The sequence below is a fragment of the Cetorhinus maximus genome, unplaced genomic scaffold (assembly GCF_964194155.1).
Source record: "Cetorhinus maximus unplaced genomic scaffold, sCetMax3.hap1.1 HAP1_SCAFFOLD_294, whole genome shotgun sequence".
In the NCBI taxonomy this organism is placed as follows: domain Eukaryota; kingdom Metazoa; phylum Chordata; class Chondrichthyes; order Lamniformes; family Cetorhinidae; genus Cetorhinus; species Cetorhinus maximus.
The window spans coordinates 208,732-352,910 of NW_027596249.1; positions in this window are offsets into that span (position 1 = coordinate 208,732).

Sequence of the window (144,179 nt, forward strand, 5' to 3'; positions counted from 1 at the left end):
GGGTAAGAATGGGGAGAATGGGTTTACTGGGTAAAATGGGAAAATGGGGTTACTTGGTAAGAATGGGGAGAATGGGGTTAATGGGTTAGAATGGGGAGAATGGGGTTACTGGGTACGAATGGGGAGAATGGGGTTACTGCGTAACAATGGTGAGTATGGTTTTACTGAGTAAGAATGGGGAGAATGGGGAGAATGGGGTTACTGGGTAAGAATGGGGAGAATGGGGTTACTGGGTAAGAATGGGGAGAATGGGGTTACTGGGTAAGAATGTCGACAATGGGGTTAATGTGTAAGAACAAGGAGAAATGGGTTACTGGGTAAAAATGGGGTCACTGGGTAAGAATGGGGAGAATTGGGTTATTGGGTAAGTATGGGGTTACTGGGTAAGAATGGGGAGAATGGGGGTTACTGGGTAAGAATGGGGATAATGGGGTAATTGGTTGAGAATGGGGAAAATGATGTTACTTTGTAAGAATGGGGAGAATGGGTTAACTGGGGAAGAATGGGGAGTATGGGGTAATGGGTAAGAATGGGGAAAATGGGGATACTGGGTTAGAATGGGGAGAATGGGGTTACTGGATAAGAATCGGGAGAATGGGGTTAATGGGTTAGAATGGGGAGAATGGGGTTACTGGGTAAGAATGGGGTTACTTGGTAAGAATGGGGAGAATGTGGGTTACTGGGTAAGAATGTGGATAATGGGGTTACTGGCTAAGAATGGGGAAAATGGGGTTACTGGGTAAGATTGGGGAGCATGGGGTTACTGGGTAAGAATGGGGAGTAAAGGTTTACTGGGTAAGAATAGGGAAAATGGTGACACTGGGTAAGAATGGGGAGAATGGGGTTACTGGGTAAGAATGGGGAGAATGGGGTTAATGGGTAAGAATGGGGAGAATGGGGTTAATGGGTACAAATGGGGAGAATGGGGTTACTGGGAAAGAATGGTGGGTATGGGGTTAGTGGGTAAGAATGGGGAGAATGGGTTTAATCGGTAAGAATGGGGAGAATGGGGTTACTGGGTAAGAATGGGGACTATGGGTTTACTGGGTAAGAATGGGGAATATGGGGTAACTGGGTAAGAATGGGGAGAATGGGGTTACTGGGAAAGAATGGCGGGAATGGGTTTACTGGGTAAGAGTGAGGAGAATGGGGTTACTGGGTAAGAATGGGGAGAATGGGGTTACTGGGTGACAATGGGGAGAATGGGGTTACTTTGAAAGAATGGGGAAAATGGGGTTAATGGGTTAGAATGGGGAGAATGCGGTTCCTGGGTATGAATAGGGAGAATCTGGTTACTGGCTAAGAATGGGGAGAATCGGGTTACTGGGTAAGAAAGGTGAGAATGGGGTTATGGGTAAGAATGGGGGGATTGGGTTAACTGGGTAACAATGGGGAGAATGGGGTTACTAGGATAGAATGGTGAGAATGAGGTTAATGGGTTAGAATGGGGAGAATGGGGTTACAGGGCACGAATAGGGAGAATGTGGTTACTGGATAGGAATGGGGTGAATGGGGTTAATGGGTAAGAATGGGGAGAATGGGGTTACTGGGTAAGAATGGGGAGTATGGGGTTACTGGGCAAGACTGGGGAGTATGGGGTTACTGGGTAAGAATGGGGAGAATGGGGTAACTGGGTAAGAATGGGGAGAATGGTGTTTCTCGGTTAGAATGGGGAGAATGGGGTTACTTGGTAAGAATATGTCAATGGGGTTAATGGTTAAGAATGGGGTAACTGGGTACGAATGGGGAGATTGGGGTTACTGTATAAGAATGGGGAGAATGGGGTATCTCGGTAAAAATGGGGAAAATGGGGGTTACTGGGTAAGAATGGGGAGAATTGGGTTACTTGGTAATGAATGGGGAAAATGGGGTTTCTGTGTAAGAATGGGGAGAATGGGGTTAATGGTTTAGAATGGGGAGTAATGTGTTACTGGGTAAAAATGGGCAGAATGGCGTTACTCGGCAAGAATGGGGAGAATGTGGTAACTGGCTAAGAATGGGGTGTATGGGGTTACTGGCGAAGAAAGGGGAGAATGGGGTTACTGTGTAAGAATGGGGAGAATGAGGTTACTGGGTAGGAATGGGGAGAATGGGGTTACTGGGTACGAATGGGGAGAATGGGGTTACTAGGCAACAATGGGGAGTATGGGGTTATTGGGTAAGAATGGGTAGAATGGGGTTACTGGGTCGGATGGGGAGAATGCGGTTACTGGGTACGAATGGGCAGAATGGGGTTAATGGGTAAGAATGGTGTGTATGGGGTTATTGGGAAAGAATGGGGAGAAATGGGTTACCTGGTAAGAATGGGGAGAATGGGGTAACTGGGTATGAATAGGAGAATAGGGTTACTCGATAAGAAAGGGTAAATTGGGTTACTAGGTTACAATGGGGAGAATGGGGTTAATGTGTAAGAATGGGGAGAATGAGGTTACTGGGTAAGAATGGGGAGAATGGGGTTACTGGGTACAAATGGGGAGAATGGGGTTACTGGGAAAGAATGGTGGGTATGGGGTTAGTGGGTAAGAATGGGGAGAATGGGTTTAATCGGTAAGAATGGGGAGAATGGGGTTACTGGGTAAGAATGGGGACTATGGGTTTACTGGGTAAGAATGGGGAATATGGGGTAACTGGGTAAGAATGGGGAGAATGGGGTTACTGGGAAAGAATGGGGAGAATGGGGTTACTGGGTACAAATGGGGAGAATGGGTTTACTGGGAAAGAACGGTGGGTATGGGGTTAGTGGGTAAGAATGGGGAGAATGGGTTTAATCGGTAAGAATGGGGAGAATGGGGTTACTGGGTAAGAATGGGGACTATGGGTTTACTGGGTAAGAATGGGGAATATGGGGTAACTGGGTAAGAATGGGGAGAATGGGGTTACTGGGAAAGAATGGTGGGAATGGGTTTACTGGGTAAGAGTGAGGAGAATGGGGTTACTGGGTAAGAATGGGGAGAATGGGGTTACTGGGTGACAATGGGGAGAATGGGGTTACTTTGAAAAAATGGGGAAAATGGGGTTAATGGGTTAGAATGGGGAGAATGCGGTTCCTGGGTATGAATAGGGAGAATCTGGTTACTGGCTAAGAATGGGGAGAATCGGGTTACTGGGTAAGAAAGGTGAGAATGGGGTTATGGGTAAGAATGGGGGGATTGGGTTAACTGGGTAACAATGGGGAGAATGGGGTTACTAGGATAGAATGGTGAGAATGAGGTTAATGGGTTAGAATGGGGAGAATGGGGTTACAGGGCACGAATAGGGAGAATGTGGTTACTGGATAAGAATGGGGTGAATGGGGTTAATGGGTAAGAATGGGGAGAATGGGCTTACTCGGTTAGAATGGGGAGAATGGGGTTACTGGGTAAGAATGGGGAGTATGGGGATACTGGGCAAGACTGGGGAGTATGGGGTTACTGGGTAAGAATGGGGAGAATGGGGTAACTGGGTAAGAATGGGGAGAATGGTGTTTCTCGGTTAGAATGGGGAGAATGGGGTTACTTGGTAAGAATGGGTCAATGGGGTTAATGGTTAAGAATGGGGTAACTGGGTACGAATGGGGAGATTGGGGTTACTGTATAAGAATGGGGAGAATGGGGTATCTCGGTAAAAATGGGGAAAATGGGGGTTACTGGGTAAGAATGGGGAGAATTGGGCTACTTGGTACTGAATGGGGAAAATGGGGTTTCTGTGTAAGAATGGGGAGAATGGGGTTAATGGTTTAGAATGGGGAGTAACGTGTTACTGGGTAAAAATGGGCAGAATGGCGTTACTCGGCAAGAATGGGGAGAATGTGGTAACTGGCTAAGAATGGGGTGTATGGGGTTACTGGCGAAGAAAGGGGAGAATGGGGTTACTGTGTAAGAATGGGGAGAATGAGGTTACTGGGTAGGAATGGGGAGAATGGGGTTACTGGGTACAAATGGGGAGAATGGGGTTACTAGCTAAGAATGGGGAGTATGGGGTTATTGGGTAAGAATGGGTAGAATGGGGTTACTGGGTCGGATGGGGAGAATGCGGTTACTGGGTACGAATGGGGAGAATGGGGTTAGTGGGTAAGAATGGTGCGTATGGGGTTATTGGGTAAGAATGGGGAGAAAGGGGTTACCTGGTAAGAATGGGGAGAATGGGGTAACTGGGTACGAATGGGAGAATAGGCTTACTCGATAAGAAAGGGTAAATTGGGTTACTAGGTTACAATGGGGAGAATGGGGTTAATGTGTAAGAATGGGGAGAATGAGGTTACTGGGTAAGAATGGGGACTATGGGGTTACTGGGTAAAAATGGGGAGAATGGGGTTACTAGGTAAAAATGGGGGGAATGGGGTTACTGGGTTAGAATGGGGAGTATGGGGTTACTGGGTAAGAATGGGGTGAATGGGATTACTGGGTAAGAATGGGGGAATGGGGTTACTGGGAAAGAATGTGGAGTATGTGGTTACTGGGTAAGAATGGGGAGAATAGGTTTACTGGGTAAGAATGGGTAGAATTGGGATACTGGTTAAGAATGGGGCGAATGGGGTTACTGGGTAAGAATGGGGGGGTTGGGTTTACTGGGTACGAATGGGAAGAATGGGGTTAATGGGTAAGAATGGGGTTACTGGGTAAGAATGGGGAAATGGGGTTACTTGGTAAGAATGGGGAAATGGGGTTAATGGGTTAGAATGGGGAGAATGGGGTTACTTGGAATGTATGGGGAGAATGGGTATACTGGGTAACAATGGTGAGTATGAGGTTACTGGGTAAGAATGGGGAGAATGGGGTTACAGGGTAAGAATGGGGAGAATGGGGTTACTGGGTAGGAATGGGGAGAAAGTGATTACTGAGTAAGAATGGGGAGAATGGGGTTATTTTGTAATAATGGGGTTACTGGGTAAGAATGGGGTGAATGGGGTCACTGGGTAAGAATGGGGTTGCTGGGTAAGAATGGGGAGAATGGGGTCTACTGGGTATGAATGGGGATAATGGGGTTACTGGTTATGAATGGGGAGAATGGGGGTACTGGGTAAGAATGGGATGAATGGGGTTAGTGGGTAAGAATTGGGTGAATGGGGTTACTGGGTTGGAATGAGGATAATGGGTTAATGGGTAAGAATGTGGATAATGGGGTTACAGGGTAAGAATGGGGTTTATGGGGTTACTGGGTAAGAATGGGGAGTATGGGGCTACTGGGTAAAAATGGGGAGAATGGGGATACTGGGAAAGAAAATGGAGTATGTGGTTACTGGGAAAGAATGGGGAGAATGTGCTTACTGGGTAAGAATAGGGAGAATGGGGTAACTGGGTAAGAATGGGGAGAATCGGGTTACTGGGTAAGAATGGGGGGATTGGGTTAACTGGGCAAGAATGGGGAGAATGGGGTAACTGGGTATGAATGGGGAGAATGGGGTTACTGGGTAAGAATGGGAAAATGGGGTAACTGGGTATGAATGGGGAGAATGGGGTTACTAGGTGAGAATGGGAAAATGGGGTTACTTGGTAAGAATGGGGAGAATGGTTTAATGGGTTAGAATGGGGAGAATGGGGTTACTGGGTACGAATGGGGAGAATGGGGTGACTGGGTAACAATGGTGAGTATGGGGTTACTGAGTAAGAATGGGGAGAATTGGGTTACTGGGTAAGAATGGGGTGAATGGGGTTACTGGGTAAGAATGGAGAGAATGGGGTTAATGTGTAAGAATGAGGAGAAAGGGGTTAATGGGTAAGAATGGGGTCACTGGGTAAGAATGGGGAGAATGGTGTTACTGGGTAAGAATGGGGAGAATGGGGGTTACAGGGTAAGAATGGGGATAATGGGGTTACTGGTTAAGAATGGGGATAATGGGGTTACTGGGTAAGAATGGGGAGAATGGGGATACTAGGTAAGAATGGGGAGAATGGGGTTACTGCGTAAGAATGGGGAGAATGGGGTTAATGGGTTAAAATGGGGAGAATGGGGTTAGTGGGTACGAATGGGGAGAATGGGGTTACTGGGTAAGAATGGTGAGTATGGGTTTAGTGGGTAAGAATGGGGAGAATGAGTTTACTGTGTAAGAATGGGGAGAATGGGGTTACTGGGTAAGAATGGGGACTATGGGGTTACTGGGTAAGAATGGGGAATATGGGGTAACTAGGTAAGAATGGGGAGAATGGGTTTACTGGCAAAGAATGGCAGGAACGGGTTAACTGGGTAAGAATGAAGAGAATGGGGTTACTGGGTAAGAATGGGGAAAAATGCGTTTACTGGGTAACAATGGGGAGAATGGGGTTACTGGGAAAGAATCGGGAGCATGGGGTTGATGGGTTAGAATGGGGACAATGCGGTTACTGGGTACGAATAGGGAGAATGTGGTTACTGGGTAAAAATGGGGAGCATCGGGTTACTGAGTAAGAAAAGTGAGAAAGTGGTTACTGGATAAGAATGGGGGGATTGGGTTAACTGGGTAACAATGGTGAGAATGGGGTTACAGGGAAAGAATGGGGAGAATGGGGTTAATGGGTTAGAATGGTGAGAATGGGGTTTCTGGGTACGAATAGGGAGAATGGGGTTACTGGGTATGAATGGGGAGAATGTGGTTAATGGGTAAGAATAGGGAGAATGGGGTTACTCGGTTAGAATGGGGAGAATGGGGTTACTGGGTAAGAATGGGGAGTATGGGGTTACTGGGCAAGACTGGGGAGAATTAGGTTACTCAATACGAAAGGGGAGAGTGGGGTTACTTGGTAAGAATGGGTCAATGGGGTTAATGGGTAAGAATGGGGTAACTGGGTACGAATGGGGAGAATGGGGTTACTGTAAAAGAATGGGGAGAATGGGGTAACTTGGTAAAAATTGGGAGAATGGGGGTTACTGGGTAAGAATGGGGAGAATTGGTTTATTGGTTATGAATGGGGAAAATGGGGTCACTGGGTAAGAATGGGGAGAATGGGGTTACTGGGTAAGAATGGGGAGAATGGGGTTAATGGGTTAGAATGGGGTGAATGGGGTTATTGGGTTGAATGGGGAGAATGGGGTTACTGGGTAAGAATGGTGAGTACGGGGTTAGTTGGTGAGAATGGGGAGAATGGGTTAACTGAGTAAGAATGGGGAATATGGGGTTACTGGATAAGAAAGGGGAGTATGGGGTAACTGGGTAAGAATGGGGAGAATGGGGTTACTGGGAAAGAATGGCGGGACTTGGATTACTGGGTAAGAATGGGGAGTATGGGGTTACTGGGTACGAATGGGAAGAATGGGGTTACATGGTAAGAATGAGGAGAATGGGGTTACTGGGTAAGAATGGGGAGAATGGGGCAAATGGCTAAGAATGGGGCGAATGGGGTTAATGGGTAAGAATGGAGAGAATGGGGTAACCGGGTACGAATGGGGAGAATGGGGTTACTGGGTAAGAATGGGATGAACGGGGTTAGTGGGTAAGAATGGGGAGTATGGTCTTACTGGGTAGGAATGAGGAGAATGGGTTTACTGGGTAAGAATGTGGATAATGGGGTATTGGGTAAGAATGGGGTTTATGGGGTTACTGGGTAAGAATGGGGAATATGGGGTTACTGGGTAAAATGGGGAGAATGGGGTTATAGGTAAAAATGGGGGGAATGGGGTTTCTGAGTTCCAATGGGGAGTATGGGGTTACTGGGTAAGAATGGGGAGAATGGGATTACTGGATAAGAATGGGGAGAATGGGGATACTGGGAAAGAAAATGGAGTATGTGGTTACTGGATAAGAATGGGGAGAATGGGTTTACTGGGTAAGAATGGGGGGATTGGGTTAACTGGGTATGAATGGGGAGAATGAGGTCACTGGGTAAGAATGGGGAGAATGGGTTTACTGGGTAAAATGGGAAAATGGGGTTACTTGGTAAGAATGGGGAGAATGGGATTAATGGGTTAGAATGGGGAGAATGGGGTTACTGGGTACGAATGGGGAGAATGGGGTTACTGCGTAACAATGGTGAGTGTGGTTTTACTGAGTAAGAATGGGGAGAATGGGGTAACTGGGTAAGAATGGGGAGAATGGGGATACTGTGTAAGAATGGGGAGTATGGGGTTACTGGGTAAGAATGTGGAGAATGATGTTAATGTGTAAGAACGAGGAGAAAGGGGTTACTGGGTAAAAATGGGGTCACTGGGTAAGAATGGGGAGAATTGGGTTATTGGGTAAGTATGGGGTTACTGGGTAAGAATGGGGAGAATGGGGGTTACTGGGTAAGAATGGGGATAATGGGGTTATTGGTTGAGAATGGGGAAAATGATGTTACTGGGTAAGAATGTGGAGAATGGGGTAACTGGGTAAGAATGGGGAGTATGGGGTACTGGGTAGGAATGGGGAAAATGGGGATACTGGGTAAGAATGGGGAGAATGGGGTTACTGGGTAAGAATGGGGAGAATGGGGTTAATGGGTTAGAATGGGGAGAATGGGGTTACTGGGTAAGAATGGGGTTACTTGGTAAGAATGGGGAGAATGTGGGTTACTGGGTAAGAATGGGGATAATGGGGTTACTGGTTAAGAATGGGGAAAATGGGGTTACTGGGTAAGAATGGGGAGCATGGGGTTACTGGGTAAGAATGGGGAGTATAGGGTTACTGGGTAAGAATGGGGAAAATGGTGACACTGGGTAAGAATGGGGAGAATGGGGTTACTGGGTAAGAATGGGGAGAATGGGGTTAATGGGTTAGAATGGGGAGAATGGGGTTACTGGGTACAAATGGGGAGAATGGGGTTTCTGAGTAAGAATGGTGAGTATGGGGTTACTGGGTAAAAATGGGGAGAAAGGGTTTACTGGGTAAGAATGGGGAGAATGGGGTTACGGGGTAAGAATGGGGACTATGGGGTTACTGGGTAAGAATGGGGAATATGGGGTAACTGGGTAAGAATGGGGAGTATGGGGCTACTGGGTAAAAATGGGGAGAATGGGGATACTGGGAAAGAAAATGGAGTATGTGGTTACTGGGAAAGAATGGGGAGAATGTGCTTACTGGGTAAGAATAGGGAGAATGGGGTAACTGGGTAAGAATGGGGAGAATCGGGTTACTGGGTAAGAATGGGGGGATTGGGTTAACTGGGCAAGAATGGGGAGAATGGGGTAACTGGGTAAGAATGGGGAGAATGGGGTTACTGGGTAAGAATGGGAAAATGGGGTAACTGGGTATGAATGGGGAGAATGGGGTTACTAGGTGAGAATGGGAAAATGGGGTTACTTGGTAAGAATGGGGAGAATGGTTTAATGGGTTAGAATGGGGAGAATGGGGTTACTGGGTACGAATGGGGAGAATGGGGTGACTGGGTAACAATGGTGAGTATGGGGTTACTGAGTCAGAATGGGGAGAATTGGGTTACTGGGTAAGAATGGGGTGAATGGGGTTACTGGGTAAGACTGGGGAGTATGGGGATATTGGGAAAGAATGGGGAGAATGGGGTAACTGTGTAAGAATGGGGAGAATGGTGTTTCTCGATTAGAATGGGGAGAATGGGGTTAATGGGTAAGAATGGGGAGAATTAGGTTACTGAATACGAAAGGGGAGAGTGGGGTTACTTGGTAAGAATGGGTCAATGGGGTTAATGGGTAAGAATGGGGTAACTGGGTAGGAATGGGGAGAATGGGGTTACTGTAAAAGAATGGGGAGAATGGGGTAACTCGGTAAAAATGGGGAGAATGGGGTTACTAGGTAAAAATGGGGGGAATGGGGTTACTGGGTTAGAATGGGGAGTATGGGGTTACTGGGTAAGAATGGGGTGAATGGGATTACTGGGTAAGAATGGGGGAATGGGGTTACTGGGAAAGAATGTGGAGTATGTGGTTACTGGGTAAGAATGGGGAGAATAGGTTTACTGGGTAAGAATGGGTAGAATTGGGATACTGGGTAAGAATGGGGCGAATGTGGTTACTGGGTAAGAATGGGGGGGTTGGGTTTACTGGGTATGAATGGGAAGAATGGGGTTAATGGGTAAGAATGGGGTTACTGGGTAAGAATGGGGAAATGGGGTTACTTGGTAAGAATGGGGAAATGGGGTTAATGGGTTAGAATGGGGAGAATGGGGTTACTTGGAATGTATGGGGAGAATGGGTATACTGGGTAACAATGGTGAGTATGAGGTTACTGGGTAAGAATGGGGAGATTGGGGTTACAGGGTAAGAATGGGGAGAATGGGGTTACTGGGTAGGAATGGGGAGAAAGTGATTACTGAGTAAGAATGGGGAGAATGGGGTTAATTTGTAATAATGGGGTTACTGGGTAAGAATGGGGTGAATGGGGTCACTGGGTAAGAATGGGGTTGCTGGGTAAGAATGGGGAGAATGGGGTCTACTGGGTATGAATGGGGATAATGGGGTTACTGGTTATGAATGGGGAGAATGGGGGTACTGGGTAAGAATGGGATGAATGGGGTTAATGGGTAAGAATTGGGTGAATGGGGTTACTGGGTTGGAATGAGGATAATGGGTTAATGGGTAAGAATGTGGATAATGGGGTTACAGGATAAGAATGGGGTTTATGGGGCTACTGGGTAAAAATGGGGAGAATGGGGATACTGGGAAAGAAAATGGAGTATGTGGTTACTGGGAAAGAATGGGGAGAATGTGCTTACTGGGTAAGAATAGGGAGAATGGGGTAACTGGGTAAGAATGGGGAGAATCGGGTTACTGGGTAAGAATGGGGGGATTGGGTTAACTGGGCAAGAATGGGGAGAATGGGGTAACTGGGTAAGAATGGGGAGAATGGGGTTACTGGGTAAGAATGGGAAAATGGGGTAACTGGGTATGAATGGGGAGAATGGGGTTACTAGGTGAGAATGGGAAAATGGGGTTACTTGGTAAGAATGGGGAGAATGGTTTAATGGGTTAGAATGGGGAGAATGGGGTTACTGGGTAAGAATGGGGAGTATGGGGCTACTGGGTAAAAATGGGGAGAATGGGGTTATTGGGAAAGAAAATGGAGTATGTGGTTACTGGGAAAGAATGGGGAGAATGTGCTTACTGGGTAAGAATAGGGAGAATGGGGTAACTGGGTAAGAATGGGGAGAATCGGGTTACTGGGTAAGAATGGGGGGATTGGGTTAACTGGGCAAGAATGGGGAGAATGGGGTAACTGGGTAAGAATGGGGAGAATGGGGTTACTGGGTAAGAATGGGAAAATGGGGTAACTGGGTATGAATGGGGAGAATGGGGTTACTAGGTGAGAATGGGAAAATGGGGTTACTTGGTAAGAATGGGGAGAATGGTTTAATGGGTTAGAATGGGGAGAATGGGGTTACTGGGTACGAATGGGGAGAATGGGGTGACTGGGTAACAATGGTGAGTATGGGGTTACTGAGTCAGAATGGGGAGAATTGGGTTACTGGGTAAGAATGGGGTGAATGGGGTTACTGGGTAAGACTGGGGAGTATGGGGATATTGGGAAAGAATGGGGAGAATGGGGTAACTGTGTAAGAATGGGGAGAATGGTGTTTCTCGATTAGAATGGGGAGAATGGGGTTAATGGGTAAGAATGGGGAGAATTAGGTTACTGAATACGAAAGGGGAGAGTGGGGTTACTTGGTAAGAATGGGTCAATGGGGTTAATGGGTAAGAATGGGGTAACTGGGTAGGAATGGGGAGAATGGGGTTACTGTAAAAGAATGGGGAGAATGGGGTAACTCGGTAAAAATGGGGAGAATGGGGTTACTAGGTAAAAATGGGGGGAATGGGGTTACTGGGTTAGAATGGGGAGTATGGGGTTACTGGGTAAGAATGGGGTGAATGGGATTACTGGGTAAGAATGGGGGAATGGGGATACTGGGAAAGAATGTGGAGTATGTGGTTACTGGGTAAGAATGGGGAGAATAGGTTTACTGGGTAAGAATGGGTAGAATTGGGATACTGGGTAAGAATGGGGCGAATGGGGTTACTGGGTAAGAATGGGGGGGTTGGGTTTACTGGGTACGAATGGGAAGAATGGGGTTAATGGGTAAGAATGGGGTTACTGGGTAAGAATGGGGAAATGGGGTTACTTGGTAAGAATGGGGAAATGGGGTTAATGGGTTAGAATGGGGAGAATGGGGTTACTTGGAATGTATGGGGAGAATGGGTATACTGGGTAACAATGGTGAGTATGAGGTTACTGGGTAAGAATGGGGAGATTGGGGTTACAGGGTAAGAATGGGGAGAATGGGGTTACTGGGTAGGAATGGGGAGAAAGTGATTACTGAGTAAGAATGGGGAGAATGGGGTTAATTTGTAATAATGGGGTTACTGGGTAAGAATGGGGTGAATGGGGTCACTGGGTAAGAATGGGGTTGCTGGGTAAGAATGGGGAGAATGGGGTCTACTGGGTATGAATGGGGATAATGGGGTTACTGGTTATGAATGGGGAGAATGGGGGTACTGGGTAAGAATGGGATGAATGGGGTTAATGGGTAAGAATTGGGTGAATGGGGTTACTGGGTTGGAATGAGGATAATGGGTTAATGGGTAAGAATGTGGATAATGGGGTTACAGGGTAAGAATGGGGTTTATGGGGCTACTGGGTAAAAATGGGGAGAATGGGGATACTGGGAAAGAAAATGGAGTATGTGGTTACTGGGAAAGAATGGGGAGAATGTGCTTACTGGGTAAGAATAGGGAGAATGGGGTAACTGGGTAAGAATGGGGAGAATCGGGTTACTGGGTAAGAATGGGGGGATTGGGTTAACTGGGCAAGAATGGGGAGAATGGGGTAACTGGGTATGAATGGGGAGAATGGGGTTACTGGGTAAGAATGGGAAAATGGGGTAACTGGGTATGAATGGGGAGAATGGGGTTACTAGGTGAGAATGGGAAAATGGGGTTACTTGGTAAGAATGGGGAGAATGGTTTAATGGGTTAGAATGGGGAGAATGGGGTTACTGGGTACGAATGGGGAGAATGGGGTGACTGGGTAACAATGGTGAGTATGGGGTTACTGAGTAAGAATGGGGAGAATTGGGTTACTGGGTAAGAATGGGGTGAATGGGGTTACTGGGTAAGAATGGGGAGAATGGGGTTAATGTGTAAGAATGAGGAGAAAGGGGTTAATGGGTAAGAATGGGGTCACTGGGTAAGAATGGGGAGAATGGTGTTACTGGGTAAGAATGGGGAGAATGGGGGTTACTGGGTAAGAATGGGGATAATGGGGTTACTGGTTAAGAATGGGGATAATGGGGTTACTGGGTAAGAATGGGGAGAATGGGGATACTAGGTAAGAATGGGGAGAATGGGGTTAATGGGTTAAAATGGGGAGAATGGGGTTAGTGGGTACGAATGGGGAGAATGGGGTTACTGGGTAAGAATGGTGAGTATGGGTTTAGTGGGTAAGAATGGGGAGAATGAGTTTACTGTGTAAGAATGGGGAGAATGGGGTTACTGGGTAAGAATGGGGACTATGGGGTTACTGGGTAAGAATGGGGAATATGGGGTAACTAGTTAAGAATGGGGAGAATGGGTTTACTGGCAAAGAATGGCAGGAATGGGTTAACTGGGTAAGAATGAAGAGAATGGGGTTACTGGGTAAGAATGGGGAAAAATGCGTTTACTGGGTAACAATGGGGAGAATGGGGTTACTGGGAAAGAATCGGGAGCATGGGGTTGATGGGTTAGAATGGGGACAATGCGGTAACTGGGTACGAATAGGGAGAATGTGGTTACTGGGTAAAAATGGGGAGCATCGGGTTACTGAGTAAGAAAAGTGAGAAAGTGGTTACTGGATAAGAATGGGGGGATTGGGTTAACTGGGTAACAATGGTGAGAATGGGGTTACAGGGAAAGAATGGGGAGAATGGGGTTAATGGGTTAGAATGGTGAGAATGGGGTTTCTGGGTACGAATAGGGAGAATGGGGTTACTGGGTATGAATGGGGAGAATGTGGTTAATGGGTAAGAATAGGGAGAATGGGGTTACTCGGTTAGAATGGGGAGAATGGGGTTACTGGGTAAGAATGGGGAGTATGGGGTTACTGGGCAAGACTGGGGAGAATTAGGTTACTGAATACGAAAGGGGAGAGTGGGGTTACTTGGTAAGAATGGGTCAATGGGGTTAATGGGTAAGAATGGGGTAACTGGGTACGAATGGGGAGAATGGGGTTACTGTAAAAGAATGGGGAGAATGGGGTAACTTGGTAAAAATTGGGAGAATGGGGGTTACTGGGTAAGAATGGGGAGAATTGGTTTATTGGTTATGAATGGGGAAAATGGGGTCACTGGGTAAGAATGGGGAGAATGGGGTTACTGGGTAAGAATGGGGAGAATGGGGTTAATGGGTTAGAATGGGGTGAATGGGGTTATTGGGTTGAATGGGGAGAATGGGGTTACTGGGTAAGAATGGTGAGTACGGGGTTAGTTGGTGAGAATGGGGAGAATGGGTTAACTGAGTAAGAATGGGGAATATGGGGTTACTGGATAAGAAAGGGGAGTATCGGGTAACTGGGTAAGAATGGGGAGAATGGGGTTACTGGGAAAGAATGGCGGGACTTGGATTACTGGGTAAGAATGGGGAGTATGGGGTTACTGGGTACGAATGGGAAGAATGGGGTTACATGGTAAGAATGAGGAGAATGGGGTTACTGGGTAAGAATGGGGAGAATGGGGCAAATGGCTAAGAATGGGGAGAATGGGGTTAATGGGTAAGAATGGAGAGAATTGGGTAACCGGGTACGAATGGGGAGAATGGGGTTACTGGGTAAGAATGGGATGAACGGGGTTAGTGGGTAAGAATGGGGAGTATGGTCTTACTGGGTAGGAATGAGGAGAATGGGTTTACTGGATAAGAATGTGGATAATGGGGTATTGGGTAAGAATGGGGTTTATGGGGTTACTGGGTAAGAATGGGGAATATGGGGTTACTGGGTAAAATGGGGAGAATGGGGTTACTAGGTAAAAATGGGGGGAATGGGGTTTCTGAGTTCCAATGGGGAGTATGGGGTTACTGGGTAAGAATGGGGAGAATGGGATTACTGGATAAGAATGGGGAGAATGGGGATACTGGGAAAGAAAATGGAGTATGTGGTTACTGGATAAGAATGGGGAGAATGGGTTTACTGGGTAAGAATGGGGGGATTGGGTTAACTGGGTATGAATGGGGAGAATGAGGTCACTGGGTAAGAATGGGGAGAATGGGTTTACTGGGTAAAATGGGAAAATGGGGTTACTTGGTAAGAATGGGGAGAATGGGGTTAATGGGTTAGAATGGGGAGAATGGGGTTACTGGGTACGAATGGGGAGAATGGGGTTACTGCGTAACAATGGTGAGTTTGGTTTTACTGAGTAAGAATGGGGAGAATGGGGTAACTGGGTAAGAATGGGGAGAATGGGGATACTGCGTAAGAATGGGGAGTATGGGGTTACTGGGTAAGAATGTGGAGAATGATGTTAATGTGTAAGAACGAGGAGAAAGGGGTTACTGGCTAAAAATGGGGTCACTGGGTAAGAATGGGGAGAATTGGGTTATTGGGTAAGTATGGGGTTACTGGGTAAGAATGGGGAGAATGGGGGTTACTGGGTAAGAATGGGGATAAAGGGGTTATTGGTTGAGAATGGGGAAAATGATGTTACTGGGTAAGAATGTGGAGAATGGGGTAAATGGGTAAGAATGGGGAGTATGGGGTACTGGGTAGGAATGGGGAAAATGGGGATACTGGGTAAGAATGGGGAGAATGGGGTTACTGGGTAAGAATGGGGAGAATGGGGTTAATGGGTTAGAATGGGGAGAATGGGGTTACTGGGTAAGAATGGGGTTACTTGGTAAGAATGGGGAGAATGTGGGTTACTGGGTAAGAATGGGGATAATGGGGTTACTGGTTAAGAATGGGGAAAATGGGGTTACTGGGTAAGAATGGGGAGCATGGGGTAACTGGGTAAGAATGGGGAGTATAGGGTTACTGGGTAAGAATGGGGAAAATGGTGACACTGGGTAAGAATGGGGAGAATGGGGTTACTGGGTAAGAATGGGGAGAATGGGGTTAATGGGTTAGAATGGGGAGAATGGGGTTACTGGGTACAAATGGGGAGAATGGGGTTTCTGAGTAAGAATGGTGAGTATGGGGTTACTGGGTAAAAATGGGGAGAAAGGGTTTACTGGGTAAGAATGGGGAGAATGGGGTTACTGGGTAAGAATGGGGACTATGGGGTTACTGGGTAAGAATGGGGAATATGGGGTAACTGGGTAAGAATGGGGAGTATGGGGCTACTGGGTAAAAATGGGGAGAATGGGGATACTGGGAAAGAAAATGGAGTATGTGGTTACTTGGTAAGAATGGGGAGAATGTGCTTACTGGGTAAGAATAGGGAGAATGGGGTAACTGGGTAAGAATGGGGAGAATCGGGTTACTGGGTAAGAATGGGGGGATTGGGTTAACTGGGCAAGAATGGGGAGAATGGGGTAACTGGGTAAGAATGGGGAGAATGGGGTTACTGGGTAAGAATGGGAAAATGGGGTAACTGGGTATGAATGGGGAGAATGGGGTTACTAGGTGAGAATGGGAAAATGGGGTTACTTGGTAAGAATGGGGAGAATGGTTTAATGGGTTAGAATGGGGAGAATGGGGTTACTGGGTACGAATGGGGAGAATGGGGTGACTGGGTAACAATGGTGAGTATGGGGTTACTGAGTCAGAATGGGGAGAATTGGGTTACTGGGTAAGAATGGGGTGAATGGGGTTACTGGGTAAGACTGGGGAGTATGGGGATATTGGGAAAGAATGGGGAGAATGGGGTAACTGGGTAAGAATGGGGAGAATGGTGTTTCTCGATTAGAATGGGGAGAATGGGGTTAATGGGTAAGAATGGGGAGAATTAGGTTACTGAATACGAAAGGGGAGAGTGGGGTTACTTGGTAAGAATGGGTCAATGGGGTTAATGGGTAAGAATGGGGTAACTGGGTAGGAATGGGGAGAATGGGGTTACTGTAAAAGAATGGGGAGAATGGGGTAACTCGGTAAAAATTGGGAGAATGGCGGTTACTGGGTAAGAATGGGGAGAATTGGGTTACTTGGTTATGAATGGGGAAAATGGGGTCACTGGGTAAGAATGGGGAGAATGGGGTTACTGGGTAAGAATGGGGAGAATGGGGTTAATGGGTTAGAATGGGGAGAATGGGGATACTGGGTTGAATGGGGGGAATGGGGTTACTGGGTAAGAATGGTGAGTACGGGGTTGGTTGGTGAGAATGGGGAGAATGGGTTAACTGAGTAAGAATGGGGAATATGGGGTTACTGGATAAGAAAGGGGAGTATGGGGTAACTGGGTAAGAATGGGGAGAATGGGGTTACTGGGAAAGAATGGCGGGACTTGGATAACTGGGTAAGAATGGGGAGTATGGGGTTACTGGGTACGAATGGGAAGAATGGGGTTACATGGTAAGAATGAGGAGAATGGGGTTACTGGGTAAGAATGGGGAGAATGGGGCAAATGGCTAAGAATGGGGAGAATGGGGTTAATGGATAAGAATGGGGAGAATGGGGTAACCGGGTACGAATGGGGAGAATGGGGTTACTGGGTAAGAATGGGATGAACGGGGTTAGTGGGTAAGAATGGGGAGTATGGTCTTACTGGGTAGGAATGAGGAGAATGGGTTTACTGGGTAAGAATGCGGATAATGGGGTATTGGGTAAGAATGGGGTTTATGGGGTTACTGGGTAAGAATGGGGAATATGGGGTTACTGGGTAAAAATGGGGAGAATGGGGTTACTAGGTAAAAATGGGGGGAATGGGGTTTCTGAGTTCCAATGGGGAGTATGGGGTTACTGGGTAAGAATGGGGAGAATGGGATTACTGGATAAGAATGGGGAGAATGGGGATACTGGGAAAGAAAATGGAGTATGTGGTTACTGGATAAGAATGGGGAGAATGGGCTTACTGGGTAAGAATGGGGGGATTGGGTTAACTGGGTATGAATGGGGAGAATGAGGTCACTGGGTAAGAATGGGGAGAATGGGTTTACTGGGTAAAATGGGAAAATGGGGTTACTTGGTAAGAATGGGGAGAATGGGGTTAATGGGTTAGAATGGGGAGAATGGGGTTACTGGGTACGAATGGGGAGAATGGGGTTACTGCGTAACAATGGTGAGTATGGTTTTACTGAGTAAGAATGGGGAGAATGGGGTTTCTGGGTACGAATAGGGAGAATGTGGTTACTGGGTATGAATGGGGAGAATGTGGTTAATGGGTAAGAATGGGGAGAATGGGGTTACTCGGTTAGAATGGGGAGAATGGGGTTACTGGGTAAGAATGGGGAGTATGGGGTTACTGGGCAAGACTGGGGAGAATTAGGTTACTGAATACGAAAGGGGAGAGTGGGGTTACTTGGTAAGAATTGGTCAATGGGGTTAATGGGTAAGAATGGGGTAACTGGGTACGAATGGGGAGAATGGGGTTACTGTAAAAGAATGGGGAGAATGGGGTAACTTGGTAAAAATTGGGAGAATGGGGGTTACTGGGTAAGAATGGGGAGAATTGGTATATTGGTTATGAATGGGGAAAATGGGGTCACTGGGTAAGAATGGGGAGAATGGGGTTAATGGGTAAGAATGGGGAGAATGGGGTTAATAGGTTAGAATGGGGTGAATGGGGTTATTGGGTTGAATGGGGAGAATGGGGTTACTGGGTAAGAATGGTGAGTACGGGGTTAGTTGGTGAGAATGGGGAGAATGGGTTAACTGAGTAAGAATGGGTAATATGGGGTTACTGGATAGGAAAGGGGAGTATGGGGTAACTGGGTAAGAATGGGGAGAATGGGGTTACTGGGAAAGAATGGCGGGACTTGGATTACTGGGTAAGAATGGGGAGTATGGGGTTACTGGGTACGAATGGGAAGAATGGGGTTACATGGTAAGAATGAGGAGAATGGGGTTACTGGGTAAGAATGGGGAGAATGGGGCAAATGGCTAAGAATGGGGCGAATGGGGTTAATGGGTAAGAATGGGGAGAATGGGGTAACCGGGTATGAATGGGGAGAATGGGGTTACTGGGTAAGAATGGGATGAACGGGGTTAGTGGTTAAGAATGGGGAGTATGGTCTTACTGGGTAGGAATGAGGAGAATGGGTTTACTGGGTAAGAATGTGGATAATGGGGTATTGGGTAAGAATGGGGTTTATGGGGTTACTGGGTAAGAATGGGGAATATGGGGTTACTGGGTAAAATGGGGAGAATGGGGTTACTAGGTAAAAATGGGGGGAATGGGGTTTCTGAGTTCCAATGGGGAGTATGGGGTTACTGGGTAAGAATGGGGAGAATGGGATTACTGGATAAGAATGGGGAGAATGGGGATACTGGGAAAGAAAATGGAGTATGTGGTTACTGGATAAGAATGGGGAGAATGGGTTTACTGGGTAAGAATGGGGGGATTGGGTTAACTGGGTATGAATGGGGAGAATGAGGTCACTGGGTAAGAATGGGGAGAATGGGTTTACTGGGTAAAATGGGAAAATGGGGTTACTTGGTAAGAATGGGGAGAATGGGGTTAATGGGTTAGAATGGGGAGAATTGGGTTACTGGGTACGAATGGGGAGAATGGGGTTACTGCGTAACAATGGTGAGTATGGTTTTACTGAGTAAGAATGGGGAGAATGGGGTTACTGGGTAAGAATGGGGAGAATGGGGATACTGCGTAAGAATGGGGAGTATGGGGTTACTGGGTAAGAATGTGGAGAATGATGTTAATGTGTAAGAACGAGGAGAAAGGGGTTACTGGCTAAAAATGGGGTCACTGGGTAAGAATGGGGAGAATTGGGTTATTGGGTAAGTATGGGGTTACTGGGTAAGAATGGGGAGAATGGGGGTTACTGGGTAAGAATGGGGATAATGGGGTTATTGGTTGAGAATGGGGAAAATGATGTTACTGGGTAAGAATGTGGAGAATGGGGTAACTGGGTAAGAATGGGGAGTATGGGGTACTGGGTAGGAATGGGGAAAATGGGGATACTGGGTAAGAATGGGGAGAATGGGGTTACTTGGTAAGAATGGGGAGAATGGGGTTAATGGGTTAGAATGGGGAGAATGGGGTTACTGGGTAAGAATGGGGTTACTTGGTAAGAATGGGGAGAATGTGGGTTACTGGGTAAGAATGGGGAAAATGGGGTTACTGGTTAAGAATGGGGAAAATGGGGTTACTGGGTAAGAATGGGGAGCATGGGGTTACTGGGTAAGAATGGGGAGTATAGGGTTACTGGGTAAGAATGGGGAAAATGGTGACACTGGGTAAGAATGGGGAGAATGGGGTTACTGGGTAAGAATGGGGAGAATGGGGTTAATGGGTTAGAATGGGGAGAATGGGGTTACTGGGTACAAATGGGGAGAATGGGGTTTCTGAGTAAGAATGGTGAGTATGGGGTTACTGGGTAAAAATGGGGAGAAAGGGTTTACTGGGTAAGAATGGGGAGAATGGGGTTACTGGGTAAGAATGGGGACTATGGGGTTACTGGGTAAGAATGGGGAATATGGGGTAACTGGGTAAGAATGGGGAGTATGGGGCTACTGGGTAAAAATGGGGAGAATGGGGATATTGGGAAAGAAAATGGAGTATGTGGTTACTGGGAAAGAATGGGGAGAATGTGCTTACTGGGTAAGAATAGGGAGAATGGGGTAACTGGGTAAGAATGGGGAGAATCGGGTTACTGGGTAAGAATGGGGGGATTGGGTTAACTGGGCAAGAATGGGGAGAATGGGGTAACTGGGTAAGAATGGGGAGAATGGGGTTACTGGGTAAGAATGGGAAAATGGGGTAACTGGGTATGAATGGGGAGAATGGGGTTACTAGGTGAGAATGGGAAAATGGGGTTACTTGGTAAGAATGGGGAGAAAGGTTTAATGAGTTAGAATGGGGAGAATAAGGTTACTGGGTACGAATGGGGAGAATGGGGTGACTGGGTAACAATGGTGAGTATGGGGTTACTGAGTCAGAATGGGGAGAATTGGGTTACTGGGTAAGAATGGGGTGAATGGGGTTACTGGGTAAGACTGGGGAGTATGGGGATATTGGGAAAGAATGGGGAGAATGGGGTAACTGGGTAAGAATGGGGAGAATGGTGTTTCTCGATTAGAATGGGGAGAATGCGGTTAATGGGTAAGAATGGGGAGAATTAGGTTACTGAATACGAAAGGGGAGAGTGGGGTTACTTGGTAAGAATGAGTCAATGGGGTTAATGGGTAAGAATGGGGTAACTGGGTAGGAATGGGGAGAACGGGGTTACTGTAAAAGAATGGGGAGAATGGGGTAACTCGGTAAAAATTGGGAGAATGGGGGTTACTGGGTAAGAATGGGGAGAATTGGGTTACTTGGTTATGAATGGGGAAAATGGGGTCACTGGGTAAGAATGGGGAGAATGGGGTTACTGGGTTAGAATGGGGAGAATGGGGTTAATGGGTTAGAATGGGGAGAATGGGGTTACTGGGTTGAATGGGGGGAATGGGGTTACTGGGTAAGAATGGTGAGTACGGGGTTAGTTGGTGAGAATGGGGAGAATGGGTTAACTGAGTAAGAATGGGGAATATGGGGTTACTGGATAAGAAAGGGGAGTATGGTGTAACTGGGTAAGAATGGGGAGAATGGGGTTACTGGGAAAGAATGGCGGGACTTGGATAACTGGGTAAGAATGGGGAGTATGGGGTTACTGGGTACGAATGGGAAGAATGGGGTTACATGGTAAGAATGAGGAGAATGGGGTTACTGGGTAAGAATGGGGAGAATGGGGCAAATGGCTAAGAATGGGGAGAATGGGGTTAATGGATAAGAATGGGGAGAATGGGGTAACCGGGTACGAATGGGGAGAATGGGGTTACTGGGTAAGAATGGGATGAACGGGGTTAGTGGGTAAGAATGGGGAGTATGGTCTTACTGGGTAGGAATGAGGAGAATGGGTTTACTGGGTAAGAATGCGGATAATGGGGTATTGGGTAAGAATGGGGTTTATGGGGTTACTGGGTAAGAATGGGGAATATGGGGTTACTGGGTAAAAATGGGGAGAATGGGGTTACTAGGTAAAAATGGGGGGAATGGGGTTTCTGAGTTCCAATGGGGAGTATGGGGTTACTGGGTAAGAATGGGGAGAATGGGATTACTGGATAAGAATGGGGAGAATGGGGATACTGGGAAAGAAAATGGAGTATGTGGTTACTGGATAAGAATGGGGAGAATGGGTTTACTGGGTAAGAATGGGGGGATTGGGTTAACTGGGTATGAATGGGGAGAATGAGGTCACTGGGTAAGAATGGGGAGAATGGGTTTACTGGGTAAAATGGGAAAATGGGGTTACTTGGTAAGAATGGGGAGAATGGGGTTAATGGGTTAGAATGGGGAGAATGGGGTTACTGGGTACGAATGGGGAGAATGGGGTTACTGCGTAACAATGGTGAGTATGGTTTTACTGAGTAAGAATGGGGAGAATGGGGTTACTGGGTAAGAATGGGGAGAATGGGGTTACTGGGTAAGAATGGGGAGAATGGGGTTACTGGGTAAGAATGTGGAGAATGGTGTTAATGTGTAAGAACGAGGAGAAAGGGGTTACTGGGTAAAAATGGGGTCACTGGGTAAGAATGGGGAGAATTGGGTTATTGGATAAGTATGGGGTTACTGGGTAAGAATGGGGAGAATGGGGGTTACTGGGTAAGAATGGGGATAATGGGGTTATTGGTTGAGAATGGGGAAAATGATGTTACTGGGTAAGAATGTGGAGAATGGGGTAACTGGGTAAGAATGGGGAGTATGGGGTACTGGGTAGGAATGGGGAAAATGGGGATACTGGGTAAGAATGGGGAGAATGGGGTTACTGGGTAAGAATGGGGAGAATGGGGTTAATGGGTTAGAATGGGGAGAATGGGGTTACTGGGTAAGAATGGGGTTACATGGTAAGAATGGGGAGAATGTGGGTTACTGGGTAAGAATTGGGATAATTGGGTTACTGGTTAAGAATGGGGAAAATGGGGTTACTGGGTAAGAATGGGGAGCATGGGGTTACTGGGTAAGAATGGGGAGTATGGGGTTACTGGGTAAGAATGGGGAAAATGGTGACACTGGGTAAGAATGGGGAGAATGGGGTTACTGGGTTAGAATGGGGAGAATGGAGTTACTGGGTACAAATGGGGAGAATGGGGTTTCTGAGTAAGAATGGTGAGTATGGGGTTAGTGGGTAAGAATGGGGAGAATGGGTTTACTGGGTAAGAATGGGGAGAATGGGGTTACTGGGTAAGAATGGGGACTATGGGGTTACTGGGTAAGAATGGGGAATATGGGGTAACTGGGTAAGAATGGGGAGAATGGGGTTACTGGGAAAGAATGGCGGGAATGGGTTTACTGGGTAAGAGTGAGGAGAATGGGGTTACTGGGTAAGAATGGGGAGAATGGGGTTACTGGGTGACAATGGGGAGAATGGGGTTACTTTAAAAGAATGGAGAGAATGGGGTTAATGGGTTAGAATGGGGAGAATGCGGTTCCTGGGTATGAATAGGGAGAATCTGGTTACTGGCGAAGAATGGGGAGAATCGGGTTACTGGGTAAGAAAGGTGAGAATGGGGTTATGGGTAAGAATGGGGGGATTGGGTTAACTGGGTAACAATGGGGATAATGGGGTTACTGGGAAAGAATGGTGAGAATGGGGTTAATGGGTTAGAATGGGGAGAATGGGGTTACAGGGTACGAATAGGGAGAATGTGGTTACTGGATAAGAATGGGGTGAATGGGGTTAATGGGTAAGAATGGGGAGAATGAGGTTACTCGGTTAGAATGGGGAGAATGGGGTTCCTGGGTAAGAATGGGGAGTATGGGCTTACTGGGTAAGACTGGGGAGTATGGGGTTACTGGGTAAGAATGGGGAGAATGGGGAAACTGGGTAAGAATGGGGAGAATGGTGTTTCTCGGTTAGAATGGGGAGAATGGGGTTAATGGGTAAGAATGGGGAGAATGGGGTTACTGAATACGAAAGGGGAGAATGGGGTTACTTGGTAAGAATGGGGACAATGGGGTTAATGGATAAGAATTGGGTAACTGGGTACGAATGGGGAAAATGGGGTTACTGTATAAGAATGGGGAGAATGGGGTAACTCGGTACGAATGGGGAGAATGGGGGTTACTGGGAAAGAATGGGGAGAATCGGGTTACTTGGTTATGATTGGGGGAAATGGGGTCACTGGTTAAGAATGGGGAGAATGGGGTTTCTGGGTAAGAATGGGGAGAATGGGGTTAATGGGTTAGAATGGGGAGAATGGGGTTACTGGGTAAGAATGGTGAGTATGGGGTTAGTTGGTAAGAATGGGGTGAATGGGTTTACTGAGTAAGAATAGGGACTATGGGGTTACTGGATAAGAATGGGGAGTATGGGGTAACTGGGTAAGAATGGGGAGAATGGGGTTACTGGGAAAGAATGGCGGGAATGGGGTTACTGGGTTAGAATGGGGTGTATGGGGTTACTGGGTACGAATGGGGAGAATTAGTTTACATTGTAAGAATGAGGAGAATTGGGTTACTGGGTAAGAATAGGGAGAATGGGGTAACTGGCTAAGAATAGAGAGAATGGGGTCAATGGGTAAGAATAGGGAGAATGTGGTAACCGGGTACGAATGGGGAGAATGGGGTTATTGGGTAAGAATGGGATGAATGGGGTTAGTGGGTAAGAATGGGGAGTATGGTGTTACTGGGTAGGAATGAGGAGAATGGGTTTACTGGGTATGAATGTGCATAATGGGCTTACTGGGTAAGAATGGGGTTTATGGGGTTACAGTGTAAGAATCGGGAGTATCGGGTTACTGGGTAAAAATGGGGACAATGGGGTTACTAGGTAAAAATGGGGGGAATGGGGTTACTGAGTTAGAATGGGCAGTATGGGGTTAATAGGTAAGAATGGGGAGAATGGGATTACTGGGTAAGAATGATGAGAATGGAGATACTGGGAAACAAAATGGAGTATGTGGTTAGTGGGGAAGAATGGGGAGAATGGGTTTACTGGGAAAGAATCGGGAGAATAGGGTCACTGGGTAAGAATGGGGAGAATGGGGTTAATGGGTAAGAATGGGAAAATGGGGTTACTGTGAAAGAATGGGGAGAATGGGGTTAATGGGTTAGAATGGGGAGAATGGTGTTACTGGGTATGAATGGGGAGAATGGGGTTACTGGGTAACAATGGTGAGTATGGGGTTACTGAGTAAGAGAGGTGAGAATGGGGTTACTGGGTAAGAATGGGGAGAATGGGGTTACTGAGTAAGAATGGGGAGAACGGTGTTACTGGGTAAGAATGTGGAGAATGGGGTTAATGTGTATGAATGAGGAGAAAGGGGTTACTGGGCAAAAATGGGGACACTAGGTAAAAATGGGGAGAAAGGGGTTACTGGTTAAGAATGGGGTTAGTGGGTAAGAATTGGGTGTATGGGGTTACTGGGTTGGAATGGGGAGAATGGGGTTACTGGGTAAGAATGGGGAGTATGGGGTTACTGGTTAAGAATGGGGAAAATGGGGTTACTGGGTAAGAATGGGGAGAATGGGGATACTGGGTAAGAATGGGGAGAATGGGGTTAATGGGTTAGAATGGGGAGAATGGGCTTACTGGGTAAGAATGGGAAAATGGGGTTACTGGGAAAGAATGGTGAAATGGGGTTACTTGGTAAGAATGGGGAAATGGGGATAATGGGTTAGAATGGGGAGAATGGGGTTACTGGGTAAGAATGGGGAAAAATGCGGTTACTGGGTAACAATGGGGAGAATGGGGTTACTGGGAAAGAATGGGGAGAATGGGGTTAATGGGTTAGAATGGGGAGAATGGGGTTACTGGGTACGAATGGGGAGAATGTGGTTTCTGGGTATGAATGGGGAGAATGGGGTTACTGGGTAAGAATGGGGAGAATGGGGTTACTCGGTTAGAATGGGGTTACTGGGTAAGAATGGGGAGTATGGGGTTACTGGGCAAGACTGGAGAGTACGGGGATATTGGGAAAGAATGGGGAGAATGGGGTAACTGGGTAAGAATGGGGAGAATGGTGTTTCTCGATTAGAATGGGGAGAATGGGGTTAATGGGTTAGAATGGGGAGAATTAGATTACTGAATACGAAAGGGGAGAGTGGGGTTACTTGGTAAGAATGGGTCAATGGGGTTATTGGGTAAGAATGGGGTAACTGGGTACGAATGGGGAGAATGGGGTTACTGTAAAAGAATGGGGAGAATGGGGTAACTCGGTAAAAATTGGGAGAATGGTGGTTACTGGGTAAGAATGGGGAGAATTGGGTTACTTGGTTATGAATGGGGAAAATGGGGTCACTGGGTAAGAATGGGGAGAATGGGGTTACTGGGTAAGAATGGGGAGAATGGGGTTAATGGGTTAGAATGGGGAGAATGGGGTTACTGGGTTGAATGGGGGGAATGGGGTTACTGGGTAAGAATGGTGAGTACGGGGTTAGTTGGTGAGAATGGGGAGAATGGGTTAACTGAGTAAGAATGGGGAATATGGGGTTACTGGATAAGAAAGGGGAGTATGGGGTAACTGGGTAAGAATGGGGAGAATGGGGTTACTGGGAAAGAATGGCGGGACTTGGATTACTGGGTAAGAATGGGGAGTATGGGGTTACTGGGTAAGAATGGGGAGAATGGGGCAAATGGCTAAGAATGGGGAGAATGGGGTTAATGGGTAAGAATGGGGAGAATGGGGTAACCGGGTACGAATGGGGAGAATGGGGATACTGGGTAAGAATGGGATGAACGGGGTTAGTGGGTAAGAATGGGGAGTATGGTCTTACTGGGTAGGAATGAGGAGAATGGGTATACTGGGTAAGAATGTGGATAATGGGGTTACTGGGTAAAAATGGGGAGAATGGGGTTACTAGGTAAAAATGGGGGGAATGGGGTTTCTGAGTTCCAATGGGGAGTATGGGGTTACTGGGTAAGAATGGGGAGAATGGGATTACTGGATAAGAATGGGGAGAATGGGGTTACTGGGTAAGAATGGGGACTATGGGGTTACTGGATAAGAATGGGGAGTATGGGGTAACTGGGTAAGAATGGGGAGAATGGGGTTACTGGGAATGAATGGCGGGAATGGGGTTACTGGGTTAGAATGGGGTGTATGGGGTTACTGGGTACGAATGGGGAGAATTAGTTTACATTGTAAGAATGAGGAGAATTGGGTTACTGGGTAAGAATAGGGAGAATGGGGTAACTGGCTAAGAATAGAGAGAATGGGGTCAATGGGTAAGAATAGGGAGAATGTGGTAACCGGGTACGAATGGGGAGAATGGGGTTATTGGGTAAGAATGGGATGAATGGGGTTAGTGGGTAAGAATGGGGAGTATGGTGTTACTGGGTAGGAATGAGGAGAATGGGTTTACTGGGTATGAATGTGCATAATGGGCTTACTGGGTAAGAATGGGGTTTATGGGGTTACAGTGTAAGAATCGGGAGTATCGGGTTACTGGGTAAAAATGGGGACAATGGGGTTACTAGGTAAAAATGGGGGGAATGGGGTTACTGAGTTAGAATGGGCAGTATGGGGTTAATAGGTAAGAATGGGGAGAATGGGATTACTGGGTAAGAATGATGAGAATGGGGATAGTGGGAAACAAAATGGAGTGTGTGGTTAGTGGGGAAGAATGGGGAGAATGGGTTTACTGGGAAAGAATCGGGAGAATAGGGTCACTGGTTAAGAATGGGGAGAATGGGGTTAATGGGTAAGAATGGGAAAATGGGGTTACTGTGAAAGAATGGGGAGAATGGGGTTAATGGGTTAGAATGGGGAGAATGGTGTTACTGGGTATGAATGGGGAGAATGGGGTTACTGGGTAACAATGGTGAGTATGGGGTTACTGAGTAAGAGAGGTGAGAATGGGGTTACTGGGTAAGAATGGGGAGAATGGGGTTACTGAGTAAGAATGGGGAGAACGGTGTTACTGGGTAAGAATGTGGAGAATGGGGTTAATGTGTATGAATGAGGAGAAAGGGGTTACTGGGCAAAAATGGGGACACTAGGTAAAAATGGGGAGAAAGGGGTTACTGGTTAAGAATGGGGTTAGTGGGTAAGAATTGGGTGTATGGGGTTACTGGGTTGGAATGGGGAGAATGGGGTTACTGGGTAAGAATGGGGAGTATGGGGTTACTGGTTAAGAATGGGGAAAATGGGGTTACTGGGTAAGAATGGGGAGAATGGGGATACTGGGTAAGAATGGGGAGAATGGGGTTACTGGGTAAGAATGGGGAGAATGGGGTTAATGGGTTAGAATGGGGAGAATGGGGTTACTGGGTTGAATGGGGGGAATGGGGTTACTGGGTAAGAATGGTGAGTACGGGGTTAGTTGGTGAGAATGGGGAGAATGGGTTAACTGAGTAAGAATGGGGAATATGGGGTTACTGGATAAGAAAGGGGAGTATGGGGTAACTGGGTAAGAATGGGGAGAATGGGGTTACTGGGAAAGAATGGCGGGACTTGGATTACTGGGTAAGAATGGGGAGTATGGGGTTACTGGGTAAGAATGGGGAGAATGGGGCAAATGGCTAAGAATGGGGAGAATGGGGTTAATGGGTAAGAATGGGGAGAATGGGGTAACCGGGTACGAATGGGGAGAATGGGGATACTGGGTAAGAATGGGATGAACGGGGTTAGTGGGTAAGAATGGGGAGTATGGTCTTACTGGGTAGGAATGAGGAGAATGGGTATACTGGGTAAGAATGTGGATAATGGGGTTACTGGGTAAAAATGGGGAGAATGGGGTTACTAGGTAAAAATGGGGGGAATGGGGTTTCTGAGTTCCAATGGGGAGTATGGGGTTACTGGGTAAGAATGGGGAGAATGGGATTACTGGATAAGAATGGGGAGAATGGGGTTACTGGGTAAGAATGGGGACTATGGGGTTACTGGATAAGAATGGGGAGTATGGGGTAACTGGGTAAGAATGGGGAGAATGGGGTTACTGGGAATGAATGGCGGGAATGGGGTTACTGGGTTAGAATGGGGTGTATGGGGTTACTGGGTACGAATGGGGAGAATTAGTTTACATTGTAAGAATGAGGAGAATTGGGTTACTGGGTAAGAATAGGGAGAATGGGGTAACTGGCTAAGAATAGAGAGAATGGGGTCAATGGGTAAGAATAGGGAGAATGTGGTAACCGGGTACGAATGGGGAGAATGGGGTTATTGGGTAAGAATGGGATGAATGGGGTTAGTGGGTAAGAATGGGGAGTATGGTGTTACTGGGTAGGAATGAGGAGAATGGGTTTACTGGGTATGAATGTGCATAATGGGCTTACTGGGTAAGAATGGGGTTTATGGGGTTACAGTGTAAGAATCGGGAGTATCGGGTTACTGGGTAAAAATGGGGACAATGGGGTTACTAGGTAAAAATGGGGGGAATGGGGTTACTGAGTTAGAATGGGCAGTATGGGGTTAATAGGTAAGAATGGGGAGAATGGGATTACTGGGTAAGAATGATGAGAATGGGGATAGTGGGAAACAAAATGGAGTGTGTGGTTAGTGGGGAAGAATGGGGAGAATGGGTTTACTGGGAAAGAATCGGGAGAATAGGGTCACTGGTTAAGAATGGGGAGAATGGGGTTAATGGGTAAGAATGGGAAAATGGGGTTACTGTGAAAGAATGGGGAGAATGGGGTTAATGGGTTAGAATGGGGAGAATGGTGTTACTGGGTATGAATGGGGAGAATGGGGTTACTGGGTAACAATGGTGAGTATGGGGTTACTGAGTAAGAGAGGTGAGAATGGGGTTACTGGGTAAGAATGGGGAGAATGGGGTTACTGAGTAAGAATGGGGAGAACGGTGTTACTGGGTAAGAATGTGGAGAATGGGGTTAATGTGTATGAATGAGGAGAAAGGGGTTACTGGGCAAAAATGGGGACACTAGGTAAAAATGGGGAGAAAGGGGTTACTGGTTAAGAATGGGGTTAGTGGGTAAGAATTGGGTGTATGGGGTTACTGGGTTGGAATGGGGAGAATGGGGTTACTGGGTAAGAATGGGGAGTATGGGGTTACTGGTTAAGAATGGGGAAAATGGGGTTACTGGGTAAGAATGGGGAGAATGGGGATACTGGGTAAGAATGGGGAGAATGGGGTTAATGGGTTAGAATTAGGAGAATGGGCTTACTGGGTAAGAATGGGAAAATGGGGTTACTGGGAAAGAATGGTGAAATGGGGTTACTTGGTAAGAATGGGGAAATGGGGATAATGGGTTAGAATGGGGAGAATGGGGTTACTGGGAAAGAATGGCGGGAATGGGGTTACTGGGTTAGAATGGGGTGTATGGGGTTACTGGGTACGAATGGGGAGAATTAGTTTACATTATAAGAATGAGGAGAATTGGGTTACTGGGTAAGAATAGGGAGAATGGGGTAACTGGCTAAGAATAGAGAGAATGGGGTCAATGGGTAAGAATAGGGAGAATGTGGTAACCGGGTATGAATGGGGAGAATGGGGTTATTGGGTAAGAATGGGATGAATGGGGTTAGTGGGTAAGAATGGGGAGTATGGTGTTACTGGGTAGGAATGAGGAGAATGGGTTTACTGGGTATGAATGTGCATAATGGGCTTACTGGGTAAGAATGGGGTTTATGGGGTTACAGTGTAAGAATCGGGAGTATCGGGTTACTGGGTAAAAATGGGGACAATGGGGTTACTAGGTAAAAATGGGGGGAATGGGGTTACTGAGTTAGAATGGGCAGTATGGGGTTAATAGGTAAGAATGGGGAGAATGGGATTACTGGGTAAGAATGATGAGAATGGGGATAGTGGGAAACAAAATGGAGTGTGTGGTTAGTGGGGAAGAATGGGGAGAATGGGTTTACTGGGAAAGAATCGGGAGAATAGGGTCACTGGTTAAGAATGGGGAGAATGGGGTTAATGGGTAAGAATGGGAAAATGGGGTTACTGTGAAAGAATGGGGAGAATGGGGTTAATGGGTTAGAATGGGGAGAATGGTGTTACTGGGTATGAATGGGGAGAATGGGGTTACTGGGTAACAATGGTGAGTATGGGGTTACTGAGTAAGAGAGGTGAGAATGGGGTTACTGGGTAAGAATGGGGAGAATGGGGTTACTGAGTAAGAATGGGGAGAACGGTGTTACTGGGTAAGAATGTGGAGAATGGGGTTAATGTGTATGAATGAGGAGAAAGGGGTTACTGGGCAAAAATGGGGACACTAGGTAAAAATGGGGAGAAAGGGGTTACTGGTTAAGAATGGGGTTAGTGGGTAAGAATTGGGTGTATGGGGTTACTGGGTTGGAATGGGGAGAATGGGGTTACTGGGTAAGAATGGGGAGTATGGGGTTACTGGTTAAGAATGGGGAAAATGGGGTTACTGGGTAAGAATGGGGAGAATGGGTATACTGGGTAAGAATGGGGAGAATGGGGTTAATGGGTTAGAATGGGGAGAATGGGCTTACTGGGTAAGAATGGGAAAATGGGGTTACTGGGAAAGAATGGTGAAATGGGGTTACTTGGTAAGAATGGGGAAATGGGGATAATGGGTTAGAATGGGGAGAATGGGGTTACTGGGTAAGAATGGGGAAAAATGCAGTTACTGGGTAACAATGGGGAGAATGGGGTTACTGGGAAAGAATGGGGAGCATGGGGTTGATGGGTTAGAATGGGGAGAATGGGGTTACTGGGTACAAATGGGGAGAATGGGGTTTCTGAGTAAGAATGGTGAGTATGGGGTTACTGGGTAAAAATGGGGAGAAAGGGTTTACTGGGTAAGAATGGGGAGAATGGGGTTACTGGGTAAGAATGGGGACTATGGGGTTACTGGGTAAGAATGGGGAATATGGGGTAACTGGGTAAGAATGGGGAGTATGGGGCTACTGGGTAAAAATGGGGAGAATGGGGATACTGGGAAAGAAAATGGAGTATGTGGTTACTGGGTAAGAATGGGGAGAATGTGCTTACTGGGTAAGAATAGGGAGAATGGGGTAACTGGGTAAGAATGGGGAGAATCGGGTTACTGGGTAAGAATGGGGGGATTGGGTTAACTGGGCAAGAATGGGGAGAATGGGGTAACTGGGTAAGAATGGGGAGAATGGGGTTACTGGGTAAGAATGGGAAAATGGGGTAACTGGGTATGAATGGGGAGAATGGGGTTACTAGGTGAGAATGGGAAAATGGGGTTACTTGGTAAGAATGGGGAGAATGGTTTAATGGGTTTGAATGGGGAGAATGGGGTTACTGGGTACGAATGGGGAGAATGGGGTGACTGGGTAACAATGGTGAGTATGGGGTTACTGAGTCAGAATGGGGAGAATTGGGTTACTGGGTAAGAATGGGGTGAATGGGGTTACTGGGTAAGACTGGGGAGTATGGGGATATTGGGAAAGAATGGGGAGAATGGGGTAACTGGGTAAGAATGGGGAGAATGGTGTTTCTCGATTAGAATGGGGAGAATGCGGTTAATGGGTAAGAATGGGGAGAATTAGGTTACTGAATACGAAAGGGGAGAGTGGGGTTACTTGGTAAGAATGGGTCAATGGGGTTAATGGGTAAGAATGGGGTAACTGGGTAGGAATGGGGAGAATGGGGTTACTGTAAAAGAATGGGGAGAATGGGGTAACTCGGTAAAAATTGGGAGAATGGGGGTTACTGGGTAAGAATGGGGAGAATTGGGTTACTTGGTTATGAATGGGGAAAATGGGGTCACTGGGTAAGAATGGGGAGAATGGGGTTACTGGGTTAGAATGGGGAGAATGGGGTTAATGGGTTAGAATGGGGAGAATGGGGTTACTGGGTTGAATGGGGGGAATGGGGTTACTGGGTAAGAATGGTGAGTACGGGGTTAGTTGGTGAGAATGGGGAGAATGGGTTAACTGAGTAAGAATGGGGAATATGGGGTTACTGGATAAGAAAGGGGAGTATGGTGTAACTGGGTAAGAATGGGGAGAATGGGGTTACTGGGAAAGAATGGCGGGACTTGGATAACTGGGTAAGAATGGGGAGTATGGGGTTACTGGGTACGAATGGGAAGAATGGGGTTACATGGTAAGAATGAGGAGAATGGGGTTACTGGGTAAGAATGGGGAGAATGGGGCAAATGGCTAAGAATGGGGAGAATGGGGTTAATGGATAAGAATGGGGAGAATGGGGTAACCGGGTACGAATGGGGAGAATGGGGTTACTGGGTAAGAATGGGATGAACGGGGTTAGTGGGTAAGAATGGGGAGTATGGTCTTACTGGGTAGGAATGAGGAGAATGGGTTTACTGGGTAAGAATGCGGATAATGGGGTATTGGGTAAGAATGGGGTTTATGGGGTTACTGGGTAAGAATGGGGAATATGGGGTTACTGGGTAAAAATGGGGAGAATGGGGTTACTAGGTAAAAATGGGGGGAATGGGGTTTCTGAGTTCCAATGGGGAGTATGGGGTTACTGGGTAAGAATGGGGAGAATGGGATTACTGGATAAGAATGGGGAGAATGGGGATACTGGGAAAGAAAATGGAGTATGTGGTTACTGGATAAGAATGGGGAGAATGGGTTTACTGGGTAAGAATGGGGGGATTGGGTTAACTGGGTATGAATGGGGAGAATGAGGTCACTGGGTAAGAATGGGGAGAATGGGTTTACTGGGTAAAATGGGAAAATGGGGTTACTTGGTAAGAATGGGGAGAATGGGGTTAATGGGTTAGAATGGGGAGAATGGGGTTACTGGGTACGAATGGGGAGAATGGGGTTACTGCGTAACAATGGTGAGTATGGTTTTACTGAGTAAGAATGGGGAGAATTGGGTTACTGGGTAAGAATGGGGTGAATGGGGTTACTGGGTAAGACTGGGGAGTATGGGGATATTGGGAAAGAATGGGGAGAATGGGGTAACTGGGTAAGAATGGGGAGAATGGTGTTTCTCGATTAGAATGGGGAGAATGCGGTTAATGGGTAAGAATGGGGAGAATTAGGTTACTGAATACGAAAGGGGAGAGTGGGGTTACTTGGTAAGAATGGGTCAATGGGGTTAATGGGTAAGAATGGGGTAACTGGGTAGGAATGGGGAGAACGGGGTTACTGTAAAAGAATGGGGAGAATGGGGTAACTCGGTAAAAATTGGGAGAATGGGGGTTACTGGGTAAGAATGGGGAGAATTGGGTTACTTGGTTATGAATGGGGAAAATGGGGTCACTGGGTAAGAATGGGGAGAATGGGGTTACTGGGTTAGAATGGGGAGAATGGGGTTAATGGGTTAGAATGGGGAGAATGGGGTTACTGGGTTGAATGGGGGGAATGGGGTTACTGGGTAAGAATGGTGAGTACGGGGTTAGTTGGTGAGAATGGGGAGAATGGGTTAACTGAGTAAGAATGGGGAATATGGGGTTACTGGATAAGAAAGGGGAGTATGGTGTAACTGGGTAAGAATGGGGAGAATGGGGTTACTGGGAAAGAATGGCGGGACTTGGATAACTGGGTAAGAATGGGGAGTATGGGGTTACTGGGTACGAATGGGAAGAATGGGGTTACATGGTAAGAATGAGGAGAATGGGGTTACTGGGTAAGAATGGGGAGAATGGGGCAAATGGCTAAGAATGGGGAGAATGGGGTTAATGGATAAGAATGGGGAGAATGGGGTAACCGGGTACGAATGGGGAGAATGGGGTTACTGGGTAAGAATGGGATGAACGGGGTTAGTGGGTAAGAATGGGGAGTATGGTCTTACTGGGTAGGAATGAGGAGAATGGGTTTACTGGGTAAGAATGCGGATAATGGGGTATTGGGTAAGAATGGGGTTTATGGGGTTACTGGGTAAGAATGGGGAATATGGGGTTACTGGGTAAAAATGGGGAGAATGGGGTTACTAGGTAAAAATGGGGGGAATGGGGTTTCTGAGTTCCAATGGGGAGTATGGGGTTACTGGGTAAGAATGGGGAGAATGGGATTACTGGATAAGAATGGGGAGAATGGGGATACTGGGAAAGAAAATGGAGTATGTGGTTACTGGATAAGAATGGGGAGAATGGGTTTACTGGGTAAGAATGGGGGGATTGGGTTAACTGGGTATGAATGGGGAGAATGAGGTCACTGGGTAAGAATGGGGAGAATGGGTTTACTGGGTAAAATGGGAAAATGGGGTTACTTGGTAAGAATGGGGAGAATGGGGTTAATGGGTTAGAATGGGGAGAATGGGGTTACTGGGTACGAATGGGGAGAATGGGGTTACTGCGTAACAATGGTGAGTATGGTTTTACTGAGTAAGAATGGGGAGAATGGGGTTACTGGGTAAGAATGGGGAGAATGGGGTTACTGGGTAAGAATGGGGAGAATGGGGTTACTGGGTAAGAATGTGGAGAATGGTGTTAATGTGTAAGAACGAGGAGAAAGGGGTTACTGGGTAAAAATGGGGTCACTGGGTAAGAATGGGGAGAATTGGGTTATTGGATAAGTATGGGGTTACTGGGTAAGAATGGGGAGAATGGGGGTTACTGGGTAAGAATGGGGATAATGGGGTTATTGGTTGAGAATGGGGAAAATGATGTTACTGGGTAAGAATGTGGAGAATGGGGTAACTGGGTAAGAATGGGGAGTATGGGGTACTGGGTAGGAATGGGGAAAATGGGGATACTGGGTAAGAATGGGGAGAATGGGGTTACTGGGTAAGAATGGGGAGAATGGGGTTAATGGGTTAGAATGGGGAGAATGGGGTTACTGGGTAAGAATGGGGTTACATGGTAAGAATGGGGAGAATGTGGGTTACTGGGTAAGAATTGGGATAATTGGGTTACTGGTTAAGAATGGGGAAAATGGGGTTACTGGGTAAGAATGGGGAGCATGGGGTTACTGGGTAAGAATGGGGAGTATGGGGTTACTGGGTAAGAATGGGGAAAATGGTGACACTGGGTAAGAATGGGGAGAATGGGGTTACTGGGTTAGAATGGGGAGAATGGAGTTACTGGGTACAAATGGGGAGAATGGGGTTTCTGAGTAAGAATGGTGAGTATGGGGTTAGTGGGTAAGAATGGGGAGAATGGGTTTACTGGGTAAGAATGGGGAGAATGGGGTTACTGGGTAAGAATGGGGACTATGGGGTTACTGGGTAAGAATGGGGAATATGGGGTAACTGGGTAAGAATGGGGAGAATGGGGTTACTGGGAAAGAATGGCGGGAATGGGTTTACTGGGTAAGAGTGAGGAGAATGGGGTTACTGGGTAAGAATGGGGAGAATGGGGTTACTGGGTGACAATGGGGAGAATGGGGTTACTTTAAAAGAATGGAGAGAATGGGGTTAATGGGTTAGAATGGGGAGAATGCGGTTCCTGGGTATGAATAGGGAGAATCTGGTTACTGGCGAAGAATGGGGAGAATCGGGTTACTGGGTAAGAAAGGTGAGAATGGGGTTATGGGTAAGAATGGGGGGATTGGGTTAACTGGGTAACAATGGGGATAATGGGGTTACTGGGAAAGAATGGTGAGAATGGGGTTAATGGGTTAGAATGGGGAGAATGGGGTTACAGGGTACGAATAGGGAGAATGTGGTTACTGGATAAGAATGGGGTGAATGGGGTTAATGGGTAAGAATGGGGAGAATGAGGTTACTCGGTTAGAATGGGGAGAATGGGGTTCCTGGGTAAGAATGGGGAGTATGGGCTTACTGGGTAAGACTGGGGAGTATGGGGTTACTGGGTAAGAATGGGGAGAATGGGGAAACTGGGTAAGAATGGGGAGAATGGTGTTTCTCGGTTAGAATGGGGAGAATGGGGTTAATGGGTAAGAATGGGGAGAATGGGGTTACTGAATACGAAAGGGGAGAATGGGGTTACTTGGTAAGAATGGGGACAATGGGGTTAATGGATAAGAATTGGGTAACTGGGTACGAATGGGGAAAATGGGGTTACTGTATAAGAATGGGGAGAATGGGGTAACTCGGTACGAATGGGGAGAATGGGGGTTACTGGGAAAGAATGGGGAGAATCGGGTTACTTGGTTATGATTGGGGGAAATGGGGTCACTGGTTAAGAATGGGGAGAATGGGGTTTCTGGGTAAGAATGGGGAGAATGGGGTTAATGGGTTAGAATGGGGAGAATGGGGTTACTGGGTTGAATGGGGAGAATGGGGTTACTGGGTAAGAATGGTGAGTATGGGGTTAGTTGGTAAGAATGGGGTGAATGGGTTTACTGAGTAAGAATAGGGACTATGGGGTTACTGGATAAGAATGGGGAGTATGGGGTAACTGGGTAAGAATGGGGAGAATGGGGTTACTGGGAAAGAATGGCGGGAATGGGGTTACTGGGTTAGAATGGGGTGTATGGGGTTACTGGGTACGAATGGGGAGAATTAGTTTACATTGTAAGAATGAGGAGAATTGGGTTACTGGGTAAGAATAGGGAGAATGGGGTAACTGGCTAAGAATAGAGAGAATGGGGTCAATGGGTAAGAATAGGGAGAATGTGGTAACCGGGTACGAATGGGGAGAATGGGGTTATTGGGTAAGAATGGGATGAATGGGGTTAGTGGGTAAGAATGGGGAGTATGGTGTTACTGGGTAGGAATGAGGAGAATGGGTTTACTGGGTATGAATGTGCATAATGGGCTTACTGGGTAAGAATGGGGTTTATGGGGTTACAGTGTAAGAATCGGGAGTATCGGGTTACTGGGTAAAAATGGGGACAATGGGGTTACTAGGTAAAAATGGGGGGAATGGGGTTACTGAGTTAGAATGGGCAGTATGGGGTTAATAGGTAAGAATGGGGAGAATGGGATTACTGGGTAAGAATGATGAGAATGGAGATACTGGGAAACAAAATGGAGTATGTGGTTAGTGGGGAAGAATGGGGAGAATGGGTTTACTGGGAAAGAATCGGGAGAATAGGGTCACTGGGTAAGAATGGGGAGAATGGGGTTAATGGGTAAGAATGGGAAAATGGGGTTACTGTGAAAGAATGGGGAGAATGGGGTTAATGGGTTAGAATGGGGAGAATGGTGTTACTGGGTATGAATGGGGAGAATGGGGTTACTGGGTAACAATGGTGAGTATGGGGTTACTGAGTAAGAGAGGTGAGAATGGGGTTACTGGGTAAGAATGGGGAGAATGGGGTTACTGAGTAAGAATGGGGAGAACGGTGTTACTGGGTAAGAATGTGGAGAATGGGGTTAATGTGTATGAATGAGGAGAAAGGGGTTACTGGGCAAAAATGGGGACACTAGGTAAAAATGGGGAGAAAGGGGTTACTGGTTAAGAATGGGGTTAGTGGGTAAGAATTGGGTGTATGGGGTTACTGGGTTGGAATGGGGAGAATGGGGTTACTGGGTAAGAATGGGGAGTATGGGGTTACTGGTTAAGAATGGGGAAAATGGGGTTACTGGGTAAGAATGGGGAGAATGGGGATACTGGGTAAGAATGGGGAGAATGGGGTTAATGGGTTAGAATGGGGAGAATGGGCTTACTGGGTAAGAATGGGAAAATGGGGTTACTGGGAAAGAATAGTGAAATGGGGTTACTTGGTAAGAATGGGGAAATGGGGATAATGGGTTAGAATGGGGAGAATGGGGTTACTGGGTAAGAATGGGGAAAAATGCGGTTACTGGGTAACAATGGGGAGAATGGGGTTACTGGGAAAGAATGGGGAGAATGGGGTTAATGGGTTAGAATGGGGAGAATGGGGTTACTGGGTACGAATGGGGAGAATGTGGTTTCTGGGTATGAATGGGGAGAATGGGGTTACTGGGTAAGAATGGGGAGAATGGGGTTACTCGGTTAGAATGGGGTTACTGGGTAAGAATGGGGAGTATGGGGTTACTGGGCAAGACTGGAGAGTACGGGGATATTGGGAAAGAATGGGGAGAATGGGGTAACTGGGTAAGAATGGGGAGAATGGTGTTTCTCGATTAGAATGGGGAGAATGGGGTTAATGGGTTAGAATGGGGAGAATTAGGTTACTGAATACGAAAGGGGAGAGTGGGGTTACTTGGTAAGAATGGGTCAATGGGGTTAATGGGTAAGAATGGGGTAACTGGGTACGAATGGGGAGAATGGGGTTACTGTAAAAGAATGGGGAGAATGGGGTAACTCGGTAAAAATTGGGAGAATGGTGGTTACTGGGTAAGAATGGGGAGAATTGGGTTACTTGGTTATGAATGGGGAAAATGGGGTCACTGGGTAAGAATGGGGAGAATGGGGTTACTGGGTAAGAATGGGGAGAATGGGGTTAATGGGTTAGAATGGGGAGAATGGGGTTACTGGGTTGAATGGGGGGAATGGGGTTACTGGGTAAGAATGGTGAGTACGGGGTTAGTTGGTGAGAATGGGGAGAATGGGTTAACTGAGTAAGAATGGGGAATATGGGGTTACTGGATAAGAAAGGGGAGTATGGGGTAACTGGGTAAGAATGGGGAGAATGGGGTTACTGGGAAAGAATGGCGGGACTTGGATTACTGGGTAAGAATGGGGAGTATGGGGTTACTGGGTAAGAATGGGGAGAATGGGGCAAATGGCTAAGAATGGGGAGAATGGGGTTAATGGGTAAGAATGGGGAGAATGGGGTAACCGGGTACGAATGGGGAGAATGGGGATACTGGGTAAGAATGGGATGAACGGGGTTAGTGGGTAAGAATGGGGAGTATGGTCTTAATGGGTAGGAATGAGGAGAATGGGTATACTGGGTAAGAATGTGGATAATGGGGTTACTGGGTAAAAATGGGGAGAATGGGGTTACTAGGTAAAAATGGGGGGAATGGGGTTTCTGAGTTCCAATGGGGAGTATGGGGTTACTGGGTAAGAATGGGGAGAATGGGATTACTGGATAAGAATGGGGAGAATGGGGTTACTGGGTAAGAATGGGGACTATGGGGTTACTGGATAAGAATGGGGAGTATGGGGTAACTGGGTAAGAATGGGGAGAATGGGGTTACTGGGAATGAATGGCGGGAATGGGGTTACTGGGTTAGAATGGGGTGTATGGGGTTACTGGGTACGAATGGGGAGAATTAGTTTACATTGTAAGAATGAGGAGAATTGGGTTACTGGGTAAGAATAGGGAGAATGGGGTAACTGGCTAAGAATAGAGAGAATGGGGTCAATGGGTAAGAATAGGGAGAATGTGGTAACCGGGTACGAATGGGGAGAATGGGGTTATTGGGTAAGAATGGGATGAATGGGGTTAGTGGGTAAGAATGGGGAGTATGGTGTTACTGGGTAGGAATGAGGAGAATGGGTTTACTGGGTATGAATGTGCATAATGGGCTTACTGGGTAAGAATGGGGTTTATGGGGTTACAGTGTAAGAATCGGGAGTATCGGGTTACTGGGTAAAAATGGGGACAATGGGGTTACTAGGTAAAAATGGGGGGAATGGGGTTACTGAGTTAGAATGGGCAGTATGGGGTTAATAGGTAAGAATGGGGAGAATGGGATTACTGGGTAAGAATGATGAGAATGGGGATAGTGGGAAACAAAATGGAGTGTGTGGTTAGTGGGGAAGAATGGGGAGAATGGGTTTACTGGGAAAGAATCGGGAGAATAGGGTCACTGGTTAAGAATGGGGAGAATGGGGTTAATGGGTAAGAATGGGAAAATGGGGTTACTGTGAAAGAATGGGGAGAATGGGGTTAATGGGTTAGAATGGGGAGAATGGTGTTACTGGGTATGAATGGGGAGAATGGGGTTACTGGGTAACAATGGTGAGTATGGGGTTACTGAGTAAGAGAGGTGAGAATGGGGTTACTGGGTAAGAATGGGGAGAATGGGGTTACTGAGTAAGAATGGGGAGAACGGTGTTACTGGGTAAGAATGTGGAGAATGGGGTTAATGTGTATGAATGAGGAGAAAGGGGTTACTGGGCAAAAATGGGGACACTAGGTAAAAATGGGGAGAAAGGGGTTACTGGTTAAGAATGGGGTTAGTGGGTAAGAATTGGGTGTATGGGGTTACTGGGTTGGAATGGGGAGAATGGGGTTACTGGGTAAGAATGGGGAGTATGGGGTTACTGGTTAAGAATGGGGAAAATGGGGTTACTGGGTAAGAATGGGGAGAATGGGTATACTGGGTAAGAATGGGGAGAATGGGGTTAATGGGTTAGAATGGGGAGAATGGGCTTACTGGGTAAGAATGGGAAAATGGGGTTACTGGGAAAGAATGGTGAAATGGGGTTACTTGGTAAGAATGGGGAAATGGGGATAATGGGTTAGAATGGGGAGAATGGGGTTACTGGGTAAGAATGGGGAAAAATGCAGTTACTGGGTAACAATGGGGAGAATGGGGTTACTGGGAAAGAATGGGGAGCATGGGGTTGATGGGTTAGAATGGGGAGAATGGGGTTACTGGGTACAAATGGGGAGAATGGGGTTTCTGAGTAAGAATGGTGAGTATGGGGTTACTGGGTAAAAATGGGGAGAAAGGGTTTACTGGGTAAGAATGGGGAGAATGGGGTTACTGGGTAAGAATGGGGACTATGGGGTTACTGGGTAAGAATGGGGAATATGGGGTAACTGGGTAAGAATGGGGAGTATGGGGCTACTGGGTAAAAATGGGGAGAATGGGGATACTGGGAAAGAAAATGGAGTATGTGGTTACTGGGTAAGAATGGGGAGAATGTGCTTACTGGGTAAGAATAGGGAGAATGGGGTAACTGGGTAAGAATGGGGAGAATCGGGTTACTGGGTAAGAATGGGGGGATTGGGTTAACTGGGCAAGAATGGGGAGAATGGGGTAACTGGGTAAGAATGGGGAGAATGGGGTTACTGGGTAAGAATGGGAAAATGGGGTAACTGGGTATGAATGGGGAGAATGGGGTTACTAGGTGAGAATGGGAAAATGGGGTTACTTGGTAAGAATGGGGAGAATGGTTTAATGGGTTTGAATGGGGAGAATGGGGTTACTGGGTACGAATGGGGAGAATGGGGTGACTGGGTAACAATGGTGAGTATGGGGTTACTGAGTCAGAATGGGGAGAATTGGGTTACTGGGTAAGAATGGGGTGAATGGGGTTACTGGGTAAGACTGGGGAGTATGGGGATATTGGGAAAGAATGGGGAGAATGGGGTAACTGGGTAAGAATGGGGAGAATGGTGTTTCTCGATTAGAATGGGGAGAATGCGGTTAATGGGTAAGAATGGGGAGAATTAGGTTACTGAATACGAAAGGGGAGAGTGGGGTTACTTGGTAAGAATGGGTCAATGGGGTTAATGGGTAAGAATGGGGTAACTGGGTAGGAATGGGGAGAATGGGGTTACTGTAAAAGAATGGGGAGAATGGGGTAACTCGGTAAAAATTGGGAGAATGGGGGTTACTGGGTAAGAATGGGGAGAATTGGGTTACTTGGTTATGAATGGGGAAAATGGGGTCACTGGGTAAGAATGGGGAGAATGGGGTTACTGGGTTAGAATGGGGAGAATGGGGTTAATGGGTTAGAATGGGGAGAATGGGGTTACTGGGTTGAATGGGGGGAATGGGGTTACTGGGTAAGAATGGTGAGTACGGGGTTAGTTGGTGAGAATGGGGAGAATGGGTTAACTGAGTAAGAATGGGGAATATGGGGTTACTGGATAAGAAAGGGGAGTATGGTGTAACTGGGTAAGAATGGGGAGAATGGGGTTACTGGGAAAGAATGGCGGGACTTGGATAACTGGGTAAGAATGGGGAGTATGGGGTTACTGGGTACGAATGGGAAGAATGGGGTTACATGGTAAGAATGAGGAGAATGGGGTTACTGGGTAAGAATGGGGAGAATGGGGCAAATGGCTAAGAATGGGGAGAATGGGGTTAATGGATAAGAATGGGGAGAATGGGGTAACCGGGTACGAATGGGGAGAATGGGGTTACTGGGTAAGAATGGGATGAACGGGGTTAGTGGGTAAGAATGGGGAGTATGGTCTTACTGGGTAGGAATGAGGAGAATGGGTTTACTGGGTAAGAATGCGGATAATGGGGTATTGGGTAAGAATGGGGTTTATGGGGTTACTGGGTAAGAATGGGGAATATGGGGTTACTGGGTAAAAATGGGGAGAATGGGGTTACTAGGTAAAAATGGGGGGAATGGGGTTTCTGAGTTCCAATGGGGAGTATGGGGTTACTGGGTAAGAATGGGGAGAATGGGATTACTGGATAAGAATGGGGAGAATGGGGATACTGGGAAAGAAAATGGAGTATGTGGTTACTGGATAAGAATGGGGAGAATGGGTTTACTGGGTAAGAATGGGGGGATTGGGTTAACTGGGTATGAATGGGGAGAATGAGGTCACTGGGTAAGAATGGGGAGAATGGGTTTACTGGGTAAAATGGGAAAATGGGGTTACTTGGTAAGAATGGGGAGAATGGGGTTAATGGGTTAGAATGGGGAGAATGGGGTTACTGGGTACGAATGGGGAGAATGGGGTTACTGCGTAACAATGGTGAGTATGGTTTTACTGAGTAAGAATGGGGAGAATGGGGTTACTGGGTAAGAATGGGGAGAATGGGGTTACTGGGTAAGAATGGGGAGAATGGGGTTACTGGGTAAGAATGTGGAGAATGGTGTTAATGTGTAAGAACGAGGAGAAAGGGGTTACTGGGTAAAAATGGGGTCACTGGGTAAGAATGGGGAGAATTGGGTTATTGGATAAGTATGGGGTTACTGGGTAAGAATGGGGAGCATGGGGTTACTGGGTAAGAATGGGGAGTATGGGGTTACTGGGTAAGAATGGGGAAAATGGTGACACTGGGTAAGAATGGGGAGAATGGGGTTACTGGGTTAGAATGGGGAGAATGGGGTTACTGGGTACAAATGGGGAGAATGGGGTTTCTGAGTAAGAATGGTGAGTATGGGGTTAGTGGGTAAGAATGGGGAGAATGGGTTTACAGGGTAAGAATGGGGAGAATGGGGTTACTGGGTAAGAATGGGGACTATGGGGTTACTGGGTAAGAATGGGGAATATGGGGTAACTGGGTAAGAATGGGGAGAATGGGGATACTGGGAAAGAATGGCGGGAATGGGTTTACTGGGTAAGAGTGAGGAGAATGGGGTTACTGGGTAAGAATGGGGAGAATGGGGTTACTGGGTGACAATGGGGAGAATGGGGTTACTTTGAAAGAATGGAGAGAATGGGGTTAATGGGTTAGAATGGGGAGAATGCGGTTCCTGGGTATGAATAGGGAGAATCTGGTTACTGGCGAAGAATGGGGAGAATCGGGTTACTGGGTAAGAAAGGTGAGAATGGGGTTATGGGTAAGAATGGGGGGATTGGGTTAACTGGGTAACAATGGGGAGAATGGTGTTTCTCGGTTAGAATGGGGAGAATGGGGTTAATGGGTAAGAATGGGGAGAATGGGGTTACTGAATACGAAAGGGGAGAATGGGGTTACTTGGTAAGAATGGGGACAATGGGGTTAATGGATAAGATTTGGGTAACTGGGTACGAATGGGGAAAATGGGGTTACTGTATAAGAATGGGGAGAATGGGGTAACTCGGTACGAATGGGGAGAATGGGGGTTACTGGGAAAGAATGGGGAGAATCGGGTTACTTGGTTATGATTGGGGGAAATGGGGTCACTGGTTAAGAATGGGGAGAATGGGGTTTCTGGGTAAGAATGGGGAGAATGGGGTTAATGGGTTAGAATGGGGAGAATGGGGTTACTGGGTTGAATGGGGAGAATGGGGTTACTGGGTAAGAATGGTGAGTATGGGGTTAGTTGGTAAGAATGGGGTGAATGGGTTTACTGAGTAAGAATAGGGACTATGGGGTTACTGGATAAGAATGGGGAGTATGGGGTAACTGGGTAAGAATGGGGAGAATGGGGTTACTGGGAAAGAATGGCGGGAATGGGGTTACTGGGTTAGAATGGGGTGTATGGGGTTACTGGGTACGAATGGGGAGAATTAGTTTACATTGTAAGAATGAGGAGAATTGGGTTACTGGGTAAGAATAGGGAGAATGGGGTAACTGGCTAAGAATAGAGAGAATGGGGTCAATGGGTAAGAATAGGGAGAATGTGGTAACCGGGTACGAATGGGGAGAATGGGGTTATTGGGTAAGAATGGGATGAATGGGGTTAGTGGGTAAGAATGGGGAGTATGGTGTTACTGGGTAGGAATGAGGAGAATGGGTTTACTGGGTATGAATGTGCATAATGGGCTTACTGGGTAAGAATGGGGTTTATGGGGTTACAGTGTAAGAATCGGGAGTATCGGGTTACTGGGTAAAAATGGGGACAATGGGGTTACTAGGTAAAAATGGGGGGAATGGGGTTACTGAGTTAGAATGGGCAGTATGGGGTTAATAGGTAAGAATGGGGAGAATGGGATTACTGGGTAAGAATGATGAGAATGGAGATACTGGGAAACAAAATGGAGTATGTGGTTAGTGGGGAAGAATGGGGAGAATGGGTTTACTGGGAAAGAATCGGGAGAATAGGGTCACTGGGTAAGAATGGGGAGAATGGGGTTAATGGGTAAGAATGGGAAAATGGGGTTACTGTGAAAGAATGGGGAGAATGGGGTTAATGGGTTAGAATGGGGAGAATGGTGTTACTGGGTATGAATGGGGAGAATGGGGTTACTGGGTAACAATGGTGAGTATGGGGTTACTGAGTAAGAGAGGTGAGAATGGGGTTACTGGGTAAGAATGGGGAGAATGGGGTTACTGAGTAAGAATGGGGAGAACGGTGTTACTGGGTAAGAATGTGGAGAATGGGGTTAATGTGTATGAATGAGGAGAAAGGGGTTACTGGGCAAAAATGGGGACACTAGGTAAAAATGGGGAGAAAGGGGTTACTGGTTAAGAATGGGGTTAGTGGGTAAGAATTGGGCGTATGGGGTTACTGGGTTGGAATGGGGAGAATGGGGTTACTGGGTAAGAATGGGGAGTATGGGGTTACTGGTTAAGAATGGGGAAAATGGGGTAACTGGGTAAGAATGGGGAGAATGGGGATACTGGGTAAGAATGGGGAGAATGGGGTTAATGGGTTAGAATGGGGAGAATGGGCTTACTGGGTAAGAATGGGAAAATGGGGTTACTGGGAAAGAATGGTGAAATGGGGTTACTTGGAAAGAATGGGGAAATGGGGATAATGGGTTAGAATGGGGAGAATGGGGTTACTGGGTAAGAATGGGGAAAAATGCGGTTACTGGGTAACAATGGGGAGAATGGGGTTACTGGGAAAGAATGGGGAGAATGGGGTTAATGGGTTAGAATGGGGAGAATGGGGTTACTGGGTACGAATAGGGAGAATGTGGTTTCTGGGTATGAATGGGGAGAATGGGGTTAATGGGTAAGAATGGGGAGAATGGGGTTACTCGGTTAGAATGGGGTTACTGGGTAAGAATGGGGAGTATGGGGTTACTGGGCAAGACTGGAGAGTACGGGGATATTGGGAAAGAATGGGGAGAATGGGGTAACTGGGTAAGAATGGGGAGAATGGTGTTTCTCGATTAGAATGGGGAGAATGGGGTTAATGGGTTAGAATGGGGAGAATTAGGTTACTGAATACGAAAGGGGAGAGTGTGGTTACTTGGTAAGAATGGGTCAATGGGGTTAATGGGTAAGAATGGGGTAACTGGGTACGAATGGGGAGAATGGGGTTACTGTAAAAGAATGGGGAGAATGGGGTAACTCGGTAAAAATTGGGAGAATGGTGGTTACTGGGTAAGAATGGGGAGAATTGGGTTACTTGGTTATGAATGGGGAAAATGGGGTCACTGGGTAAGAATGGGGAGAATGGGGTTACTGGGTAAGAATGGGGAGAATGGGGTTAATGGGTTAGAATGGGGAGAATGGGGTTACTGGGTTGAATGGGGGGAATGGGGTTACTGGGTAAGAATGGTGAGTACGGGGTTAGTTGGTGAGAATGGGGAGAATGGGTTAACTGAGTAAGAATGGGGAATATGGGGTTACTGGATAAGAAAGGGGAGTATGGGGTAACTGGGTAAGAATGGGGAGAATGGGGTTACTGGGAAAGAATGGCGGGACTTGGATTACTGGGTAAGAATGGGGAGTATGGGGTTACTGGGTAAGAATGGGGAGAATGGGGCAAATGGCTAAGAATGGGGAGAATGGGGTTAATGGGTAAGAATGGGGAGAATGGGGTAACCGGGTACGAATGGGGAGAATGGGGTTACTGGGTAAGAATGGGATGAACGGGGTTAGTGGGTAAGAATGGGGAGTATGGTCTTACTGGGTAGGAATGAGGAGAATGGGTATACTGGGTAAGAATGTGGATAATGGGGTTACTGGGTAAAAATGGGGAGAATGGGGTTACTAGGTAAAAATGGGGGGAATGGGGTTTCTGAGTTCCAATGGGGAGTATGGGGTTACTGGGTAAGAATGGGGAGAATGGGATTACTGGATAAGAATGGGGAGAATGGGGTTACTGGGTAAGAATGGGGACTATGGGGTTACTGGATAAGAATGGGGAGTATGGGGTAACTGGGTAAGAATGGGGAGAATGGGGTTACTGGGAAAGAATGGCGGGAATGGGGTTACTGGGTTAGAATGGGGTGTATGGGGTTACTGGGTACGAATGGGGAGAATTAGTTTACATTGTAAGAATGAGGAGAATTGGGTTACTGGGTAAGAATAGGGAGAATGGGGTAACTGGCTAAGAATAGAGAGAATGGGGTCAATGGGTAAGAATAGGGAGAATGTGGTAACCGGGTACGAATGGGGAGAATGGGGTTATTGGGTAAGAATGGGATGAATGGGGTTAGTGGGTAAGAATGGGGAGTATGGTGTTACTGGGTAGGAATGAGGAGAATGGGTTTACTGGGTATGAATGTGCATAATGGGCTTACTGGGTAAGAATGGGGTTTATGGGGTTACAGTGTAAGAATCGGGAGTATCGGGTTACTGGGTAAAAATGGGGACAATGGGGTTACTAGGTAAAAATGGGGGGAATGGGGTTACTGAGTTAGAATGGGCAGTATGGGGTTAATAGGTAAGAATGGGGAGAATGGGATTACTGGGTAAGAATGATGAGAATGGAGATACTGGGAAACAAAATGGAGTATGTGGTTAGTGGGGAAGAATGGGGAGAATGGGTTTACTGGGAAAGAATCGGGAGAATAGGGTCACTGGGTAAGAATGGGGAGAATGGGGTTAATGGGTAAGAATGGGAAAATGGGGTTACTGTGAAAGAATGGGGAGAATGGGGTTAATGGGTTAGAATGGGGAGAATGGTGTTACTGGGTATGAATGGGGAGAATGGGGTTACTGGGTAACAATGGTGAGTATGGGGTTACTGAGTAAGAGAGGTGAGAATGGGGTTACTGGGTAAGAATGGGGAGAATGGGGTTACTGAGTAAGAATGGGGAGAACGGTGTTACTGGGTAAGAATGTGGAGAATGGGGTTAATGTGTATGAATGAGGAGAAAGGGGTTACTGGGCAAAAATGGGGACACTAGGTAAAAATGGGGAGAAAGGGGTTACTGGTTAAGAATGGGGTTAGTGGGTAAGAATTGGGCGTATGGGGTTACTGGGTTGGAATGGGGAGAATGGGGTTACTGGGTAAGAATGGGGAGTATGGGGTTACTGGTTAAGAATGGGGAAAATGGGGTAACTGGGTAAGAATGGGGAGAATGGGGATACTGGGTAAGAATGGGGAGAATGGGGTTAATGGGTTAGAATGGGGAGAATGGGCTTACTGGGTAAGAATGGGAAAATGGGGTTACTGGGAAAGAATGGTGAAATGGGGTTACTTGGTAAGAATGGGGAAATGGGGATAATGGGTTAGAATGGGGAGAATGGGGTTACTGGGTAAGAATGGGGAAAAATGCGGTTACTGGGTAACAATGGGGAGAATGGGGTTACTGGGAAAGAATGGGGAGAATGGGGTTAATGGGTTAGAATGGGGAGAATGGGGTTACTGGGTACGAATAGGGAGAATGTGGTTTCTGGGTATGAATGGGGAGAATGGGGTTAATGGGTAAGAATGGGGAGAATGGGGTTACTCGGTTAGAATGGGGTTACTGGGTAAGAATGGGGAGTATGGGGTTACTGGGCAAGACTGGAGAGTACGGGGATATTGGGAAAGAATGGGGAGAATGGGGTAACTGGGTAAGAATGGGGAGAATGGTGTTTCTCGATTAGAATGGGGAAAATGGGGTTAATGGGTTAGAATGGGGAGAATTAGGTTACTGAATACGAAAGGGGAGAGTGTGGTTACTTGGTAAGAATGGGTCAATGGGGTTAATGGGTAAGAATGGGGTAACTGGGTACGAATGGGGAGAATGGGGTTACTGTAAAAGAATGGGGAGAATGGGGTAACTCGGTAAAAATTGGGAGAATGGTGGTTACTGGGTAAGAATGGGGAGAATTGGGTTACTTGGTTATGAATGGGGAAAATGGGGTCACTGGGTAAGAATGGGGAGAATGGGGTTACTGGGTAAGAATGGGGAGAATGGGGTTAATGGGTTAGAATGGGGAGAATGGGGTTACTGGGTTGAATGGGGGGAATGGGGTTACTGGGTAAGAATGGTGAGTACGGGGTTAGTTGGTGAGAATGGGGAGAATGGGTTAACTGAGTAAGAATGGGGAATATGGGGTTACTGGATAAGAAAGGGGAGTATGGGGTAACTGGGTAAGAATGGGGAGAATGGGGTTACTGGGAAAGAATGGCGGGACTTGGATTACTGGGTAAGAATGGGGAGTATGGGGTTACTGGGTAAGAATGGGGAGAATGGGGCAAATGGCTAAGAATGGGGAGAATGGGGTTAATGGGTAAGAATGGGGAGAATGGGGTAACCGGGTACGAATGGGGAGAATGGGGTTACTGGGTAAGAATGGGATGAACGGGGTTAGTGGGTAAGAATGGGGAGTATGGTCTTACTGGGTAGGAATGAGGAGAATGGGTATACTGGGTAAGAATGTGGATAATGGGGTTACTGGGTAAAAATGGGGAGAATGGGGTTACTAGGTAAAAATGGGGGGAATGGGGTTTCTGAGTTCCAATGGGGAGTATGGGGTTACTGGGTAAGAATGGGGAGAATGGGATTACTGGATAAGAATGGGGAGAATGGGGTTACTGGGTAAGAATGGGGACTATGGGGTTACTGGATAAGAATGGGGAGTATGGGGTAACTGGGTAAGAATGGGGAGAATGGGGTTACTGGGAAAGAATGGCGGGAATGGGGTTACTGGGTTAGAATGGGGTGTATGGGGTTACTGGGTACGAATGGGGAGAATTAGTTTACATTGTAAGAATGAGGAGAATTGGGTTACTGGGTAAGAATAGGGAGAATGGGGTAACTGGCTAAGAATAGAGAGAATGGGGTCAATGGGTAAGAATAGGGAGAATGTGGTAACCGGGTACGAATGGGGAGAATGGGGTTATTGGGTAAGAATGGGATGAATGGGGTTAGTGGGTAAGAATGGGGAGTATGGTGTTACTGGGTAGGAATGAGGAGAATGGGTTTACTGGGTATGAATGTGCATAATGGGCTTACTGGGTAAGAATGGGGTTTATGGGGTTACAGTGTAAGAATCGGGAGTATCGGGTTACTGGGTAAAAATGGGGACAATGGGGTTACTAGGTAAAAATGGGGGGAATGGGGTTACTGAGTTAGAATGGGCAGTATGGGGTTAATAGGTAAGAATGGGGAGAATGGGATTACTGGGTAAGAATGATGAGAATGGGGATAGTGGGAAACAAAATGGAGTGTGTGGTTAGTGGGGAAGAATGGGGAGAATGGGTTTACTGGGAAAGAATCGGGAGAATAGGGTCACTGGTTAAGAATGGGGAGAATGGGGTTAATGGGTAAGAATGGGAAAATGGGGTTACTGTGAAAGAATGGGGAGAATGGGGTTAATGGGTTAGAATGGGGAGAATGGTGTTACTGGGTATGAATGGGGAGAATGGGGTTACTGGGTAACAATGGTGAGTATGGGGTTACTGAGTAAGAGAGGTGAGAATGGGGTTACTGGGTAAGAATGGGGAGAATGGGGTTACTGAGTAAGAATGGGGAGAACGGTGTTACTGGGTAAGAATGTGGAGAATGGGGTTAATGTGTATGAATGAGGAGAAAGGGGTTACTGGGCAAAAATGGGGACACTAGGTAAAAATGGGGAGAAAGGGGTTACTGGTTAAGAATGGGGTTAGTGGGTAAGAATTGGGTGTATGGGGTTACTGGGTTGGAATGGGGAGAATGGGGTTACTGGGTAAGAATGGGGAGTATGGGGTTACTGGTTAAGAATGGGGAAAATGGGGTTACTGGGTAAGAATGGGGAGAATGGGGATACTGGGTAAGAATGGGGAGAATGGGGTTAATGGGTTAGAATGGGGAGAATGGGCTTACTGGGTAAGAATGGGAAAATGGGGTTACTGGGAAAGAATGGTGAAATGGGGTTACTTGGTAAGAATGGGGAAATGGGGATAATGGGTTAGAATGGGGAGAATGGGGTTACTGGGTAAGAATGGGGAAAAATGCAGTTACTGGGTAACAATGGGGAGAATGGGGTTACTGGGAAAGAATGGGGAGCATGGGGTTGATGGGTTAGAATGGGGACAATGCGGTTACTGGGTACGAATAGGGAGAATGTGGTTACTGGGTAAAAATGGGGAGCATCGGGTTACTGGGTAAGAATGGTGAGAAAGGGATTACTGGATAAGAATGGGGGGATTGGGTTAACTGGGTAACAATGGGGAGAATGGGGTTACTGGGAAAGAATGGGGAGAATGGGGTTAATGGGTTAGAATGGGGAGAATGGGGTTACTGGGTACGAATAGGGAGAATGTGGTTTCTGGGTATGAATGGGGAGAATGGGGTTAATGGGTAAGAATGGGGAGAATGGGGTTACTCGGTTAGAATGGGGTTACTGGGTAAGAATGGGGAGTATGGGGTTACTGGGCAAGACTGGGGAGTACGGGGATATTGGGAAAGAATGGGGAGAATGGGGTAACTGGGTAAGAATGGGGAGAATGGTGTTTCTCGATTAGAATGGGGAGAATGGGGTTAATGGGTTAGAATGGGGAGAATTAGGTTACTGAATACGAAAGGGGAGAGTGGGGTTACTTGGTAAGAATGGGTCAATGGGGTTAATGGGTAAGAATGGGGTAACTGGGTACGAATGGGGAGAATGGGGTTACTGTAAAAGAATGGGGAGAATGGGGTAACTCGGTAAAAATTGGGAGAATGGTGGTTACTGGGTAAGAATGGGGAGAATTGGGTTACTTGGTTATGAATTGGGAAAATGGGGTCACTGGGTAAGAATGGGGAGAATGGGGTTACTGGGTAAGAATGGGGAGAATGGGGTTAATGGGTTAGAATGGGGAGAATGGGGTTACTGGGTTGAATGGGGGGAATGGGGTTACTGGGTAAGAATGGTGAGTACGGGGTTAGTTGGTGAGAATGGGGAGAATGGGTTAACTGAGTAAGAATGGGGAATATGGGGTTACTGGATAAGAAAGGGGAGTATGGGGTAACTGGGTAAGAATGGGGAGAATGGGGTTACTGGGAAAGAATGGCGGGACTTGGATTACTGGGTAAGAATGGGGAGTATGGGGTTACTGGGTACGAATGGGAAGAATGGGGTTACATGGTAAGAATGAGGAGAATGGGGTTACTGGGTAAGAATGGGGAGAATGGGGCAAATGGCTAAGAATGGGGAGAATGGGGTTAATGGGTAAGAATGGGGAGAATGGGGTAACCGGGTACGAATGGGGAGAATGGGGTTACTGGGTAAGAATGGGATGAACGGGGTTAGTGGGTAAGATGGGGAGTATGGTCTTACTGGGTAGGAATGAGGAGAATGGGTATACTGGGTAAGAATGTGGATAATGGGGTTACTGGGTAAAAATGGGGAGAATGGGGTTACTAGGTAAAAATGGGGGGAATGGGGTTTCTGAGTTCCAATGGGGAGTATGGGGTTACTGGGTAAGAATGGGGAGAATGGGATTACTGGATAAGAATGGGGAGAATGGGGATACTGGGAAAGAAAATGGAGTATGTGGTTACTGGATAAGAATGGGGAGAATGGGTTTACTGGGTAAGAATGGGGGGATTGGGTTAACTGGGTATGAATGGGGAGAATGAGGTCACTGGGTAAGAATGGGGAGAATGGGTTTACTGGGTAAAATGGGAAAATGGGGTTACTTGGTAAGAATGGGGAGAATGGGGTTAATGGGTTAGAATGGGGAGAATGGGGTTACTGGGTACGAATGGGGAGAATGGGGTTACTGCGTAACAATGGTGAGTATGGTTTTACTGAGTAAGAATGGGGAGAATGGGGTTACTGGGTAAGAATGGGGAGAATGGGGTTACTGGGTAAGAATGGGGAGAATGGGGTTACTGGGTAAGAATGTGGAGAATGGTGTTAATGTGTAAGAACGAGGAGAAAGGGGTTACTGGGTAAAAATGGGGTCACTGGGTAAGAATGGGGAGAATGGGGGTTACTGGGTAAGAATGGGGATAATGGGGTTATTGGTTGAGAATGGGGAAAATGATGTTACTGGGTAAGAATGTGGAGAATGGGGTAACTGGGTAAGAATGGGGAGTATGGGGTACTGGGTAGGAATGGGGAAAATGGGGATACTGGGTAAGAATGGGGAGAATGGGGTTACTGGGTAAGAATGGGGAGAATGGGGTTAATGGGTTAGAATGGGGAGAATGGGGTTACTGGGTAAGAATGGGGTTACATGGTAAGAATGGGGAGAATGTGGGTTACTGGGTAAGAATGGGGATAATGGGGTTACTGGTTAAGAATGGGGAAAATGGGGTTACTGGGTAAGAATGGGGAGCATGGGGATACTGTGTAAGAATGGGGAGTATAGGGTTACTGGGTAAGAATGGGGAAAATGGTGACACTGGGTAAGAATGGGGAGAATGGGGATACTGGGTAAGAATGGGGAGAATGGGGTTAATGGGTTAGAATGGGGAGAATGGGGTTACTGGGTACAAATGGGGAGAATGGGGTTTCTGAGTAAGAATGGTGAGTATGGGGTTAGTGGGTAAGAATGGGGAGAATGGGTTTACTGGGTAAGAATAGGGAGAATGGGGTTACTGGGTAAGAATGGGGACTATGGGGTTACTGGGTAAGAATGGGGAATATGGGGTAACTGGGTAAGAATGGGGAGAATGGGGTTACTGGGAAAGAATGGCGGGAATGGGTTTACTGGGTAAGAGTTTGGAGAATGGGGTTACTGGGTAAGAATGGGGAGAATGGGGTTACTGGGTGACAATGGGGAGAATGGGGTTACTTTGAAAGAATGGAGAAAATGGGGTTAATGGGTTAGAATGGGGAGAATGCGGTTCCTGGGTATGAATAGGGAGAATCTGGTTACTGGCTAAGAATGGGGAGAATCGGGTTACTGGGTAAGAAAGGTGAGAATGGGGTTATGGGTAAGAATGGGGGGATTGGGTTAACTGGGTAACAATGGGGATAATGGGGTCACTGGGAAAGAATGGTGAGAATGGGGTTAATGGGTTAGAATGGGGAGAATGGGGTTACAGGGTACGAATAGGGAGAATGTGGTTACTGGATAAGAATGGGGTGAATGGGGTTAATGGGTAAGAATGGGGAGAATGAGGTTACTCGGTTAGAATGGGGAGAATGGGGTTCCTGGGAAAGAATGGGGAGTATGGGCTTACTGGGTAAGACTGGGGAGTATGGGGTTACTGGGTAAGAATGGGGAGAATGGGGAAACTGGGTAAGAATGGGGAGAATGGTGTTTCTCGGTTAGAATGGGGAGAATGGGGTTAATGGGTAAGAATGGGGAGAATGGGGTTACTGAATACGAAAGGGGAGAATGGGGTTACTTGGTAAGAATGGGGACAATGGGGTTAATGGATAAGAATTGGGTAACTGGGTACGAATGGGGAAAATGGGGTTACTGTATAAGAATGGGGAGAATGGGGTAACTCGGTACGAATGGGGAGAATGGGGGTTACTGGGAAAGAATGGGGAGAATCGGGTTACTTGGTTATGATTGGGGGAAATGGGGTCACTGGTTAAGAATGGGGAGAATGGGGTTTCTGGGTAAGAATGGGGAGAATGGGGTTAATGGGTTAGAATGGGGAGAATGGGGTTACTGGGTTGAATGGGGAGAATGGGGTTACTGGGTAAGAATGGTGAGTATGGGGTTAGTTGGTAAGAATGGGGTGAATGGGTTTACTGAGTAAGAATAGGGACTATGGGGTTACTGGATAAGAATGGGGAGTATGGGGTAACTGGGTAAGAATGGGGAGAATGGGGTTACTGGGAAAGAATGGCGGGAATGGGGTTACTGGGTTAGAATGGGGTGTATGGGGTTACTGGGTACGAATGGGGAGAATTAGTTTACATTGTAAGAATGAGGAGAATTGGGTTACTGGGTAAGAATAGGGAGAATGGGGTAACTGGCTAAGAATAGAGAGAATGGGGTCAATGGGTAAGAATAGGGAGAATGTGGTAACCGGGTACGAATGGGGAGAATGGGGTTATTGGGTAAGAATGGGATGAATGGGGTTAGTGGGTAAGAATGGGGAGTATGGTGTTACTGGGTAGGAATGAGGAGAATGGGTTTACTGGGTATGAATGTGCATAATGGGCTTACTGGGTAAGAATGGGGTTTATGGGGTTACAGTGTAAGAATCGGGAGTATCGGGTTACTGGGTAAAAATGGGGACAATGGGGTTACTAGGTAAAAATGGGGGGAATGGGGTTACTGAGTTAGAATGGGCAGTATGGGGTTAATAGGTAAGAATGGGGAGAATGGGATTACTGGGTAAGAATGATGAGAATGGAGATTACTGGGAAACAAAATGGAGTATGTGGTTAGTGGGGAAGAATGGGGAGAATGGGTTTACTGGGAAAGAATCGGGAGAATAGGGTCACTGGTTAAGAATGGGGAGAATGGGGTTAATGGGTTAGAATGGGGAGAATGGTGTTACTGGGTATGAATGGGGAGAATGGGGTTACTGGGTAACAATGGTGAGTATGGGGTTACTGAGTAAGAGAGGTGAGAATGGGGTTACTGGGTAAGAATGGGGAGAATGGGGTTACTGAGTAAGAATGGGGAGAACGGTGTTACTGGGTAAGAATGTGGAGAATGGGGTTAATGTGTATGAATGAGGAGAAAGGGGTTACTGGGCAAAAATGGGGACACTAGGTAAAAATGGGGAGAAAGGGGTTACTGGTTAAGAATGGGGTTAGTGGGTAAGAATTGGGTGTATGGGGTTACTGGGTTGGAATGGGGAGAATGGGGTTACTGGGTAAGAATGGGGAGTATGGGGTTACTGGTTAAGAATGGGAAAATGGGGTTACTGGGTAAGAATGGGGAGAATGGGGATACTGGGTAAGAATGGGGAGAATGGGGTTAATGGGTTAGAATGGGGAGAATGGGCTTACTGGGTAAGAATGGGAAAATGGGGTTACTGTGAAAGAATGGGGAGAATGGGGTTAATGGGTTAGAATGGGGAGAATGGTGTTACTGGGTATGAATGGGGAGAATGGGGTTACTGGGTAACAATGGTGAGTATGGGGTTACTGAGTAAGAGAGGTGAGAATGGGGTTACTGGGTAAGAATGGGGAGAATGGGGTTACTGAGTAAGAATGGGGAGAACGGTGTTACTGGGTAAGAATGTGGAGAATGGGGTTAATGTGTATGAATGAGGAGAAAGGGGTTACTGGGCAAAAATGGGGACACTAGGTAAAAATGGGGAGAAAGGGGTTACTGGTTAAGAATGGGGTTAGTGGGTAAGAATTGGGTGTATGGGGTTACTGGGTTGGAATGGGGAGAATGGGGTTACTGGGTAAGAATGGGGAGTATGGGGTTACTGGTTAAGAATGGGGAAAATGGGGTTACTGGGTAAGAATGGGGAGAATGGGGATACTGGGTAAGAATGGGGAGAATGGGGTTAATGGGTTAGAATGGGGAGAATGGGCTTACTGGGTAAGAATGGGAAAATGGGGTTACTGGGAAAGAATGGTGAAATGGGGTTACTTGGTAAGAATGGGGAAATGGGGATAATGGGTTAGAATGGGGAGAATGGGGTTACTGGGTAAGAATGGGGAAAAATGCAGTTACTGGGTAACAATGGGGAGAATGGGGTTACTGGGAAAGAATGGGGAGCATGGGGTTGATGGGTTAGAATGGGGACAATGCGGTTACTGGGTACGAATAGGGAGAATGTGGTTACTGGGTAAAAATGGGGAGCATCGGGTTACTGGGTAAGAATGGTGAGAAAGGGATTACTGGATAAGAATGGGGGGATTGGGTTAACTGGGTAACAATGGGGAGAATGGGGTTACTGGGAAAGAATGGGGAGAATGGGGTTAATGGGTTAGAATGGGGAGAATGGGGTTACTGGGTACGAATAGGGAGAATGTGGTTTCTGGGTATGAATGGGGAGAATGGGGTTAATGGGTAAGAATGGGGAGAATGGGGTTACTCGGTTAGAATGGGGTTACTGGGTAAGAATGGGGAGTATGGGGTTACTGGGCAAGACTGGGGAGTACGGGGATATTGGGAAAGAATGGGGAGAATGGGGTAACTGGGTAAGAATGGGGAGAATGGTGTTTCTCGATTAGAATGGGGAGAATGGGGTTAATGGGTTAGAATGGGGAGAATTAGGTTACTGAATACGAAAGGGGAGAGTGGGGTTACTTGGTAAGAATGGGTCAATGGGGTTAATGGGTAAGAATGGGGTAACTGGGTACGAATGGGGAGAATGGGGTTACTGTAAAAGAATGGGGAGAATGGGGTAACTCGGTAAAAATTGGGAGAATGGTGGTTACTGGGTAAGAATGGGGAGAATTGGGTTACTTGGTTATGAATTGGGAAAATGGGGTCACTGGGTAAGAATGGGGAGAATGGGGTTACTGGGTAAGAATGGGGAGAATGGGGTTAATGGGTTAGAATGGGGAGAATGGGGTTACTGGGTTGAATGGGGGGAATGGGGTTACTGGGTAAGAATGGTGAGTACGGGGTTAGTTGGTGAGAATGGGGAGAATGGGTTAACTGAGTAAGAATGGGGAATATGGGGTTACTGGATAAGAAAGGGGAGTATGGGGTAACTGGGTAAGAATGGGGAGAATGGGGTTACTGGGAAAGAATGGCGGGACTTGGATTACTGGGTAAGAATGGGGAGTATGGGGTTACTGGGTACGAATGGGAAGAATGGGGTTACATGGTAAGAATGAGGAGAATGGGGTTACTGGGTAAGAATGGGGAGAATGGGGCAAATGGCTAAGAATGGGGAGAATGGGGTTAATGGGTAAGAATGGGGAGAATGGGGTAACCGGGTACGAATGGGGAGAATGGGGTTACTGGGTAAGAATGGGATGAACGGGGTTAGTGGGTAAGATGGGGAGTATGGTCTTACTGGGTAGGAATGAGGAGAATGGGTATACTGGGTAAGAATGTGGATAATGGGGTTACTGGGTAAAAATGGGGAGAATGGGGTTACTAGGTAAAAATGGGGGGAATGGGGTTTCTGAGTTCCAATGGGGAGTATGGGGTTACTGGGTAAGAATGGGGAGAATGGGATTACTGGATAAGAATGGGGAGAATGGGGATACTGGGAAAGAAAATGGAGTATGTGGTTACTGGATAAGAATGGGGAGAATGGGTTTACTGGGTAAGAATGGGGGGATTGGGTTAACTGGGTATGAATGGGGAGAATGAGGTCACTGGGTAAGAATGGGGAGAATGGGTTTACTGGGTAAAATGGGAAAATGGGGTTACTTGGTAAGAATGGGGAGAATGGGGTTAATGGGTTAGAATGGGGAGAATGGGGTTACTGGGTACGAATGGGGAGAATGGGGTTACTGCGTAACAATGGTGAGTATGGTTTTACTGAGTAAGAATGGGGAGAATGGGGTTACTGGGTAAGAATGGGGAGAATGGGGTTACTGGGTAAGAATGGGGAGAATGGGGTTACTGGGTAAGAATGTGGAGAATGGTGTTAATGTGTAAGAACGAGGAGAAAGGGGTTACTGGGTAAAAATGGGGTCACTGGGTAAGAATGGGGAGAATTGGGTTATTGGGTAAGTATGGGGTTACTGGGTAAGAATGGGGAGAATGGGGGTTACTGGGTAAGAATGGGGATAATGGGGTTATTGGTTGAGAATGGGGAAAATGATGTTACTGGGTAAGAATGTGGAGAATGGGGTAACTGGGTAAGAATGGGGAGTATGGGGTACTGGGTAGGAATGGGGAAAATAGGGATACTGGGTAAGAATGGGGAGAATGGGGTTACTGGGTAAGAATGGGGAGAATGGGGTTAATGGGTTAGAATGGGGAGAATGGGGTTACTGGGTAAGAATGGGGTTACATGGTAAGAATGGGGAGAATGTGGGTTACTGGGTAAGAATGGGGATAATGGGGTTACTGGTTAAGAATGGGGAAAATGGGGTTACTGGGTAAGAATGGGGAGCATGGGGATACTGGGTAAGAATGGGGAGTATAGGGTTACTGGGTAAGAATGGGGAAAATGGTGACACTGGGTAAGAATGGGGAGAATGGGGATACTGGGTAAGAATGGGGAGAATGGGGTTAATGGGTTAGAATGGGGAGAATGGGGTTACTGGGTACAAATGGGGAGAATGGGGTTTCTGAGTAAGAATGGTGAGTATGGGGTTAGTGGGTAAGAATGGGGAGAATGGGTTTACTGGGTAAGAATAGGGAGAATGGGGTTACTGGGTAAGAATGGGGACTATGGGGTTACTGGGTAAGAATGGGGAATATGGGGTAACTGGGTAAGAATGGGGAGAATGGGGTTACTGGGAAAGAATGGCGGGAATGGGTTTACTGGGTAAGAGTTTGGAGAATGGGGTTACTGGGTAAGAATGGGGAGAATGGGGTTACTGGGAAAGAATGGCGGGAATGGGTTTACTGGGTAAGAGTTTGGAGAATGGGGTTACTGGGTAAGAATGGGGAGAATGGGGTTACTGGGTGACAATGGGGAGAATGGGGTTACTTTGAAAGAATGGAGAAAATGGGGTTAATGGGTTAGAATGGGGAGAATGCGGTTCCTGGGTATGAATAGGGAGAATCTGGTTACTGGCTAAGAATGGGGAGAATCGGGTTACTGGGTAAGAAAGGTGAGAATGGGGTTATGGGTAAGAATGGGGGGATTGGGTTAACTGGGTAACAATGGGGATAATGGGGTTACTGGGAAAGAATGGTGAGAATGGGGTTAATGGGTTAGAATGGGGAGAATGGGGTTACAGGGTACGAATAGGGAGAATGTGGTTACTGGATAAGAATGGGGTGAATGGGGTTAATGGGTAAGAATGGGGAGAATGAGGTTACTCGGTTAGAATGGGGAGAATGGGGTTCCTGGGAAAGAATGGGGAGTATGGGCTTACTGGGTAAGACTGGGGAGTATGGGGTTACTGGGTAAGAATGGGGAGAATGGGGAAACTGGGTAAGAATGGGGAGAATGGTGTTTCTCGGTTAGAATGGGGAGAATGGGGTTAATGGGTAAGAATGGGGAGAATGGGGTTACTGAATACGAAAGGGGAGAATGGGGTTACTTGGTAAGAATGAGGACAATGGGGTTAATGGATAAGAATTGGGTAACTGGGTACGAATGGGGAAAATGGGGTTACTGTATAAGAATGGGGAGAATGGGGTAACTCGGTACGAATGGGGAGAATGGGGGTTACTGGGAAAGAATGGGGAGAATCGGGTTACTTGGTTATGATTGGGGGAAATGGGGTCACTGGTTAAGAATGGGGAGAATGGGGTTTCTGGGTAAGAATGGGGAGAATGGGGTTAATGGGTTAGAATGGGGAGAATGGGGTTACTGGGTTGAATGGGGAGAATGGGGTTACTGGGTAAGAATGGTGAGTATGGGGTTAGTTGGTAAGAATGGGGTGAATGGGTTTACTGAGTAAGAATAGGGACTATGGGGTTACTGGATAAGAATGGGGAGTATGGGGTAACTGGGTAAGAATGGGGAGAATGGGGTTACTGGGAAAGAATGGCGGGAATGGGGTTACTGGGTTAGAATGGGGTGTATGGGGTTACTGGGTACGAATGGGGAGAATTAGTTTACATTGTAAGAATGAGGAGAATTGGGTTACTGGGTAAGAATAGGGAGAATGGGGTAACTGGCTAAGAATAGAGAGAATGGGGTCAATGGGTAAGAATAGGGAGAATGTGGTAACCGGGTACGAATGGGGAGAATGGGGTTATTGGGTAAGAATGGGATGAATGGGGTTAGTGGGTAAGAATGGGGAGTATGGTGTTACTGGGTAGGAATGAGGAGAATGGGTTTACTGGGTATGAATGTGCATAATGGGCTTACTGGGTAAGAATGGGGTTTATGGGGTTACAGTGTAAGAATCGGGAGTATCGGGTTACTGGGTAAAAATGGGGACAATGGGGTTACTAGGTAAAAATGGGGGGAATGGGGTTACTGAGTTAGAATGGGCAGTATGGGGTTAATAGGTAAGAATGGGGAGAATGGGATTACTGGGTAAGAATGATGAGAATGGAGATACTGGGAAACAAAATGGAGTATGTGGTTAGTGGGGAAGAATGGGGAGAATGGGTTTACTGGGAAAGAATCGGGAGAATAGGGTCACTGGTTAAGAATGGGGAGAATGGGGTTAATGGGTTAGAATGGGGAGAATGGTGTTACTGGGTATGAATGGGGAGAATGGGGTTACTGGGTAACAATGGTGAGTATGGGGTTACTGAGTAAGAGAGGTGAGAATGGGGTTACTGGGTAAGAATGGGGAGAATGGGGTTACTGAGTAAGAATGGGGAGAACGGTGTTACTGGGTAAGAATGTGGAGAATGGGGTTAATGTGTATGAATGAGGAGAAAGGGGTTACTGGGCAAAAATGGGGACACTAGGTAAAAATGGGGAGAAAGGGGTTACTGGTTAAGAATGGGGTTAGTGGGTAAGAATTGGGTGTATGGGGTTACTGGGTTGGAATGGGGAGAATGGGGTTACTGGGTAAGAATGGGGAGTATGGGGTTACTGGTTAAGAATGGGGAAAATGGGGTTACTGGGTAAGAATGGGGAGAATGGGGATACTGGGTAAGAATGGGGAGAATGGGGTTAATGGGTTAGAATGGGGAGAATGGGCTTACTGGGTAAGAATGGGAAAATGGGGTTACTGGGAAAGAATGGTGAAATGGGGTTACTTGGTAAGAATGGGGAAATGGGGATAATGGGTTCGAATGGGGAGAATGGGGTTACTGGGTAAGAATGGGGAAAAATGCGGTTACTGGGTAACAATGGGGAGAATGGGGTTACTGGGAAAGAATGGGGAGCATGGGGTTGATGGGTTAGAATGTGGACAATGCGGTTACTGGGTACGAATAGGGAGAATGTGGTTACTGGGTAAAAATGGGGAGCATCGGGTTACTGGGTAAGAATGGTGAGAAAGGGATTACTGGATAAGAATGGGGGGATTGGGTTAACTGGGTAACAATGGGGAGAATGGGGTTACTGGGAAAGAATGGGGAGAATGGGGTTAATGGGTTAGAATAGGGAGAATGGGGTTACTGGGTACGAATAGGGAGAATGTGGTTTCTGGGTATGAATGGGGAGAATGGGGTTAATGGGTAAGAATGGGGAGAATGGGGTTACTCGGTTAGAATGGGGTTACTGGGTAAGAATGGGGAGTATGGGGTTACTGGGCAAGACTGGAGAGTACGGGGATATTGGGAAAGAATGGGGAGAATGGGGTAACTGGGTAAGAATGGGGAGAATGGTGTTTCTCGATTAGAATGGGGAGAATGGGGTTAATGGGTTAGAATGGGGAGAATTAGGTTACTGAATACGAAAGGGGAGAGTGAGGTTACTTGGTAAGAATGGGTCAATGGGGTTAATGGGTAAGAATGGGGTAACTGGGTACGAATGGGGAGAATGGGGTTACTGTAAAAGAATGGGGAGAATGGGGTAACTCGGTAAAAATTGGGAGAATGGTGGTTACTGGGTAAGAATGGGGAGAATTGGGTTACTTGGTTATGAATGGGGAAAATGGGGTCACTGGGTAAGAATGGGGAGAATGGGGTTACTGGGTAAGAATGGGGAGAATGGGGTTAATGGGTTAGAATGGGGAGAATGGGGTTACTGGGTTGAATGGGGGGAATGGGGTTACTGGGTAAGAATGGTGAGTACGGGGTTAGTTGGTGAGAATGGGGAGAATGGGTTAACTGAGTAAGAATGGGGAATATGGGGTTACTGGATAAGAAAGGGGAGTATGGGGTAACTGGGTAAGAATGGGGAGAATGGGGTTACTGGGAAAGAATGGCGGGACTTGGATTACTGGGTAAGAATGGGGAGTATGGGGTTACTGGGTACGAATGGGAAGAATGGGGTTACATGGTAAGAATGAGGAGAATGGGGTTACTGGGTAAGAATGGGGAGAATGGGGCAAATGGCTAAGTTTGGGGAGAATGGGGTTAATGGGTAAGAATGGGGAGAATGGGGTAACCGGGTACGAATGGGGAGAATGGGGTTACTGGGTAAGAATGGGATGAACGGGGTTAGTGGGTAAGATGGGGAGTATGGTCTTACTGGGTAGGAATGAGGAGAATGGGTATACTGGGTAAGAATGTGGATAATGGGGTTACTGGGTAAAAATGGGGAGAATGGGGTTACTAGGTAAAAATGGGGGGAATGGGGTTTCTGAGTTCCAATGGGGAGTATGGGGTTACTGGGTAAGAATGGGGAGAATGGGATTACTGGATAAGAATGGGGAGAATGGGGATACTGGGAAAGAAAATGGAGTATGTGGTTACTGGATAAGAATGGGGAGAATGGGTTTACTGGGTAAGAATGGGGGGATTGGGTTAACTGGGTATGAATGGGGAGAATGAGGTCACTGGGTAAGAATGGGGAGAATGGGTTTACTGGGTAAAATGGGAAAATGGGGTTACTTGGTAAGAATGGGGAGAATGGGGTTAATGGGTTAGAATGGGGAGAATGGGGTTACTGGGTACGAATGGGGAGAATGGGGTTACTGCGTAACAATGGTGAGTGTGGTTTTACTGAGTAAGAATGGGGAGAATGGGGTTACTGGGTAAGAATGGGGAGAATGGGGTTACTGGGTAAGAATGGGGAGAATGGGGTTACTGGGTAAGAATGTGGAGAATGGTGTTAATGTGTAAGAACGAGGAGAAAGGGGTTACTGGGTAAAAATGGGGTCACTGGGTAAGAATGGGGAGAATTGGGTTATTGGGTAAGTATGGGGTTACTGGGTAAGAATGGGGAGAATGGGGGTTACTGGGTAAGAATGGGGATAATGGGGTTATTGGTTGAGAATGGGGAAAATGATGTTACTGGGTAAGAATGTGGAGAATGGGGTAACTGGGTAAGAATGGGGAGTATGGGGTACTGGGTAGGAATGGGGAAAATGGGGATACTTGGTAAGAATGGGGAGAATGGGGTTACTGGGTAAGAAAGGGGAGAATGGGGTTAATGGGTTAGAATGGGGAGAATGGGGTTACTGGGTAAGAATGGGGTTACATGGTAAGAATGGGGAGAATGTGGGTTACTGGGTAAGAATGGGGATAATGGGGTTACTGGTTAAGAATGGGGAAAATGGGGTTACTGGGTAAGAATGGGGAGCATGGGGATACTGGGTAAGAATGGGGAGTATAGGGTTACTGGGTAAGAATGGGGAAAATGGTGACACTGGGTAAGAATGGGGAGAATGGGGTTACTGGGTAAGAATGGGGAGAATGGGGTTAATGGGTTAGAATGGGGAGAATGGGGTTACTGGGTACAAATGGGGAGAATGGGGTTTCTGAGTAAGAATGGTGAGTATGGGGTTAGTGTGTAAGAATGGGGAGAATGGGTTTACTGGGTAAGAATAGGGAGAATGGGGTTACTGGGTAAGAATGGGGACTATGGGGTTACTGGGTAAGAATGGGGAATATGGGGTAACTGGGTAAGAATGGGGAGAATGGGGTTACTGGGAAAGAATGGCGGGAATGGGTTTACTGGGTAAGAGTTTGGAGAATGGGGTTACTGGGTAAGAATGGGGAGAATGGGGTTACTGGGTGACAATGGGGAGAATGGGGTTACTTTGAAAGAATGGAGAAAATGGGGTTAATGGGTTAGAATGGGGAGAATGCGGTTCCTGGGTATGAATAGGGAGAATCTGGTTACTGGCTAAGAATGGGGAGAATCGGGTTACTGGGTAAGAAAGGTGAGAATGGGGTTATGGGTAAGAATGGGGGGATTGGGTTAACTGGGTAACAATGGGGATAATGGGGTTACTGGGAAAGAATGGTGAGAATGGGGTTAATGGGTTAGAATGGGGAGAATGGGGTTACAGGGTACGAATAGGGAGAATGTGGTTACTGGATAAGAATGGGGTGAATGGGGTTAATGGGTAAGAATGGGGAGAATGAGGTTACTCGGTTAGAATGGGGAGAATGGGGTTCCTGGGAAAGAATGGGGAGTATGGGCTTACTGGGTAAGACTGGGGAGTATGGGGTTACTGGGTAAGAATGGGGAGAATGGGGAAACTGGGTAAGAATGGGGAGAATGGTGTTTCTCGGTTAGAATGGGGAGAATGGGGTTAATGGGTAAGAATGGGGAGAATGGGGTTACTGAATACGAAAGGGGAGAATGGGGTTACTTGGTAAGAATGGGGACAATGGGGTTAATGGATAAGAATTGGGTAACTGGGTACGAATGGGGAAAATGGGGTTACTGTATAAGAATGGGGAGAATGGGGTAACTCGGTACGAATGGGGAGAATGGGGGTTACTGGGAAAGAATGGGGAGAATCGGGTTACTTGGTTATGATTGGGGGAAATGGGGTCACTGGTTAAGAATGGGGAGAATGGGGTTTCTGGGTAAGAATGGGGAGAATGGGGTTAATGGGTTAGAATGGGGAGAATGGGGTTACTGGGTTGAATGGGGAGAATGGGGTTACTGGGTAAGAATGGTGAGTATGGGGTTAGTTGGTAAGAATGGGGTGAATGGGTTTACTGAGTAAGAATAGGGACTATGGGGTTACTGGATAAGAATGGGGAGTATGGGGTAACTGGGTAAGAATGGGGAGAATGGGGTTACTGGGAAAGAATGGCGGGAATGGGGTTACTGGGTTAGAATGGGGTGTATGGGGTTACTGGGTACGAATGGGGAGAATTAGTTTACATTGTAAGAATGAGGAGAATTGGGTTACTGGGTAAGAATAGGGAGAATGGGGTAACTGGCTAAGAATAGAGAGAATGGGGTCAATGGGTAAGAATAGGGAGAATGTGGTAACCGGGTACGAATGGGGAGAATGGGGTTATTGGGTAAGAATGGGATGAATGGGGTTAGTGGGTAAGAATGGGGAGTATGGTGTTACTGGGTAGGAATGAGGAGAATGGGTTTACTGGGTATGAATGTGCATAATGGGCTTACTGGGTAAGAATGGGGTTTATGGGGTTACAGTGTAAGAATCGGGAGTATCGGGTTACTGGGTAAAAATGGGGACAATGGGGTTACTAGGTAAAAATGGGGGGAATGGGGTTACTGAGTTAGAATGGGCAGTATGGGGTTAATAGGTAAGAATGGGGAGAATGGGATTACTGGGTAAGAATGATGAGAATGGAGATACTGGGAAACAAAATGGAGTATGTGGTTAGTGGGGAAGAATGGGGAGAATGGGTTTACTGGGAAAGAATCGGGAGAATAGGGTCACTGGTTAAGAATGGGGAGAATGGGGTTAATGGGTTAGAATGGGGAGAATGGTGTTACTGGGTATGAATGGGGAGAATGGGGTTACTGGGTAACAATGGTGAGTATGGGGTTACTGAGTAAGAGAGGTGAGAATGGGGTTACTGGGTAAGAATGGGGAGAATGGGGTTACTGAGTAAGAATGGGGAGAACGGTGTTACTGGGTAAGAATGTGGAGAATGGGGTTAATGTGTATGAATGAGGAGAAAGGGGTTACTGGGCAAAAATGGGGACACTAGGTAAAAATGGGGAGAAAGGGGTTACTGGTTAAGAATGGGGTTAGTGGGTAAGAATTGGGTGTATGGGGTTACTGGGTTGGAATGGGGAGAATGGGGTTACTGGGTAAGAATGGGGAGTATGGGGTTACTGGTTAAGAATGGGGAAAATGGGGTTACTGGGTAAGAATGGGGAGAATGGGGATACTGGGTAAGAATGGGGAGAATGGGGTTAATGGGTTAGAATGGGGAGAATGGGCTTACTGGGTAAGAATGGGAAAATGGGGTTACTGGGAAAGAATGGTGAAATGGGGTTACTTGGTAAGAATGGGGAAATGGGGATAATGGGTTAGAATGGGGAGAATGGGGTTACTGGGTAAGAATGGGGAAAAATGCGGTTACTGGGTAACAATGGGGAGAATGGGGTTACTGGGAAAGAATGGGGAGCATGGGGTTGATGGGTTAGAATGGGGACAATGCGGTTACTGGGTACGAATAGGGAGAATGTGGTTACTGGGTAAAAATGGGGAGCATCGGGTTACTGGGTAAGAATGGTGAGAAAGGGATTACTGGATAAGAATGGGGGGATTGGGTTAACTGGGTAACAATGGGGAGAATGGGGTTACTGGGAAAGAATGGGGAGAATGGGGTTAATGGGTTAGAATGGGGAGAATGGGGTTACTGGGTACGAATAGGGAGAATGTGGTTTCTGGGTATGAATGGGGAGAATGGGGTTAATGGGTAAGAATGGGGAGAATGGGGTTACTCGGTTAGAATGGGGTTACTGGGTAAGAATGGGGAGTATGGGGTTACTGGGCAAGACTGGAGAGTACGGGGATATTGGGAAAGAATGGGGAGAATGGGGTAACTGGGTAAGAATGGGGAGAATGGTGTTTCTCGATTAGAATGGGGAGAATGGGGTTAATGGGTTAGAATGGGGAGAATTAGGTTACTGAATACGAAAGGGGAGAGTGAGGTTACTTGGTAAGAATGGGTCAATGGGGTTAATGGGTAAGAATGGGGTAACTGGGTACGAATGGGGAGAATGGGGTTACTGTAAAAGAATGGGGAGAATGGGGTAACTCGGTAAAAATTGGGAGAATGGTGGTTACTGGGTAAGAAAGGGGAGAATTGGGTTACTTGGTTATGAATGGGGAAAATGGGGTCACTGGGTAAGAATGGGGAGAATGGGGTTACTGGGTAAGAATGGGGAGAATGGGGTTAATGGGTTAGAATGGGGAGAATGGGGTTACTGGGTTGAATGGGGGGAATGGGGTTACTGGGTAAGAATGGTGAGTACGGGGTTAGTTGGTGAGAATGGGGAGAATGGGTTAACTGAGTAAGAATGGGGAATATGGGGTTACTGGATAAGAAAGGGGAGTATGGGGTAACTGGGTAAGAATGGGGAGAATGGGGTTACTGGGAAAGAATGGCGGGACTTGGATTACTGGGTAAGAATGGGGAGTATGGGGTTACTGGGTACGAATGGGAAGAATGGGGTTACATGGTAAGAATGAGGAGAATGGGGTTACTGGGTAAGAATGGGGAGAATGGGGCAAATGGCTAAGTTTGGGGAGAATGGGGTTAATGGGTAAGAATGGGGAGAATGGGGTAACCGGGTACGAATGGGGAGAATGGGGTTACTGGGTAAGAATGGGATGAACGGGGTTAGTGGGTAAGATGGGGAGTATGGTCTTACTGGGTAGGAATGAGGAGAATGGGTATACTGGGTAAGAATGTGGATAATGGGGTTACTGGGTAAAAATGGGGAGAATGGGGTTACTAGGTAAAAATGGGGGGAATGGGGTTTCTGAGTTCCAATGGGGAGTATGGGGTTACTGGGTAAGAATGGGGAGAATGGGATTACTGGATAAGAATGGGGAGAATGGGGATACTGGGAAAGAAAATGGAGTATGTGGTTACTGGATAAGAATGGGGAGAATGGGTTTACTGGGTAAGAATGGGGGGATTGGGTTAACTGGGTATGAATGGGGAGAATGAGGTCACTGGGTAAGAATGGGGAGAATGGGTTTACTGGGTAAAATGGGAAAATGGGGTTACTTGGTAAGAATGGGGAGAATGGGGTTAATGGGTTAGAATGGGGAGAATGGGGTTACTGGGTACGAATGGGGAGAATGGGGTTACTGCGTAACAATGGTGAGTGTGGTTTTACTGAGTAAGAATGGGGAGAATGGGGTTACTGGGTAAGAATGGGGAGAATGGGGTTACTGGGTAAGAATGGGGAGAATGGGGTTACTGGGTAAGAATGTGGAGAATGGTGTTAATGTGTAAGAACGAGGAGAAAGGGGTTACTGGGTAAAAATGGGGTCACTGGGTAAGAATGGGGAGAATTGGGTTATTGGGTAAGTATGGGGTTACTGGGTAAGAATGGGGAGAATGGGGGTTACTGGGTAAGAATGGGGATAATGGGGTTATTGGTTGAGAATGGGGAAAATGATGTTACTGGGTAAGAATGTGGAGAATGGGGTAACTGGGTAAGAATGGGGAGTATGGGGTACTGGGTAGGAATGGGGAAAATGGGGATACTGGGTAAGAATGGGGAGAATGGGGTTACTGGGTAAGAATGGGGAGAATGGGGTTAATGGGTTAGAATGGGGAGAATGGGGTTACTGGGTAAGAATGGGGTTACATGGTAAGAATGGGGAGAATGTGGGTTACTGGGTAAGAATGGGGATAATGGGGTTACTGGTTAAGAATGGGGAAAATGGGGTTACTGGGGAAGAATGGGGAGCATGGGGATACTGGGTAAGAATGGGGAGTATAGGGTTACTGGGTAAGAATGGGGAAAATGGTGACACTGGGTAAGAATGGGGAGAATGGGGTTACTGGGTAAGAATGGGGAGAATGGGGTTAATGGGTTAGAATGGGGAGAATGGAGTTACTGGGTACAAATGGGGAGAATGGGGTTTCTGAGTAAGAATGGTGAGTATGGGGTTAGTGTGTAAGAATGGGGAGAATGGGTTTACTGGGTAAGAATAGGGAGAATGGGGTTACTGGGTAAGAATGGGGACTATGGGGTTACTGGGTAAGAATGGGGAATATGGGGTAACTGGGTAAGAATGGGGAGAATGGGGTTACTGGGAAAGAATGGCGGGAATGGGTTTACTGGGTAAGAGTTTGGAGAATGGGGTTACTGGGTAAGAATGGGGAGAATGGGGTTACTGGGTGACAATGGGGAGAATGGGGTTACTTTGAAAGAATGGAGAAAATGGGGTTAATGGGTTAGAATGGGGAGAATGCGGTTCCTGGGTATGAATAGGGAGAATCTGGTTACTGGCTAAGAATGGGGAGAATCGGGTTACTGGGTAAGAAAGGTGAGAATGGGGTTATGGGTAAGAATGGGGGGATTGGGTTAACTGGGTAACAATGGGGATAATGGGGTTACTGGGAAAGAATGGTGAGAATGGGGTTAATGGGTTAGAATGGGGAGAATGGGGTTACAGGGTACGAATAGGGAGAATGTGGTTACTGGATAAGAATGGGGTGAATGGGGTTAATGGGTAAGAATGGGGAGAATGAGGTTACTCGGTTAGAATGGGGAGAATGGGGTTCCTGGGTAAGAATGGGGAGTATGGGCTTACTGGGTAAGACTGGGGAGTATGGGGTTACTGGGTAAGAATGGGGAGAATGGGGAAACTGGGTAAGAATGGGGAGAATGGTGTTTCTCGGTTAGAATGGGGAGAATGGGGTTAATGGGTAAGAATGGGGAGAATGGGGTTACTGAATACGAAAGGGGAGAATGGGGTTACTTGGTAAGAATGGGGACAATGGGGTTAATGGATAAGAATTGGGTAATTGGGTAAGAATGGGGAAAATGGGGTTACTGTATAAGAATGGGGAGAATGGGGTAACTCGGTACGAATGGGGAGAATGGGGGTTACTGGGAAAGAATGGGGAGAATCGGGTTACTTGGTTATGATTGGGGGAAATGGGGTCACTGGTTAAGAATGGGGAGAATGGGGTTTCTGGGTAAGAATGGGGAGAATGGGGTTAATGGGTTAGAATGGGGAGAATGGGGTTACTGGGTTGAATGGGGAGAATGGGGTTACTGGGTAAGAATGGTGAGTATGGGGTTAGTTGGTAAGAATGGGGTGAATGGGTTTACTGAGTAAGAATAGGGACTATGGGGTTACTGGATAAGAATGAGGAGTATGGGGTAACTGGGTAAGAATGGGGAGAATGGGGTTACTGGGAAAGAATGGCGGGAATGGGGTTACTGGGTTAGAATGGGGTGTATGGGGTTACTGGGTACGAATGGGGAGAATTAGTTTACATTGTAAGAATGAGGAGAATTGGGTTACTGGGTAAGAATAGGGAGAATGGGGTAACTGGCTAAGAATAGAGAGAATGGGGTCAATGGGTAAGAATAGGGAGAATGTGGTAACCGGGTACGAATGGGGAGAATGGGGTTATTGGGTAAGAATGGGATGAATGGGGTTAGTGGGTAAGAATGGGGAGTATGGTGTTACTGGGTAGGAATGAGGAGAATGGGTTTACTGGGTATGAATGTGCATAATGGGCTTACTGGGTAAGAATGGGGTTTATGGGGTTACAGTGTAAGAATCGGGAGTATCGGGTTACTGGGTAAAAATGGGGACAATGGGGTTACTAGGTAAAAATGGGGGGAATGGGGTTACTGAGTTAGAATGGGCAGTATGGGGTTAATAGGTAAGAATGGGGAGAATGGGATTACTGGGTAAGAATGATGAGAATGGAGATACTGGGAAACAAAATGGAGTATGTGGTTAGTGGGGAAGAATGGGGAGAATAGGTTTACTGGGAAAGAATCGGGAGAATAGGGTCACTGGGTAAGAATGGGGAGAATGGGGTTAATGGGTAAGAATGGGAAAATGGGGTTACTGTGAAAGAATGGGGAGAATGGGGTTAATGGGTTAGAATGGGGAGAATGGTGTTACTGGGTATGAATGGGGAGAATGGGGTTACTGGGTAACAATGGTGAGTATGGGGTTACTGAGTAAGAGAGGTGAGAATGGGGTTACTGGGTAAGAATGGGGAGAATGGGGTTACTGAGTAAGAATGGGGAGAACGGTGTTACTGGGTAAGAATGTGGAGAATGGGGTTAATGTGTATGAATGAGGAGAAAGGGGTTACTGGGCAAAAATGGGGACACTAGGTAAAAATGGGGAGAAAGGGGTTACTGGTTAAGAATGGGGTTAGTGGGTAAGAATTGGGTGTATGGGGTTACTGGGTTGGAATGGGGAGAATGGGGTTACTGGGTAAGAATGGGGAGTATGGGGTTACTGGTTAAGAATGGGGAAAATGGGGTTACTGGGTAAGAATGGGGAGAATAGGGATACTGGGTAAGAATGGGGAGAATGGGGTTAATGGGTTAGAATGGGGAGAATGGGCTTACTGGGTAAGAATGGGAAAATGGGGTTACTGGGAAAGAATGGTGAAATGGGGTTACTTGGTAAGAATGGGGAAATGGGGATAATGGGTTAGAATGGGGAGAATGGGGTTACTGGGTAAGAATGGGGAAAAATGCGGTTACTGGGTAACAATGGGGAGAATGGGGTTACTGGGAAAGAATGGGGAGCATGGGGTTGATGGGTTAGAATGGGGACAATGCGGTTACTGGGTACGAATAGGGAGAATGTGGTTACTGGGTAAAAATGGGGAGCATCGGGTTACTGGGTAAGAATGGTGAGAAAGGGATTACTGGATAAGAATGGGGGGATTGGGTTAACTGGGTAACAATGGGGAGAATGGGGTTACTGGGAAAGAATGGGGAGAATGGGGTTAATGGGTTAGAATGGGGAGAATGGGGTTACTGGGTACGAATAGGGAGAATGTGGTTTCTGGGTATGAATGGGGAGAATGGGGTTAATGGGTAAGAATGGGGAGAATGGGGTTACTCGGTTAGAATGGGGTTACTGGGTAAGAATGGGGAGTATGGGGTTACTGGGCAAGACTGGAGAGTACGGGGATATTGGGAAAGAATGGGGAGAATGGGGTAACTGGGTAAGAATGGGGAGAATGGTGTTTCTCGATTAGAATGGGGAGAATGGGGTTAATGGGTTAGAATGGGGAGAATTAGGTTACTGAATACGAAAGGGGAGAGTGAGGTTACTTGGTAAGAATGGGTCAATGGGGTTAATGGGTAAGAATGGGGTAACTGGGTACGAATGGGGAGAATGGGGTTACTGTAAAAGAATGGGGAGAATGGGGTAACTCGGTAAAAATTGGGAGAATGGTGGTTACTGGGTAAGAATGGGGAGAATTGGGTTACTTGGTTATGAATGGGGAAAATGGGGTCACTGGGTAAGAATGGGGAGAATGGGGTTACTGGGTAAGAATGGGGAGAATGGGGTTAATGGGTTAGAATGGGGAGAATGGGGTTACTGGGTTGAATGGGGGGAATGGGGTTACTGGGTAAGAATGGTGAGTACGGGGTTAGTTGGTGAGAATGGGGAGAATGGGTTAACTGAGTAAGAATGGGGAATATGGGGTTACTGGATAAGAAAGGGGAGTATGGGGTAACTTGGTAAGAATGGGGAGAATGAGGTTACTGGGAAAGAATGGCGGGACTTGGATTACTGGGTAAGAATGGGGAGTATGGGGTTACTGGGTACGAATGGGAAGAATGGGGTTACATGGTAAGAATGAGGAGAATGGGGTTACTGGGTAAGAATGGGGAGAATGGGGCAAATGGCTAAGAATGGGGAGAATGGGGTTAATGGGTAAGAATGGGGAGAATGGGGTAACCGGGTACGAATGGGGAGAATGGGGTTACTGGGTAAGAATGGGATGAACGGGGTTAGTGGGTAAGATGGGGAGTATGGTCTTACTGGGTAGGAATGAGGAGAATGGGTATACTGGGTAAGAATGTGGATAATGGGGTTACTGGGTAAAAATGGGGAGAATGGGGTTACTAGGTAAAAATGGGGGGAATGGGGTTTCTGAGTTCCAATGGGGAGTATGGGGTTACTGGGTAAGAATGGGGAGAATGGGATTACTGGATAAGAATGGGGAGAATGGGGATACTGGGAAAGAAAATGGAGTATGTGGTTACTGGATAAGAATGGGGAGAATGGGTTTACTGGGTAAGAATGGGGGGATTGGGTTAACTGGGTATGAATGGGGAGAATGAGGTCACTGGGTAAGAATGGGGAGAATGGGTTTACTGGGTAAAATGGGAAAATGGGGTTACTTGGTAAGAATGGGGAGAATGGGGTTAATGGGTTAGAATGGGGAGAATGGGGTTACTGGGTACGAATGGGGAGAATGGGGTTACTGCGTAACAATGGTGAGTATGGTTTTACTGAGTAAGAATGGGGAGAATGAGGTTACTGGGTAAGAATGGGGAGAATGGGGTTACTGGGTAAGAATGGGGAGAATGGGGTTACTGGGTAAGAATGTGGAGAATGGTGTTAATGTGTAAGAACGAGGAGAAAGGGGTTACTGGGTAAAAATGGGGTCACTGGGTAAGAATGGGGAGAATTGGGTTATTGGGTAAGTATGGGGTTACTGGGTAAGAATGGGGAGAATGGGGGTTACTGGGTAAGAATGGGGATAATGGGGTTATTGGTTGAGAATGGGGAAAATGATGTTACTGGGTAAGAATGTGGAGAATGGGGTAACTGGGTAAGAATGGGGAGTATGGGGTACTGGGTAGGAATGGGGAAAATGGGGATACTGGGTAAGAATGGGGAGAATGGGGTTACTGGGTAAGAATGGGGAGAATGGGGTTAATGGGTTAGAATGGGGAGAATGGGGTTACTGGGTAAGAATGGGGTTACATGGTAAGAATGGGGAGAATGTGGGTTACTGGGTAAGAATGGGGATAATGGGGTTACTGGTTAAGAATGGGGAAAATGGGGTTACTGGGTAAGAATGGGGAGCATGGGGATACTGGGTAAGAATGGGGAGTATAGGGTTACTGGGTAAGAATGGGGAAAATGGTGACACTGGGTAAGAATGGGGAGAATGGGGTTACTGGGTAAGAATGGGGAGAATGGGGTTAATGGGTTAGAATGGGGAGAATGGGGTTACTGGGCACAAATGGGGAGAATGGGGTTTCTGAGTAAGAATGGTGAGTATGGGGTTAGTGGGTAAGAATGGGGAGAATGGGTTTACTGGGTAAGAATAGGGAGAATGGGGTTACTGGGTAAGAATGGGGACTATGGGGTTACTGGGTAAGAATGGGGAATATGGGGTAACTGGGTAAGAATGGGGAGAATGGGGTTACTGGGAAAGAATGGCGGGAATGGGTTTACTGGGTAAGAGTTTGGAGAATGGGGTTACTGGGTAAGAATGGGGAGAATGGGGTTACTGGGTGACAATGGGGAGAATGGGGATACTGGGAAAGAAAATGGAGTATGTGGTTACTGGATAAGAATGGGGAGAATGGGTTTACTGGGTAAGAATGGGGGGATTGGGTTAACTGGGTATGAATGGGGAGAATGAGGTCACTGGGTAAGAATGGGGAGAATGGGTTTACTGGGTAAAATGGGAAAATGGGGTTACTTGGTAAGAATGGGGAGAATGGGGTTAATGGGTTAGAATGGGGAGAATGGGGTTACTGGGTACGAATGGGGAGAATGGGGTTACTGCGTAACAATGGTGAGTGTGGTTTTACTGAGTAAGAATGGGGAGAATGGGGTTACTGGGTAAGAATGGGGAGAATGGGGTTACTGGGTAAGAATGGGGAGAATGGGGTTACTGGGTAAGAATGTGGAGAATGGTGTTAATGTGTAAGAACGAGGAGAAAGGGGTTACTGGGTAAAAATGGGGTCACTGGGTAAGAATGGGGAGAATTGGGTTATTGGGTAAGTATGGGGTTACTGGGTAAGAATGGGGAGAATGGGGGTTACTGGGTAAGAATGGGGATAATGGGGTTATTGGTTGAGAATGGGGAAAATGATGTTACTGGGTAAGAATGTGGAGAATGGGGTAACTGGGTAAGAATGGGGAGTATGGGGTACTGGGTAGGAATGGGGAAAATGGGGATACTGGGTAAGAATGGGGAGAATGGGGTTACTGGGTAAGAATGGGGAGAATGGGGTTAATGGGTTAGAATGGGGAGAATGGGGTTACTGGGTAAGAATGGGGTTACATGGTAAGAATGGGGAGAATGTGGGTTACTGGGTAAGAATGGGGATAATGGGGTTACTGGTTAAGAATGGGGAAAATGGGGTTACTGGGTAAGAATGGGGAGCATGGGGATACTGGGTAAGAATGGGGAGTATAGGGTTACTGGGTAAGAATGGGGAAAATGGTGACACTGGGTAAGAATGGGGAGAATGGGGTTACTGGGTAAGAATGGGGAGAATGGGGTTAATGGGTTAGAATGGGGAGAATGGGGTTACTGGGTACAAATGTGGAGAATGGGGTTTCTGAGTAAGAATGGTGAGTATGGGGTTAGTGGGTAAGAATGGGGAGAATGGGTTTACTGGGTAAGAATAGGGAGAATGGGGTTACTGGGTAAGAATGGGGACTATGGGGTTACTGGGTAAGAATGGGGAATATGGGGTAACTGGGTAAGAATGGGGAGAATGGGGTTACTGGGAAAGAATGGCGGGAATGGGTTTACTGGGTAAGAGTTTGGAGAATGGGGTTACTGGGTAAGAATGGGGAGAATGGGGTTACTGGGTGACAATGGGGAGAATGGGGTTACTTTGAAAGAATGGAGAAAATGGGGTTAATGGGTTAGAATGGGGAGAATGCGGTTCCTGGGTATGAATAGGGAGAATCTGGTTACTGGCTAAGAATGGGGAGAATCGGGTTACTGGGTAAGAAAGGTGAGAATGGGGTTATGGGTAAGAATGGGGGGATTGGGTTAACTGGGTAACAATGGGGATAATGGGGTTACTGGGAAAGAATGGTGAGAATGGGGTTAATGGGTTAGAATGGGGAGAATGGGGTTACAGGGTACGAATAGGGAGAATGTGGTTACTGGATAAGAATGGGGTGAATGGGGTTAATGGGTAAGAATGGGGAGAATGAGGTTACTCGGTTAGAATGGGGAGAATGGGGTTCCTGGGTAAGAATGGGGAGTATGGGCTTACTGGGTAAGACTGGGGAGTATGGGGTTACTGGGTAAGAATGGGGAGAATGGGGAAACTGGGTAAGAATGGGGAGAATGGTGTTTCTCGGTTAGAATGGGGAGAATGGGGTTAATGGGTAAGAATGGGGAGAATGGGGTTACTGAATACGAAAGGGGAGAATGGGGTTACTTGGTAAGAATGGGGACAATGGGGTTAATGGATAAGAATTGGGTAATTGGGTACGAATGGGGAAAATGGGGTTACTGTATAAGAATGGGGAGAATGGGGTAACTCGGTACGAATGGGGAGAATGGGGGTTACTGGGAAAGAATGGGGAGAATCGGGTTACTTGGTTATGATTGGGGGAAATGGGGTCACTGGTTAAGAATGGGGAGAATGGGGTTTCTGGGTAAGAATGGGGAGAATGGGGTTAATGGGTTAGAATGGGGAGAATGGGGTTACTGGGTTGAATGGGGAGAATGGGGTTACTGGGTAAGAATGGTGAGTATGGGGTTAGTTGGTAAGAATGGGGTGAATGGGTTTACTGAGTAAGAATAGGGACTATGGGGTTACTGGATAAGAATGGGGAGTATGGGGTAACTGCGTAAGAATGGGGAGAATGGGGTTACTGGGAAAGAATGGCGGGAATGGGGTTACTGGGTTAGAATGGGGTGTATGGGGTTACTGGGTACGAATGGGGAGAATTAGTTTACATTGTAAGAATGAGGAGAATTGGGTTACTGGGTAAGAATAGGGAGAATGGGGTAACTGGCTAAGAATAGAGAGAATGGGGTCAATGGGTAAGAATAGGGAGAATGTGGTAACCGGGTACGAATGGGGAGAATGGGGTTATTGGGTAAGAATGGGATGAATGGGGTTAGTGGGTAAGAATGGGGAGTATGGTGTTACTGGGTAGGAATGAGGAGAATGGGTTTACTGGGTATGAATGTGCATAATGGGCTTACTGGGTAAGAATGGGGTTTATGGGGTTACAGTGTAAGAATCGGGAGTATCGGGTTACTGGGTAAAAATGGGGACAATGGGGTTACTAGGTAAAAATGGGGGGAATGGGGTTACTGAGTTAGAATGGGCAGTATGGGGTTAATAGGTAAGAATGGGGAGAATGGGATTACTGGGTAAGAATGATGAGAATGGAGATACTGGGAAACAAAATGGAGTATGTGGTTAGTGGGGAAGAATGGGGAGAATGGGTTTACTGGGAAAGAATCGGGAGAATAGGGTCACTGGTTAAGAATGGGGAGAATGGGGTTAATGGGTAAGAATGGGAAAATGGGGTTACTGTGAAAGAATGGGGAGAATGGGGTTAATGGGTTAGAATGGGGAGAATGGTGTTACTGGGTATGAATGGGGAGAATGGGGTTACTGGGTAACAATGGTGAGTATGGGGTTACTGAGTAAGAGAGGTGAGAATGGGGTTACTGGGTAAGAATGGGGAGAATGGGGTTACTGAGTAAGAATGGGGAGAACGGTGTTACTGGGTAAGAATGTGGAGAATGGGGTTAATGTGTATGAATGAGGAGAAAGGGGTTACTGGGCAAAAATGGGGACACTAGGTAAAAATGGGGAGAAAGGGGTTACTGGTTAAGAATGGGGTTAGTGGGTAAGAATTGGGCGTATGGGGTTACTGGGTTGGAATGGGGAGAATGGGGTTACTGGGTAAGAATGGGGAGTATGGGGTTACTGGTTAAGAATGGGGAAAATGGGGTTACTGGGTAAGAATGGGGAGAATGGGGATACTGGGTAAGAATGGGGAGAATGGGGTTAATGGGTTAGAATGGGGAGAATGGGCTTACTGGGTAAGAATGGGAAAATGGGGTTACTGGGAAAGAATGGTGAAATGGGGTTACTTGGTAAGAATGGGGAAATGGGGATAATGGGTTAGAATGGGGAGAATGGGGTTACTGGGTAAGAATGGGGAAAAATGCGGTTACTGGGTAACAATGGGGAGAATGGGGTTACTGGGAAAGAATGGGGAGCATGGGGTTGATGGGTTAGAATGGGGACAATGCGGTTACTGGGTACGAATAGGGAGAATGTGGTTACTGGGTAAAAATGGGGAGCATCGGGTTACTGGGTAAGAATGGTGAGAAAGGGATTACTGGATAAGAATGGGGGGATTGGGTTAACTGGGTAACAATGGGGAGAATGGGGTTACTGGGAAAGAATGGGGAGAATGGGGTTAATGGGTTAGAATGGGGAGAATGGGGTTACTGGGTACGAATAGGGAGAATGTGGTTTCTGGGTATGAATGGGGAGAATGGGGTTAATGGGTAAGAATGGGGAGAATGGGGTTACTCGGTTAGAATGGGGTTACTGGGTAAGAATGGGGAGTATGGGGTTACTGGGCAAGACTGGAGAGTACGGGGATATTGGGAAAGAATGGGGAGAATGGGGTAACTGGGTAAGAATGGGGAGAATGGTGTTTCTCGATTAGAATGGGGAGAATGGGGTTAATGGGTTAGAATGGGGAGAATTAGGTTACTGAATACGAAAGGGGAGAGTGAGGTTACTTGGTAAGAATGGGTCAATGGGGTTAATGGGTAAGAATGGGGTAACTGGGTACGAATGGGGAGAATGGGGTTACTGCAAAAGAATGGGGAGAATGGGGTAACTCGGTAAAAATTGGGAGAATGGTGGTTACTGGGTAAGAATGGGGAGAATTGGGTTACTTGGTTATGAATGGGGAAAATGGGGTCACTGGGTAAGAATGGGGAGAATGGGGTTACTGGGTAAGAATGGGGAGAATGGGGTTAATGGGTTAGAATGGGGAGAATGGGGTTACTGGGTTGAATGGGGGGAATGGGGTTACTGGGTAAGAATGGTGAGTACGGGGTTAGTTGGTGAGAATGGGGAGAATGGGTTAACTGAGTAAGAATGGGAATATGGGGTTACTGGATAAGAAAGGGGAGTATGGGGTAACTGGGTAAGAATGGGGAGAATGGGGTTACTGGGAAAGAATGGCGGGACTTGGATTACTGGGTAAGAATGGGGAGTATGGGGTTACTGGGTACGAATGGGAAGAATGGGGTTACATGGTAAGAATGAGGAGAATGGGGTTACTGGGTAAGAATGGGGAGAATGGGGCAAATGGCTAAGAATGGGGAGAATGGGGTTAATGGGTAAGAATGGGGAGAATGGGGTAACCGGGTACGAATGGGGAGAATGGGGTTACTGGGTAAGAATGGGATGAACGGAGTTAGTGGGTAAGAATGGGGAGTATGGTCTTACTGGGTAGGAATGAGGAGAATGGGTATACTGGGTAAGAATGTGGATAATGGGGTTACTGGGTAAAAATGGGGAGAATGGGGTTACTAGGTAAAAATGGGGGGAATGGGGTTTCTGAGTTCCAATGGGGAGTATGGGGTTACTGGGTAAGAATGGGGAGAATGGGATTACTGGATAAGAATGGGGAGAATGGGGTTACTGGGTAAGAATGGGGACTATGGGGTTACTGGATAAGAATGGGGAGTATGGGGTAACTGGGTAAGAATGGGGAGAATGGGGTTACTGGGAAAGAATGGCGGGAATGGGGTTACTGGGTTAGAATGGGGTGTATGGGGTTACTGGGTACGAATGGGGAGAATTAGTTTACATTGTAAGAATGAGGAGAATTGGGTTACTGGGTAAGAATAGGGAGAATGGGGTAACTGGCTAAGAATAGAGAGAATGGGGTCAATGGGTAAGAATAGGGAGAATGTGGTAACCGGGTACGAATGGGGAGAATGGGGTTATTGGGTAAGAATGGGATGAATGGGGTTAGTGGGTAAGAATGGGGAGTATGGTGTTACTGGGTAGGAATGAGGAGAATGGGTTTACTGGGTATGAATGTGCATAATGGGCTTACTGGGTAAGAATGGGGTTTATGGGGTTACAGTGTAAGAATCGGGAGTATCGGGTTACTGGGTAAAAATGGGGACAATGGGGTTACTAGGTAAAAATGGGGGGAATGGGGTTACTGAGTTAGAATGGGCAGTATGGGGTTAATAGGTAAGAATGGGGAGAATGGGATTACTGGGTAAGAATGATGAGAATGGGGATAGTGGGAAACAAAATGGAGTGTGTGGTTAGTGGGGAAGAATGGGGAGAATGGGTTTACTGGGAAAGAATCGGGAGAATAGGGTCACTGGTTAAGAATGGGGAGAATGGGGTTAATGGGTAAGAATGGGAAAATGGGGTTACTGTGAAAGAATGGGGAGAATGGGGTTAATGGGTTAGAATGGGGAGAATGGTGTTACTGGGTATGAATGGGGAGAATGGGGTTACTGGGTAACAATGGTGAGTATGGGGTTACTGAGTAAGAGAGGTGAGAATGGGGTTACTGGGTAAGAATGGGGAGAATGGGGTTACTGAGTAAGAATGGGGAGAACGGTGTTACTGGGTAAGAATGTGGAGAATGGGGTTAATGTGTATGAATGAGGAGAAAGGGGTTACTGGGCAAAAATGGGGACACTAGGTAAAAATGGGGTGAAAGGGGTTACTGGTTAAGAATGGGGTTAGTGGGTAAGAATTGGGTGTATGGGGTTACTGGGTTGGAATGGGGAGAATGGGGTTACTGGGTAAGAATGGGGAGTATGGGGTTACTGGTTAAGAATGGGGAAAATGGGGTTACTGGGTAAGAATGGGGAGAATGGGGATACTGGGTAAGAATGGGGAGAATGGGGTTAATGGGTTAGAATGGGGAGAATGGGCTTACTGGGTAAGAATGGGAAAATGGGGTTACTGGGAAAGAATGGTGAAATGGGGTTACTTGGTAAGAATGGGGAAATGGGGATAATGGGTTAGAATGGGGAGAATGGGGTTACTGGGTAAGAATGGGGAAAAATGCAGTTACTGGGTAACAATGGGGAGAATGGGGTTACTGGGAAAGAATGGGGAGCATGGGGTTGATGGGTTAGAATGGGGACAATGCGGTTACTCGGTACGAATAGGGAGAATGTGGTTACTGGGTAAAAATGGGGAGCATCGGGTTACTGGGTAAGAATGGTGAGAAAGGGATTACTGGATAAGAATGGGGGGATTGGGTTAACTGGGTAACAATGGGGAGAATGGGGTTACTGGGAAAGAATGGGGAGAATGGGGTTAATGGGTTAGAATGGGGAGAATGGGGTTACTGGGTACGAATAGGGAGAATGTGGTTTCTGGGTATGAATGGGGAGAATGGGGTTAATGGGTAAGAATGGGGAGAATGGGGTTACTCGGTTAGAATGGGGTTACTGGGTAAGAATGGGGAGTATGGGGTTACTGGGCAAGACTGGGGAGTACGGGGATATTGGGAAAGAATGGGGAGAATGGGGTAACTGGGTAAGAATGGGGAGAATGGTGTTTCTCGATTAGAATGGGGAGAATGGGGTTAATGGGTTAGAATGGGGAGAATTAGGTTACTGAATACGAAAGGGGAGAGTGGGGTTACTTGGTAAGAATGGGTCAATGGGGTTAATGGGTAAGAATGGGGTAACTGGGTACGAATGGGGAGAATGGGGTTACTGTAAAAGAATGGGGAGAATGGGGTAACTCGGTAAAAATTGGGAGAATGGTGGTTACTGGGTAAGAATGGGGAGAATTGGGTTACTTGGTTATGAATGGGGAAAATGGGGTCACTGGGTAAGAATGGGGAGAATGGGGTTACTGGGTAAGAATGGGGAGAATGGGGTTAATGGGTTAGAATGGGGAGAATGGGGTTACTGGGTTGAATGGGGGGAATGGGGTTACTGGGTAAGAATGGTGAGTACGGGGTTAGTTGGTGAGAATGGGGAGAATGGGTTAACTGAGTAAGAATGGGGAATATGGGGTTACTGGATAAGAAAGGGGAGTATGGGGTAACTGGGTAAGAATGGGGAGAATGGGGTTACTGGGAAAGAATGGCGGGACTTGGATTACTGGGTAAGAATGGGGAGTATGGGGTTACTGGGTACGAATGGGAAGAATGGGGTTACATGGTAAGAATGAGGAGAATGGGGTTACTGGGTAAGAATGGGGAGAATGGGGCAAATGGCTAAGAATGGGGAGAATGGGGTTAATGGGTAAGAATGGGGAGAATGGGGTAACCGGGTACGAATGGGGAGAATGGGGTTACTGGGTAAGAATGGGATGAACGGGGTTAGTGGGTAAGATGGGGAGTATGGTCTTACTGGGTAGGAATGAGGAGAATGGGTATACTGGGTAAGAATGTGGATAATGGGGTTACTGGGTAAAAATGGGGAGAATGGGGTTACTAGGTAAAAATGGGGGGAATGGGGTTTCTGAGTTCCAATGGGGAGTATGGGGTTACTGGGTAAGAATGGGGAGAATGGGATTACTGGATAAGAATGGGGAGAATGGGGATACTGGGAAAGAAAATGGAGTATGTGGTTACTGGATAAGAATGGGGAGAATGGGTTTACTGGGTAAGAATGGGGGGATTGGGTTAACTGGGTATGAATGGGGAGAATGAGGTCACTGGGTAAGAATGGGGAGAATGGGTTTACTGGGTAAAATGGGAAAATGGGGTTACTTGGTAAGAATGGGGAGAATGGGGTTAATGGGTTAGAATGGGGAGAATGGGGTTACTGGGTACGAATGGGGAGAATGGGGATACTGCGTAACAATGGTGAGTATGGTTTTACTGAGTAAGAATGGGGAGAATGGGGTTACTGGGTAAGAATGGGGAGAATGGGGTTACTGGGTAAGAATGGGGAGAATGGGGTTACTGGGTAAGAATGTGGAGAATGGTGTTAATGTGTAAGAACGAGGAGAAAGGGGTTACTGGGTAAAAATGGGGTCACTGGGTAAGAATGGGGAGAATTGGGTTATTGGGTAAGTATGGGGTTACTGGGTAAGAATGGGGAGAATGGGGGTTACTGGGTAAGAATGGGGATAATGGGGTTATTGGTTGAGAATGGGGAAAATGATGTTACTGGGTAAGAATGTGGAGAATGGGGTAACTGGGTAAGAATGGGGAGTATGGGGTACTGGGTAGGAATGGGGAAAATGGGGATACTGGGTAAGAATGGGGAGAATGGGGTTACTGGGTAAGAATGGGGAGAATGGGGTTAATGGGTTAGAATGGGGAGAATGGGGTTACTGGGTAAGAATGGGGTTACATGGTAAGAATGGGGAGAATGTGGGTTACTGGGTAAGAATGGGGATAATGGGGTTACTGGTTAAGAATGGGGAGAATGGGGTTACTGGGTAAGAATGGGGAGAATGGGGTTAATGGGTTAGAATGGGGAGAATGGGGTTACTGGGTACAAATGGGGAGAATGGGGTTTCTGAGTAAGAATGGTGAGTATGGGGTTAGTGGGTAAGAATGGGGAGAATGGGTTTACTGGGTAAGAATAGGGAGAATGGGGTTACTGGGTAAGAATGGGGACTATGGGGTTACTGGGTAAGAATGGGGAATATGGGGTAACTGGGTAAGAATGGGGAGAATGGGGTTACTGGGAAAGAATGGCGGGAATGGGTTTACTGGGTAAGAGTTTGGAGAATGGGGTTACTGGGTAAGAATGGGGAGAATGGGGTTACTGGGTGACAATGGGGAGAATGGGGTTACTTTGAAAGAATGGAGAAAATGGGGTTAATGGGTTAGAATGGGGAGAATGCGGTTCCTGGGTATGAATAGGAAGAATCTGGTTACTGGCTAAGAATGGGGAGAATCGGGTTATGGGTAAGAATGGGGGGATTGGGTTAACTGGGTAACAATGGGGATAATGGGGTTACTGGGAAAGAATGGTGAGAATGGGGTTAATGGGTTAGAATGGGGAGAATGGGGTTACAGGGTACGAATAGGGAGAATGTGGTTACTGGATAAGAATGAGGTGAATGGGGTTAATGGGTAAGAATGGGGAGAATGGGGTTACTCGGTTAGAATGGGGAGAATGGGGTTCCTGGGTAAGAATGGGGAGTATGGGCTTACTGAGTAAGACTGGGGAGTATGGGGTTATTGGGTAAGAATGGGGAGAATGAGGTTACTCGGTTAGAATGGGGAGAATGGTGTTTCTCGGTTAGAATGGGTAGAATGGGGTTAATGGGTAAGAATGGGGAGAATGGGGTTACTGAATACGAAAGGGGAGAATGGGGTTACTTGGTAAGAATGGGGACAATGGGGTTAATGGATAAGAATTGGGTAACTGGGTACGAATGGGGAAAATGGGGTTACTGTATAAGAATGGGGAGAATGGGGTAACTCGGTACGAATGGGGAGAATGGGGGTTACTGGGTAAGAATGGGGTGAATTGGGTTACTTGGTTATGATTGGGGAAAATGGGGTCACTGGGTAAGAATGGGGAGAATGGGGTTACTGGGTAAGAATGAGGAGAATCGGGTTACTGGCTAAGAAAGGTGAGAATGGGGTTATGGGTAAGAATGGGGGGATTGGGTTAACTGGGTAACAATGGGGATAATGGGGTTACTGGGAAAGAATGGTGAGAATGGGGTTAATGGGTTAGAATGGGGAGAATGGGGTTACTGGGTTGAATGGGGAGAATGGGGATACTGGGTAAGAATGGTGAGTATGGGGTTAGTTGGTAAGAATGGGGAGAATGGGGTTACTGGGTAAGAATGGGATGAATGGGGTTAATGTGTATGAATGAGGAGAAAGGGGTTACTGGGCAAAAATGGGGTCACTAGGTAAAAATGGGGAGAAAGGGGTTACTGGGTAAGAATGGGGTTAATGGGTAAGAATGGGGGGAATGGGGTTACTGGGTAAGAATGGGGACTAAGGGTTACTGAGTAAGAATGGGGAATATGGGGTAACTGGGTAAGAATGGGGTGAATGGTGTTACTTGGTAATAATGTGGAGAATGGGGTTAATGTGTAAGAATGAGGAGAAAGGGGTTACTGGGTAAGAATGGGGTCACTGGGTAAGAATGGGGAGAATGGGTTTACTGGGGAAGAATGGGGAGAATGGGGGTTACAGCGTAAGAATGGGGATAATGGGGTTACTAGTTAAGAATGGGGAAAATGGGGTTACTGGGTAAGAATGGGGAGAATGGGATTACTGGGTAAGAATGGGGTGTGTGGGGTTACTGGGTAAGAATGGGGAAAAAGGGGATACTGGGTAAGAATGGGGAGAATGGGGTTAGTGGTTGCGAATGGGGAGAATGGGGTTACTGGGTAAGAATGGTGAGTATGGGTTTAGTGGGTAAGAATGGGGAGAATGAGTTTACTGTGTAAGAATGGGGAGAATGGGGTTACTGGGTAAGAATGGGGAGAATGCGGTTAATGGGTTAGAATGGGGAGAATGGGGTTACTGGGTACGAATGGGGAGAATGGGGTTTATGGGTAACAATGGTGAGTATGGGGTTACAGAGTAAGAATGGAGAGAATGGGGTTACTGGGTAAGAATGGGGAGAAAGGGGTTACTGGGTAAGAATGGTGAGAATGGAGTTACTGGGTAAGATTTTGGAGAATGGGGTTAGTGTGTAAGAATGAGGAGAAAGGGGTAACTGGGTAAGAATGGGGTTACTGGGTAAGAATGGGGAGAATGGGGTTACTGGGTAAGAATGGGGAAATGGAGTTACTGGGTAATAATGGGGAGAATGGGGTTACTGGATAAGAATGAGGAGTATGCGGTTACTGGGTAAGAATGTGTAGAAAGGGGTTAATGGGTTAGAATGGGGAGAATGGGGTTACTGGGTACGAATGGGGAGAATGGGGTTACTGGGTAAGAATGGTAATTATGGGGTTAGTGGGTAAGAATGGGGAGAATGGGTTTACTGGGTAAGAATGGGGAGAATGGGGTTACTGGGTAACAATGGGGACTATGGGGTTACTGGGTAAGAATAGGGAATATGGGGTAACTGGGTAAGACTAGGGAGTATGGGGTTACTGGGTAAGAATGGGGAGAATGGGGTAACTGGAAAGAATGGGGAGAACGGTGTTTCTCGGTTAGAATGGTGAGAATGGGGTTACTGGGTACGAATAGGGAGAATGTGGTTACTGGGTATCAATCGGGAGAATGGGGTTAATGGGTAAGAATGGGGAGAATGGGGTTACTCGGTTAGAATGGGGAGAATGGGGTTACTGGGTAAGAATGGGGAGTATGCGGTTACTGGGCAAGACTGGGGAGTAAGGGGTTACTGGATAAGAATGGGGAGAATGGGGTAACTGTGTAAGAATGGGGAGAATGGTGTTTCTCGGTTAGAATGGGGAGAATGGGGTAAATGGGTACGAATGGGGAGAATTAGGTTACTGAATACGAAAGGGGAGAATGGGGTTACTAGGTAAAAATGGGGGGAATGGGGTTTCTGAGTTCCAATGGGGAGTATGGGGTTACTGGGTAAGAATGGGGAGAATGGGATTACTGGATAAGAATGGGGAGAATGGGGATACTGGGAAAGAAAATGGAGTATGTGGTTACTGGATAAGAATGGAGAGAATGGGTTTACTGGGTAAGAATGGGGAGAATGGGGTCAGTGGGTAAGAATGGGGAGAATCGGGTTACTGGGTAAGAATGGGGGGATTGGGTTAACTGGGTAAGAATGGGGAGAATGAGGTCACTGGGTAAGAATGGGGAGAATGGGTTTACAGGGTAAAATGGGAAAATGGGGTTACTTGGTATGAATGGGGAGAATGGGGTTAATGGGTAAGAATGTGGTGTGTGGGGTTACTGGGTAAGAATGTGGAAAATGGGGATACTGGGTAAGAATGGGAGAATGGGGTTACTGGGTAAGAATGGGGAGAATGGGGTTAATGGGTTAAAATGGGGAGAATGGGGTTAGTGGGTGCGAATGGGGAGAATGGGGTTACTGGATAAGAATGGTGAGTATGGGTTTAGTGGGTAAGAATGGGGAGAATGAGTTTACTGTGTAAGAATGGGGAGAATGGGGTTACTGGGTAAGAATGGGGACTATGGGGTTACTGGGTAAGAATGGGGAATATGGGGTAACTAGGTAAGAATGGGGAGAATGGGGTTACTGGCAAAGAATGGCAGGAATTGGTTTACTGGGTAAGAATGAGGAGAATGGGGTTACTGGGTAAGAATGGGGAAAAATGGGGTTACTGGGTAACAATGGGGAGAATGGGGTTACTGGGAAAGAATGGGGTGCATGGGGTTGATGGGTTAGAATGGGGAGAATGCGGTTACTGGGTACGAATAGGGAGAATGTGGTTACTGGGTAAAAATGGGGAGCATCGGGTTACTGGGTAAGAATGGTGAGAAAGGAGTTACTGGATAAGAATGGGGGGATTGGGTTAACTGGGTAACAATGGGGAGAATGGGGTTACTGGGAAAGAATGGGGAGAATGGGGTTAAGGGGTTAGAGTGGGGAGAATGGGGTTACTGGGCACGAATAGGGAGAATGTGGTTACTGGGTATGAATGGGGAGAATGGGGTTAATGGGTAAGAATGGGGAGAATGGGGTTACTCGGTTAGAATGGGGAGAATGGGGTTACTGGGTAAGAATGGGGAGTATGCGGTTACTGGGCAAGACTGGGGAGTAAGGGGTTACTGTATAAGAATGGGGAGAATGGGGTAACTGTGTAAGAATGGGGAGAATGGTGTTTCTCGGTTAGAATGGGGATAATGGGGTTAATGGGTAAGAATGGGGAGAATTAGGTTACTGAATACGAAAGGGGAGAATGGGGTTACTAGGTAAAAATGGGGGGAATGGGGTTTCTGAGTTCCAATGGGGAGTATGGGGTTACTGGGTAAGAATGGGGAGAATGGGATTACTGGATAAGAATGGGGAGAATGGGGATACTGGGAAAGAAAATGGAGTATGTGGTTAATGGATAAGAATGGAGAGAATGGGTTTACTGGGTAAGAATGGGGAGAATGGGGTCACTGGGAAAGAATGGGGAGAATCGGGTTAATGGATAAGAATGGGGGGATTGGGTAAACTGGGTAAGAATGGGGAGAATGAGGTCACTGGGTAAGAATGGGGAGAATGGGTTTACTGGGTAAAATGGGAAAATGGGGTTACTTGGTAAGAATGGGGAGAATGGGGTTAATGGGTTAGAATGGGGAGAATGGGGTTACTGGGTACGAATGGGGAGAATGGGGTTACTGCATAACAATGGTGAGTATGGTTTTGCTGAGTAAGAATGGGGAGAATGGGGTTACTGGGTAAGAAAGGGGAGAATGGGGTTACTGGGTAAGAATGGGGAGAATGGGGTTACTGGGTATGAATGTGGACAATGGGGTTAATGTGTAAGAACAAGGAGAAAGGGGTTACTGGGTAAAAATGGGGTCACTGGGTAAGAATGGGGAGAATTGGGTTATTGGGTAAGTATGGGGTTACTGGGTAAGAATGGGGAGAATGGGGGTTACTGGGTAAGAATGGGGATAATGGGGTTATTGGTTGAGAATGGGGAAAATGATGTTACTGGGTAAGAATGGGGAGAATGGGGTAACTGGGTAAGAATGGGGAGTATGGGGTACTGGGTAAGAGTGGGGAAAATGGGGATACAGGGTTAGAATGGGGAGAATGGGGTTACTGGGTAAGAATGGGGAGAATGGGGTTAATGGGTTAGAATGGGGAGAATGGGGTGACTGGGTAAGAATGGGGTTACTTGGTAAGAATGGGGAGAATGTGGGTTACTGGGTAAGAATGGGGATAATGGGGTTACTGGCTAAGAATGGGGAAATTGGGGTTACTGGGTAAGATTGGGGAGCATGGGGTTACTGGGTAAGAATGGGGAGTAAAGGGTTATAGGGTAAGAATGGGGAAAATGGTGACACTGGGTAAGAATGGGGAGAATGGGGTTACTGGGTAAGAATGGGGAGAATGGGGTTAATGGGTTAGAATGGGGAGAATGGGGTTACTGGGTACAAATGGGGAGAATGGGGTAACTGGGAAAGAATGGTGAGTATGGGGTTAGTGGGTAAGAATGGGGAGAATGGGTTTACTGGGTAAGAATAGGGAGAATGGGGTTACTGGGTAAGAATGGGGACTATGGGGTTACTAGGTATGAATGGGGAATATGAGGTAACTGGGTAAGAATGGGGAGAATGGGGTTACTGGGAAAGAATGGCGGGAATGGGTTTACTGGGTAAGAGTGAGGAGAATGGGGTTACTGGGTAAGAATGGGGAGAATGGGGTTACTGGGTGACAATGGGGAGAATGGGGTTACTTTGAAAGAATGGGGAAAATGGGGTTAATGGGTTAGAATGGGGAGAAAGCGGTTCCTGGGTATAAATAGGGAGAATCTGGTTACTGCCTAAGAATGGGGAGAATCAGGTTACTGGGTAAGAAAGGTGAGAATGGGGTTATGGGTAAGAATGGGGGGATTGGGTTAACTGGGTAACAATGGGGATAATGGGGTTACTGGGAAAGAATGGTGAGAATGAGGTTAATGGGTTAGAATGGGGAGAATGGGGTTACAGGGCACGAATAGGGAGAATGTGGTTACTGGATAAGAATGGGGTGAATGGGGTTAATGGGTAATAATGGGGAGAATGGGGTTACTCGGTTAGAATGGGGAGAATGGGGTTACAGGGCACGAATAGGGAGAATGTGGTTACTGGATAAGAATGGGGTGAATGGGGTTAATGGGTAAGAATGGGGAGAATGGGGTTACTCGGTTAGAATGGGGAGAATGGGGTTACTGGGTAAGAATGGGGCGTATGGGGTTACTGGGCAAGACTGGGGAGTATGGGGTTACTGGGTAAGAATGGGGAGAATGGGTTAACTGGGTAAGAATGGGGAGAATGGTGTTTCTCGGTTAGAATGGGGAGAATGGGGTTAATGGGTAAGAATGGGGAGAATGGGGTTACTGAATACGAAAGGAAAGAATGGGGTTACTTGGTAAGAATGGGGACAATGGGGTTAATGGATAAGAATTGGGTAACTGGGTACGAATGGGGAAAATGGGGTTACTGTATAAGAATGGGGAGAATGGGGTAACTCGGTACGAATGGGGAGAATGGGGGTTATTGGGTAAGAATGGGGAGAATTGGGTTACTTGGTTATGATTGGGGAAAATGGGGTCACTGGGTTAGAATGGGGAGAATGGGTTTACTGGGTAAGAATGGGGAGAATGGGGTTAATGGGTTAGAATGGGGAGAATGGGATTACTGGGTTGAATGGGGAGAATGGGGTTACTGGGTAAGAATGGTGAGTATGGGGTTAGTTGGTAAGAATGTGGAGAATGGGTTTACTGAGTAAGAATGGGGACTATGGGGTTACTGCATAAGAATGGGGAGTATGGGGTAACTGGGTAAGAATGGGGAGAATGGGGTTAATGGGAAAGAATGGTGGGAATGGGGTTACTGGGTTAGAATGGGGAGTATGGGGTTACTGGGTACAAATGGGGAGAATTAGTTTACATTGTAAGAATGAGGAGAATTGGGTTATTGGGTAAGAATAGGGAGAATGGGGTAACTGGCTAAGAATAGGGAGAATGGGGTAAATGGGTAAGAATGGGGAGAATGTGGTAACCGGGTACGAATGGGAAGAATGGGGTTACTGGGTAAGAATGGGATGAATGGGGTTAGTGGGTAAGAATGGGGAGAATTGGTTACTTGGTTATGAATGGCGAAAATGGGGTCACTGGGTAAGAATGGGGAGAATGGGGGTTACTGGGTAAGAATGGGGAGAATTGGTTACTTGGTTATGAATGGCGAAAATGGGGTCACTGGGTAAGAATGGGGAGAATGGGGTTAGTGGGTTAGAATGGGGAGAATGGGGTTAATGGGTAAGAATGGGGAGAATGGGGATACTGGGATGAATGGGGAGAATGGGGTTACTGGGTAAGAATGGTGATTATGGGGTTAGTTGGTAAGAATGGGGAGAATGGGTTTACTGTGTAAGAATGGGGACTATGGGGTTACTGGATAAGAATGGGGTGTATGGCGTAACTGGGTAAGAATGGGGACAATGGGGTTACTGGGAAAGAATGGCGGGAATGGGGTTACTGGGATAGAATGGGGAGTATGGGGCTACTGGGTACGAATGGGGAGAAAGGGTTTACATGGTTAGAATGAGGAGAATCGGGTTACTGGGTAAGAGTAGGGAGAATGGGGTTACTGTGAAAGAATGGCGGGAATGGGGTTACTGGGTAAGAATGGGGACTATGGGATTACTGGCTAAGAATGGAGAGAATGGGGTTACTTGGTAACAATGGGGAGAATGCGGTTACATTGAAAGAATGTGGAGAATGGGGTTAATAGGTTAGAATGGGGAGAATGCGGTTACTGGGTACGAATAGGGAGAATGTGGTAACTGGGTAAGAATGGGGAGAATGGAGTTACTGGGGAAGAATGGGGGGATTGGGTTAACTGGGTAACAATGGGGAGAATTGGGTTACTGGGAAAGAATGGGGAGAATGGGGTTAATGGGTTAGAATGGGGAGAATGTGGTTACTGGCTACGACTAGGGAGAATGTGGTTACTGGGTAAGAATGGGGAGAATGGGGTTAATGGCTAAGAATGGGGAGAATGGGGTTACTCGATACGAATGGGAAGAATGGGGTTACTTGGTAAGAATGGGGAGAATGGGGTTAATGGGTAAGAATGGGGACTATGGGGTTACTGGGTAAGAATGGGGAGTTTGGGGCTACTGGGTGAAAATGGGGAGAATGGGGTTACTAGGTAAAAAAGGGGGAATGGGGTTACTGGGTAACAATGGGGAGAATGGAGTTAGTGGGAAATAATGGGGAGAATGGGGTTAATGGGTTAGAATGGGGAGAATGGGATTACTGGGTACGAATAGGGAGAATGTGGTTACTGGGTAAGAATGGGAAAATGGGGTTACTGGGTAAGAATGGGAAAATGGGGTTATTAGGTAAGAATGGGGAGAATGGGGTTCATGGGTTAGAATGGGGAGAATGGGGTTACTGGGTACGAATGGGGAGAATGGGGTTACTGGGTAAGAATGGGAAAATGGTGTTACTAGGTAAGAATGGGGAGAATGGGGTTACTGGGTAAGAATGGGGAGAATTGGGTTTCTCGGTTAGAATGGGGAGAATGGGGTTAATGGGTTAGAATGGGGAGAATGCGGTTACTGGGTACGAATGGGGAGAATGGGGTTTATGGGTAACAATGGTGAGTATGGGGTTACAGAGTAAGAATGGAGAGAATGGGGTTACTGGATAAGAATGGGGAGAATGGGGTTACTGGGTAAGAATGGTGAGAATGGGGTTACTGAGTAAGATTGTGGAGAATGGGGTTAATGTGTAGGAATGAGGAGAAAGGGGTTACTGGATAAGAATGGGGTCACTGGGTAAGAATGGGGAGAATGGGGTTACTGGGTAAGAATGGGGTTACTGGGTAAGAATGGGGATAATGGGGTTACTGGTTAAGAATGGGGAAATGGAGTTACTGGGTAATAATGGGGAGAACGGGGTTACTGGATAAGAATGAGGAGTATGCTGTTACTGGGTAAGAATGGGTAGAAAGGGGTTAATGGGTTAGAATGGGGAGAATGGGGTTACTGGGTACGAATGGGGAGAATGGGGTTACTGGGTAAGAATGGTAAGTATGGGGTTAGTGGGTAAGAATGGGGAGAATGGGTTTACTGGGTAAAAATGGGGAGAATGGGGTTACTGGGTAACAATGGGGACTATGGGGTTACTGGGTAAGAATAGGGAATATGGGGTAACTGTGTAAGACTGGGGAGTATGGGGTTACTGGGTAAGAATGGGGAGAATGGGGTAACTGGAAAGAATGGGGAGAATGGTGTTTCTCGGTTAGAATGGTGAGAATGGGGTTAATGGGTAAGAATGGGGAGAATGGGGATACTGAATACGAAAGGGGAGAATGGGGTTACTTGGTAAGAATGGGGACAATGGGGTTAATGGATAAGAATTGGGCAACTGGGTACGAATGGGGAAAATGGGGTTATTGTATAAGAATGGGGAGAATGGGGTAACTCGGTATGAATGGGGAGAATGGGGGTTACTGGGTAAGAATGGGGAGAAAAGGTTACTTGGTTATGAATGGCGAAAATGGGGTCACTGGGTAAGAATGGGGAGAATGGGGTAAGTGGGTAAGAATGGGGAGAATGGGGTTAATGGGTTAGAATGGGGAGAATGGGGATACTGGGATGAATGGGGAGAATGGGGTTACTGGGTAAGAATGGTGAGTATGGGGTTAGTTGGTAAGAATGGGAACAATGGGTTTACTGTGTAAGAATGGGGACTATGGGGTTACTGGATAAGAATGGGGAGTATGGTGTAACTGGGTAAGAATGGGGACAATGGGGTGACTGGGAAAGAATGGCGGGAATGGGGTTACTGGATTAGAATGGGGAGTATGGGGTTACTGGGTACGAATGGGGAGAAAGGGTTTACATGGTTAGAATGAGGAGAATCGGTTTACTGGGTAAGAATAGGGAGAATGGGGTTACTGTGAAAGAATGGCGGGAATGGGGTTACTGGGTAAGGATGGGGACTATGGGATTACTGGCTAAGAATGGGGAGAATGGGGTTACTTGGTAACAATGGGGAGAATGGGGTTACATTGAAAGAATGTGGAGAATGGGGTTAATAGGTTAGAATGGGGAGAATGCGGTTACTGGGTACGAATAGGGAGAATGTGGTTACTGGGTAAGAATGGGGAGAATGGGGTTACTGGGGAAGAATGGGGGGATTGGGTTAACTGGGTAACAATGGGGAGAATTGGGTTACTGGGAAAGAATGGGGAGAATGGGGTTAATGGGTTAGAATGGGGAGAATGGGGTTACTCGATACGAATGGGAAGAATGGGGTTACTTGGTAAGAATGGGGAGAATGGGGTTAATGGCTAAGAATGGGGAGAATGGGGTTACTCGATACGAATGGGAAGAATGGGGTTACTTGGTAAGAATGGGGAGAATGGGGATAATGGGTAAGAATGGGGACTATGGGGTTACTGGGTAAGAATGGGGAGTTTGGGGATACTGGGTGAAAATGGGGAGAATGGGGTTACTAGGTAAAAAAGGGGGAATGGGGTTACTGGGTAACAATGGGGAGAATGGGGTTACTGGGAAATAATGGGGAGAATGGGGTTAATGGGTTAGAATGGGAAGAATGGGATTACTGGGTACGAATTGGGAGAATGTGGTTACTGGGTAAGAATGGGAAAATGGGGTTACTGGGTAAGAATGGGAAAATGGGGTTATTAGGTAAGAATGGGGAGAATGGGGTTAATGGGTTAGAATGGGGAGGATGGGGTTACTGGGTACGAATGGGGAGAATGGGGATACTGGGTAAGAATGGGAAAATGGTGTTACTAGGTAAGAATGGGGATAATGGGGTTACTGGGTAAGAATGGGGAGAATGGGGTTTCTCGGTTAGAATGGGGAGAATGGGGTTAATGGGTTAGAATGGGGAGAATGCGGTTACTGGGTACGAATAAGGATAATGTGGTTACTGGGTAAGAATGGGGAGAATTTGGTTACTGGGTAAGAATGGGGAGAATGGGGATGCTCGGTAAGAATGGGGGTTTGGGTTAACTGGGTAACAATGGAGAGAATGGGGATACTGGGAAAGAATGGGGAGAATGGGGTTAATGGGTTAGAATGAGGAGAATGGGGATACTGGGTAAGAATGGGAAATTGGGTTAACTTAGTAAGAATGGGGAGAATGGGGTTACTGGGTAAAAATGGGGAGAATGAAGTTACTAGGTAAAAATGGGGGGTATGGAGTTACTGGGTTAGAATGGAGAGTATGGGGTTACTGGGTAAGAATGGGGAGAATTGGATTACTGGGTAAGAATGGGGAGAATGGGGTTACTGGATAAGAATGGGGAGAAGGGGGTTACAGGGTAAGAATGGGAAAATGGGGTTACTTGGTAAGAATGGGGAGAATGCGGTTAATGGGTTAGAATGGGGAGAATGGGGTTACTGGGTACGAATGGGGAGAATGGGGTTTATGGGTAACAATGGTGAGTATGGGGTTACAGAGTAAGAATGGAGAGAATGGGGTTACTGGGTAAGAATGGGGAGAATGGGGTTACTGGGTAAGAATGGTGAGAATGGAGTTACTGGGTAAGATTTTGGAGAATGGGGTTAGTGTGTAAGAATGAGGAGAAAGGGGTAACTGGGTAAGAATGGGGTTACTGGGTAAGAATGGGGAGAATGGGGTTACTGGGTAAGAATGGGGAAATGGAGTTACTGGGTAATAATGGGGAGAATGGGGTTACTGGATAAGAATGAGGAGTATGCGGTTACTGGGTAAGAATGTGTAGAAAGGGGTTAATGGGTTAGAATGGGGAGAATGGGGTTACTGGGTACGAATGGGGAGAATGGGGTTACTGGGTAAGAATGGTAAGTATGGGGTTAGTGGGTAAGAATGGGGAGAATGGGTTTACTGGGTAAAAATGGGGAGAATGGGGTTACTGGGTAACAATGGGGACTATGGGGTTACTGGGTAAGAATAGGGAATATGGGGTAACTGTGTAAGACTGGGGAGTATGGGGTTACTGGGTAAGAATGGGGAGAATGGGGTAACTGGAAAGAATGGGGAGAATGGTGTTTCTCGGTTAGAATGGTGAGAATGGGGTTAATGGGTAAGAATGGGGAGAATGGGGATACTGAATACGAAAGGGGAGAATGGGGTTACTTGGTAAGAATGGGGACAATGGGGTTAATGGATAAGAATTGGGCAACTGGGTACGAATGGGGAAAATGGGGTTATTGTATAAGAATGGGGAGAATGGGGTAACTCGGTATGAATGGGGAGAATGGGGGTTACTGGGTAAGAATGGGGAGAAAAGGTTACTTGGTTATGAATGGCGAAAATGGGGTCACTGGGTAAGAATGGGGAGAATGGGGTAAGTGGGTAAGAATGGGGAGAATGGGGTTAATGGGTTAGAATGGGGAGAATGGGGATACTGGGATGAATGGGGAGAATGGGGTTACTGGGTAAGAATGGTGAGTATGGGGTTAGTTGGTAAGAATGGGAACAATGGGTTTACTGTGTAAGAATGGGGACTATGGGGTTACTGGATAAGAATGGGGAGTATGGTGTAACTGGGTAAGAATGGGGACAATGGGGTGACTGGGAAAGAATGGCGGGAATGGGGTTACTGGGTAAGAATGGGGAGAATGGGGTTAGTGGGTAAGAATGGGGAGAATGGGGTTAATGGTTTAGAATGGTGAGTATGGGGTTAGTTGGTAAGAATGGGGACAATGGGGTTACTGGATAAGAATGGGGAGTATTGTGTAACTGGGTAAGAATGGGGAGAATGGGGTTACTGGGTATGAATGAGGAGAAAGGGTTTACATGGTTAGAATGAGGAGAATCGGGTTACTGGGTAAGAGTAGGGAGAATGGGGTAACTGGCTAAGAACAGGGAGAATGGGGTTACTGGGTAAGAATGGGGACTATGGGATTACTGGCTAACAATGGGGAATATGGGGTAACTGGGTAAGAATGGGGTGAATGGTGTTACTGGGTAAGAATGGGGTGAATGGGGTTACTTGGTAACAATGGGGAGAATGGGGTTACAGGGAAAGAATGTGGAGAATGGGGTTAATGGGTTAGAATGGGGAGAATGCGGTTACTGGGTACAAATAGGGAGAATGTGGTTACTGGGTAAGAATGGGGAGAATGGGGTTACTGGGGAAGAATGGGGGGATTGGGTTAACTGGGTAACAATGGGGAGAATTGGGTTACTGGGAAAGAATGGGGAGAATGGGGTTAATGGGTTAGAATGGGGAGAATGTGGTTACTGGCTACGACTAGGGAGAATGTGGTTACAGGGTAAGAATGGGGAGAAGGGGTTAATGGTTAAGAATGGGGAGAATGGGGTTACTCAGTTAGAATGGGGAGCATGGGGTTACTGGGTAAGAATGGGGAGTATGGGTTTACTGGGTAAGACTGGGGAGTATGGGGTTACTGGGTAAGAATGGGGAGAATGGGGTAACTTGGTAAGAATGGAGAGAATGGGGTTTCTCGGTTAGAATGGGGAGAATGGGGTTAATGGGTAAGAATGGGGAGAATGGGGTTACTGGATACGAAAGGGGAGAATGGGGTTACTTGGTAAGAATGGGGACAATGGTGTTAATTGGTAAGAATGGGGTAACAGGGTACGAATGGGGAGAATGGGGTTACTGTATAAGAATGGGGAGAATGGGGTAACTCGGTACGAATGGGGAGAATGGGGTTACTGGATAAGAAAGTGGAGAATTGGGTTACTTGGCTAGAATGGGGAGAATGGGGTTAATGGCTAAGAATGGGGAGAATGGGGTTACTCGATACGAATGGGAAGAATGGGGTTACTTGGTAAGAATGGGGAGAATGGGGTTAATGGTTAAGAATGGGGAGAATGGGGTTACTGCATACGAATGGGGAGAATGGGGTTACTTGGTAAAAATGGGGAGAATGGGGTTAATGGGTAAGAATGGGGACTATGGGGTTACTGGGTAAGAATGGGGTGTATGGGGTTACTGGATAAAAATGGGGAGAATGGGGTTACTAGGTAAAAATGGGGGGTATGGTGTTACTGGGTAACAATGGGGAGAAGGCGGTTACTGGGAAAGAATGGGGAGAATGCGGTTAATGGGTTAGAATGGTGAGAATGGGTTAACTGGGTACGAATAGGGAGAATGTGGTTACTGCGTAAGAATGGGAAAATGGGGCTACTGGGTATGAATGGGAAAATGGGGTTACTTGGTAAGAAGGGGACAATGGGGTTAATGGGTGAGAATGGGGAGAATGGGGTTACTGTATAAGAATGGGGAGAATGGGGTAACTCGGTACGAATGGGGAGAATGGTGGTTACTGGTTAATATTGGGGAGAATTGGGTTACTTGGTTATGAATGGGGAAAATAGGGTCACTGGGTAAGAATGGTGAGAATGGGGTTACTGGGTAAGAATGGGGAGAATGGGGTAAATGGGTTAGAATGGGGAGAATGGGGTTACTGGGTTGAATGGGGAGAATGGGGTAACTGGGTAAGAATGGGGACTATGGGGTTACTGGGTAAGAATGGGGAGTATGGGGTAACTGGGTAAGAATGGGGAGAATGGGGTTACTGGGAAAGAATGGGGAGAATGGGGTTACAGGGAAAGAATGTGGAGTATCGGGTTACTGGGTAACAATGGTGAGTATGGGATTACTGAGTGAGTATGGGGTTACTGATTAAGAATGGGGAGAATGGGGTTACTGGGTAAGAATGGGGAGAATGGGGTTACTGGGTAAGAATGGGGAGAATGGGTCTACTGGGTAAGAATGTGGAGAATGGGGTTAATGTGTAAGAATGAGGAGAAAGGGGTTACTGGGTAAGAATAGGGTCACTGGGTAAGAATGGGGAGAATGGGGTTACTGGGTAAGAATGGGGATATTGGGGTTACTGGTTAATAATGGGGAAAATGGGATTACTGGGTAAGAATGGGGTTACTGGGTAAGAATGGGGAATATGTGGTAACTGGGTAAGAATGTGGAGAATGGGGTAACTGGGTAAGAATGGGGAGAATGGGGTTACTGGGTAACAATGTGGAGAATGGGGTTACTGGGAAAGAATGGGGAGAATGGGGTTAATGGGTTAGAATGGGGAGAATGCGGTTACTGGGTACGAATAGGGAAAATGTGGTTACTGGGTAAGAATGGGGAGAAACGGGTTACTGGGAAAGAATGGGGAGAATTGGGTTACTGGGTAAGAATGGGGGGATAGGGTTAACTGGGTAACAACGGGGAGAATCGGTTTACTGGGAAGAATGGGGGAATGGGGTTAATGGGTTAGAATGGGGAGAATGGGGTTATTGGGTATGAATAGGGAGAATGTGGTTACTTGGTAAGCATGGGGAGAATGGGGTTAATGAGTAAGAATGGGGAGAATGGGTTTACTCGGTTAGAATGGGGAGAATGGGGTTACTGTGTAAGAATGGGGAGTATGGGGTTACTGGTTAAGAATGGGGAGTTTGGGGCTACTGGGTGAAAATGGGGAGAATGGGGTTACTAGGTAAAAAAGGGGGAATGGGGTTACTGGGTAACAATGGGGAGAATGGGGTTACTGGGAAATAATGGGGAGAATGGGGTTAATGGGTTAGAATGGGGAGAATGGGATTACTGGGTACGAATAGGGAGAATGTGGTTACTGGGTAAGAATGGGAAAATGGGGTTACTAGGTAAGAATGGGGAGAATGGGGTTACCGGGTAAGAATGGGGAGAATGGGGTTTCTCGGTTAGAATGGGGAGAATGGGGTTAATGGGTTAGAATGGGGAGAATGCGGTTAATGGGTACGAATAAGGATAATGTGGTTACTGGGTAAGAATGTGGAGAATTTGGTTACTGGGTAAGAATGGGGAGAATGGGGATGCTCGGTAAGAATGGGGGGATTGGGTTAACTGGGTAACAATGGAGAGAATGGCGATACTGGGAAAGAATGGGGAGAATGGGATTAATGGGTTAGAATGAGGAGAATGGGGTTACTGGGTAAGAATAGGTAAATGGGTTAACTTGGTAAGAATGGGGAGAATGGGGTTACTGGGTAAAAATGGGGAGAATGAGGTTACTAGGTAAAAATGGGGTGTATGGAGTTACTGGGTTAGAATGGGGAGAATGGGGTTACTGGGTAAGAATGGGAAAATGGGGTTACTTGGTAAGAATGGGGAGAATGCGGTTAATGGGTTAGAATGGGGAGAATGGGGTTACTGGGTACGAATGGGGAGAATGGGGTTTATGGGTAACAATGGTGAGTATGGGGTTACAGAGTAAGAATGGAGAGAATGGGGTTACTGGGTAAGAATGGGGAGAATGGGGTTACTGGGTAAGAATGGTGAGAATAGGGTTACTGGGTAAGATTGTGGAGAATGGGGTTAATGTGTAAGAATGAGGAGAAAGGGGTTACTGGGTAAGAATGGGGTCACTGTGTAAGAATGGGGAGAATGGGGTTACTGGGTAAGAATGGGGTTACTGGGTAAGAATGGGGATAATGGGGTTACTGGTTAAGAATGGGGAAATGGAGTTACTGGGTAATAATGGGGAGAATGGGGTTACTGGATAAGAATGAGGAGTATGCGGTTACTGGGTAAGAATGGGTAGAAAGGGGTTAATGGGTTATAATGGGGAGAATGGGGTTACTGGGTACGAATGGGGAGAATGGGGTTACTGGGTAAGAATGGTAAGTATGGGGTTAGTGGGTAAGAATGGGGAGAATGGGTTTACTGGGTAAGAATGGGGAGAATGGGGTTACTGGGTAACAATGGGGACTATGGGGTTACTGGGTAAGAATAGGGAATATGGGGTAACTGGGTAAGAATGGGGAGAATGGGGTTACTGGGAAAGAATGGCGGGAATGGGTTTACTGGGTAAGAATGCGGAGAATGGGGTTACTGGGAAAGAATGGGGAGAAAGGGGTAAATGGGTTAGAATGGGGAGAATGCGGATACTGGGTACAAATAGGGAGAATGTGGTTACTGGGTAAGAATGGGGAGAATGGGGTTACTTGGTAAAAATGGGGAGAATGGGGTTAATGCGTAAGAATGGGGACTATGGGGTTACTGGGAAAGAATGGGGAGAATGCGGTTAATGGGTTAGAATGGTGAGAATGGGTTAACTGGGTACGAATAGGGAGAATGTGGTTACTGGGTAAGAATGGGAAAATGGGGCTACTGGGTATGAATGGGAAAATGGGGTTACTTGGTAAGAAGGGGACAATGGGGTTAATGGGTGAGAATGGGGAGAATGGGGTTACTTTATAAGAATGGGGAGAATGGGGTAACTCGGTACGAATGGGGAGAATGGTGGTTACTGGTTAATAATGGGGAGAATTGGGTTACTTGGTTATGAATGGGGAAAATAGGGTCACTGGGTAAGAATGGTGAGAATGGGGTTACTGGGTAAGAATGGGGAGAATGGGGTTAATGGGTTAGAATGGGGAGAATGGGGTTACTGGGTTGAATGGGGAGAATGGGGTAACTGGGTAAGAATGGGGACTATGGGGTTACTGGGTAAGAATGGGGAGTATGGGGTAACTGGGTAAGAATGGGGAGAATGGGGTTACTGGGAAAGAATGGGGAGAATGGGGTTACTGGGTACGAATGTGGAGTATCGGGTTACTGGGTAACAATGGTGAGTATGGGGTTACTGAGTGAGTATGGGGTTACTGATTAAGAATGGGGAGAATGGGGTAACTGGGTAAGAATGGGGAGAATGGGGTTACTGGGTAAGAATGGGGAGAATGGGGTTACTGGGTAAGAATGTGGAGAATGGGGTTAATGTGTAAGAATGAGGAGAAAGGGGTTACTGGGTAAGAATGGGGTCACTGGGTAAGAATGGGGAGAATGGGGTTACTGGGTAAGAATGGGGATATTGGGGTTACTGGTTAATAATGGGGAAAATGGGATTACTGGGTAAGAATGGGGTTACTGGGTAAGAATGGGGAATATGTGGTAACTGGGTAAGAATGCGGAGAATGGGGTAACTGGGTAAGAATGGGGAGAATGGGGTTACTGGGTAACAATGTGGAGAATGGGGTTACTGGGAAAGAATGGGGAGAATGGGGTTAATGGGTTAGAATGGGGAGAATGCGGTTACTGCGTACGAATAGGGAGAATGTGGTTACTGGGTAAGAATGGGGAGAAACGGGTTACTGGGAAAGAATGGGGAGAATGGGGTTACTGGGTAAGAATGGGGGGATAGGGTTAACTGGGTAACAACGGGGAGAATCGGTTTACTGGGAAGAATGGGGGAATGGGGTTAATGGGTTAGAATGGGGAGAATGGGGTTATTGGGTACGAATAGGGAGAATGTGGTTACTTGGTAAGCATGGGGAGAATGGGGTTAATGAGTAAGAATGGGGAGAATGGGTTTACTCGGTTAGAATGGGGAGAATGGGGTTACTGTGTAAGAATGGGGAGTATGGGGTTACTGGGTAAGACTGGGGAGTATAGGGTTACTGGGTAAGAATGGGGAGAATGGTGTAACTGGGTAAGAAAAGGGAGAATGGGGTTTCTCGGTTAGAATGGGGAGTTTGGGGTTAATGGGTAAGAATGGGGAGAATGGGGTTACTGGATACGAAAGGGGAGAATGGGGTTACTTGGTAAGCATGGGGACAATGGGGTTAATGGGTAAGAATGGGGTAATTGGGTACGAATGGGGAGAATGGGGTTACTGTTTAAGAATGGGGAGAATGGGGTAACTCGGTACGAATGGGGAGAATGGGGTTACTGGATAAGAATGGGGAGAATTGGGTTACTTGGTTAGAATGGGGAGAATAGGGTTAATGGGTAAGAATGGGGAGAATGGGGTAACTGGGTACGAATAGGGAGAATGGGGTTACAGGGTAAGATTGAGGTGAATGGGGTTACTGGGTAATAATTGGTAGTATGGGTTTACTTGGTAAGAATGGGGAGAATAGGTTTACTAGGTACGAATGGGGAGAATGGGGTTACAGGGTAAGAGTGGGGTGAATGGGGATACTGGGTAAGAATGGGGACTATGGGGTTACTTGGTAAGAAGGCGGAGAATAGGTTTACTGGGTAAGAATGGGGTTACTGCGTAAGAATGGGGAGATTGGGGTTAGTGGGTAAGAATAGTTTGAATGGGGTTACTGGGTAAGAATGGGGAGAATGGGGTTACATTGTTAAAATGGAGAGTAAGGGGTTACTGGGTAAGATTGGGCAGAATGGGGTTACTGAGTAAGAATGGGGAGAATGTGGTTACTGGTTAAGAATAGGGAGTATGGGGATACTGGGTAAGAATGCGGAGGATGGGATTATTGGGTAAGAATGGGGATAATGGGGTTATTGGGTTAGAATGGGGAGAATGGGGTTACTGTGTACCAATGGGGAGAATGGGGTTACTGGGTAAGAATGGAGAGTATGGGGTTATTGGGCAAGAGTGGGGAGAATGGGGTGACTGGGTAGGAATGAGGAGAATGGGGTTACGGGGTAAGAATGGGGAGTATGTTGTAACTGGGTAAGAATGGGGAGAATGGTGTTACTGGCTAAGAATGGGGAGATTAGGGTTCCTGGGCAAGAATGGGTAGTATGGGGTTACTGGGTAAGAATGTGGAGAATGGGGTTACTGGGTAAGAAAAGGGAGAATGGGTTTACTGGGTACGAAAGGGGAGAATGGCATTAGTGGCTAAGAATGGGGATAATGGCGTTACTGGGTAAGAATGGGGAGAATGGGGTTACTAGGTAAGAATGGGCAGTATCGGGTTACTGGGTAAGAATGGGGAGAATGGGATTACTGGGTAAGAATGGGGAGTATGGGGTTATTGGGAAAGAATGGGGAAAATGGGGTTACTGAGTAAGAATGCGATGAATGGGGTTACTGAGTAAGAATGGATAGTATGGGTTTACTGGGTAAGAATGGGGAGAATGGGTTTACTGGGTAAGAATGGGGAGAATGGGGTTACTGGGAAAGAATGTGGAGTGTGTGGTTACTGGGTATGAATATGGAGAATGGGTTTACTGCGTAAGAATGGGGAGCATGGGGTTACTGGGTAAGAATGGGACGAATGGGGTTACTGAGTAAGAATGGGAAAGTGGGGTTACTTGGTAAGAATGGGGAGAATGGGGTTAATGGGTTAGAATGGTGAGAATGGGGTTTCTGGGTACGAATGGGGCGAATGGGGTTAGTGGGTAACAATGGTGAGTATGGGGTTACTGGGTAAGAATGGGGAAAATGGGGTTACTGGGTAAGAATGGGGATAATGGGGTTAATGGTTAATAATTGGGAAAATGGGATTACTGGGTAAGAATGGGGAAAATGGGGTTAGTGGGTAAGAATGGGGAATATGTGGTAACTGGGTAAGAATGGGGAGAATGGGGTTACTGGGTAAGAATGGGGAGAATGGGGTTACTGGGAAACAATGGGGAGAATGGGGTTACTGGGAAAGAATGGGGAGAATGGGGTTAATGGGTTAGAATGGGGAGAATGCGGTTACTGGGTACGAATAGGGAGAATGTGGTTACTGGGTAAGAATGGGGAGAAATGGGTTACTGGGAAAGAATGGGGAGAATGGGGTTACTGGGTAAGAATGGGAAAATGGGTTAACTTGGTAAGAATGGGGAGAATGGGGTTACTGGGTAAAAATGGGGAGAATGAGGTTACTAGGTAAAAATGGGGGGTATGGAGTTACTGGGTTAGAATGGGGAGTATGGGGTGACTGGGTAAGAATGGGGAGAACTGGATTACTGGGTAAGAATGGGGAGAAAGGGGTTACTGGATAAGAATGGGGAGAATGGGGTTACTGGGTAAGAATGGGAAAATGGGGTTACTTGGTAAGAATGGGGAGAATGGGGTTTATGGGTAACAATGGTGAGTATGGGGTTACAGAGTAAGAATGGAGAGAATGGGGTTACTGGGTAAGAATGGGGAGAATGGGGTGACTGGGTAAGAATGGGGAGAATGGGGTTTCTGGGTAAGATTGTGGAGAATGGTGTTAATGTGTAAGAATGAGGAGAAAGGGGTTACTGGGAAAGAATGGGGTCACTGGGTAAGAATGGGGAGAATGGGATTAATGGGTAAGAATGGGGACTATGGGGTTACTGGGTAAGAATGGGGTGTATGGGGTTACTAGGTAAAATGGGGACAATGGGGTTTGCAGGTAAAAATGGGGGGAATGGGGTTACTGGGTAACAATGGGGAGAATGGGGTTACTGGGAAAGAATGGGGAGAATGCGGTTAATGGGTTAGAATGGTGAGAATGGGTTAACTGGGTACGAATAGGGAGAATGTGGTTACTGGGTAAGAATGGGAAAATGGGGTTACTGGGTATGAATGGGAAAATGGGGTTACTTGGTTAGAATGGGGACAATGGGGTTAATGGGTTAGAATGGGGAGAATGGGGTTACTGGGTACGAATGGGGAGAATGGGGTCACTGTTTCAGAATGGGGAGAATGAGGTAACTCGGTACGAATGGGGAGAATGGTTGTTACTGGTTAAGAATGTGGAGAATTGGGTTACTTGGTTATGAATGGGGAAAATAGGGTCACTGGGTAAGAATGGGGAGAATGGGGTTACTGGGTAAGAATGGGGAGAATGGGTTACTGGGTTGAATGGGGAGAATGGGGTAACCCCATTCTCCCCATTCTAACCCATTAACCCCTTTCTCCCCATTCTTTCCCAGTAACCCCATTCTCCCCATTGTTACACAGTAACCCCATTCTCCGCATTCTTACCCAGTAACCCCATTCTCCACATTCTTACCCAGTAAACCCATTCCCGCCATTCTTTCCCAGTAACCCCATTCTCCCCATTCTTACCCAGTAACCCCATTCTCCCCATTCTTACCCAGTGACCCCATTCTTACCCAGTAACCTCTTTCTCCTCATTCTTACACATTAACACCATTCTCCATAATCTTACCCAGTAACCGCAATCTCCCCATTCTTACCCAATAACCCCATTCTCTCCATTCTTACTCTGTAACGCCATACTCACCATTGTTACCCATTAACCCCATTCTCCCCATTCGTACCCAGTAACCCCATTCTCCCCATTCTAACCCATTAACCCCATTCTCCCCATTCTTACCAAGTAACCCCACTTTCCCATTCTTACCCAGTAACCCCATTCTCCCCATTCTTAACCAGTAACACCACTCTCCGCATTCTTTTCCAGTTAACCCAATCCCCCCATTCTTACCCAGTAACCCCATTCTCCACATTCTTACCCAGTAACCACATACTCCACATTCTTTCCCAGTAACCCCATTCTTCCCATTCCTACCCAGTAAACCCATTCTCCCCATTCTTACCCAGTAAAACCATACTATCCATTCTTACTCAGTAACCCCATTCTCCGCATTCTTACCATTAACTCCTTTCCCCCCATTCTTACCCAGTAAACACATTCTCCCTATTCATACCCAGTAACCGCATTCTCCCCATTCTAACCCATTAACCCCTTTCTCCCAATTCTTTCCCAGTAACCCCATTCTCCCCATTGTTACCCAGTAACCCCATTCTCCGCATTCTTACCCAGTAACCCCATTCTCCCCATTCTTATCCAGTAACCCCATTCTCCCCATTCTTACCCAGTAATCCAATTCTCCCCATTCTTACCCAGTAACCCCATACTACCCATTCTAACCCAGTAACTCCATACCCCCCATTTTTACCTAGTAACCTCATTCTCCCCATTCTTACCCAGTGACCCCATTCTTACCCAGTGACCCCTTTCTCATCATTCTCACACATTAACCCCATTCTCCACATTCTTACCCAGTAAACCCATTCTCCCCATTCTTACCCAGTAACCCCATTCTCCCCCATTCTTACCCAGTAACCCCATTCTCCCCATTCTTACTCAGTAACCCCATACTCACCATTGTTACCCAGTAACCCGATACTCCACATGCGTACCCAGTAACCCCATTCTCCCCATTCTTACCCAGTTACCCCATATTCCCATTCTTACCCAGTAACCCCATAGTCCCCATTCTTACCCAGTTACCCCATTCTCCCCATTCAACCCAGTAACCCCATTCACCCCATTGTTACTGGGTAAGAATGGGGGGATTGGGTAAACTTGGTAACAATCGGGAGAATGGGGTTACTGGGAAGAATAGGGAGAAAGGGGTTAATGGGTTAGAATGGGGAGAATGGGGTTATTGGGTATGAATAGGGAGAATGTGGTTACTGGGTAAGAATGGGGAGAATGGGGTTAATGGGTAAGAATGCGGAGAATGGGGTTACTGGGTAAATAGGGTCACTGGGTAAGAATGGGGAGAATGGGGTTACTGGGTAAGAATGGGGGGAATGAGGTAAATGGGTTAGAATGGGGAGAATGGGGTTACTGGGTTGAATGGGGAGAATGGGGTAACTGGGTAAGAATGGGAAAATGGGGTTACTTGGTAAGAATGGGGAGAATGGGGTTAATGGGTTAGAATGGGGAGAATGGGGTTACTGGGTACGAATGGGGAGAATGGGGTTAATGGATAACAATGGTGAGTATGGGGTTACAGAGTAAGAATGGAGAGAATGGGGTTACTGGGTAAGAATGGGGAGAATGGGGAGAATGGGGTTACTGGGTAAGATTATGGAGAATGGTGTTAATGTGTAAGAATGAGGAGAAAGGGGTTACTGGGAAAGAATGGGGTCACTGGGTAAGAATGGGGAGAATGGGGTTACTGGGTAAGAATGTGGTTACTGGGTAAGAATGGGGATAATGGGGTTACTGGTTAAGAATGGGGAAATGGAGTTACTGGGTAAGAATGGGGAGAATGGGGTTACTGGATAAGAATGAGGAGTATGGGGTTACTGGGTAAGAATGGCTAGAAAGGGGTTAATGGGTTAGAATGGGGAGAATGGGGTTACTGGGTACGAATGGGGAGAATGGGGTTACTGGATAAGAATGGAAAGTATGGGGTTAGTGGGTATGAATGGGGAGAATGGGTTTACTGGGTAAGAATGGGGACTATGGGTTTACTGGGTAAGAATGGGGAATATGGGGTACTGGGTAAGATTGGGGAGAATGGGGTTACTGGGAAAGAATGGCGGGAATGGGTTTACTGGGTAAGAATGTGGAGAATGGGGTTACTGGGTAAGAATGCGGAGAATGGGGTTACTGTGTAACAATGGGGAGAATGGGGTTACTGGGAAAGAATGGGGAGAAAGGGGTTAATGGGTTCGAATGGGGAGAATGGGGTTACTGGGTAAGAATGGGGACTATGGGGTTACTGGGTAAGAATGGGGAGTATGGGGTATCTGGGTAAGAATGGGGAGAATGGGGAATACTGGGAAAGAATGGGGAGATTGTGGTTAATGGGTACGAATGTGGAGTATCGGGTTACTGGGACACAATGGTGAGTATGGGGTTACTGAGTAAGAATGGGGAGAATGGGGTTACTGGGTAAGAATGGGGAGAATGGGTCTACTGGGTAAGAATGTGGAGAATGGGGTTAATGTGTAAGAATGAGGAGAAAGGGGTTACTGGGTAAGAATGGGGTCATTGGGTAAGAATGGGGTTACTGGGTAAGAATGGGGAGAATGGGGTTACTGGGAAACAATGGGGAGAATGGGGTTACTGGGAAAGAATGGGGAGAATGGGGTTAATGGGTTAGAATGGGGAGAATGCGGTTACTGGGTACGAATAGGGAGAATGTGGTTACTGGGTAAGAATGGGGAGAAACGGGTTACTGGGAAAGAATGGGGAGAATGGGGTTACTGGTTAAGAATGGGGGGATTGGGTAAACTTGGTAACAATGGGGAGAATGGGGTTATTGGGAAGAATAGGGAGAAAGGGGTTAATGGGTTAGAATGGGGAGAATGGGGTTATTGGGTACGAATAGGGAGAATGTGGTTACTGGGTAAGAATGGGGAGAATGGGGTTACTGGATAAGAATGGAAAGTATGGGGTTAGTGGGTATGAATGGGGAGAATGGGTTTACTGGGTAAGAATGGGGACTATGGGGTTACTGGGTAAGAATGGGAAATATGGGGTAACTGGGTAAGATTGGGGAGAATGGGGTTACTGGGAAATAATGGCGGGAATGGGATTCCTGGGTAAGAATTGGGAGAATGGGGTTACTGGGTAAGAATGCGGAGAATGGGGTTACTGGGTAACAATGGGGAGAATGGGGTTACTGGGAAAGAATGGGGAGAAAGGGGTTAATGGGTTAGAATGGGGAGAATGCGGTTACTGGGTACGAATAGGGAGAATGTGGTTACTGGGTAAGAATGGGGAAAATGGGGTTAATGGTTAAGAATGGAGAGAATGGGGTTACTAGATACGAATGGGGAGAATGGGGTTACTTGGTAAACATGGGGAGAATGGGGTCAATGGGTAAGAATGGGGACTATGGGGTTACTGGGTAAGAATGGGGTGTATGGGGTTACTGGGTAAGAATGGGGAATATGGGGTAACTGGGTAAGAATGGGGAGAATGGGGATACTGGGAAAGAATGGCGGGAATGAGTTTACTGGGTAAGAATGGGGTTACTTAGTAAGAATGAGGACTATGGGGTTAGTGGGTAAGAATGGGGAATATGGGGTAACTGGGTAAGAATGGGGAGAATGGGGTTACTGGGAAAGAATGGCGGGAAAGGGTTTACTGGGTAAGAATGTGGAGAATGGGGTTACTGGGTAAGAATGCGGAGAATGGGGTTACTGTGTAACAATGGGGAGAATGGGGTTACTGGGAAAGAATGGGGAGAAAGGGGTTAATGGGTTAGAATGGGGAGAATGGGGTTACTGGGTAAGAATGGGGACTATGGGGTTACTGGGTAAGAATGGGGAGTATGGGGTATCTGGGTAAGAATGGGGAGAATGGGGAATACTGGGAAAGAATGGGGAGAATGTGGTTAATGGGTACGAATGTGGAGTATCGGGTTACTGGGTCACAATGGTGAGTATGGGGATACTGAGTAAGAATGGGGAGAATGGGGTTACTGGGTAAGAATGGGGAGAATGGGTCTTCTGGGTAAGAATGTGGAGAATGGGGTTAATGTGTAAGAATGAGGAGAAAGGGGTTACTGGGTAAGAATGGGGTCACTGGGTAAGAATGGGGAGTATGGGGTTACTGGGTAAGAATGGGGATAATGGGGTTAATGGTTAATAATGGGGAAAATGGGATTACTGGGTAATAATGGGGAAAATGGGGTTAGTGGGTAAGAATGGGGTATATGTGGTAACTGGGTAAGAATGGGGAGAATGGGGTTACTGGGTAAGAATGGGGAGAATGGGGTTACTGGGAAACAATGGAGAGAATGGGGTTACTGGGAAAGAATGGGGAGAATGGGGTTAATGGGTTAGAATGGGGAGAATGCGGTTACTGGGTACGAATAGGGAGAATGTGGTTACTGGGTAAGAATGGGGAGAAACGGGTTACTGGGAAAGAATGGGGAGAATGGGGTTACTGGGTAAGAATGGGGGGATTGGGTAAACTTGGTAACAATGGGGAGAATGGGGTTACTGGGAAGAATAGGGAGAAAGGGGTTAATGGGTTAGAATGGGGAGAATGGGGTTATTGGGTACGAATAGGGAGAATGTGGTTACTGGGTAAGAATGGGGAGAATGGGGTTAATGGGTAAGAATGGGGAGAATGGGTTTACTCGGTTAGAATGGGGAGAATGGGGTTTCTGTTTAAGAATGGGGAGTATGGGGTTACTGGGTAAGACTGGGGAGTATGGGGTTACTGGGTAAGAATGGGGAGAATGGTGTAACTGGATACGAAAGGGGAGAATGGGGTTACTTGGTAAGCAAGGGGACAATGGGGTTAATGGGTAAGAATGGGGCAATTGGGTACGAATGGGGAGAATGGGGTTACTGTTTAAGAATGGGGAGAATGGGGTAACTCGGTACGAATGAGGAGAATGGGGTTACTGGATAAGAATGGGGAGAATTGGGTTACTTGTTTAGAATGGGGAGAATGGGGTTAATGGGTAAGAATGTGGAGAATAGGGTAACTGGCTAAGAATGGGGAGAATGGGGTTAATGGGTAAGAATGGGGAGAATGGGGTAACTGGGTACGAAAAGGGAGAATGGCCTTACAGGGTAAGATTGAGGTGAATGGGGTTACTGGGTAATAATGGGGAGTATGGGTTGGTTGTTAAGAATGGGGAGAATAGGTTTTACTAGGTACGAATGGGGAGAATGGGGTTACAGGGTAAGAGTGGTGTGAATGGGCATACTGGGTAAGAATGGGGACTATGGGGTTACTTGGTAAGAAGGCGGAGAATAGGTTTACTGGGTAAGAATGGGGTTACTGCGTAAGAATGGGGAGATTGTGGTTAGTGGGTAAGAATAGGTTGAATGGGGTTACTGGGTAAGAATGGGGAGAATGGGGTTACATTGTTAAAATGGAGAGTAAGGGTTTACTGGGTAAGATTGGGCAGAATGGGGTTACTGAGTAAGAATGGGGAGAATGTGGTTACTGGTTAAGAATGGGGAGTATGGGGATATTGGGTAAGAATGCGGAGGATGGGGTTATTGGGTAAGAATGGGGATGATGGGGTTAATGGGTTAGAATGGGGAGAATGGGGTTACTGTGTACCAATGGGGAGAATGGGGTTACTGGGTAAGAATGCAGAGTATGGGGTTATTGGGCAAGAATGGGGAGAATGGGGTGACTGGGTAGGAATGAGGAGAATGGGGTTACGGGGTAAGAATGGGGAGTATGGGGTAACTGGGTAAGAATGGGGAGAATGGTGTTACTGGCTAAGAATGGGGAGATTAGGGTTCCTGGGCAAGAATGGGTAGTATGGGTTTACTGGGTAAGAATGTGGAGAATGGGGTTACTGGGTAAGAAAAGGGAGAATGGGTTTACTGGGTACGAAAGGGGAGAATGGCGTTAGTGGCTAAGAATGGGGATAATGGGGTTACTGGGTAAGAATGGGGAGAATGGGGTTACTAGGTAAGAATGGGGAGTATCGGGTTACTGGGTAAGAATGGGGAGAATGGGATTACTGGGTAAGATTGGGGAGTTTGGGGTTACTGGGTAAGATTGGGGAGTATGGGGTTATTGGGTAAGAATGGGGAAAATGGGGTTACTGGGTAAGAATGCGGAGAATGGGGTTACTGAGTAAGAATGGATATTTTGGGTTTACTGGGTAAGAATGGGGAGAATGGGGTTAGTGGGAAAGAATGTGGAGTATGTGGTTACTGGGTATGAATATAGAGAATGGGTTTACTGCGTAAGAATAGGGAGCATGGGGTTATTGGGTAAGAATGGCGAGAATGGGGTTACTGGGTAAGAATGGGGGGATTGGGTTAACTGGGTATTAATGCAGAGAGTGGGGTTACTGGGTAAGAATGGGGAGAATGGGGTTACTGGGTAAGAATGGGAAAGTGGGGTTACTTGGTAAGAATGGGGAGAATGGGGTTAATGGGTTAGAATGGTGAGAATGGGGTTTCTGGGTTCGAATGGGGTGAATGGGGTTAGTGGGTAACAATGGGGAGAATGGGGATACTGGTTAAGAATGGGGAGAATCGGGTTACTGGTTAAGAATGTGGAGAATGGGGTAAATGTGTAAGAATGAGGAGAAAGGGCTTACTGGGTAAGATTGGGGTCACTGGGTAAGAATGGGGAGAATGGGGTAACTGGGTAAGAAAGGGGTTACTGGGCAAGAATGGGGAGACTAGGGGTTAATAGGTCAGAATGGGGATAATGGGGTTACTGGTTAAGAATGGGGAAAATGGGGTTACTGGGTAAGAATGAGGAGAATGGGTTTGCTGGGTAAGAATGGGGAGTATGGGGTTACTGGGTAAGAATGGGGAAAATGGGGTTACTGGGTAAGAAAGGGGAGAATGGGGATACTGGGTAAGAATGGGGAGAATGGGGTTAATGGGTTAGAATGGGGAGAATGGGGTCACTGGGTACGAATGGGGAGAATGGGGTTACTGGGTAAGAATGGGGACTATGGGGTTACTGGGGAAGATTGGGGAATATGGGGTAACTGTGTAAGAATGGGGAGAATGGTGTTACTGGTAAAGAATGGCGGGAATGGGGTTACTGGGTAAGAATGGGGTGTATGGGGTTACTGGGTAAGAATGGGGAGAATGTGTTTATTAGGTAAGAATGAGGAGAATGGGGATACTGGGTAAGAATGGGGAGAATGGGGTTACTGGGTAACAATGAGGAGGATGGGGTTACTGGGAAAGAATGGGGCTAATGGGGTTAATGGGTTAGAATGAGGAGAATGTGGTTACTGGGAACGAATAGGGAGAATGTGGTTACTGGGTAAGAATGGGGAGAATGGGGTTAATGGGTAAGAATGGGGAGAATGCGGTTACTCGGTTAGAATGGGGAGAATGGGGTTACTGGGTAAGAATGGGGAGTATGGGGTTACTGGGTTAGACTGGGGAATATGCGGTTACTGAGTAAGAATGGGGAGAAAGGGGTAACTGGGTAAGAATGGGGAGAAATGGATTTCTCGGTTAGAATGGGGAGAATGGGGTTAATGGGTAAGAATGGTGAGAATGGGGTTATTGGATACGAAAGGGGCGAATGGGGTTACTTGGTAAGAATGGGGAGAATGGAGGTAATGGGTAAGAATGTGGAGAATGGGTTAACTGGCTAAGAATGCGGAGAATGGGGTTAATGGGTAAGAATGGGGAGAATGGGGTAACTGGGTACGAATGGGGAGAATGGGGTTACAAGGTAAGATTGGGGTGAATGGGGTTACTGGGTAATAATGCGGAGTATGGGGATACTCAGTAAGAATGGGGAGAATTGGTTAAGTGGGTACGAATGGGGAGAATGGGGTCAATGGGTTAGAATGGGGTTACTGGGTAACAATGGTGATTATGTGGTTATTGGGTAAGAATTGGGAGAATGGGGTTACTGGGTATAAATGGGGAGAATGGGGTTACTGGGTAAGAATGGCGAGAATGGGGTTACTGGTTAAGAATGTGGAGAATGGGGCTAATGTGTAAGAAAGAGGAGAAAGGGGTTACTGGGAAAGAATGGGGTCACTGGGTAAGAATGGGGTGAATGGGCATACTGGGTAAGAATGGGGTTACTGGGTAAGAATGGGGGTTACTGGGTAAGAATGGGGATAATGGGGTTACTGGTTAAGAATGAGGAGAATGTGGTTACTGGGAACGAATAGGGAGAATGTGGTTACTGGGTAAGAATGGGGAGAATGGGGTTAATGGGTAAAATGGGGAGAATGCGGTTACTCGGTTAGAATGGGGAGAATGGGGTTACTGGGTAAGAGTGGGGAGTATGGGGTTACTGGGTTAGACTGGGGAATATGCGGTTACTGAGTAAGAATGGGGAGAAAGGGGTAACTGGGTAAGAATGGGGAGAAATGGATTTCTCGGTTAGAATGGGGAGAATGGGGTTAATGGGTAAGAATGGTGAGAATGGGGTTATTGGATACGAAAGGGGCGAATGGGGTTACTTGGTAAGAATGGGGAGAATGGGGGTAATGGGTAAGAATGTGGAGAATGGGTTAACTGGCTAAGAATGCGGAGAATGGGGTTAATGGGTAAGAATGGGGAGAATGGGGTAACTGGGTACGAATGGGGAGAATGGGGTTACAAGGTAAGATTGGGGTGAATGGGGTTACTGGGTAATAATGCGGAGTATGGGGATACTCAGTAAGAATGGGGAGAATTGGTTAAGTGGGTACGAATGGGGAGAATGGGGTCAATGGGTTAGAATGGGGTTACTGGGTAACAATGGTGATTATGTGGTTATTGGGTAAGAATTGGGAGAATGGGGTTACTGGGTATAAATGGGGAGAATGGGGTTACTGGGTAAGAATGGCGAGAATGGGGTTACTGGTTAAGAATGTGGAGAATGGGGCTAATGTGTAAGAAAGAGGAGAAAGGGGTTACTGGGAAAGAATGGGGTCACTGGGTAAGAATGGGGTGAATGGGCATACTGGGTAAGAATGGGGTTACTGGGTAAGAATGGGGGTTACTGGGTAAGAATGGGGATAATGGGGTTACTGGTTAAGAATGGGGAAAATGGGGTTACTGGGTAAGAATGGGGAGAATGATGTTACTGGGTAAGAATGGGGAGTATGGGGTGATGGGTTAGAATGGGGAAAATGGGGTTACTGGGTAAGAATGGGGAGAATGGGGTTACTGCCTAAGAATGGGGAGAATGGGGTTAATGGATTAGAATGGGGAGAATGGGGTTACTGGTTACGAATGGGGAGAATGGGGGTACTGGGTAAGAATGGAGAGTATGGGTTTAGTGGGTAAGAATGGGGAGAATGGGTTTTCTGGGTAAGAATGGGGAGAATAGGGTTACTGGGTAAGAATGGGGACTATTGGGTTAATGGGTAAGACTGGGGAATATGGGGTTACTGTTCAAGAATGGGGAGAATGGGGTATCTGGGTAAGAATGGGGAGAATGGGGTTACTGGCTAAGAATGGGGAGAATAGGATTCCAGGGCAAGAATGGGTAGAATGGGTTTACTGGGTAAGAATGGGGATAATGGGGTTACTGGATAAGAAAAGGGAGAATGTGTTTACTGGGAGCGAAAGGGGAGAATGGCGTTAGTGTCTAAGAATGGGGACAATGGGGTTACTGGGTAAGAATGGGGAGAATGGGATTACTGTGTAAGAATGGGGAGTATGGGATTACTGGGTAAGATTGGGGAGTATGGGGTTATTGGGTAAGAATGGGGAAAATGGGGTTACTGGGTAAGAATGCGGAGAATGGGGTTACTGGGTAAGAATGGATAGTATGGGTTTACTGGGTAAGAATGGGGAGAATGGGTTTACTGGGTAAGAATGGGAAGAATGGGGTTACTGGGAATGAATGTGGAGTATGTGGTTACTGGGTAAGAATATCGAGAATGGGTTTACTGGGTAAGAATGGGGAGCATGGGCTCATTGGGTAAGAATGGGGAGAATGGGGTTACTGGGTAAGAATGGGGGGGATTGGGTTATCTGGGTAAGAATGCGGAGAATAGGGTTAGTGGGTAAGAATGGGGAGAATGGAGTTAATGGGTAAGAATGGGAAAGTGGGGTTACTTGGTATGAATGGGGAGAATGGGGTTAATGGGTAAGAATGGGGTTACTGGGTATGAATGGGGGTAACTGGGTAAGAATGGGGATAATGCAGTTACTGGTTAAGAATGGGGAAAATGGGGTTACTGGGTAAGAATGGGGAGAATGGTGTTACTGGGTAAGAATGGGGAGTATGGGGTTACTGGGTTAGAATGGGGAAAATGGGGTTACTGGGTAAGAATGGGGAGAATGCGGTTAATGGGTTAGAATGGGGACAATGGGGTTACTGGGTAAGAATGGTGAGTATGGGGTTAGTGGGTAAGAATTGGGAGAATGGGTTTATTGGGTAAGAAAGAGGAGAATAGGGGTACTGGGTAAGAATGGGGACTATTGGGTTACTGGGTAAGACTGGGGAATATGTGGTTACTGGGTAAGAATGGGGAGAATGGGGTAACTGGGAAAGAATGGGGAGAAAATGCTTTCTCGGTTAGAATGGGGAGAATTGGGATAATGGGTAAGAATGGGGAGAATGGGGTTATTGGATATGAAAGGGGCGAAAGGGGTTACTGTGTAAGAATGGGGAAAATGGGGTTACTGGGTAAGAAAGGGGAGAATGGGGATACATGGTAAGAATGGGGAGAATGGGGTTAATGGGTTAGAATGGGGAGAATGGGGTTACTGGGTACGAATGGGGAGAATGGGGTTACTGGGTAAGAATGGGGACTATGGGGTTACTGGGTAAGAATGGAAAATATGGGGTAACTGCGTAAGAATGGGGAGAATGGTGTTACTGGCAAAGAATGATGGGAATGGCGTTACTGGGTAAGAATGGGGAGTATGGGGTTACTGGGTAAGAATCGGGAGAATGGGTTGACTTGGTAAGAATGAGGAGAATGGGGATACTGGGGAAGAATGGGGAGAATGGGGTTACTGGGTACGAATAGGGAGAATGAGGTTACTGGGTAAGAATGAGTAGAATGGGGTTAATGGGTAAGAATGTGGAGAATGGGGATACTCGGTTAGAATGGGGAGAATGGGGTTACTGGGTAAGAATGGGGAGTATGGGGTTACTGGGTAAGACTGGGGAATATGGGGTTACTGGGTAAGAATGGGGAGAAAGGGGTAACTGGGTAAGAATGGGGAGAAAAGGGTTTCACGGTTAGAATGGGGAGAATGGGGTTAATGGGTATGAATGGGGAGAACGGGGTTATTGAATGCGAAAGCGGCGAATGGGGTTGCTTGGTAAGAATGGGGAGAAAGGGGGTAATGGGTAAGATTGTGGAGAATGGGGTAACTGGCTAAGAATGGTGAGAATGGGGTTAATGAGTAAGAATGGATAGAATGGGGTAACTGGGTACGAATGGGGAGAATGGGGTTACAGGGTAAGATTGGAGTGAATGAGGGTACTGGGTAATAATGGGGAGTATATGGTTACTCGGTAAGAATGGGGGAGAATAGGTTTAGTGGGTACGAATGGGGAGAATGGGGTTAATGGGTTAGAATGGTGAGAATGGGGTTACTGGGTACGAATGGGGAGAATGGGGTTACTGGGTAACAATGGTGAGTATGTGGTTACGGGCTAAGAATGGGGAGAATGGGGTTACTGGGTAAAAATGGGGAGAATGGGGTTACTGGGTAAGAATGGGGAGAATGGGGTTACTGGGTAAGAATGTGGAGAATGGGGTTAATGTATAAGAATGAGGAGAATGGGGTTACTGGATAAGAATGGGGTCACTGAGTAAGAATGGGGAGAATGGGGTTACTGGGTAAGAATGGGGTTACTGGGTAAGAATGGGGGTTACAGTGTAAGAATGGGGATAATGGGGTTACTGGTTAAGAATGGGGAAAATGGGATTACTGGGTAAGAATGGGGAGAATGGGGTTACTGGGGAAGAATGGGGAGTATGAGGTTACTGGGTTAGAATGTGGAAAATGGGGTTACTGGTTAAGAATGGGGAGAATGGGGTTACTGGGGAAGAATGGGGAGAATGGGGTTAATGGGTAAGAATGGGGAGAATGGTGTTACTGGTTACGAATGGGGAGAATGGGATTACTGCGTAAGAATGGTGAGTATGGGGTTAGTGGGTAAGAATGGGGAGAATGGGTTTACTGGGTAAGAATGGGGAGAATGGAGTTACATTGTAAGAATGGGAACTATAGGGTTACTAGGAAAGAATGGGGAATATGGGGTAACTGGGTATGAATGGGGAGAATGGTGTTACTGGGAAAGAATGGCAGAAATGGGGTTACTGGGTAAGAATGGGGAGCATGGGGTTACTGGGTAAGAATGGGGAGAATGGGTTTACTGGGTAAGAATGAGGAGAATGGGGTTACTGGGTAAGAATGGGGAGAATGGGGTTACTGGGTAACAATGGAGAGAATGGGGTTACTGGGAAACAATGGGGAGAATGGGGTTAATGGGTTAGAATGGGGAGAATGGGGTTACTGGGAACGAATAGGGAGAATGTGGTTACTGGGTAAGAATGGGGAGAATGGGGTTAATGGGTAAGAATGAGGAGAAAGGGGTACTGGGAAAGAATGGGGTCACTGGGTAAGAATGGGGAGAATGGGAATACTGGGTAAGAAGGGGTTACTGGGTAAGAATGGGGGTTACTGGGTAAGAATGGGGATAATGGGGTTACTGTTTAAGAATGGGGAAAATGGGGTTACTGGGTAAGAATGGGGAGAATGGCGTTACAGGGTAAGAATGGGGAGTATGGGGTTACTGGGTTAGAATGGGGAAAATGGGGTTACTGGGTAAGAATGGGGAGAATGGGGTTACTGGCTAAGAATGGGGAGAATGGGGTTAATGGTTAGAATGGGGAAAATGGGGTTACTGGTCACGAATGGGGAGATTGGGGTTACTGGGTAAGAATGGTGAGTATGGGGTTAGTGGGCAAGAATGGGGTGAAGGGGTGTACTGGGTAAGAATGGGGAGAATAGGGTATCTGGGTAAGAATGGGGACTATTGGGCCACTGGGTAAGACTGGGGAATAAGGGGTTACTGGGTAAGAATGGGGAGAATGAGGTAACTGGGTAAGAATGGGGAGAATGGGGTAACTGGGTACGAATGGGGACAATGGGGTTACTGTGTAAGAATGGGGGGAATGGGGTAACTGGGTACGAATGGGGAGAATGGGGTTACTGTATAAGATTGGGGAGAATTGGTTTACTTGGTTAGAATTGGGAAAATGGTGTTAATGGGTAAGAATGGGGAGAATGGGGTTACTTGATACGAATGGGGAGAATGGGGTTACTTGGTAAGAATGGGGAGATTGGGGTTAATGGGTAAGAATGTGGAGAATGGGGAAACTGGTTAAGAATGGGGAAAATGGGGTTAATGGGTAAGAATGGGGAGAATGGGGTAACTGGGCACGAATGGGGAGAATGGTGTTACAGGGTAAGAATGGGGTGAATGGGGTTACTGGGTAATATTGGGGAGTATAGGGTTACTCGGTAAGAATGGGGAGAATAGGTTTACTGGGTACGAATGGGGAGAATGGGGTTAATGGGTTAGAATGGTGAGAATGGGGTTACTGGGTACGAATGGTGAGAATGAGGTTACTGGGTAACAATGGTGAGTATGGGGCTATTGGGTAAGAATGGGGAGATTGGGGTTACTGGGTAAGAATGGGGAGAATGGGGTTACTGGGTAAGAATGGGGAGAATGGTGTTACTGGGTAAGAATGTGGAGAATGGGGTTAATGTGTAAGAATGAGAAGAAAGGGGTTACTGGATAAGAATGTGGTCGCTGGGTAAGAATGGGGAGAATGGGGTTACTGGTTAAGAATGGGGTTACTGGGTAAGAATGGGGGTTACTGAGTAAGAATGGGGATAATGGGGTTACTGGTTAAGAATGGGGAAAATGGGGTTACTGGGTAAGAATGGGGAGAATGGGGTTACTGTGTAAGAATGGGGAGTATGGGGTTACTGGGTTAGAATGGGGAAAAGGGGGATACTGGTTAAGAATGGGGAGAATGGGGTTACTGGGTAAGAATGGGGAGAATGGGGTTAATGGGTTGCAATGGGGAAAATGGTTTTACTGGATACGAATGGGGAGAATGGGGTTACTGGATAAGAATGGTGAGTTTGGGTTCAATGGGTAAGAATGGGGAGAATGGGTTTACTGGGTAAGAATGGGGAGAATGGAGATACTGGGTAAGAATGGGGACTATGGGGTTACTGCGAAAGAATGGGGAATATGGGGTTACTGGGTAAGAATGGGGAGAATGGTGTTACTGGGAAAGAATCGCGGAAATGGGGTTACTGGGTAAGAATGGGGAGTATGGGGTTACCGGGTATGAATGGGGAGAATGGGTTTACTGGGTAAGAATGAGGAGAATGTGGTTACTGGGTAAGAATGGGGAGAATGGGGTTAATGGGTTAGATTGGGGAGAATGGGGTTACTCGGTTAGAATGGGGAGAATGGGGTTACTGGGTAAGAATGGTGAGTATGGGGTTACTGGGTAAGACTGGGGAGAATGGGGTTATTGTGTAAGAAGGGAAGAATGGGGTAACTGGGTAAGAATGGGGAGAATGGGGTTACTGGATACGAAAGTGGAGAATGATGTTACTTGGTAAGAATGGGGAGAATGGGGATAATGGGTAAGAATGGGGTGAATGGGGTAACTGGGTACGAATGGGGAGAATGGGGTTACTGTGTATGAATGGGGAGAATGAGGTAACTGGGTACGAATGGGGAGAATGGGATTACTGGGTAAGAATGGGGAGAATTGGGTTACTTGTTTAGAATGGGGAGAATGGGGTTAATGGGTAGGAATGGGGAGAATGGGGTTACTGGATACGAATGGGGAGAATGGGGTTACTTGGTAAGAATGGGGAGAATGGGGTTAATTGGTAAGAATGTGGAGAATGGGGTAACTGGCTAAGAATGGGGAGAATGGGGTTAATGGGTAAGAATGGGCAGAATGGGGTAACTGGGTACGAATGGGGAGAATGGGGTTACAGGGTAAAAATGGGGTGAATGGGGTTACTGGATAATAATGGGGAGTATGTGGTTACTTGTTAAGAAAGGGGAGAATAGGTTTACTGGGTACGAATGGGGAGAATGGGGTTACAGGGTAAGAGTTGGGTGAATGGTTATACTGGGTACGAATGGGGACTATGGGGTTACTTGGTAAGATGGGGGAGAATAGGCTTACTGGGTAAGAATGGGGTTACTGTGTAATAATGGGGAGAATGGGGTGACTGGGTACGAATAGGGATAATGGGGTTACTGGGTAAGAATGGGGAGAATGGGCTTATTGGTTAAGATTGGCGAGTATGGGGTTACATTGTAAGAATGGAGAGCAAGGGGTTACTTGGTAAGAATGGGCAGAATGGGGTTACTGGTTAAGAATGGGGAGAATGTGGTTATTGGCTAAGAATGGAGAGTATGGGGTTACTTGGTAAAAATGCGGAGCATGGGATTATTGGGTAAGAATGGGGATAATGGGTTACTAAGTAGGAATGGGGAGAATGGGGTTACTGGGTAAGAATGCATAGTATGGTGTTATTGGGTAAGAAGGGGGAGAATGGGTTGACTGGGTAAGAATGGTGAGAATGGGGTTACGGGCTAAGAATGGGGAGTATGGGGTAACTGGGTAAGAATGGGGAGAATGGGGTTACTGGGTAATAATGGGGAGAATGGGGTTACTGGGTAAGAAAGGGGAGAATGGGTATACTGGGTTAGAATGGAGAGTATAGGGTTACTGGGTAACAATGGGAAGAATGAGTTTAAGGGGTAAGAATGTGGTGAATGGTGTTACTGGGTAAGAATGGGGAGAAAGGGGTTACTGGGTAACAATGGGGAGAATGGGGTTACTGGGTTAGAATGGGGACACTGGGTAAGATTGGGACGAATGGGTTACTGGGTATAAATGGGGAGACTGGGGTTACTGGGTAAGAATGGGGATACTGGGTTAGAATGGGGAGTATAGGGTTACTGGGTAACAATGGGTATAATGAGTTTAAGGGATAAGAATGGGGTGAATGGGGTTACTGGGTAAGAATGGGGAGAATGTGGTTATTGGCTAAGAATGGAGAGTATGGGGTTACTTGGCAAAAATGCGGAGCATGGGGTTATTGGGTATGAATGGGGATAATGGGTTACTGAGTAGGAATGGGGAGAATGGGGTTACTGGGTAAGAATGCATAGTATGTGGTTATTGGGTAAGAAGGGGGAGAATGGGTTGATTGGGTAAGAATGGTGAGAATGGGGTTACGGGCTAAGAATGGGGAGTATGGGGTAACTGGGTAAGAATGGGGAGAATGGGGTTACTGGGTAATAATGGGGAGAATGGGGTTACTGGGTAAGAATGGGGAGAATGGGGATACTGGGTTAGAATGGGGAGTATAGGGTTACTGGGTTACAATGGGAAGAATGAGTTTAAGGGGTAAGAATGGGGTGAATGGGGTTACTGGGTAAGAATGGGGAGAAAGGGGTTACTGGGTTAGAATGGGGACACTGGGTAAGATTGGGGCGAATGGGTTACTGGGTATAAATGGGGAGAATGGGGTTACTGGGTAAGATTGGGGATACTGGGTTAGAATGGGGAGTATAGGGTTACTGGGTAACAATGGGTAGAATGAGTTTAAGGGATAAGAATGGGGTGAATGGGGTTACTGGGTAAGAATGGGGAGAAAGGGGTTACTGGGTAAGAAAGGGGAGAATGGGGTTACTGGGTAAGAATGGGCAGAATGGGGTTATTGTGTAAGAATGGGAAGAATGCGGTTACTGGGTAAGAATGGGCAGAATGGGGTTACTGGGTAAGATTGGGGAGAATGGGGTTACTGGGTAAGAATGGGGAGAAAGGGGTTTTGGGTAAGAATGGGGAGAATGGGGTTACTGGGTAAAATGGAGTGAGTGGGGTTACTGGATAAGAATAGGGAGAATGGGGTTACTGAGTAATAATGGGTTTACTGGGTAAGAATGGGGAGAATGGGGTTACTGTGTAAGAATGAGGAGAATGGGGTAACTGGGTAAGAATGTGGTTACTGTGTAAGAAAGGGGAGAATGGGGTTACTGGGTAAGAATGTGGTGAATGGGGTTACTGGGTAAGAAGGGGGAGTATGGGGTTACTGGGAAAGAATGGGCAGAATGGGGTTACTGGGTAAGAATGGGGAGATAGTGGTTACTGGGTAAGAATGGGGTGTATGGGGTTACTGGGTAAGAATGTGGAGTATGTGGTTACTATGTTACAATGGAGATAATGGGGATACTGGGTAAGAATGGGGAGAATGGGTTAACTGGGTAAGAATGGGGAGAATGGAGTTATTGGGTAAGAATTGGCAGTATGGGGTTACTGGGTAAGAAAGGGGAGAATGGTTTTAATTGCTAAGAATAGGGAGAAAGGGGTTAATGATTAAGAATGGGGAGAATGGGGTTACTGGGTACGAATGGGGAGAATGGATTTACTTGGTAAGATTGGGGAGAATGGGGTTAATTGGTAAGAATGGGGAGAATGTGGTTAATGGGTAAGAATGGGGAGTAATGGTTTATTGATTAAGAATAGGGAGTATGGGGTTACTGAGTAAGAATGGGGAGAATGGGGTTATTGGCTATGAATAGGGGGAATGGGGTTACTAGGTATGAATGGGGAGAATGGGGTTACAGGGTAAGAATGGGGAGAATGAGGTTACTTGGTAAGATTGGGGAGAATGGGGTTAACTGGTAAGAATGGGGAGAATGTGGTTAATGGGTAAGAATGGGGAGTAATGTTTTATTGGGTAAGAATAGGGAACATGGGGTTACTGGGAAAGAATGGGGAGAATGGTGTTACTTGGAAAGAATGGCGGGAATTGGGTTACTGGGTAAGAATGGGGAGTATGGGGATACTGGGTAAGAATGGGGAGAATGGGTTTACTGGGTAAGAATGAGGAGAATGGGGTTACTGGGTAAGAATGGGGAGAATGGGGTTACTGGGTAACAATGGAGAGAATGTGGTTACTGGGAAAGAATGGGGTTAATGGGTTAGAATGGGGAGAATGGGGTTACTGGGTACGAGTAGGGAGAATGTGGTTACTGGGTAAGAATGGGGAGAATGGGGTTAATGGGTAAGAATGGGGAGAATGGGGTTACTCGGTTAGAATGGGGAGAATGGGGTTACTGGGTAAGAATGGGGAGTATGGGGTTACTGGGTAAGACTGGGGAGAATGGTGTTACTGGGTAAGAATGGGGAGAATGGGGTAACTGGGTAAGAATGGGGAGAATGGAGTTTCTCGGTTAGAATGGGGAGAATGGGGTTAATGGGTAAGAATGGGCAGAATGGGGTTACTGGATACGAAAGGGGAGAATGGGGTTACTTGATAAGAATGAGGAGAATGGGGTTAATGTGTAAAAATCGGGAGAATGGGGTTACTGGGTACGAATGGGGAGAATGGATTTACTTGGTAAGAATGGGGAGAATGGTGTTAATGGGTAAGAATGGGGTGTATAGGTTTATTGGGTAAGAATGGGGAGTATGGGGTTACTGGGAAAGAATGGGGAGAATGGGGTTAATGGGTAAGAATGGGGAGAATGGGGTTACTTGGTACGAATGTGGGGAACGGGTTTATTGGGTAAGAATGGGTAGTATGGGGTTACTCGGCAAGAATTGGGAGTATGGGGTTACTGAGTAAGAATGGGGAGAATGGGGTTATTGGCTATGAATAGGGGGAATGGGGTTACTAGGTATGAATGGGGAGAATGGGATTACAGGGTAAGAATGGGGAGAATGGGGTTACTGGGTAAGAATGTGGAGTATGGGGTTAATGGGTTAGAATGGGGAGAATGGGGTTACTGGGTAAGAATGGGGAGTATGGGGTTACTGGGTAAGAATGGAGTGAGTGGGGTAATGGTTAAAAATGGGGAGAATGGGGTTACTGGGTAAGAATGGGGAGAAAGGGGTTACTTGGTAAGAATGGGGATAATGGGGTTACTGGGTAAGAATTGTGAGAATTTGGTTACTGGGTAAGAATGTGGAATATGGGGTTTCTGGGTACGAATGGGCAGATTGGGGTTACTGGGTAAGAATGGGGAGGATGTGGTTACCGGGTAAGAATGGGGAGAATGGGGTAAATGAGTAAGAATGGGTAGAATGGGTTTACTTGGTAAGAATGGGAAGAATGGGGTTAATGGGTAACAATGGGGAGAACGGGGTTACTGGGAAAGAAAGGGGAGAATGGATTTACTGAGTACGAATGGGGAGAATGGGGTTACTGGGTAAGAATGTGGAGATTGGGGTGACTGGGTAAGAATGGGGAGAATGGGGTTACTGGTTAAGAATGGGGAGAATGGGGTTACTGGGTAAGAATGGGGAGAATGGGTTTACTGGGAAAGAATGGGGAGTATGGGTTTAGTGGGTAGAAATGGGGAGTATGGGGTAACTGGGTAAGAATGGGGAGAATGGGTTTACTGGGTAAGAATGGGGTTACTGGGTATGAATCGGAAGAATGGGGTTACTGGGTAAGAATGGGTAGAGTAGAGTTACAGGGTAAGAAGAGGGAGAATGGGGTTACTGGGTAAGAATGTGGAGAATGTGGTTATTGGGTAACAATGGGGTTACCGGGAAAGAATGGGGAGAATGGTTTTACTGGGAATGAATGGGGATAATGGGGTTACTGGGTAGGAATGGGGAGAATGGGGTTACTGGGTACGAAAGGGGAGAATGGGGTTACTGGTTAAGAATGGTGAGTATGGGGTTTATGGGTAAGAATTGGGAGAATGGGGTTACTGGGTAGGAATGATGAGAATGGGGTTACAGGGTACGAATGGGGAGAATGGGGTTACTGGGTAAGAATGGGGAGAATGGGATGACTGGGTAAGAATGGGGACTATGGGTTACTGGGAAAGAATGGGGAATATGGGGTAACTGGGTAAGAAAGGGGAGAATGGTGTTACTGGGAAAGAATGGCAGAAATGGGGTTACTGGGTAAGAATGGGGAGTATGGGGTTACTGGGTAAGAATGGGGAGAATGGGTTTACTGGGTAAGAATGAGGAGAATGGGGTTACTGGGTATGAATGGGGATAATGGGGTTACTGTGTAACAATGGAGAGAATGGGGTTACTGGGAAAGAATGGGGAGAATCGGGTTAATGGGTAAGAATGGGGAGAATGGGGTTACTGGGTATGAATAGGGAGAATGTGGTTCCTGGGTAAGAATGGGGAGAATGGAGTTAATGGGTAAGAATGGGGAGAATGGGGTTACTGGGAAAGAATGGGGTCACCGGGTATGAATGGGGAGAATGGGCATACTTGGTAAGAATGGGATTACTGGGTAAGAATGGGGGTTACTGGGTAAGAATGGGGATAATGGGGTAACTGGTTAAGAATGGGGAAAATGGGGTTACTGGTTAAGAATGGGGAGAATGGTGTTACTGGGTAAGAATGGGGAGAATGTGGTTAGTGGGTAAGAATGGGGAGAATGGGGTTAATGGGTTAGAATGGGGAGAATGGGGTTACTGGTTAAGAATGGGGAGAATGGGGTTACTGGGTAAGAATGGTCAGTATGGGGTTAGTGGGTAAAAATGGGGAGAATGGGTTTGCTGGGTAAGAATGGGGAGAATAGGGTTACTGGGTAAGAATGGGGACTATTGGGTTACTGGGTAAGACTGGGGAATATGGGGTTACTGGGTAAGAATGGGGAGAATGGGGTAACTGGACAAGATTGGGAAGAAAAGGTTTTCTCGGTTAGAATGGGGAGAATGCAATAATGGGTAAGAATGGGGAGAATGGGGTTAATGGGTAAGAAAGGGGAGAATGGGGTTACTGGATAAGATTGGGGAGAATTGGTTTACTTGTTTAGAATTGGGAAAATGGTGTTAATGGGTAAGAATGGGGAGAATGGGGTTACTGGATACGAATGGGGAGAATGGGGTTACTTGGTAAGAATGGGGAGAATGGGGTAAATGGGTAAGAATGTGGAGAATGGGGAAACTGGCTAAGAATGGGGAGAATGGGGTTAATGGCTAAGAATGGGGAGAATGGGGTAACTGGGTACGAATGGGGAGAATGGTGTTACAGGGTAAGAATGGGGCGAATGGGGTTACTGGGTAATAATGGGGAGTATGGGGTTACTCGGTAAGAATGGGGAGAATAGGTTTACTGGGTACGAATGGGGATAATGGGGTTAATGGGTTAGAATGGTGAGAATGGGGTTACTGGGTACGAATGGGGAGAATGAGGTTACTTGGTAACAATGGTGACTATGGGGCTATTGGGTAAGAATGGGGAGATTGGGGTTACTGGGTAAGAATGGGGAGAATGGGGTTACTGGATACGAAAGTGGAGAATGATGTTACTTGGTTAGAATGGGGAGAATGGGGATAATGGGTAAGAATCGGGTGAATGGGGTAACTGGGTACGAATGGGGAGAATGGGGTTACTGTGTAAGAATGGGGTGAATGAGGTAACTGGGTACGAATGGGGAGAATGGGATTACTGGGTAAGAATGGGGAGAATTGGGTTACTTGTTTATAATGGGGAGAATGGGGTTAATGGGTAGGAATGGGGAAAATGGGGTTACTGGATACGAATGGGGAGAATGGGGTTACTTGGTAAGAATGGGGAGAATGGGGTTAATTGGTAAGAATGTGGAGAATGGGGTAACTGGCTAAGAATGGGGAGAATGGGGTTAATGGGTAAGAATGGGCAGAATGGGGTACTGGGTACGAATGGGGAGAATGGGGTTACAGGGTAAGAGTTGGGTGAATGGTTATACTGGGTACGAATGGGGACTATGGGGTTACTTGGTAAGGTGGGGGAGAATAGGTTTACTGGGTAAGAATTGGGTTACTGTGTAATAATGGGGAGAATGGGGTGACTGGGTAAGAATAGGGATAATGGGGTTACTGGGTAAGAATGGGGAGAATGGGCTTATTGGTTAAGATTGGCGAGTATGGGGTTACATTGTAAGAATGGAGAGTAAGGGGTTACTTGGTAAGAATGGGCAGAATGGGGTTACTGGTTGAGAATGGGGAGAATGTGGTTACTGGGTAAGAATGGAGAGTATGGGGTTACAGGGTAAGAATGCGGAGTATGGGGTTATTGGGTAAGAATGGGGATAATGGGTTACTGAGTAGGAATGGGGAGAATGGGGTTACTGGGTACGAAGGGGGAGAATGGGGTTACTGGGTTAGAATGCATAGTATGTGGTTATTGGGTAAGAAGGGGGAGAATGGGTTGACTGGGTAAGAATGTGGAGAATGGGGTTACGGGGTAAGAATGGGGAGTATGGGGTAACTGGGTAAGAATGGGGAGAATGGGGTTACTGGGTAATAATGGGGAGAATAGGGTTACTGTGTAAGAAAGGGGACACTGGGTAAGAATGGTGCGAATGGGGTTAAAGAGCATAAATGGGGAGAATGGGGTTACTGGGTAAGAATGGGGAGATGGGGATACTGGGTTAGAATGGGGAGTATAGTGTTACTGGGTAACAATGGGTTGAATGAGGTTAAGGGGTAAGAATGGGGTGAATGGTGTTACTGGGTAAGAATGGGGAGAATGTGGTTACTGGGTAAGAATGGGGAGAATGGGGTTACTGTGTAAGAATGGGCAGAATGGGGTTACTGTGTAAGAATGGGGAGAATGCGGTTACTGGGTAAGAATGGGCAGAATGGGGTTACTGGGTAAGATTGGGGAGAATGGGGTTACTGGGTAAGAATGGGGAGAATGGGCTTTTTGGGTAAGAATGGGACAATGGGGTTACTGGGTAAGAATGGGGAGAGTGGGGTTACTGGATAAGAATAGGGAGAATGGGGTTACTGGGTAATAATGGGTTTACTGGGTAAGAATGGGGAGAATGGGGTAACTGTGTAATTATGAGGAGAATGGGGTTACTGGGTAAGAATGTGGTTACTGTGTAAGAATGGGGAGAATGGGGTTACTGGGTAAGAATGTGGAGAATGGGGTTACTAGGTAAGAAGGGGAAGTATGGGGTTACTGGGTAAGAAAGGGCAGAATGGGGTTACAGGGTAAGAATGGGGAGATAGTGGTTATTGGGTAAGAATGGGGTGTATGGGGTTAATGGGTAAGAATGGGGAGTATGCGGTTACTGGGTTACAAAGGGGATAATGGGGTTACTGGGTAAGAATGGGGAGAATGGGGTTACTGGGTAAGAATGGGGAGAATGGAGTAACAGGGTAAGAATGGGGAGAATGGGGTTACTTGGTAAGATTGGGGAGAATGGGGTTAATTGGTAAGAATGGGGAGAATGTGGTTAATGGGTAAGAATGGGGAGTAATGGTTTATTGGGTAAGAATAGGGAGTATGGGGTTACTGAGAAAGAATGGGGAGAATGGTTTTACTTGGTATGAATGGGGAGAATGGGGTTAATGGGTAAGACTGGGGAGAATGGGGTAACTGGGTACGAATGGGGATAATGGGTTTACTTGGTAAGAATGGGGAGAATGGGGTTAATTGGTAAGAATGGGGAGAATGGGGTTAATGGGTAAGAATGGGGAGAATGGGGTTACAGGGTAACAATGGAGAGAATGTGTTTACTGGGAATGAATGGGGTTAATGGGTTAGAATGGGGAGAATGGGGTTACTGGGTACGAGTAGGGAGAATGTGGTTACTGGGTAAGAATGGGGAGAATGGGGTTAATGGGTAAGAATGGGGATAATGGGGTTACTCGGTTAGAAAGGGGAGAATGTGGTTACTGGGTAAGAATGGGGAGTATGTGGTTACTGGGTAAGACTGAGGAGAATGGGGCAACTGGGTAAGAATGGGGAGAATGGGGTCTCCCGGTTAGAATGGGGAGAATGGGGTTAATGGGTAAGAATGGGCAGAATGGGGTTACTGGATACGAAAGGGGAGAATGGGGTTACTTGATAAGAATGGGGAGAATGGGGTTAATGTGTAAGAATCGGGAGAATGGGGTTACTGGGTACGAATGGGGATAATGGGTTTACTTGGTAAGATTGGGGAGAATGGGGTTAATGGGTAAGAATGGGGAGAATGGGGATAATGGGTAAGAATGGGGACTATAGGTTTATTGGGTAAGTATGGGGAGTATGGGGATAATAGGAAAGAATGGGGAGAACGGGGTTAATGGGTAAGAATGGGGAGAATGGGGTTACTTGGTACGAATGGGTGGAACGGGTTTATTGGGTAAGAATGGGGAGTGTGGGGTTACTCGGCAAGAATTGGGAGTATGGGGTTACTGAGTAAGAATGGGGAGAATGGGGTTATTGGCTATGAATAGGCGGAATGGGGTTACTGGGTATGAATGGGGAGAATGGGGTTACAGGGTAAGAATGGGGAGAATGGGGTTACTGGGTAAGAATGTGGAGTTTGGGGTTACCGGGTAAAAATGGGGAGAATGGGGTTATTGGGTAAGAATGGGGAGAATGGGGTTACTGGGTAAGAATGGGGAGTATGGGGTTACTGGGAAAGAATGGGGAGAGTGGCGTTAATGGGTAAAAATGGGGTGAATGGGGTTACTGGGTAAGAATGGGGAGAAAGGGGTTACTTGGAAAGAATGGGGATAATGGGGATACTGGGTAAGAATGGTGAGAATGGAGTTACAGGGTAAGAATGTGGAATATGGGGCCTCCGGCGTAAGAATGGGCAGAATGGGGTTACTGGGTAAGAATGGGGAGAATGTGGTTACTGGGTAAGAATGGTGAGAATGGGGTAAATGGGTAAGAATGGGTAGAATGGGTTTACTTGTTAATAATGGGGAGAATGGGGTTAATGGGTAACAATGGGGAAAACGGGTTACTGGGAAAGAATGGGGAGAATGGAGTTACTGGGTACGAATGGGGAGAATGGGGTTTCTGGGTAAGAATGTGGAGAATGGGGTTACTGGGTAAGAATGGGGAGAATGGGGTTACTGGTTAAGAATGGGGAGTATGGGGTTACTGGGTAAGAATGGGGAGAATGGGTTTAATGGGTAAGAATGGGGAGTATGGGTTTAGTGGGTAAGAATGTTGAGTATGGGGTTTCTGGGTAAGAATTGAGAGAATGGGGTTACTGGGTAAGAATGGTGAGTATGGGGTTACTGGGTGAGAATGGGGAGAATGGGGTTAGTGGCTAAGAATGGGGAGAATGGTGTTCCTGGGTGAGAATGGGGTTACAGGGTAAGAATGTGGAGAATGGTGTTACTGGGTAAGAATGGGGAGAATGGGGTTTTTATGTAAGAATAAGGACAATGGGGTTACTGGTTAAGAATGGGGTTACTGAGTAAGAATGGGGAGAATGTGGTTACTGGGTAAGAATGGGGAGAATGGGGTTACTATGTAAGAATGGGGAGAATGGGGTTAATGGGTAACAATGGGGAAAACGGGTTACTGGGAAAGAATGGGGAGAATGGAGTTACTGGGTACGAATGGGGAGAATGGGGTTTCTGGGTAAGAATGTGGAGAATGGGGTTACTGGGTAAGAATGGGGAGAATGGGGTTACTGGTTAAGAATGGGGAGTATGGGGTTACTGGGTAAGAATGGGGAGAATGGGTTTAATGGGTAAGAATGGGGAGTATGGGTTTAGTGGGTAAGAATGTTGAGTATGGGGTTTCTGGGTAAGAATGGAGAGAATGGGGTTACTGGGTAAGAATGGTGAGTATGGGGTTACTGGGTGAGAATGGGGAGAATGGGGTTAGTGGCTAAGAATGGGGAGAATGGTGTTCCTGGGTGAGAATGGGGTTACAGGGTAAGAATGTGGAGAATGGTGTTACTGGGTAAGAATGGGGAGAATGGGGTTTTTATGTAAGAATAAGGACAATGGGGTTACTGGTTAAGAATGGGGTTACTGAGTAAGAATGGGGAGAATGTGGTTACTGGGTAAGAATGGGGAGAATGGGGTTACTATGTAAGAATGGGGAGTGTGGGTTTACTGGGTATGAATGGGGAGTATGGGGTAACTTGGTAAGAATGGGGAGAATAGGTTTACTGTGTAAGAATGGGGTTCCTGCGTAAGAATGGGGAGAATGGGGTTACTGGGTAAGAATAGGGAGAATGGGGTAACTGGGTAAGAATTGGGAGAATGGGGTTATTGGGTAAGAATGGGCAGTATGGGGCTACAGGGAAAGAATGGAGACTAAGGGGTTACTGGGTAAGAATGTGAAGAATGGAGTTACTGGGTAAGAATGGGGCGAATGTGGTTGCTGGCTAAGAATGGGGAGTATGGGGTTACTGGGTAAGAATCCGGTGTTAGGGGTTATTGGGGAAGAATGGGGATAATGGGTTACTGAGTAGGAATGGGGAAATGGGGTTACTGGGTAAGAATGCAGAGTATGGGGTTAATGGGTAAGAATGGGGAGAATGGGGTGACTGGGTAAGAATGGGGAGAATGGGGTTACAGGGTATGAATGGGGAGTATGGGGTAACTGGGAAAGAATGGGGAGAATGGGGTTACTGGGTAAGAATGGGGAGAATGGGGTTACTGGGCAAGAATGTGTAGTATGGGGTAACTGGGTAAGAATGGGGAGAATGGGGTTACTGGGTAAGAATGGGGAGATGGGTTTACTGGGTAAGAATGGGGAGAATGGGGATACTGGGTAAGAATGGGGAGATGGGGTTACTGGATAAGAATGGGGCGAAAGGGGTTACTGGGTAAGAATGGGGAGTATGGGGTTACTGGGTAAGAATGAGTAGAATGTGTTTACAGGTTACGAAAGGGGACAATGGCGTTACTCGCTTAGAATGTGGACTGGGGGTTACTGGGTAATATTGGGAAGAATGTGGTTATTCGGTTAGACTGGGGAGAATGACGTTAATGGGTAAGAATAGGGTGAATGGCGTTACAGGGTAAGAATGGGGAGTATGGGGTTACTGTGTAAGAATGGGGAGAATGGGGTTACTGGGTATGAATGTGGAGAATGGGGTTACTGGGTAAGAATGGGGAGTATGTGGTTACTGGGTAAGAATGGGGAGAATGGGGTTACTGGGTAAGAATGGGAAGAATGGGGATACTGGTTAAGAATGGGGAGAATCGGGTTACTGGGTAAGAATGGGGAGTATGGGGTTACTGGGTAAGAATGGGGAAAATGGGGTTACTGGGTAATAATGGGTTTACTGGGTAAGAATGGGGAGAATGGGGTTACTGTGTAAGAATGAGGAGAATGGGGTTATTGGGTAAGAATGTGGTTACTGTGTAAGAATGGGGAGAATGGGGTTACTGGGTAAGAATGTGGAGAATAGGGTTACTGGGTAAGAAGGGGGAGTATGGGGTTACTGGGTAAGAATGGGCAGAATGGGGTTACTGGGTAAGAATGGGGAGATAGTGGTTACTGGGTAAGAATGGGGTCTATGGGGTTACTGGGTAGGAATGGGAAGAATGGAGTTATTGGGTAAGAATGGGCATTATGGGGTTATTGGGTAAGAATGGGGAGAATGGTTTTACTTGTTAAGAATGGGGAGAATGGGGTTAATGGGTAAGAATGGGGAGAATGGGGTTACTGGGTACGAATGGGGAGAATGGGTTTACTTAATAAGATTGGGGAGAATGGGGTTAATTGGTAAGAATGGGGAGAATGGGGTTAATGGGTAAGAATGGGGAGAATGGGGTTACTGGGACGAAGGGGGAGATTGGCGTTACTGTGGATCAATGGGGAGAATGAGGTTACTGGGTAAGAATGGAGAGAATGGAGTTACTGGGTAAGAATGGGGAGAATGTGGTTACTGGGATGTAATGGGGAGAATGGGGTTACTGGGTAAGAATGGGGAGAATGGGGATACTGGGTAAGAATCGGGAGAATCGGTTTAGTGGGTTGTAATGGGGAGAATGGGGTTACTTGTTAATAATGGGGAGAATGGGGTTAATGGGTAACAATGGGGAAAACGGGTTACTGGGAAAGAATGGGGAGAATGGAGTTACTGGGTACGAATGGGGAGAATGGGGTTTCTGGGAAAGAATGTGGAGAATGTGGTTACTGGGTAAGAATGGGGAGAATGGGGTTACTGGTTAAGAATGCGGAGTATGGGGTTACTGGGTAAGAATGGGGAGAATGGGTATACTGGGTAAAAATGGGGAGTATGGGTTTAGTGGGTAGGAATGTTGAGTATGGGGTTACTGGGTAAGAATGGGGAGAATGGGGTTACTGGGTAAGAATGGTGAGTATGGGGTTACTGGGTGAGAATGGGGAGAATGGGATTAGTGGCTAAGAATGGGGAGAATGGTGTTCCTGGGTAAGAATGGGGTTACAGGGTAAGAATGTGGAGAATGGTGTTACTGGGTAAGAATGGGGAGAATGGGGTTTTTATGTAAGAATAAGGACAATGGGGTTACTAGTTAAGAATGGGGTTACTGAGTAAGAATGGGGAGAATGTGGTTACTGGGTAAGAATGGGGAGAATGGGGTTACTATGTAAGAATGGGGAGTGTGGGTTTACTGGGTATGAATGGGGAGTATGGGGTAACTTGGTAAGAATGGGGAGAATAGGTTTACTGTGTAAGAATGGGGTTCCTGCGTAAGAATGGGGAGAATGGGGTTACTGGGTAAGAATAGGGAGAATGGGGTAACTGGGTAAGAATTGGGAGAATGGGGTTATTGGGTAAGAATGGGCAGTATGGGGCTACAGGGAAAGAATGGAGACTAAGGGGTTACTGGGTAAGAATGTGAAGAATGGAGTTACTGGGTAAGAATGGGGCGAATGTGGTTGCTGGCTAAGAATGGGGAGTATGGGGTTACTGGGTAAGAATCCGGTGTTAGGGGTTATTGGGTAAGAATGGGGATAATGGGTGACAGAGTAGGAATGGGGAAATGGGGTTACTGGGTAAGAATGCAGAGTATGGGGTTAATGGGTAAGAATGGGGAGAATGGGGTGACTGGGTAAGAATGGGGAGAATGGGGTTACGGGGTATGAATGGGGAGTATGGGGTAACTGGGAAAGAATGGGGAGAATGGGGTTACTGGGTAAGAATGGGGAGGATGGGGTTACTGGGCAAGAATGGGTATTATGGGTTAACTGGGTAAGAATGGGGAGTATGCGGTTACTGGGTAAGAATGGGGAGAGTGGGGTTAATGGGTAAAAATGGGGAGAATGGGGTTACTGGGTAAGAATGGGGAGAAAGGGGTTACTGGGTAAGATTGTGGAGTATGGGGATTCTGGGTACGAATGGGCAGAATGGGGTTACTGTGTAAGAGTGGGGAGAATGTGGTTAATGGGTAAGAATGGGGAGAATGGGGTAAATGGGTAAGAATGGGTAGAATGGGTTTATTTGGTAGGAATGGGGAGAATGGGGTTAATGGGTAAGAATGGGGAGAATGGGGTTACTGGGAAAGAATGGGGAGAATGGGGTTACTGGGTAAGAATGGGGAGGATGGGGTTACTGGGCAAGAATGGGTATTATGGGTTAACTGGGTAAGAATGGGGAGTATGCGGTTACTGGGTAAGAATGGGGAGAGTGGGGTTAATGGGTAAAAATGGGGAGAATGGGGTTCCTGGGTAAGAATGGGGAGAAAGGGGTTACTGGGTAAGATTGTGGAGTATGGGGATTCTGGGTACGAATGGGCAGAATGGGGTTACTGGGTAAGAGTGGGGAGAATGTGGTTAATGGGTAAGAATGGGGAGAATGGGGTAAATGGGTAAGAATGGGTAGAATGGGTTTATTTGGTAGGAATGGGGAGAATGGGGTTAATGGGTACGAATGGGGAGAATGGGGTTACTGGGTAAGAATGGGGAGAATGGAGTTACTGGGTACGAATGGGCAGAATGGGGTTACTGGGTAAGAATGTGGAGAATGGGGTTACTGGGTAAGAATGGGGAGAAATGGGTGAGTGGTTAAGAATGGGGAGAGTGGGTTTACAGGGTAAGAATGGGGAGAATGGGTTTACTGGGTAAGAATGGGGAGAATGGGGTAACTGGCTAAGAATGGGGAGAATGGTGTTCCTGGGTAAGAATGGGGTTACAGGGTAAGAATGTGGAGAATGGTGTTACTGGGTAAGAATGGGGAGAATGGGGTTTTTATGTAAGAATAAGGACAATGGGGTTACTGGTTAAGAATGGGGTTACTGAGTAAGAATGGGGAGAATGGGGTTACTGGGTAAGAATAGGGAGAATGGGGTAACTGGGTAAGAATTGGGAGAATGGGGTTATTGGGTAAGAATGGGGAGTATGGGGCTACAGGGAAAGAATGGAGACTAAGGGGTTACTGGGTAAGAATGTGAAGATTGGAGTTACTGGGTAAGAATGGGGCGAATGTGGTTGCTGGCTAAGAATGGGGAGTATGGGGTTACTGGGTAAGAATCCGGTGTTAGGGGTTATTGAGTAAGAATGGGGATAATGGGTTACTGAGTAGGAATGGGGAAATGGGGTTACTGGGTAAGAATGCAGAGTATGGGGTTAATGGGTAAGAATGGGGAGAATGGGGTGACTGGGTAAGAATGGGGAGAATGGGGTTACGGGGTATGAATGGGGAGTATGGGGTAACTGGGAAAGAATGGGGAGAATGGGGTTACTGGGTAAGAATGGTGAGAATGGGGTTACTGGGCAAGAATGTGTAGTATGGGGTAACTGGGTAAGAATGGGGAGAATGGGGTTACTGGGTAAGAATGGGGACATGGGTTTACTGGGTAAGAATGGGGAGAATGGGGATACTGGGTTAGAATGGGGAGATGGGGTTACTGGATAAGAATGGGGCGAAAGGGGTTACTGGGTAAGAATGGGGAGTATGGGGTTACTGGGTAAGAATGAGGAGAATGTGTTTACAGGGTACGAAAGGGGACAATGGCATTACTCGCTAAGAATGTGGATTGGGGGTTACTGGGTAATATTGGGGAGAATGTGGTTATTCGGTTAGACTGGGGAGAATGACGTTAATGGGTAAGAATAGGGTGAATGGGGTTACAGGGTAAGAATGGGGAGTATGGGGTTACTGTGTAAGAATGGGGAGAATGGGGTTAATGGGTAAGAATGGGGAGAATGGGGTTACTTAATAAGATTGGGGAGAATGGGGTTAATTGGTAAGAATGGGGAGAATGGGGTTAATGGGTAAGAATGGGGAGAATGGGGTTACTGGGGACGAAGGGGGAGATTGGCGTTACTGTGGATCACTGGGGAGAATGAGGTTACTGGGTAAGAATGGGGAGAATGGAGTTACTGGGTAAGAACGGGGTGAATGTGGTTACTGGGTTGTAATGGCGAGATTGGGGTTACTGGGTAAGAATGGGGAGAATGGGGATACTGGGTAAAAATCGGGAGAATCGGTTTACTGGGTTGTAATGGGGAGAATGGGGTTACTGGGTAAGAATGGGGAGAATGGCGTTACTGGCTAAGAATGGGGAGAATGGGGTTAATGGGAAAGAATGGGGAGAATGGGGTTAATGGGTATGAATGGGGAGAATGGGGTTACTGGGTAAAAATGGGGATTATGGTTTTATTGGGTAAGAATGGGGAGAGTGGGTTTACTGGGTAAGAATGTCGAGAATGGGGTTACTGGTTAAAATGGGGAAAATGGGGTTACTGGGTAAGAATGGGGAGTATGGGTTTACTGGGTAAGAATGAGGAGAATGATGTTTCCGGGTAAGAATGGGGAGAATTGTCTTACTGGGTAAGAGTGGGGAGAATGGGGTTACTGGGTAAGAATGGGGAGAATGGGGTTACTGGTAAAGAATGGGGATTATGGGGTTACTGGGTATGAATGGGGTTACTGGGTAAGAATGGGGCGAATGGGGTTACTGGGTAAGAAAGGGGAGAATGGGGTTACTGGGTAAGAATGGGGAGAATGGGGTTACTGGGTAAGAATGGGGAGTACGGGGTTACTGGGTAAGAATGGGGAGTATGGGGTTACTGGGTAAGAATGGGTAGAATGGGGTTACTGGGTACGATTGGGGAGAATGTGGTTATTGGGTAAGAATGGGGAGAATGGGGTTACTGGGTAAGAATGGGGAGTATTCGGTTACTGGGTAAGAATGGGGAGTATGGGGTAACTGGGTTAGAATGGGGAGAATGGGGTTACTGGGTATGAATGGGGAGAATGGGGTTACTGGGGAAGAATGGGGAGTGTGGGTTTACTGGGTAAGAATGTGGAGAATGGGGTTACTGGTTAAAATGGGGAGAATGGGGTTACTGGGTAAGAATGGGGAGTATGGGTTTACTGGGTAAGAATGAGGAGAATGGTGTTTCTGGGTAAGAATGGGGATAATGGATTTACTGGGTAAGAGTGGGGAGAACGCGGTTACTGGGTACGAATGCGGAGAATGTGTTTAATGGGTAAGAATGGGGAGAATGGGTTTACTGGGTAAGAATGGGGAGAATGGAGTTACTGGCTAAGAATGGGGAGAATGGGGTTACTGGGTAAGAATGGGGAGAATGGGGTTACTGGATAAGAATGGGGTGAATGAGTTTACTGGGTAAGAATGGGGAGAATGGGGTTACTGGGTAAGAATGGGGAGAATGGTGTTACTTGGTAAGAAGGGGGAGAATGGGGTTAATGGGTACGAATGGGGAGAATGCGGTTAATGGGTAAGAATGGGGAGAATGGGGTTACTGGGGAAGAATGGGGACAATGGGGTTACTGGGTAAGAATGGGGAGAATTGGGATACTGGGTAAGAATGGGGTTACTGGGTCAAAATGGGGAGAATGAGGTTACTTGGGTAAGAATGGGGAGAATGGGGTTACTGGGTAAGAATGCGGAGAATGGGGTTACTGGGTAAAAATGGGGAGTATGGGGTTACTGGGTAAGAATGGGGAGAATGGGGATACTGGGTATGAATGGGGAGTATGGGGTTACTGGGTAAGAATGGGGAGAATGGAGTTACTGGGTAAGAATGGGGAGAATGGTGTTACTGGGAAAGAATGGAGAGTATGGGGTTACTGGGTAAGAATGGGGAGAATAGGGATACTGGGTAAGAATAGGGTGTATGGGGTTACTGGGTAAGAATGGGGAGAATGGAGTTACTGGTTAAGAATGGGGAGAATGGGGTTACTGGGTAAGAATGGGGAGAATGGTTTTACTGGGTAAGAGTGGGGAGTATGGGGTTACTGGGTAAGAATCGGGAGAATGGGGTTACAGGTTAAGAATGGGGATTATGTTGTTAGTGGGTAAGAATGGGGAGTATGGGGTTACTGACTAAGAATGGGGAGAATGGGGTTACTGGGTAAGAATGGGGAGTATTGGGTTACTGGGTAAGAATGGGGAGAATGTGGTTACTGGGTAAGAATGGGAAGAATGGGGTTACTGGGTAAGAATGGGGAGAACGGGGTTACTGGGTAAGAATGGGGATAATGGGGTTACTGGTTAAGATTGGGGAGTTTGGGTTTACTGGGTAAGATTGGGGAGTATGGGATTACTGGGTAAGAATGGGGAGAATGGGGTTACTGGGAATGAATGGGGTTACTGGGTAAGAATGGGGCGAATGGGTTTACTGGGTAAGAATGGGGATAATGGAGTTACTGGGTAAGAATAGGGAGAAAGGGGTTATGGGTAAGAATGGGGAGAATGGGGTTACTGGGTAAGAATGGGGAGAATGGGGTTACTGGGTAAGAATGGGGATAATGGGGTTACTGGGTAAGAATGTGGAGTACGGGGTTACTGGCTAAGAATGGGTAGTATGGGGTTACTGGATAAGAATGGGCAGAATGAGGTTACTGGGTAAGAATGGGGAATATGGGGTTACTGCGTAAGAATGGGGAGTATTCGGTTACTGGGTAAGAATGGGGAGTATGGGGAAACTGGGTAAGAATGGGGAGAATGGGGTTACTGGGTATGAATGGGGAGAATGGGGTTACTGGTTAAGAATGGGGTGTATGGGGTTATTGGGTAAGAATGGGGAGAGTGGGCTTACTGGGCAAGAATGGGGAGATTGGGGTTGCTGGGAAGGAATTGGGAGAATGTTGTTACTGGGTAAGAATGGGGAGTATGGGTTTACTCGGTAAGAATGGGGAGATTGGTGTTACTGGGTAAGAATGGGGAGAATGGGGTTACTGGCTAAGAGTAGAAAGAATGGGGTTACTGGGTAAGAATTGGGAGAATGTGGATACTGGGTAATAATGGGGATTATGGGGTTACTGGGTAAGAATGGGAAGTATGGGGTTACTGGGTAAGAAAGGGGTGAATGGGGTTACTGTGTAACGATGGGGAATATGAGGTTACTGGCTAAGATTGGGGAGAATGGGGTTACAGGGTATGAATGGGGAGTATGGGGTTACTGGGTAAGAATGGGGAGAATAGGGTTACTGGGTAAGAATGGGGAGAATTGGATTAATTGGTAAGACTGTGGAGAATGGGGTTAATGGGCAAGAATGGGGAGAAAAGGGTTACTGAGTAAGAATGGGGAGAATCGAGTTTACTGTGGAAGAATAGGGAGAATGGGTTTACTGGGTAAGAATGGGGAGAATTGGGTTAGTTGGTTAGAATGGGGAGAATGGGGTTACTTGATAAGAATGGGGAGAGTGGGGTTACTGGGTACGAATGCGGAGAATGTGTTTACTGGGTAAGAATGGGGAGAATGGGTTTACTGTGTAAGAATTGGGGATTTAGGGGTTACTTGGTAACAATGGGGAGAAAGGGGAAACAGGGTAAGAATGGGGAGTATGGGGTTACTGGGTAAGAATGGGGAGAATGGGCTTACTGGTTAAGAATGGGGAGAATGGTGTTACTGGGTAGGAATGGGGATAATGGGGTTACTGGCTAAGAATGGGGAGAATGGTGTTACTGGGTAAGATTGCGGGAATGGCGTTACTGGGTAAGAATGGGGAGTATGGGTTACTGGGTATCAATGGGGAGAATGGAGTTACTGGGTAAGAATGGGAGAATGGGGTTACTGGGTAAGAATGGGGCGTATGGGGTTATTGGGGAAGAATGGGGAATATGGGGTTACAGGGTAAGAATGGGGAGTAAGGGGTTACTGGGTAAAAATGGGGAGTATAGGGTTACTGGGTAAGAATGTGGTTACTGGGTAAGAATGGGGAGAATAGGGTTCCTGGGTAAGAATGGGGAGAATGGGGTTACTGGGTAAGAATGGGAAGAATGTGGTTACTGGGTTGTAATGGGGAGAATGCGGTTACTGGGTAAGAATGGGTAGAATGTGGTTACTGGGTAAGAATGGGGAGAATGGGGATACTGGGTAAGAATCGGGAGAATCGGGTTACTGGGTTGTAATGGGGAGAATGGGGTTACTGGGTAAGAATGGGGAGAATGGCGTTACTGGCTAAGAATGGGGAGAATGGGTTTAATGGGAAAGAATGGGGAGAATGGGGTTACTGGGTACGAATGGGGAGAATGGGGTTACTGGGTAAGAATGGCGAGAATTTGGTTACTGGGTAAGAATGCGGAGAATGGCGTTACTGTGTAAGGATGGGGAGAATGGGGTTGCTGGGGAAGAATGGGGAGAATTTAATTACTTGGTAAGAATGGGTAGAATGTGGTTAACGGGTAAGAATGGGGAGAATGCGGTAACTGGGTACGAAGGGGGAGATTGGCGTTACTGTGGATCACTGGGGAGAATGAGGTTACTGGGTAAGAATGGGGAGAATGGAGTGACTGGGTAAGAATGGCGAGAATTTGGTTACTGGGTAAGAATGCGGAGAATGGCGTTACTGTGTAAGAATGGGGAGAATGGGGTTGCTGGGGAAGAATGGGGAGAATTGGGTTCCTTGGTAAGAATGGGTAGAATGTGGTTAACGGGTAAGAATGGGGAGAATGCGGTTACTGGGTACGAAGGGGGAGAATGGCGTTACTGTGGATCACTGGAGAGAATGAGGTTACTGGGTAAGAATGGGGAGAATGGAGTTACTGGGTAAGAATGGGGAGAATGGGGTTACTGGGTATGAATGGGGCGAATGGGGTTACTGGGTAAGAATGTGGGGTATGGCGGTACTGGGTAAGAATGGGAAGAATGGAGTTACTGGGTAAGAATGGGGAGAATGGGGTTACTGGGTATGAATGGGGAGTATGGGTTTACTGGATAAGAATGGGGAATATGGGGTTACTGGATAAGAATTGGGATAGTCGGGTTACTGGATAAGAATGGGGAGAATGGGTTTACTGCGTAAGAATGGGGAGAATGGGGTTACTGGGTAAGAATGGAGAGAATGTTGTTACTGGGTATGAATGTGGAGAATGGGGTTACTGGGTAAGAATGGGGAGAATGGGGATACTGGGTAAGAATGGGGTTACTGGGTAAAAATGGGGAGAATGAGGTAACTGGGTAAGAATGGGGAGAATGGGGTTACAGGGTAAGAATGGGGAGAATGGGGTTACTGGGTAAGAATGGGGAGTATGTGGTTACTGGGTAAGAATGGGGAGAATGGGAATACTGGGTATGAATGGGGAGTATGGGGTTACTGGGTAAGAATTGGGAGAATGGAGTTACTGGGTAAGAATGGGGAGAATGGGGTTATTGGGAAAGAATGGAGAGTATGGGGTGACTGGGTAAGAATGGGGAGAATGTGGATACTGGGTAACAATGGGGAGTATGGGGTTACTGGGTAAGAATGGGGAGTATGGGGTTACTGGAAAAGAATTGGGAATATGGGGTTACTGGGTAAGAATTGGGAGAGTAGGGTTACTGGATAAGAATGGGGTGAATGGGTTTACTGGGTAAGAATGGGGAGAATGGGGTTACTGGGTTAGAATGGGGAGAATGGTGTTACTGGGTAAGAATGGGGAGAATGGGGTTAATGGGTAAGAATGGGGAGAATGGGGTTACTGGGTAAGAATGGGGACTATGGGGTTACTGGGTAAGAATGGGGAGAATGGGGTTACTGGGGAAGAATGGGGACAATGGGGTTACTGGGTAAGAATGGGGAGAATTGGGTTACTGGGACGAATGGGGTTGCTGGGTAAGAATGGGGAGAATGGGATTACTGGGTAAGAATGGGGAGAATGGTGTTACTGGGTAAGAATGGGGAGAAAGGGGTTACTGGGTAAGAATTGGGAGTATGGGGTTACTTGGTAAGAATGGGGAGAATGGGGTTACTGGGTAAGAATTGGGAGAATGGGGTTACTGGGTAAGAATTGGGTGTATGGGGTTACAGGATAAGAATAGGGAATATGGGGTTACTTGGTATGAATTGGGAGAATGGGGTTACTGGATAAGAATGGAGAGAATGGGGTTACTGGATAAGAATGGGGAAAATGGGGTTACTGGGTAAGAATGGGGAGAATGGGTTTACTGGGTAAGACTGGGTATATGGGGTTACTGGGTAAGAATGGGGAGTATGGGGTTACTGGGTAAGAATGAGGTGAATGGGGTTCCTGGGTAATAATGCGGTGAATGGGGTTACTGGGTAAGAATGGGGAGAATGGAGTTACTGGCTAAGAATGGGGAGAATGGGGTTACTGGGTAAGAATGGGGAGAATGGGGTTACTGGATAAGAATGGGGTGAATGAGTTTACTGGGTAAGAATGGGAGAATGGGGTTACTGGGTAAGAATGGGGAGAATGGTGTTACTTGGTAAGAAGGGGGAGAATGGGGTTAATGGGTACGAATGGGGAGAATGCGGTTAATGGGTAAGAATGGGGAGAATGGGGTTACTGGGGAAGAATGGGGACAATGGGGTTACTGGGTAAGAATGGGGAGAATTGGGATACTGGGTAAGAATGGGGTTACTGGGTCAAAATGGGGAGAATGAGGTTACTTGGGTAAGAATGGGGAGAATGGGGTTACTGGGTAAGAATGGGGAGAATGGGGTTACTGGGTAAAAATGGGGAGTATGGGGTTACTGGGTAAGAATGGGGAGAATGGGGATACTGGGTATGAATGGGGAGTATGGGGTTACTGGGTAAGAATGGGGAGAATGGAGTTACTGGGTAAGAATGGGGAGAATGGTGTTACTGGGAAAGAATGGAGAGTATGGGGTTACTGGGTAAGAATGGGGAGAATAGGGATACTGGGTAAGAATAGGGTGTATGGGGTTACTGGGTAAGAATGGGGAGAATGGAGTTACTGGTTAAGAATGGGGAGAATGGGGTTACTGGGTAAGAATGGGGAGAATGGTTTTACTGGGTAAGAGTGGGGAGTATGGGGTTACTGGGTAAGAATCGGGAGAATGGGGTTACAGGTTAAGAATGGGGATTATGTTGTTAGTGGGTAAGAATGGGGAGTATGGGGTTACTGACTAAGAATGGGGAGAATGGGGTTACTGGGTAAGAATGGGGAGTATTGGGTTACTGGGTAAGAATGGGGAGAATGTGGTTACTGGGTAAGAATGGAAGAATGGGGTTACTGGGTAAGAATGGGGAGAACGGGGTTACTGGGTAAGAATGGGGAGAATGGGGTTACTGGTTAAGATTGGGGAGTTTGGGTTTACTGGGTAAGATTGGGGAGTATGGGATTACTGGGTAAGAATGGGGAGAATGGGTTTACTGGGTATGAATGGGGTTACTGGGTAAGAATGGGGCGAATGGGTTTACTGGGTAAGA